We start from the raw sequence: 135,516 nt of genomic DNA, 5'->3' as shown, positions 1-135,516 counted from the left end.
TGGCCGGTGTTTAGCCTAAAGGGAGGCTAAGATGGTGAATAAGTCATTCCTTATTAAATCCTAGGATCAACTCAAAAAGTTTGGCTCTGAGGTTTTCCAGTGGTTATCATTTCTTTCTTTCCCATTAGATTTGAATATGGATACAGTCATCTACATCGTTTTTTAATTAGGCCTAAAAATATATGGGAAATCTCGAGGGAAAAGATTCAAAGGTCTTGAACAGAAGTTGGCCCCACCGAGGAGGCAGGTGACAATTGTTAGCTGTACCGATATCCAGATTCGGTCTGGAGTCCTTTGAACAGCTCTCGCCCTTATTGAACAGTCCTTTTCTGATGTGCTTTAGATGATGTGGCCGACACTATGTCACTTTTAAAATGATTTAATCACAAGTAAATAAGAGAGATGCCCAAAAAAAAAACAAAAAGAAAAATAAACCCTGCATGGGTGTAGGAGTCAGTGACACTCTATAGAGAAAATAATAAGTCAGATTTTTCTAGTCATAGCCTGTCCCTAGTTTTACATTAGGCTTCGTTAGAAACTGAAATTCACTCCCTCAAGCCAAGGTACTTTATAGACTGTGGCGGAAACTTACTAGGTTCTTTTAAGAACAACTGTCCTTTAGTGATGCAGGGTCAGTGCACCTCACAATGAGGAGTAGCTCGACACGAAAGGTCCAACATGTCTCACTTGTAGCCACCTTAAAACACGTCCTCACTTGGATCTGAAGAGCAATTAGGAAAGACACAGCAGGAATGAGGGGGTCTCTGGGAAGATTGTGGTTGGAAGGAGAAGAACAAAAAGAGGTGGCCTTGCCTGATGGTATTGTGATCAGAACCGAAAGGTGAATTTTGTGCTTTGAGAACATGTTTGGTTTTTAATTTGCAGTGCTCAGTGACCCCCAAACCAGGGCCATCTACGATATCTATGGCAAGAGAGGACTGGAAATGGAAGGATGGGAGGTAAGAGAAACTTTGCGCCTGGTGTTTCGGAAACGTCACACAACAGCTACGGAACAACAGCCTCAAATCCCGCAACCTGCAGTGATGCCTTTGAGAGTATTTGAAGACATCAGAGTCCTCTTCTCACCTTTATATTTTGGTTTAAGGAATTGGGTTCAACACTTGGCTTTGCCACTTTGTAACTCTGTGAACTTGGGACAGTCAGTCATCCAACTTGTTCTCCATTTCCTAAAGGTGGATGGACTATACCAGTAATTTGTAACCTGGGGGAGGGAGCAAGCTGGTCAGGGGGTGATGGTAGAGGGTGTCTGCAAGGGTACGGTTCTGTCTACACGAACACTTCCTTCCACCTTCCGTGGTCCTGAGCCCTTCTCTCCACCTGAGGTTACAACTGCATCTAGGAAGTGTGTGTTGGTGTTGTGTTGTACGTATGAACAGAACAGAAGCACAGAAGAGTTGAGAACTACTGGATTAAATTGTCTGTAGTGACCCTTCCAGCTGTAATGGGCTGTACTATTAGAATGTTTGAGTAAAACAAAACAGGTAGCAAGTATCTATGAAATAGGTTACCTGGACAGCCGTACCATGCAAGAGCGATCACTAACGTTCAGAAGGCTCCATTTCTTTCACTCTGCCACTGAGGAGTTTCAGAGCCTTGGGCAAGTCATTTGATTGCTTTTTATGCTTCTGTGTTATTATCTGAAAAATGATGATACGCGAATCAAGTAGAAAAATTAATATAAAAATTAGCTGTAAAACTCTGTATTGCTACAAGAACATATAGGTGTTATTACTTAATTTCATTACAGAAACTTGGTTCTGATGCCCAGAAACTTTTGGTAGGCTGTTAATGTTAGATTAACTATCATCAAGTTACTTTTTCATCTCATGGAAGCTTTGCCTTGAAGTTCTTTTGGTATTTGATCCCGAGCCTGTGTGCCTGCCTCTTCTAATTCTATTATGAAAACCTTCTAAAGGCCTTTGGATGTGAACTAGAAGAGAAGCGAAACGGGGTTCTGTTCCCCTTTCACCACTGCTTAATATTGGTGGCTTATGGGCCATTTTCATCCTGTTGCCATGTTTTGGTTGCCTACACAATGAATTGTAGTTGCTAACGTTTAAAACTTGGGAGGCTTTGCATAAAAATCCAGTCTTTTATCTTCTCTGGAAAAATCAGATCTGGTAGCTCTGTATCTGAATCCCCTCTGAGGTAGCAGTTGTCCGAATCTGAGGAGCCCTTGCCATGTGCACTGGACTGTGCTGTCCAGGGTGCCCCAGTCCCCGCCATGCCCTCCACCCATCTGACGCCCCGCCTGGCTCCCCGTGGGCATTTGGCTCCTGGCCTTTGGCTCAGTGGAAGTGGCCATGCATCATGTCACGTTAGTTCATGGTAGCAAAGTATTGGGTCTAATGGCTTAGGATTTTGTTCATCAAAAAAGGAAAATAGAGGGACTTCCCTGGTGGTCCAGTGGTAAAGAATCCGCCTTCCAATGCAGGGAATGCGGGTTCAGTCCCCGGTCAGGGAACTAGGATCCCACGTGCCTCGGGGCAACTAAGCTCACGCACACGCCACAGCTACGGAGCCCACAAGCCACAACTAGAGAGAAAACCTGCACACACACCACAACTAGAGAGAAGCCCATGCGCCACAGAGAACCCACACCGCAATGAAAGGTCCTGCATGCTGCAACTAAGACCCAACACAGCCCAAAAAAATGAAAAGAAATAAACCTATATTCTTTAAAAAAAAAAAAAAAAGGAAAATAGAATCCTGTTGAATTTACTAAATTTCTCCTCATGCCCCAGGATAAAGGTCTCTTGTGGTTTTTGTTTGTTTGTCTTTCATTTATTTATTTATTGGCTGCGTTGGGTCTTCGTTGCTGCGTACAGGCTTTCTCTAGTTGCGGGGAGCAGGGGCTACTCTTTGTTGCAGTGCGTGGGCTTCTCTTATTGCGGAGCACAGGCTTTAGTAGTTGCAGCTACTAGAGCCTGTGGGCTTCAGTAGTTGCAGCACGTGGGCTCAGTAGTTGTGGCTCACGGGCTTAGTTGTTTATGGAATGTGGGATCTTCCCAGGCCAGGGCTCGAACCTGCGTCCCCTGCATTGGCAGGCGGATTCCTGACCACTGCGCCACCAGGGAGGCCCCCTCCCTTGTGTCCTGAAGCCGAGGGTTGGTTACAGGTTTTCACGGCAGCAGTCAAGGCCTCTCGTCCGCATCCCCTCCTCAGAGTCTAGGTGTCTCGTTCCCGGCAGCATTGTCCCCACTCAGTGGAGCAGTGGGGTAACATCTTCCTGGCAAAATATCGCTTGGTTTCCTATCGCCAAACCAGATTATCTCCCCATTAGAAACAAGGAAAAACCCCACACACTGTCGTGATTATAAAAGTGTGCAGGCCGTCACAGATGGTGACTGGATAAGCTTTTATAGTCATAGTTTTTAGTAGACTAAGGGAGTCAAATTCTCCTCAGGCAGAATTGGCTTTTTTCGCATTGATATTAAGCCTGCACTGATGTTAAAAATGCCTTGAAGGAAAACTACAGGAAGGTACCTCCTCAGATAGTTACTCAGAAGAGATGTGTCGGTGGCTAACGTGTAATAGGAAAACAGCCCGCTGTTCATACCATGAAGAAAAAGTCTCGCTGAACTCGACTGCTTTCTGGAGCTGGTGTCCCCATCCCTTGCTCGAGGAATCCTGCAGCTGGTGGCTTGTTCAATGTGCGGGTTCTCCCGATTCAGCCACAGCCTCCACCCCAGGGAGGAAGCTGTATGCCCTTCATGGCATCGATAGTATTTTTAGATTATTAAACTTTTCCACTTGCTGACCGGTATCCATCTGCCATGTATCTGTTAGTCTAGACACACGAGTAGTCAGGGAGGGATGGAGGACACTGTTAAAGCCCCTGGTGTCTGGGACGCCTTTAATCCAAAGGTGTCGAAGCAGCCACAGACGTGGCCGTCACTCCTAACCCAGCTCTGTCATCATCCCTTTTCTGCTGGTGGAGGCTGAGGGTGAAATGGAGCTTTTATAGGTTGTGTCAAATATTGACCCTGTTTTCAGGCATTAGGTAGGTTTTGGGGCTTTGTCTTTTTCACTCTTTTTTTTTTTTAAACCTTCAAGAGACTTTGTCATTCTCTGGCAGGATTCCAAAGGAATGAGACGCAACCGTTCCCAGCTCGTAACACCAGCCATTCGCGTTCTTTAAGTTGCGGCGTTTGTGTGGATGCCCATGTTGCAAATGAAAGTGGCCTCTTCTTCAGAGTGGCGAAAGTCCAGCTTCAAGCTGTGCATGCTCAGCTGGCCTTGAGTCTGGTAACAGCTGGCAGGTGGAGAGGAGGGCACGTGCAGACATCAGGCTGCATCTAGAGGAGCGGCCCTTGGCCCAGGTCATCCTCGCTTGAGCTCTTGTCTGCAGTCCTTTACGTTTGTCCACATCTCACCTTTCCCACCTCTGTGACATCATTCTTACAGTGTCTAGGAAAGCCAGCCTGCATTAAGAGCTGTAATATGGGCAAGATCATGAAAACAAAGACAGAAGCTCCCACAGGTGGGGGGAGACTAACGAGACGTGTGACCAAATGCAGTCCTGGGTCCTGGATCAGATCCTGGGACGTGACACTGATGTTCGTGAAAGACTCTCGAAGTCCCAGATGGCTGCATTTAGTTAATCGTCGTGTACTAATGTTGGCTTCCTAGATTGACAGATGTTCGTTCCATGGTCATAAGACGTTAGCACTTGTTGGGGGGGGGGGGGGGGCCGGGTGAAGGGTAGACGAGAACTTTCTGTACTATCTTTGTAACTTCTCTAAAGTTCTAAATAATTTTCTAAAGTTATTCCAAAGTGAAAAGTTGACTCACTAGAATCAGAATTTTCAAACCAGATAGCACCTTGTATAGTTTTAACCTGCCTCAGTTATAGGAGGAAACTAAAGCTTAGAGAAGTGACTCACCTGAGGTCTACCGGGAGGTTCAGGTGGTGTCAGAGAGCCTAGGTCTCTTGTCCTCGTCCCACTGTTCCACCTGCTTGTACAGGTCTCTTTACAAAGACCTCACCTGCAGAGTAAGTCATCCTGGCTAGCACAGGATAGACCCATTTGGTAAGTGATCAAGGTGCACAGTACAGGCATATAGATTCACGGGCTGCATATGATACACTCTGTTGACGAAAAACATTGAAAATGTCTCATACTTCCCAACTGTAATACAGTTTCGGAGGCGTATATCTAAGGGCTACCGAAGAGAGGGCAGGTAACCTGCAGCTGGCTTAGCCTTCTTCCATTCTCCACCATGATGCACCCTGTGTAAAGAGGGTATAAATAGTAAAGGCCATCGGGGCCTGTGGAAGCTAGAATGAGATGCCCACCAAGTTCTTCACGCTCCAAAGGGGCCAGCCATTTTGACTTTGCAGTGAGCTCTGATTATATACCAAATGTTTGCAGAACTTCTCTGAAATAGACTAGAAATGGGATGACTTAACACCTTTGGAATATTTGCCTCTTCCCTGTCACAGAGTGTGGCAGAGAGAAAATCATTTGCAAAGCTCAAACAGCTAGAATTCCTGAAAACAAATCTTGTTCTGGTCTGGGACCTGTGGAAGAAGCACCCCATCAGTCCAAGCTGGGGTAACTTTGGGGAAGCAAAAGCACCTTAAACAGATGCACACGGGGACTTCCCTGGTGGTCCAGTGCTTAGGACTCCACGCTTCCACTGCCAGGGGCCCAGGTTCGATCCCTGTAGGGGAACTAAGATCCCTCAAGCTGTGCAGCACAGCCAAAAAGAAAAGATGCACACGGCTCAGTGTTTTTAAGAACCAGCAGAGTAAGCATGTCGCATTCATTAAGTATAACCGAAGATGTTTTTGTGAGGTCAGAAAGCAATCATTGGCGTGCCATTTGGACTTTCAGTTTGTTCTTGGATTGTGTTAACAGTGTTTTTATTTTAAAGCTTCCTTTAAAAGAAACACCTCCCCCTTTTTGGTAATTAACAATTTATATGGGAGAGGAGAAAGTTTTCGTTACTTTTTTTGTGTGTGTACTTGCTGAAAGCAATAGTGAACAAATTTCTCAGTTTTTTGGATAGGCCAGTTCTTTTATTTATTTTTCTGTATTGCTGAATAGTAAAATCAAGCTGCACAAAACCCCATTTATTGTAATATGTGTGTGTGTAGTATACACACACACACGTACATATGCATAGGTTTTTAGGAAGACACATAAAAAATTAGATGTTAGCCTGTGAGGAGGAGTATGGGGGAGTTGTACTTTTTACTTCGTATCTTTGTGTACTATTTTGATTTTTTGCTATAAGTATGCATTTTTCTTGGAATAATTTTTAAAATCTGTGATTTCCAAGATAGCTTTTTCTTGCATCACCTACCTTTGTCGGTGTTCTCTGCGCAGCCTCTCAGGACTGCCCCGTGTTTATCCCACTAATACAGGCTCAGTGCTGTTTGGCTTTTTCCCCCGTCACACATCCAGTGACTTTGGTCATGTCTGTCCTGCTCCCACTCTCTGTTTCTCACAGGTCATAGCATTCGGGGCCCTTGGAAATGATGTTGTGCAGTTTCCACGGGCGTGGTACCCAAGGCCCGCGTGGCCCTTCCCTGCCCATTTGAAATCTCAACGAGACTGTCGTGCTTTCATGGTGAGCTTGGAAAGGCTGAGGTCGGATGCCTTACCTCCTCACAGATCTGACGTCCCTCTGCATCCCCGAGGGCTAGTGTGCTCTGCCGTTTGGTACCTGAGTATTGTTTGTACTTGAGTATAGCTGACATTGTACATTCTGAGGTTCATTTCAGGTTGTAGGAGGAAGAGTCCCCTGATTCTTAAAACACCTAGACCTCATGGCTTAAGGTCCCTTGGTCCAGGAGGCTCAAAGGGCACCTCTGGTGGTGGCCCCGGTACACGAGGGAGAAGTGTCAGTGCTGTTGTGGAGGCCTCGCCTCTGTCTTGACATTTTTCAGCAGTGTTACCTGGGGCTCATTGGGAAATTCAAACCGTGACACTCAAGGTAATGTTTTCTCTGTAGAATTCTTGCAGCCTTGGAGATAAGTTACTAACATGAAGAAAATAACACTTGAGTCTCTGGAGAGCTGAGGGAAAGCACGACCTTGGGACTGAGCGGGTGTGCCAGTGAACTTGGCTTCACCAGGGACCAGGCCATCACATGGGAAGATCCCCACGTCTACCTGGCGGCTCTTGCGGTCCTGGGGGAAGGAACGGCAGGACACGGTGAACGGTGTCGGCTCTTGTGCGCCCTCCTCGCTTTCTAGGTTCTTTGCTGACTTCTCCTTTCGGTTCTGCCCGCAGGTTGTGGAAAGGAGGAGGACCCCGGCCGAGATCAGAGAGGAGTTTGAGCGGCTGCAGAGAGAGAGGGAAGAGCGGCGGCTGCAGCAGCGAACCAACCCCAAGGTGAGCCGGGCCGGTCCTGGAGAGAAGCGCTACAAGGCTCGGAACCAGACAGCAGGTCTGAGATAATTAGTGCAGCTGGCTCTGTATGGTAACAACTTAGAGCATTGTGCCTGTGGCATCTCCGAGTGCGGCATCTGCCTGGAAAGCTATCAGCAGAGCTGCTGGTGACGGCCCGGGGTGAAGACAGAACCAATCCCGTGGTTTTCCCGGAAGCCAGGCGCCTCCCAGGGCAGAAACGCGGCCTGGCTCTCTGAGACCTTTCCCTGTCATCCTGCTGCCCAAGCCCTTGACGTGTGACAGTCAATCAGAGGTCCATGTCAGGAAAGGACAGCCACCTACCCACACCCTGAGGCACAGGATTTCTTGCAGACCAGTTAGGAGACGGGGAGCCAGAGAACACAGAGGGTCGGGGGCGTTTCCAAACTGCATTAAGTGGGGGCCATGCTTTCACATGCACCCCTAGACAACGGCGCCATGACTAGCCGTCACCAGGCTGTTTCTGCAGCACTAAGGTGACCACTTTAACCTTCAGTCAAGTCCCTGATGGAGTTCGAGTCATGGAGCCCAGGGACACACCTGAGTCTGAAAGTTACTTTTCAGTCCTACGTGTGATCTCTTTTTCCTCGGATTTGTTAGGGAGGCAGGTTGTTCTGAGTGCGTGCCGTGGTCCTGTGGCACACAGGATGGCTCGGTGGATTTGAGGCACCTGTCACACTGAATGGCTAATGGAACGTGGCTCATGTTGCTGTTCAATGGTGGTTAATTAGGGGACTCAGCAGCCGGGCCCCATCAGTGTGGCTGGGATAGCCTGGCAGGCAGCCTGAAAATCTTCTAAAGAAGAAGAACAGATGCTAGCTTACAACTAAGACCTCTACAGCATTTAGAGGCCCAGATATTCAGAAGACTCCCATCTCTTTGACGCCTACATTTCAAAGTATCCCCCTTCGGTGGATGACGGCTTCAGTAATGCAGTTAATGCTGGCCAAACTGAGTCGGGGGGTGTGAGATGTTGAGAGGGTTGAAAATCCCCAAGGTGCCCCGAACTGTGCTAACGGGTTCCTTCCTCGGGTGTCCCAGCCAGTGCCCCGGAGGAGGTCTGGGTGAAGGGCAGCGTTAGCAGGTGGAGGTCGGGTCGGAGCCTGGCAGGAGCAGGCTGGTGCTGTGGTGTCTTTGCTTTGCTGGCTGGAGCTCTGGGGGAGAGCCCGTCACAGCAGCCTGAGCTCTGTGTCCCGAGATAAAACTGGCCGTCTGGGTGTGCGCAGCGACTGCTTCTTGGGATTCTATGGAAATGTGTCTCCAGGCCGTGCTTCTGTGGAATGAGGGAGCACAGCTGGGACCATTTCACACAAGCCTGCGAGATATTGTATGATTCCCACCACTTCGCTACTTCCACAAACTGCTGCCAGAGAAATAAGGCCTTTTCTGACCGGAAGTGCTGAGTGATCACCAGATGTCGGCTCTGCGGCATTTTGAGAAGTTTTGAGCTGGATCTTTTATTCCATTTCCGAGTGTTGTGCTTCACAAGATGAGCAGAAAGGTTTAGAATGTTCTCATCATAAGATGAAACGGGTGATCTCTTTTAAAAAGACCGCAGGGAGAAGGACACTTTTGACGACCGTGGGGCTCTGCGCTGGCCTGTCACCCGGGCCCGCACAGGGGGTCGCAGCTCGTAGGGGGCGGCAGACTGGGTAACCTTCGTGGTGCTGCTTTCTGCGGCGTTTCTCCATTTTCACCAGTAAGAGCTCATGGGGTAGGAATTTTGCAGGAGGAGTAGGTACTGAGAACAGACAAAAAGGTCAGGTGGGAAAACCCGTGGGTTGGAAACACTGGCCCTGACCGTGATGCAGGACCCAGAGCGCGCCCTTTGACCTGTGTGTAGTTTTCTCATTTGTAAAATGAGGATACACATCCTAACCACCACGCCAAGTTGCTAAATGACTGAAAAAATATGAAATAGGTGTTAATGTATTAGAGCAAGGCACACCTGCTACGTGAGTGCAGCGTGGTGCGCATCCCAAGGGGAGGTTAAGAACTAAATTCTGCTGCGGCGTCTCTTTCAGCTCCGTGTGGGGAAACCGTGGCTTGGTCGGGTGGCTCGTTGCCCTTGGTGGCTGGGTTAGGGTGGGGTCTGTCAGTTGGGTTCTGGAAATGGCCCTCTGCGGATACCATCCCCCTGCGCCCGTGGCCGAGGCCCAGTGGCGTCAGCGTGGCCAGCCACCTGTGAGTCCAGGCTTGTGTGAAGCACCGTGAACAGCGCTGCGGGGCTGGAAGGAATGAGTGCCGTGTCCATCGCCCGTGTGCGTCCCCTTCCCTCCCAGCCCTCCAGCCAGCGCAACACACGTGAGCACATGGGCTCCACACATGCTGCGGGTAGCACGGGAGAGCCTTGCAGTTGGCGTCCAGAGCTCTGGGTTCGGATTCCATGCTGCCCCCCACCCTAGGTTCTGCGCCCTGGGTCCAGACACTTCTCCAGCCTTAGCTCAGTTTCTCCCTGTGTGAAATGAGAAGTTTGCCATGAGGCCCAGTGCTTGGGGTCAGATCCTCAGACCGCAGAGTCCTTAGCTTAATTGTCTCTGTTTTCTCTCTTTAGGGCCATGTGGGAATAAATTCCTCTGTCTGTATTTCCTTCTGGAAAACACCAAGCTCAGGTTGCTGGGGTCCTAGGGTCCCCGGGGCCTTCCACATGGAGCTGGTGTGGGGGAGGGCATTTATGAGCAGACAGACGATGGGGTTCGTCTGCATCCTTGAAGGCCATGTGTGACTGAAATCTGACTGGACCACCCTGTCCTTCCTCCCTCCGTCTTGAAGATCCCTAAATCCCTTTTTACTTGCATCATCTGTCTCTGTTTCTTGCCTTTTAGAGACTTAAGATCATACGATAGGCCTGTTCTGTGCCATGTTCATGTGTTATTGTCTTTCCTTTCTTTTGTTAAAACCCATAAATCTCTCTCTGTGGATGGCAGCCAGTTTGGGAGTTGAACTTCTCGCTGCCTGCTTGATGAACTTGTACAGACCCCCTAAGAAGCAGGATGTTAAGTCAGAATTGTTCAGGGGGCTTCGTGGTCTGACTCTGAGAGTATCAGCTCCTTTCTTTCAGACCCTGTTACATAAGAGTTTCATGGAGGTGGTTACTGTATTCTCTGGACCATGCAGAGATTGACATAAACTTGCTGGTAAGACCTTCTCTCTGGTTTTAGAAAGCCCATCTTATCAGTGTGGTTCCTGTAATAGCTGAAAAACACAACTCAGCTTTCTCAGGGAAAAAATGTTAATGTATCAAGGAAGACATAACCATAATCCCAAAGTATTTTCATAAAGATGCGTGAGTACGTTACTCAATGATATTTAAAGGATTTTTTTTACAGATTTGTCTTGGTTGCCGTGGCTAACGGTTACAGCCATGGGAATGAGCCCGTGGTCGTGGCTTCAGTCTGTTCTGCGGAGGAGATTCTGATGTCGTAAACCGCATCCACTTGGCTGACAGGGTAATCGTGCAGAAGAGAGGCTGTCTGAACCCATATGCTTGTTGTGCTCAGTGGCAAAAAGGAGCAGTGTACCGCATGCAGAAGCGGGCTGCTGCTGAAATGGAAGAAACTGGGGCGCTGTCGCCTAGGGAGGAGGGTCCAGTCTGGGGAAGTGCTGTGCTGTAAAGTGGATCTTTGGAGAGGAGGAGGGGTGGCCAGTGACATGATGTAGAGAAAGCTATTTAAGTGCGTCGTGGCTGCCAGCATGGTGTCAGAATTAAAGGCTACAGGGGTGGGGTCGCAGGGATTGAATGGTTCTTAGAAGCCCCGGTAAATTTGAGTTTGCTTCTCCATAAGAGTGGAGAATGCGGGTTCCACCTTTGATCTCAGGTAAAATGGTCCTGTGGAGACGGTCTCACAAGAGCCACGCAGGTTCTATAAAATTAGCAGATTTCACATCGCCTCTTACCATAATTACCTTTTTTGGTGGAATTTTCAGTTAGTAAATAGTTACTATCGAGATTGCATTTGACAGAATTTTCTTATGTTATCCTTATGGCCAGATAAAGAAATATAAACACAAAAATAATCAAAATGGAACATTCCTGGCCGAATGGACAGTTGATTCTACTCAAATAGGGTTGAACAGTGCATCGTTTCCAACCTGGGAGAGAGGCTCTAACTTGACATGCTCAGAATTTCCAGAAATAATGTCAGCAAGGATGTGTTTGTCACATTCACAGATGACCCAAGGTGGAAGGACAAAGCCAAGATTCTGAAAGATGCCAGTGATCTAGAACGGAAGGGATAAATGAGCTGGCTGAGAGGAAGCGAGACAGGGAAGTGATGGTCTTTAATTGACTCCCTGGCTTAAGATCAGCAACAAGGAACAGAACCAAGAGCAGGAAGAGGCTTTGAGCCTGGTGTAAGAAACACAGAACAAGGCAGGCTGCCAGGGACTAGCCACACAGTGTGGCAGCGGGCTGGGGTGGGCATATGATGAAGATAAAAATAAGTTTTCTGGAGAAGCTGGAGGGAAGAGGTTCGCAGAGGCTACCTGAGGGAGCCCTGGAGGCACACCGAGGCCAGGATTTAAGATGTCTTTGTTGGTCAGACTTCATAGAAGACAACATGGAAGACCTTCGGTAGCTAAAAGGGAATATGCAACAGTCATAGGTCATCGGTTGCAGGATCATGGCCTCGTGGTGGAAATGATTCACCTTGCCTCTGAGTCAGGCCTCACTCGAGCACTCCAGGAAGTTAAAGATGATGGGTCCCCATTTTGTATTCTTGTTGAACAGTCTAATGTAAAACTTTCCTCTTGCACCGTAATTATGCTTCATGCGTCTATCAAAATACATCGTCACATGCCTCTGGAGGATGCCCTGGTGCTGGTGGCTAAAGAATATAGGAGACTTTTCAATAAACGGGAGCAGCAGGAACACACTGGCATTTCTCGGATGGCTGGAGATCTGGTAGATGACTTCTTGGCCAGGGAGTGCCTTACCAGCTACTCTGTCCCCTCGGGCATTCAGCATCTTCTCTTCCTGTTGAATGAAGGCCAACATTTGTACATGAATGAGCTGGACCTGCTCATCGACTACCTGAGGACCAGGAAAGGACAACTGGAAGGCTTTGAGATGCCAAGTCCTTTGGCCAGTAGTGATCACTCCTCATTCCAAGGCAGGAATAACCCCATCATGGGCAAGCCGCCTCCACTCCTTCCAAGCCCCGGAAAGAGATCCTTCCCAGGTCCTCCTCCCCCGGTTCCTGCCAAGTCCCCTTTGATAGGTGAGAGGCCAGGAGGTCTCCTTCCGCAGCCAGGATTGGTCAACCGCAAAAGTCCGTTTCCCCCTCCCCTGCTGCTGGCAGCCCCCTCCAAGAGGCCTGCTCCTTTAGGATGCCTCCCTCCCAAGCCTGCCAAGCATCCATTACTTGGGAAGAAACCAGACCTTTTAGCACCACCACCAGTTCTTTTGCAGTCGGTGCTGCACAGGCGGACAGTTCAACCTGTGACTTTGCTGAACTAAGGGAAGCTTCTCTGAGCTAGAAGAACAACATAGCTGTACCCAAACAGCAACCTCGCTCACTTCCAAGGACCAAGGCCCCTGATTGGCCTGCAGCACTGATGTCCAGGCAGTGGGTACAGACGTGGCATCCCTTCTGTCCCATACATAGTCCCATTGATGCTTTTTTCCTGTTTGGAACCTTTTTGTGCCAAACTAGATGTTTGTGGATGGTCGTTGTTATAGACGTTGAATCTTGAAATTGTTCAATTATATACATGTTAAAAACCAATGAAAACGTCTAGCTTTCATATACTGGTTGCTCCCTTTAAAAAAAAAAACAAAACTTTTTATTTTGGAATAATTTCAGATTTACAGCAAATTTGCAAAAATAGTACAGAGAGTTCCCTTTATCCATCTTCCCCTTAACATCTCACATAACCATGGCACACTTGCTAGGAAATTAACATTAATAAAGTAATATTAACTACACTACAGACTTTATTCATATTTCGCCAGTTTTTCTACTAATGTATAATTTTTTTGTTTCAGGGACCTGTTCTTGGGCACCTCATTGCATTTAGGCCCCTTTTAATTTTATTATGTTCCAGTTTTTTATTGTGAAATATTTTAATATATAGAAAATTCAAGTGAATAGTATAGTGAACACGCATGTGTTCTGCATCTAGATTCAGTAAGTGTTAACATTCTGCCACTTTTTAACTTATGTGTATGATGTATAAATAAAATTTTTTCTCAACCATGAAAAAAAATAAAGTTTTCTGGGCTGTTCACAGAGCCAGTGTGGGAGCAGAGCTGGGCCAGTAGGTGGTGCTCCGTCTGGGCCTGAGTTCCTTTGGGTCAGGACTGGCTGAGCCTGTGATGGCGTCTCATGGCCTCTGGGAAGGGGCTGGGCCCCACCTCTCCTACTCCAGGCCCAGCCTGTGATGCTGTCATTTGGTTATGTTGGGTCCTCCTGATCAAGGGACATCTAAGGCCGATGGGCACAAGAAGTCTACTAGTTTTTAAATACACATAGAATACCTTTTTGAGATATTTGTAGTTTTTAAGTGACAGGATACTCTAGTTTCAGAGTGTAAAGTGTGGGAGATTTTTTTTTTTTTTCTTTTTCTTTTTCTTTCTTTTTTTTTTTTTTGCTGTGTGTATGTCTAAGTAATATGTGTAAAACAGTTTAGAAAGTCATATAGTTACTAGGCTTATTTCAAAAACAAACAAACAAACAACAAAGAAAACCCAATTGGCCCTCCCCACCCCTCCTTGCAGACACCTGACTCCTGTTCCCCAGAGGCAGCCCCTCCTGTCTCTCTGAGCCCTTTCTTCTGACATTTCCTAGTATATCTTTTTTTTCTTTTTTCTTTTTTTAATTAATTTATTTATTGGCTGTGTTGGGTCTTCATTGCAGTGCACAGGCTTTCTCTAATCGAGACGAGTGGATTCTCTTGGTTGTGGTGCGCGAGCTTCTCAGTGTGGTGGCTTCTTTTGTTGCAGAGCACAGGCTCTAGGTGCATGGGGTTCAATAGTTGCAGTATGTGGGCTCAGTAGTTGTGGCTCATGGGCTTAGTTGCTCTGCAGCATGTGGGATCTTCCCAAACCAGTGATCAAACCCATGTCCCTGCATTAGCAGGCGTATTCTTAACCACTGCACCGCCAGGGACATCCCCCTAGTACTTCTAAGTTGCATATTTACGCTGTTCTCTTTTTTTTTTTTTTTTCTGTTTTAGTAACTATCTGTTGACCTCTTGCCAGAGAAGGATATAGTTCCCCCAGACAACACATTGTTTTCAGTTCACCCATTGTAATTATAATACCCTTTAGGGTTACATGGATATCCCTGTACAGATACTCAGTTGAGCCTGATGGTGGACTACAATTACCTGACCTTTCTTAATACGCTCTTCACTCCTTGATGTTAGTAGTTGTCTCATTTGGTTCCTTTGATTTGATTAGTTTCCTCTCAATCTGTCAGACACCTTGTATCCTGTCACTCTGCTTTTGCTCCTGGTAACACCCCCTGGAGCCCTCCTCCATCTTCCGCCATCCCAGTCCGGTCTAGACTCTGCTTTCTCAGCCTGCTGTCCAGCTGTGAGCTCAGGACCTTCCTCACTAAGTCCTCATCCCACACACTGGCATTGAGTGCCGGCCGAGAGGCACCGTTAGACACTGAGCAGAACAGCCCCTCCCTCTGGAGTTTGAATTCCCTCCAGCCCTTTCCTTGGTTGGCCCCCGCACCTCCTTCTTTTTGGTTTATCTTTGTGGAGGAAACACATTCCCCAGTTGCTCCTTTACACGAGATGCCTAAAAGTTGAATTTCTTTTCCATTTATTTCCATTCAGGTGTATTTTAAAAGAAAAAATAATTGTATATATATAATTGTATGTATGTAATTATATCTATAATTTTTTTCTTTTACTTGTATATGCGTACATACATAGAAAAGATTATGTGTAATATGCAAACTATAACATAGTAGTAAACACCGAGTACCCACTGCCTGACCCCCAGACAAGAACATTGGCCATCACTTGCATTCACTTCCACGTTCCTCTCCTTTTCCATCTTGCTGCCAGAAGGAAACACAATCCAGAAAGGCCCAATATGTGAATAAAAGGAATGTATGAAGAAAGAGAGAGAAAGAGAAGACAAATGTTAAAGAAATGATACAAGAAATTTCCCAGAACTGAAGACTCAACTTTCCAGGTGGAAAGGGTCCACGCCACACCCAGCGCAAGCAAGAAACTCACACAATCGTCCTCTTGCTTTTTAAATTTTGTTACAAATTGGATGTATGCTTAAGCAATATAGTGTTTCATTCTTATTGTTTTTGAGCTTTATAAAAATGGTACCGTGCTGTAGGTATTCTTCTGGGACTTGCCTTCTCCCCACCACTCACACTCTTCCGAAATTCTGTATGTCTCATGACACCGCGGCACCTCCTCTGTCATTGCTGGGTACACAGCTTAGCCATTCTCTGACCGGTGGGTGTTTGGATTGTTTCCAGGTTTTCACTATTATGAACGTCGCTGCTGTGAACATTGCTGTGCATGTTTCCTGTTGCACGTGTGCAAGGCTGTCTCTTGAGTGTGTGTGTGGTTGCACGTATGCACACACACCTCGATATGAAATTGATGGGTCATAATATATGCAAATGTTGCCATGTTATGACTTTGCATAATTCAAAGTCAAGTTTATACTTGATGCTAAGTGCTCTAAAGCATATATCTTTATACTCTGTGATATATGTGTGTGTGTAGATAGATATGCTTGTGAAGTGTATGTATCCTAACTTAACATTTGGTTGTTTCTCTGTTTCATAATAGGTATTGCTAATTTTTGTCTATTTAGACCTAAAAATTGGCAGTTTATATAATTCAACCAACCAATTTGACTGAATATTAAATTCCAGTCTGGAAATCATTTTTCCTCCGGGTCCTCAGAAGACCTTGTTCCGAGGCTTCTAGCTTCCAAGGTTGCTGTTGAGAAGACTGGTTCCAATCCCTGATTCTTGTGTGTGATGCTCTTTTCCCTCTTTGATTACCCTTAGGGTCTTTCTCTCTGGACTTTCATGATGGAGAATCTTGGGGTGACTGTCTCACTGATAGTTATAGCAGACCCTCCCGCCTGGAAAATTGAGTGGTCTTCAGTTCCAGAAAATTTTCTAGTATTTTTCCCCCCTCCTTTTCTCTCTTTTCACATATTCACATATTGGACCCTTTGGACTAGTTATCTCATCTTTTTTTTTTTACCTCTCCATGTTGCATGTTTTTCATTTAGTTCTTTTTTGGAGACTTTTTTTTCCTATTTTATTTTCCAGCCTTTCTATTGGTTTAAAATTTTTCTGTTTTTAATTTCTTAGACTTTCTTCTTCTCAGATTTGTTGTTTTTTTTTTAGTTCATGGAAAAGTAACAGGGCGGAGATTTGGCATCTGTGCTCTAAAGATAGATGCCCCGGGTTCAAATCCTGCCTCTGCCACTTAGCACCCGTGACCTTGAGCGAGAGACTGCACCTCTCTGTTCCCAGTTCTTCATCTGAAATGGAGATAATGGTACCTACTCACTGTTGATAAAAAGATTAAGTGGAAGAGTTCCTGGCACAGAGTAAGCGTTCATACATGTTTTTTATTATTAATGCAATATCTCTTATTTTTCTGAGGATATTACCTACAGATTTCTTGCCATTTTCTTTGGCATTTGTATTCTCTGCTTCTTTCTGGTTCTTTGTGATCTTAACTTGGTTTCAGACTTTCATGTTGGAGCTTTTCCTCAAATGTCTGATAACCCTGGGCTGTTTGCCATGAAGAGTGAGGCGGTGAGGCTGAGTGGACACTGCCCGTGCTTGGCCGGGCTTGTCCTTGATGGGCTTATTAACTCTGGGGTGTTTGGGTGGAACCTCATACGCACACCCACCCACCGCACCGAAGGTTAGTGTCTAAAGGCGTTTTCTTTTAAGAAGAAACCTCCAGTCTCCTGCCTGGCTGCCAGCAGTCTCATAGCTGAGTGGGGTAGGAAGTTGGGGGCGGGACTGTTCAGCGTGTCCTCTCCCCTCACCCTTGTTCTAGTACCTGCCCCATTCCCCTACAACAGTGCCTGGAATGCCTTCATGTGATTTCTCCAAAGAGCAAGCCTCTGTAACTTGGCTCTTTGGGGGAGTGGGCAGGGGTCCACTGTTCCCCGAGTCCTGGGGTACCCGGTCTCTCCAGTTCCTGACCAGCAGATGCTTAGGTTTCAGCTTTCTCTGCAGAATCAGTTACCATCTCTTCATCCTTTTCCAGTTTCTAAAAATCGGTTAACACCTCTTATCCATCACCTTTAGTTATCCTGTTATTTTTGTCTGTGGCTTGGTTGTTCCTTTATTGTTATTTTGGGAGGGAGGAGGATTTCAGGAGGACACTGAGATAAATGTATGTGTTTTTAATCCCATTAGTTTTAACCCATCCAAATTTATTTATTGGAGATAATTGCATTAGAAAAGACTATGTGTTATTTATCCATAATCATTAATGAGATAGAGGAACAAAAACTCTGTCAGCTGCAGCTTCTTTGTTTAAAAAAAACAATCTGGTAGCCAAGGGTTGGGGAAAGGGGGAGGAGGGGTGGGAGGAGGAGGTGGGTGCAGTTATAAAGGGACAGCTGGAGGAATCCCTGTGTGCTGGAAGTGTTCTGGATCTTGACTGTAGTGCTGGATACATGAACCCACATAGGTGATAAAATTGTATAGAATTAAATATACAACCACAAATGAAAAAATAAAAATAAACTGAGGCGCTCTGAATAATGTTGGTGGACTGTATCGATGTGGACTCTCTGAGTTTTGATACTGTAGTTTTGCAAGTTTTACCACTGCAGAAGGCAATACTCGGGGTGTCTTATTTCTTACAACTGCATGTGAATGTACAATGATCCAAATAAAATACTCACTTATTTTTAAAAAAGACTACCAGCTAGTTTATGGTTCCCAAAGCTAGTAAGTTAACTCAGCTACATCACAATATGTTCACCTATTAAAACTTCAGATTCTCAGGCTCTGCCTCAGAGCACATAATAGGAGTCTCTCAGTCTGCTACCAGGGAATCTGTATTTTTACAAGTCCTCACCCCAGGAATTCAAGTGGGGGGCTGAATTTGAGAAGTACTGCAGTAGTCTGCAGAGGAGAGGATAAAAAGGTATCTTTTTTACAGTGTTTTGTTAATGGTTAAAGAAAAAAAGGGTTGACTTATGAGTGGAATATTTGGTAGTCCAGGAAGATGGGTTGTAGTTTACAGGTTGGAATGTATGCTTACAGGTGGGATTTGGCTACGTCCCCTCTGTTTAGCTCCTTAAACCTTTGAATCTTACCAGTTTGTGATTTTCATTGAGCAGCTCCAAACTTGAAAAGCTAAGTCAGTCAGATTCTTTTGACAACCTGTGTTACACTCTTATGACCATGACCTGATTGAAGATAGTGTGAAACTGGGGGGTGTGTTCCCCATGGAGTCTGTTAGCTCAGGTATTGGGGAGGGGGGTGACTGTCCCATGCTATAGGTGGAATCTTCAGCTCCAAAACATTTCGCAAACGTCTCAGCTGAAAATCTGCAGCTGCTGCGTGCCCCACTGACAGTTTTTCAGTAGTATCATCATTGTTCGGAAAGGACTGTACGGAGCTAAACGATATGAAGCTCAAATTTCAGTGTCCACAAATAAAGTTCTATTGGAACACAGCACAGCTTATTCGTTTACAGATTTCCTATGGCTGGTTTGCACTACAGCAGCAGAGTGGAGCAGTTTCCAACAATTTGCCCACAAAGCCTTAAGTACTACCTGACTCTTTACAGAAAAAGTTTGAGTACCTTGCTCTAGAGAAATAAGGTGAAATGTGCTTGTAGCAGGGGAGAAAAAATAAAATGCTTTAAAAGTTTTGTGATTTGCACTTAATAGCAAAGATTACTTAAAAGTATTTTCCTTTGTAAACTTTTTATTTGAAAAATGTGATTTAATAATAAAAGGACATAAATTTGCATATATTGAGTTAGAAGCTGTTGGAAAAAATCTAACCCGTTCATTTATCCAGTGTTAGAGTTTATCTTTTTTCTTTTTCGTGATCCCTTTTGATCCTCTATTAAAATTCAAATCTGACTCTCATTCCTCTCTAAATCATGACTTCTCGTTGTGTGAAAAGCATATTATGTTGAAAGTGAAATGAATTGTAAGGTAGAGAAGTCTGTCTAGTTCTGGTGCTGTGACCAGTCCATTTTCAAAAGGTCGTTTCCTAGAAATGGAAGAAGAGCAGACGCATCCGAACCACTTTCTGAAATAGTGAAAGACGGTCAGTCCCTCTCTGGGGCAGCTCCTCAGGTGTGGCCGGTGCTTGAGCCTTACATTCTCTGGGTCATTGTCGTGCCTGGAGAGAAGGGTCATTTTCCGTAGACTTGAATCAGCACCACATGCTGTCGAGTTGGCAGAAGTCACCGGCTCATTGAAGTTTTCAGCTGTTTTGGCCTTGTTTAAAGAAATAACCAAATAATTGAGAAAGTGATGCCTTGAGCACTATTTTTAACCTTCTAAAGTCTACTCTGCCCTCTGGTGAATCTGTTGCTTGTCAGCATGGAGTTAACACAAATGTTTATCGTTTTAAAAATTTCCTCTGGGAAAGGAAAGAAAACCATATTTAACATTATTCTGAAAGTTTTAGCCAACACAATTAGACAAATATGAAAGAGATGTAAATATTGAAGGGGTTGCCATTATTTGCATATGGTGACTGCCTGTCTTTAAAAAACCAACTGAATGATTGAACCTGGTGTACCCCCCAAAAAAATAAAATAAAATAATAATAAAAAAAATAAAAAAATAAAAAAATAAAAAAAAAAAAAAAAACCAACTGAAAACTGTTGGGGCTCGTGAGTTGAATGAGGTGGCCAGTGACGAAACCCCCATATGTAAGTCGGGCAGTGGCTCCTGACCCCGCTGCCATCGTGAGCCTGCTTCCCTGCTCGGCCCAGCACAGAGCCGGGGGTGCCTGCGGGTCAGACCAGGTGTCTGCTCTGCGCCCTGGTGGCTTACGTCATTCATGGTCAGCCAGCGTCCTTACACTGACCTGTAGGCAGGGCGACTGTGTCACTCATCATCCAAACCAGGACATTTTTGAGAGTGAAAAGGAAAGGGATGTTTAAAAGAAAGTAGCAGAAGCAGAAAAAATCATGATTTTTGGCATACACTTGCATACTTTAATCAGTTCGTATCTCTCTGATAGTTTGTGTCCTGGTTACGTACTGCCACATGACGAACTGCTCTGCTCCAAACCTTCGTGGCTTGTGAGAACAGTTTCGTGTCCTCCGCGCCCCATGGATTGACTGGATTCAGCCGGACGGTTCTCACTTGGGGTCTCGTGCGCTTGCAGTCCCGTGGCAGCTGGGTCGTGTTGGAGATGGCATCTGCACTTGTGTGCCTCTCCTGTGCGCAGCTGCGATGGCCGAGGGTGCCCTGCCGTCTCTCCCATGCAGCCTCTCCCCCAGCTAGCTTGGGCTTCCTCCCAGCCTAGCAGTTGCAGGGCAGCTGGGTTGTTACCTAGTAGCTAGCTTCCCCCAAGGCCTAGACGGAGCTGCAGGGTTCCTGTGACCTAGCCTTGGAGTCTGCACCATCCCATCCAGTGCATCTTCTTGGACAAAAGCAAGTCCTGGGTCAGTGCAAGTCGAGAAGGAGGGGGCTCTGTGCAGAGCTGCAGTCCCAGTAGGTGTGCCTCAGTGGGAGGCCTTCTTGGGTTTCTCTCATCCACGCTATGTCACTGCTGTTTTTCTGAAGAATGTCCTTTCAGTGTCTTTTTTTTTTTCCTTCATAACATTGCCTACCATATTCATACAGGGAACAAATTTGAAATTTTGGCATATCTGATTTTTTTGTCATTGACATATTTCACTTAGCATCTTTTTTTAGCATTTATTATTATTATTATTTAATTTATTTATTGGCTGCGTTGAGTCTTCGTTGCTGCATACAGGCTTTCTTCAGTTGTGCTGAGTGACGGCTACTCTTTGTTGTGGTGTGTCTTCCCAGTGAGGTGGCTTCTCGTTGCGGAGCACGGGCTCTAGGCACACGGGCTTCAGTAGTTGCAGCAGGAAGGCTCAGTAGTTGTGGCACACGGGCTTAGTTGCTCTGTGGCATGTGGGATCTTCCCAGACGAGGGCTCGAACCCATGTCCCCTGCATTGGCAGGCGGATTCTTAACCACTAAGCCACCAGGAAAGTCCCTACTGCAGTATTCTTAATTGAGAAGATACATTCCTAAATTTCTTCATTTCGAAACATATAGATATTTTGGCCCAAGTATTTTCACAGTTATTGTCTTTTTGCCTCCATTCAGAGTATTTTTTTCTTTGACAAATTTTTTTGTATAAATTATTTATGATCTTTTGAATGCTTCATTAAGTTTAGATGCCACAAAAGTGTAGGCAGACCTTTTCAGTTCCATCCAGGAGAGCATATAGTTTTAACTAATTAAAAAGGACAGCTCCAGAGACTTCCCTGCCGGTCCAGTGGTTAACACTCTGAGCTTCCACTGCAGGGGGTACAGGTTTGATCCCTGGTCAGGGAACTAAGATCCCATATGCTGAGTGGCGCGGTGGGGAAAAAGAAAAAGAAAAAAAGTGAAAAATAGCAGTTCCAGGCTTCCTAGGTGGCACAGTGATTAAGGATCCGCCTGCCAATGCAGGGGACACGGGTTCGATCCCTGCTCCAGGAAGATCCCAGATGCCGTGGAGCAGCTAAGCCTGTGCGCCACAACTATTGAGCCTGCACTTTAGAGCCTGTGAGCCACAACTGTTGAGCCCATGTGCTGCAACTACTGAAGCCCACGCACCTAGAGCACGTGCTCCGCAACAAGAGAAGCCACAGCAATGAGGAGCTGGTGCACCACAACGAGGAGTAGCCCCCACTCACCGCAACTAAAGAAAGCCCGTGCACAGCAAAAAAAGACCCAACACGGCCAATAAAATTAATTAATTAATTAATTTAAAAAAATAACAGCTCCATTAGAAGATTCATTAGAAGATCAAAAATTAAGATATTCCAAAATGCCATTATGGAATTTCAAAAATGAAATAAACAGAGCTCTTACTTCATTTGTTCAGTTTTTCCTTCCTCGAGAGATCAATTTCAGAGTATTCATAGTTACACACTTTTCAGTGATTGCAATTTCTTAAATTTTTTGAAAGTTGCAGGATTTATTTTTAAAGGGTTTTAAAAAGGAGCTCTACAAAGACTCACTTTCCTTTCCTAATACACAATTTTTAGCACCCTACCATGCTGCAATTTCTCTCTTCAGAATCAGCTTCACAAAAAATGTTTGTTACTCCGTGAATATACAAAAATATTTGTATGTTTTGACAGCTTTAGCTTTATTTTCCATAGGCAAGATATCACAGCTCGTTTTGACAAAAGTATGCATTGTGTGCACTGTAACTAATTCTAAGATTATTTCCACTCTGTGGATTTCTTGATTTAATTGAAACGCTTTTACTATGAGGTTTCACCAAAATTGGTGTTTGAGTTTCACCACAGAAACAAACCATCTTACATTCATTGTGGAACTTTTTGACTGAGTTTATAGTAACATGTATAATAATGTCAGGTGTTTTACCTTCAATAAATCAAAGTTAAGTGATTTTTCATTAGAAACATCTGGTTTGCACTGATATGAAACTGGCATCTTAGCAGTGTTGAGGTTCTTCCGCTAATACCAGCTTATAAATGGCTATTGCTTTATCTTTCATGTGTTCGTTACGAACTTTAGAATGGAAAAATGAGTGAAATTAACATAGAGGCACTACTGTTTGATCTAAATGAAAAGTCATTTTCACAGCTATCTGTAAATACACCTGCCACTACAGCCTCACTTTTGACCACAGTCTTCATTTTATTTATTTATTTATTTATTTATTTATTTATTTATTTATTTATTTATTTATTTATTTTGGCCGCACCTCACGGCTTGTGGGATCTTAGTTCCCTGACCAGGGCCCTCAGCAGTGAGAGCGCACAGTCCTAACAATTTGACTGCCAGGGAATTCTCATTGACCTTAGTCTTTAAAGAACAACTCACTGTTGAAGAAGATGCTGGTGCTTCTCTAGCAGATCTGAGACTTTCGATTTTCACATGGCTGGAATTAGCACTGGTTGGAATGGTCAGTGTTGACAAACATTTTATACAAGTTACAAATTCATCAACTTTCTGAGAAAATGGAAATTTAGTCCTAATTTTTTTTTCATTGAACATACACTGTGTTTAATCTCATTCCTTCTTGAAGAGTTTATCAAAAAAGAAGGGCTTCCCTGGTGGTGCAGTGGTTAAGAATCCACCTGCCAATGCAGGGGACACAGGTTCGATCCCTGGTCCGGGAAGATCCCACATGCCACGGGGCAGCTAAGCCCGTGAGCCACAACTAATGAGCCAATGTGCTGCAACTACTGAAGGCCACGTGCCTAGAGCCCATGCTCCGCAACAAGAGAAGCCACGGCAATGAAAAGCCCACGCACCACAATGAAGAGTAGCCCCTGCTTGCCACAACTAGAGAAAGCCTGCACGCAATAACCAAGACCCAACACAGCCAAAAAATAAAAATAAATTTATTTTTAAAAAAAGAAAGCATTTCTCCCTCCCCACCTGCAGAAAAAAAAGAAGAAAAAAACTTGCAGATTTATATCAGGAGTTGCCAGATTCGGCACACTGCTTGTTTTTGTGTGACCTGTAAGAATGGTTTTTATATTTTTAAGTGGTCAGGAAAAAATGAGAAGAAGGATACTGTTTTGTTGTTGTTGTTATTATTTGTTTGTTTTGGACGCACCGAGCGGCTTGGGGGATCTTAGTTCCCCGACTAGGGATTGAACCCGGGCCCCCGGCGGTGAAAGCACAGAGTCCTAACCACTGGACCACCAGGGAATTCCCAGAATATTTAGAGAAGTGAAAAGTATCAGAAATTCAGATTTCAGCATCAATAAACAAACAGAGTCAGCCCCGGAGATTTACTGGATAGTCTGACTGCTTTCCTTACAGCAAAGTCGAATTGCAGCAGAGACCGTGTGCCCCACAATGCCTGAGGTGCTTCCTGCGGCCCCTCACACCAGGCGTGCCAGCTCCCGGCTCCCACCATTCAGGAGAGGAGGGAAAACACCAGCAGCAGCGCTGAGACTGCTCTCTGGTACCTTCTCCTGCAGGACTGGCCCACCTGTGTTTCCCACATACACCTGGAGTTGCCCCTGGACATAGCTGGCGGGTGGCTTGACAGCCTGACGCATGTCACAGGCCCAGGCACTGGCACAGAGTGACGGCTGCCACCAGACCCCCTCTGGCTGCTTAGTTTCAGGCAGTTTTTTTTTTGGTTTTTGGTTTTTGGTTTTGTTTTTGCCACAGCACATGGCTTGTGGGATCTTAGTTTCGTGACCAGAGATGGAACCCAGGCCCCTGCAGTGAAAGGCGGAGTCCTAGCCACTGGACCGTCAGGGAGGGCCCGTCAGGCAACTATCGTCGATGAAAATACCGTTGGTGATGATATCACGTTGTTTAAAAATATAAATGGTAATTGCTAAACCAACCAGAACATCGGGGTTAAACTGGTATTGCCCCAGAGGAACCCCACCTGTGACATTCTGCATGCCCAGCCACACCCAGCCCTCCCCAGCCCCTCCTCTGCCCCCTGCCTCCCTCCGCTCCAGCGCAGCGACCTCCGCACGCCTCCACGGGATACTCGCAGGTTCATCCCTTGTTTCCCTCAGATGTCTTCATTCACATGCCCCCTCCTTGGGGAGAAAAACACGTTCTCCCAGGCTACTTTTGGGGTGATAGAAGTGCTCTGTGCCATGATTTTGGAGGTAGTTTCACAAGTGTACACGCCTGTCAAGACTCATTAAATTATATACTTTATGCTATTTAATTTATATTATTATATGTAAATTAAACCTCAATAAAGCTTTTTGAAAACTTAATAAAAATTTGGGGGTGTCATGTTTTTATATGTTGGATGATGGTATCTGCCCATTTGAAAAATCTATGACAGTAAAAGAATATAATAAACATTGATTTTCTGAGCATTTTAACCTGTCAGCAAAGTTTTAGTTTATTATTTCTTGAGGGAATAGGGGTTCTGTTTGTCATTACTTGAATCTCCAATTAATTTTAGGATGTGGATCAGTTTAAGTCTCCTGTTCATAATTTATTTGGTTTTCACTTCTTTGTCTTTAAAGGTATTTGTATGTTTTAAAGAATTTTAAGGCACTTTGGTGACATACGAGTGTTCAGAATTAAATCCGTGTAGCTGGTTTCTAGGTTGTTTTCTGCGTTCATGGAGTACATCTGGAGATCAGCAGTTTAGAGCCATGAAAGAGGTCCGTCTTCTTTTCCTGACTCTTGTCCTTGGTGAGCCATTCGCCTGCGGACACGCCTGGTTTTCTGACTCTAGAAGTTGGAGTGCTCGGTGGACCTTTGGTTTGAACTGTGACATTCGTGCTCCGGGGTCCTATGGAGTCCTGCGCGCCCAGCGAGCCACGCGGCTGCTGAAGGTGGGGTTCTGTCTTCTGCCCCACAGATCCAGGCCTGGTGCTGACTGCTTGTTTTCTGCCACAGGGGACCATCAGCGTTGGCATTGACGCCACCGATCTTTTTGATCGCTATGAGGAGGAGTACGAAGACATGTCCGGAAGTGGCTTTCCGCAGATTGAAATTAACAAGATGCACATATCCCAGTCCATTGAGGTAAAAGCACACGGCACCTCCCCCAGTGCAGGGGGGCTGGCGCGCTTGGGTTAATAAGGTGTTTGTTGTGTAGTGCGCAGCTGGGATAAGAGAATCTGCTCAGGGTTTTCTCATCTTTATTTATGAAGGGACGCAATTAGCCACTTAAAAAAAGAAGAGCTCCAGTCACGACCTTGTTTATACTGCTTTGCCAACATGGTAGCAGCATGAGTGCCACAGGCGCTTAGCTTCCAAGTCTCGGGGCTCTCCAGCAGGAAACGGTCATGGTCCAGGAGAAGTGGGAGCCAAGGATGTGACAGTTTTAGGAGAGAAAGCAGCCCTCCGTGGGAAATTCCAAGAACCAGTCTTAGTTTTAAGGCACACTTTCCTGTTTGCTGAGCCCTGGGGTCACTGAAGTGTCATCCTTCTGCCCGCCATTTGGATGTGGCAGTGTGGGGCCGTTCTGCTGACAGTAACGGTAGGTCTCTGCCCCCTACACTCATTTACTTATTCTCCAGTGCATCAGCCTAGAACGTGAAGTGCTCAGGGAAACTTGCCCCAATCTTGGGGCTTCCAGAGTCAGTGCAGCCATGGGAAGAACTGGGGAGTCCCAGACATCCCCCGTGGGGAGGCACAGGGTGAAGTCATTGTGTAGTCTGATGCCACTGGGACACTGGGACCCAGCATCTAGCCCTGTGTCTCCCCTGGTTTTTTTAAATATTTATTTGGTTGCTCTGGGTCTTAGTTGCAGCACGTAGGCTCCTTAGTTGTGGCATGTGAACTCTTAGTTGCGGCATGCATGTGAGATCTAGTTCCCTGACCAGGGATGGAACCGGGGCCCCCTGCATTGGGAGTGCAGAGTCTTAACCACTGTGCCACCAGGGAAGTCCCTCCCCTGGGTTTTTAAAATTTGCCCATTAAAGCCTTTGCAAAACCTGACCTTGGTGACCACACGTAGTTTGGATGGTAAAGTGAGAGAGAAGTGAGGCAGGTGAGGCAGTTCTGTGTCCCTGCACGCTGGAACTGTGGGCTCACCTGTACTTCTGGCCTTGCACTTAGGGCGTATTCATCAGGCTGCTGTGCCTGGTGCTTCTTATTGCTTTGATTAATTTATTACCAGCAAATATCATTTCCTAGGCGCCTCTGACAGCTTCAGACACAGCCATCCTCTCTGGAAGCCTCTCAACCCAGAACGGAAATGGAGGGGGCTCCATTAACTTCGCGCTCAGACGAGTCACTTCCGCTAAGGGCTGGGGAGAGGTAAGAATGCGGGCGGGCAGGCTCATGTTGTCCACTGCGAAGCCCACCCTCCAGGTGACCGCGGTTGGGCACATCGTGTAACAGGGTGCCAGCTGTCAAACCTGCATGGCTGTCCGCAAGAGAAGACTATGTCTCACACGTGAGGAATCCTCTCAGTCTGCCAGGCAGCTCAGTTAGGATAGAACAACAGGATTTCCCCTGAGATGCTGACTTCCGGAAATCCAGCCCTTAGAAATTCAGCGTCTTTGTTCCCTTAAACAAAACCCTGTAAGCTGTTCCCATCTCCTGCACGATGTGGAAGCCGGGTGCCTCTGTCTCGGTGCTCTGGTCCACTGCTTGGCAGTCATTGAACAGCCAGTTCTGCCGATCAAATTGAGCTACATCAGATTCACATTGAAGAGCTGCCTTGAAAGTCACCCAGACTAGTAATGAGGCAGCCAGAACCGGCTGGACTTCAAGGCTGCGAGTGCAGAACTGCTGGTGGGTTTACTATCAGACCCCTGAGAGCCATAAACAGTCACCTGCGAGACCTGCAGATGGGGAAGCAGAGCAGAGGGAAATGCACCGGAGCCAGCGCTGCAGGGCAGGGCGCCCTGACTGCAGCAGGCGCTGAGCCGATGGGCTGCGCAGGGGAGATGGGGCAGGGCCAGCGCGTTCTCTTTGGAGGGGCCCATGCCTCACTGAAACTGCCCCCTCTGGATCTGCGGGAACCGTCGTCTCAAAGGTTAAGATGAGATATTAAGAATCTTCCCGCCCCTGCTTTTAGAGCCCTGGCACGGGCCGTTGGCTTTGAATTAAGTGAAGAAATTATAACCAGAGGTGCTTACCTGAGACCTGGGTTACAGCTATGAGATAAAACATCATTAATACGTTTTCTTTTTCTTTTTTTTTTTTTGAACAGTTAGAATTTGGAGCTGGGGATCTGCAGGGGCCTTTATTTGGCCTAAAGCTGTTCCGTAATCTCACACCAAGATGGTAAATATAAAGAGAGAAATGCCCTTTGGTGGAGTCTGTGGATTTGGGAGACCAGAACCTATGTGTTCTTTCTGTCAGAATCATGTGGAGTTACCGCGGGCATCCTGCACGGTCACTGCGGGCGGCCCCTGCAGCGCTGGCCTGGAGCCTCGGCAGTGTGCTTGTGGCCGGGCGCGCTGGATTGGGGTGGGGGCGGCTGCTGCCCTGCCTGGTCACCGTGGGCGGGGAGACCCGTGATGCGCTGGAGGGAAAGCGCCTTCACAGGGACGTGGGTCAGGGTCCAAGATATTTATGGATTTGTGGGTCGTTTCTTTGTCGCAGAGAGTGCGCTTTAGGTTTGGAAAGGAGCTTTATTAAGCAGGGAGGCAGCCTGATTATCAGGTAGATTTGTGTTATGCCAGAGCTTTAAACCCCACCACCTCTGTTCTCCTTCGTCTTTGCTTTGGTAGTGATGTCACACCACTAGGATTGTCCCTTCTAGAACAGAGGTGTCTTTATTCCCCATGGGGGGGGTACCTGTGTGAGCTCAGATAAAAGAATTGGGTGGAAGGTAAAAACCTCTTTCCTCTGGGGGATGAAATACAGCTGAAGGAGTCCTGGAACGGAGCACATGTTTGAAAAGAAAGGTGTTTCACCTCCAGTTGGATGTGCGTCTGCATCCCTGGGGGTTCTGCAGGGCAAGACCAGGCCCTGCCCTCAGTCCGCTGGTAAAGGCAAGTGTGCGGGGAAGTGTCGTGAGAGAAAGAGGGTGTGGCTTCTTGAAAGGTGGTGACAAAGCGGAGGCTGAGAGCACGGGGTAGACTAGACACCCCGACGCAGGGTCACCCACGTGCTGGTTAGAGCACAGCTTCTCAGGCCTCTGCTCTAGAACTCGGACCCAGCAGGTCTGGGACGGGGACAAGGATTTAGACTTTTAACCAGCACGTCAGGTGGGCAGTACATACAAATCAGCATTGTCCTAACCTTGTCTGCTTAGGGTTGTCACCCCCGATGCTGCTAAAAGCACAGGTTCCTGCCCCGCCTCCAGGTCCTCTGAGGGGGGCCTGGAATCTCTAGTTTTATCAGGCACCCCAGGTCATTCTGAAGATGAGATACGTTTAGGAGACACTCATTGAGGAGAATCTGTGGGCCGTTTTGTTCTGGTTGAGCTTCAAAGTGTCTGTTGAGTGGTCACCTGGGTCTCAGTGTGGCTGGTCATCAGCTTTTGCAGGTCTGGAAATTGAATTTAATCATGGTACCTGGTTTATCAGACTTGAGAATGCAGGTTTATAAAAAGACTCCCAGCTTACTAACGTATGTGTCTGCTCTTCAGGGTGCCTTAGTCACAGGGTCAGGTTACTTGCAAGTCCAGACTGGTGATCAGAAGGTCAGTTGGTGGGTGTGGGACAAGTCCTGAGGAAGGCAGGCAGCCGGTGGGAAGTTCTCGGTCTCCCGGGGCAGTGCCTGCCTTGCTGCTCTGTCCCAAGTCTGTCTGTCTCTCTAGGACACGCTCCATAAAAACACGAAATCATGTTGCTTCGATTGAACAGAGATCTCATTCTTTATTTTTGATTCTTTAAAATGTCACTGTGTAACATCTCAGGGTTGACATTTCTCTCTCCTCTCAGTGCTTGCCCCCCTCTGAATGACCCCAGTGGGCTAGAGCGGAAGAAAGTGGCTGCTGTCGGTGTGGCTGGCATGTCCGATAAATGGGGGCAGGTTGGGTGGGGGCCCTGTGGAGAGCCGGGAGTTCATTCCTCATTCGTCTGGTCTTGGGAAGAGGTTTGTGAGCACAGGAGTAAATGTCATCAGAGTTACCACATGTATTTTAGGGGCACAGCGAGGTCTCCAGCGCTTAGGAAGGAGAGAGAGAAACTAAACAGGCATCTAGAGACTGACGGCTGTTCACTGGAGCAGCCTGAGTGAAGTGCTGTGAATTCCTTTGTTGTTGAAATGAAGTACCCCTTTTTAACCAGAAGATGGGGCTGACTCCCTTGGAAACAAACTTCACAGGCCTTTCAGGGGGCTGGTTTACTAGCTTTTTAAGTAGCTTTCAGTCAGTGCTTTGCAGCCGTGGGTACACATCAGGATGGAATGGCATCTTTGAAAACTAAACTGATGCCTGTGCCCCACCCAAGAAGCCTGACTTCTATGGTCTGGGGTGGGCCCTGGGTAGGGGGTTCTCCACCAGGCTGCACGTGAGCATCACCTGGCCAGCTTGTCCCACACCAGGTCTATAAATCAGCACCCCTGGGGGCAGGCGGGAGTCAACCATCCGTGTTTTCAGATTTGCCATGTGCAGCCAGGCTTGAGAACTTCCGTGGGTGGTTCTGACTTGCAGCAGGATTGGCTCTGCTGGTTTAGCAGCACAGACAGGAGCTGCCTCGGGCATTAACACGTCCCTGGATCGTGGAGAGGGGCCTGATCTCCTGCTTTTCTTGCGGGGCGCAGGCAGGGAGCCGTGGGAGTGATGGCAAGCAGGGTGTGGGCTGGCGGGGAGGGTGGGGCCGAGCACACCTGCCGGCCCACTGTCCTCAGGACCCTTTCTCTCTGTGTGTCCCCCAGCTTTGTGACGACAAACTGTGCTCTGCAGTTTTCGTCCCGTGGCATCCGTCCAGGCCTCACCACCGTCCTGGCCCGGAACCTGGACAAGAACACGGTGGGCTACCTGCAGTGGCGCTGGGGTATCCAGTCCGCCATGAACACCAGCATCGTCCGGGACACCAAGACCAGCCACTTCACTGTGGCCCTGCAGGTTTGGACGGCTCCAGGGGGGCCTCCGCCAGCCCCTCCGTGGGTCCCTGACCGCCCCTCCACCACCACCACCCCCAAATCCGGCACCTGCGGGGTCCAGGGGTAGGTCCTGTGCACCCACACCCAGTGTTCTCAGGCTCCCAGGGGAGCTGTGTTCCCGCTACCCTAAAGCAGAGGCCTTTTCCACACTTCTGGTGGGAGGAGCCCACAGAATCCAGGTGGGAGAGCCCCGGTCGGTAAGTGACCCCAAAGCAGAGCCATGTGCTCGGGTGCCACGGTGGCCTAGCAGGGGTACAGGGAGCCAGCGGCCGCGTGCCCCCGTTAGAACGCAGGCTGTGTGTGCATGGGTTTCATTTTCATGGGAAGTCTCCCAGTTTTTAAATATTGACCACTGGCAGATTTTCACACTTTGTGAGACAGGGCGACCTGCTCACCTCCACCCACCTGCCTTCGTTCCTCCCTCTGTGCCTCCCCAGCTTGGAATCCCTCACTCCTTCGCTCTGATCAGCTATCAGCACAAGTTCCAGGATGACGATCAGACTCGGGTGAAAGGATCCCTTAAGTAAGTCCGGGCCTGGCTGCCGCGGGAGCGCGCCGGGTCCGGGTGGGGGTTTCTGGCGGTGGCGCCAGTTGCAGTCAGGCACCTGCGATTCCGTCCTTGAGGAGCGAGGGTGTCATCGTGAAGGTTCTCTCTGTGGGTGGGGGGAGGACAAGAGCCCTGGGCGACAGTGGCCTGTGGTGACCGGGCACGTCGGGGGACGGGGGCCCTTGCGCGCTCACTGGTCCGCTCCCTGCAGGGCAGGCTTTTTCGGGACGGTGGTGGAGTACGGAGCGGAGAGGAAGATCTCCAGGCACAGCGTCCTAGGCGCGGCTGTCAGCGTGGGCGTCCCCCAGGGCGTTTCTCTCAAAGTCAAGTACGTTGAATTGAAATCTTTCCAGCACCTTGCACCTCACCCGGGCTGCACCTGCGTTAGGGAAGAAAGAGACTGTGTCTGTGATTCTGTTCTTAGAGGCGCGCGTCTCTCTGGGGTGTGTCGTATGTGGAGGAGTCCAGAAGCCCGGCGTCCAGCCAGTGAGGGCTGAGTCTGCCCAGAGGACACCCCCGCGCCCCGGCCCGCCTTCCGCCCTGCCTCTCTCGCTGCGGCCGGCCCGCCCACCGCCACAGCTGGCCCGCTCCCCCGCCCGGCTCGCCGTGTGCGCATCCCGCGTGGGCATCGGCGTGGCAGCATGGGGTTCTCTCCAGGGCATCCTTCCGCCTGCACCCACACCCTTCCCCCCCGCCGTCTGGCTGAGTGGCTTCTGGTTTCACGTGACTGGCTGGTGGCCTCTAAATGGAGACCCCACCATCGGGCCCTTGTCTGCCTAAACTCACCCTGGGCTGTCTGATTCGGCCTCCTGGCTGCAGTAGCGGCGGGCTCCGGGTCCTCACAGTTCTAGCTCCTGTTTGGCCCTCCCCGAGACCTCCAGCCGGTAGATCCCGCGACCTTTCCCAAATCTCTCCTCGGACACCTCGCAGCATCTCTATGTCACACCTCCCCTCCCGGTCCCCGCCCACAGTCACACATGCCCTTCCACGCCTGCCCCGTCTGGAGTCTCCCATCTGAGTGCTGAGTGCTCTGTCCTTCCATTGGTTCTGCCCCAGACCCTGGAGCTCTCCTCCATCACCCTTTCCCCGTGCACCCAACTGACTGTCTCAGAATCCTCTCGGCGTCCTCTGAAAGCACATCCTCAATCTGACCGTTTCTCATAACCTCTCAGCTGCCGTTCCACGTCTGAATTACTAGTGTCCTCCTGACTGATCTCCTTCACCCTTGAGAGGCTGCTCTCCACACAGACAGCCTTTTAAAACGTAAGCCAGTGCACGTCAGCCTTCTGCTTAAATCCCTCAGCAACCCCTCAACTCAGGGCAAAAGCCAGTCACGACCCTCCCTGATCCGGCCCCGCTGTCCTCTCTGCCCTCTGCTCACCCCCTCCAGCCACACTGGCTGCTCCAGGACGCAGCGCGTCCATTTCTGCTCCTGGGCGCAGCATCTGCTGTTCCTCAGCCCCCGGGAACCACACAGCTGGTCCCTTCAGCTCCCTCCTGTCTCTGCGCACATGTCACCTCCTGACCCTAGAAAAACCAGACAGTCCAACTTCCCCTTCCTGCTGTTCATTGTCTCCACGGCAGCCATCTCCATCTGACAGCCACCCATCCTCCGGTGCCCCACATCAGAAGTGCTTTAACTTAGTCCGTTTCCTTATTCTCTGTGCTCCTGCCACCTAGAACACAGCCTGGCACTAAAGGGGGACTCGGAGAGCGAGAGGAGCTGAGGCCGGAGCAGGTTACCACGCCAGAGCTGGCGTCAGGCACCTCTGCTCTCAGAGGAGATGTGAGGACTCCCAAGATTTAATAAAGGGCCCGGGCAGCTGTCGGAGTCCCTGCATTCCCATCCCTTCTCCTCCCCAACCCCCCACGTTGGGACCACTGATGAGGCACAGTTCTCCGTGACTCTGTTTCTGGTTTTAACACTTCTCCACTGCGGATGTGACATGACATGATGTGAATTGAATTCTCCTCCCAAGGATGTAACCCTGCCTCTTTGAAAAGAAACATTTTCACTTCAGCCAAGTCTCCTGTTATCAACAGGCTGAGTTGTCCAAGTTGTATTGGTAAATAAACCAAAGTTTTGCTGGAAGGCACCTCAATTCAGAAATAGCACGTGATCTTACTTTGCTAACTTTTATGTTCTTTTTATTTGATGAATCACCATAATTTCTGAGCGTTCAACCAACCCTATGTTCCTGAGGAAACATCCACGGGATCATGACATATAAGGCTTTTCATATATTGCTTGATTTGAGTTGCTGGTGTCTTACTAAGAATTTCTGAGTCTGTATCTTTAAGGGACGGTGGTCATCACTTTCTCTTTATTATATACGCGTCAGGTTTTGGACTGCGTTGGCAGCCTGATGAAATGAGTTAGGAATTGCTCCTTCCTCTGGTTTCGAAAGAATTTGTGTAGGGAGGTTATTTTTCCTCTGTATTTCATAGAATTTAGCAGTGAAATCAACTGAGCCTGAATTTTCTTTGTAGGAACATTTTTGATAATTCAATTTGTTTTATAAAGATAGGGCTTTTCCCATTTTCTGTTTCATCCCTTTTTTCCCTCCCTTCCAGGTTTATTGATAGGTAATTGACAAACAGCACTGTGTTCGTGTAAGGTGCACAGCGCAAGGGTGTGACTTACGTACATCATGGTGTGATTATCACAGTACATTTAGTGAACTTCCACCATCTCATATAGATGCAAAATTAAAGAAATAGAAAAAAAAATTTTTTTTCCTTCTGATGAGAACTCTTGGAATTTACTCTCTGTTTCATCTTCTTTCAGCTTTGTTCCTTTTTCAATTTGTCCATTTCATCTGTGTCAAATTTGTTAACATAAAGTTGCTCTTAATATCCCCTTGTCTTTTTCATATCAGTAGTTATTTATAGGTGATCTCTTCATTCACAGTGTTGCTAATTTGTGTTCTTTCTACCTTTTTCTTAATCAGTCTGGCTAAGGCACTCCACTAGTCAAAGAACCAGCTTCTGGTTTTCTTCATTTTCTTTATTATTTATCTGTTTTCTATCTCATTGATTTATGAGCTTTATAAAGAAAGTACCAAGCTGTTTTCCAAAGTAGCGGCTTCGCCTTACCTTGCCACCAGCAGCTGTGAGAGTTCCAGTTGCTCCACATCCTCCCCGTCCCTTGGTAGGGTCATTGTTTTTGTTTGTTTGTTTTGTTTTTTGAATGTGGACTGTTTTAGCAGGTGTATAGGTGTATCCTGTTGCATTCTTGATTTGCATTTCCCTCATGTCTAAGATACTGAGCATCTTTTCATGTGCTTATTTGACATCCATATCTTTTTTTTTAGTGATGTCGTTGTTCAGATCCGTTGTCTGTTTTATTATTGGGTTGTTTGAGTTCTCGTTTTAATCTTGGGTGTTACTCACCAGTTCTGGAGTTGCTTTCATTACTGAAGGGTCTCATCACTGGGTGTAGAATTCAGGGTTGACAGAGTTCTTAGCGCGCTCAAGGTGTTGTGCTGTCTTCTGGCTCCCTTTGTTTCTGACAGGTCATTGGTCATTTGAATCATGTACTGTGTGTGGGGTTTGGGGGTTTTTTGTTTCTTTGTCTCCTGGCTGCTCGGCTTTTTTGCTTCTGTTTCGCAGTGCAGGTGAGAGCAGTGTGGCTACATGTGGTGTTGCTGTATTTATGCTGCTTGTGGTCTGCTGAATTTCTTGCGTCTGTAAATTTATGTATGTATTTATGTAAAGTTATCAAGTTTGCAACTTTTAGGCTATTAATTCTTTAAATATTTACCCCTGCCCCATTCTCTCCTCTCTGAGGCCCTAATTTACTCATGTGCCAAACCTCTGGATGTCGCCTCACATATTTCTGTGGCTCTGCCCGTTTGTTTTCAATCCTTCTTCTCTTTGTGCTTCATATTGGATCATTTCTGTTAATCTGTAAATTCACTGACTCTGCTCTCATCTTCAATCTGCTGTTAAACCATCAGGGAATATCTTATGTCTTGAAGCAGAGCTAAAATAGTTGCTTTAAAATCCTTATCTGGGGACTTCCTTGGTGGCACAGTGGTTAAGAATCCGCCTGCCAATGCAGGGGACACGGGTTCAATCCCTGGTCCGGGAAGATCCCACATGCCTCGGAGCAATTAAGCCTGTGCGCCACAACTACTGAGCCTGTGCTCTAGAGCCCGAGAGCCACAACTGCTGAAGCTTGTGCTCCCTAGAGCCTGTGCTCCTCAACAAGAGAAGTCACTGTAATGAGAAGCCCGCACACCACAACGAAGAGTAGCCCCCACTCATCACAGCTAGAGAAAGCCCACGCACAGCAACAAAGACCCAACACAGCCAATAAATTAAAAAAAAAACTAAAAGAAGAAAAAAAATTTTTTTTAAACCCTTATCTGCTGGTTCCAACATCTGGGTCACCTGCGATCGGTGTCTGCGCGTTATGTCTTTCTCTCTCTGTGTCTGGATGTGTAGAGTAGTTGGTGTTATATTCTGGGTGTTGCAAACAACATTGTAGAAATTCTGTTTTCTGTTATGTTTTCCCAAGTGTTAATTTTTGTTTCCTTTTAGAAGGTTGTTAACTTGGCTGAGGTCAAGCTGCAAACTCGGACTCACCTGTGTGGCAGCGGCCAAAACACAGCACATTTATTTTACCTTCAGCCAGGCCACTGATAGACCAGGGGCCAGCTGAAGAGCTGTGCACGTGTATACATACAGCCTGGGACTCCCCACTTGGGGCTTTCCTTGTGGGGGACCCCTCCTTCCCAACTGCAGTGGTTGCCCCAAACTCTGAGCTCTGATTCTTCAAGCCAATAGGACTGCAGATTTCTTTCCAGTTTTAATCATCCATATGGTACAGACTGAGAACTGCCCTCAGGCCAGAAGCTGTTTTTAAAACAAAAGTCAGGAAACCCACCAGTGCCATCCGTTTTTCTGCCTTCAGTTGCTTTGTAGTCCGTGCAAGTGTTTGTTACGTGTGATCCAGGGTTTATGGCTGATGTCTATGGGGTGACTGCTCAGCCATCACTGAAGGCTGGAAGGACCCCTGGAGGAGCGGCCACACCTGTCCCCTCGGGCCGCGGTTACTCTGGTGGTGGGGGGGGGGGGGGGGTTAGTCTGTTGCTTGCGGTCAGCAGGTAGTGAGACCTTTCTTCCGTCATTTACATCAGATCCAGCGGCTGAACCGTGGGATGGGGAAGCGCTAAGGGGACTGGGCTGTGAAGCGAGCAGACTCTGTTCCTCCTCACCGGAGCCCCATGGAGCGAGAGGTTCTCTTCCTGGGGCTGAGACCCCATCCCTTCCCTGGGAACCTGACTCGTGTGGGCTTTGTTCTGTTTTCAGGTTGAACAGGGCCAGTCAGACCTACTTCTTCCCCATTCACCTGACGGACCAGCTGCTCCCCAGCGCAGTGTTCTACGCCACCGTGGGGCCCCTCGTGCTCTACTTCGCTCTGCATCGCCTGGTCATCAAACCCTACCTCAGGGCTCAGAAGGAGAAGTGAGTTCCCAGCAGGTCGTGCGGGCACGGCTGAACCACTCTGCTAAGCTTCCTCGTCTGTAACATGGGGATGATAGAGCCTCCCCCACCGGGCTGTTAGGGAAATGACATAAATTCACGCATGTGAAGTGCTTCCCGTGGTGTGTGGTCCTCAGTAACCGTTAGCTAGGGCTTAGCCTCGGTGCACAGTAGTGCTACTGTTGACCCACATTTCCTACTTTCAGAAAGAATTCGCGTTTACAAAACTGTTGGGACTATAAACCATGGCCATAGAAATGAAAAGCTTTCCTTTTTCTCATTCTAACCATTCCTTTTCCTGGCACTGAATTCGAGAAGATTGGGTTCTGAGTTCTTACATATCAATATAAGGCATGTGATAACTGTAGTCTTAAAAGTCATCGAGATATCATTTATTTTGCAGTTTCTTACAGATAACCCATTAGCATAACATTAAATCTGAGAGGTGGTTTAGATTCGTTACTTTATAATGATCTAACCTAATAAATCATTGAGCTTCGAGAGTCTGGGAGAAAGGCAGGAGTCTCCTCTTGGGGCCTCTTTAGCCTTTGACTCAGAGCTCAGGGTCCTGATTCCCCAGGAGGCTGAAGGCTTGGAGCAGAGAGTGGATTGCTGGGGCACATCTGACAGGACTGGCGTGTGCTCCCCGGGAAAGTACATGCGTGTATCTAGGGTAGTTTGCAGTGTCCCTGCCAGAAGGGTCATGGTGGCATCTCCTGTGATTCTCACCTTCTCCCCGAGCCCCTCTCCAGAGATTCTTGCCACGCGGAGCCCTGCTCCCACAGTGGTTGGTTTCCTGTGCGCTCTGCCAAGGAGGTCAGGGGGAGCTGTCTGGGGACAACAGGAAAGCCGCACGGGCCTGAGACGAACAGATTTGCTTGAGCTTGTGTTGGAAATATTGTTTAAAGTTCTAGAACTAGGAGCACAGTAAGATCACAGACTGTTTGCCGGGCACAGTTCCAACCAGGGGCTCGGTTGCCTCCCTGCCGGAAACACCGCACTGCTCACATGTGGCTTCTGTTTTCCTTGCATTAGGGAACTGGAGAAGCAAAGGGAAAGCACGGCCACCGACATCCTACAGAAGAAACAAGAGGCAGAATCCGCTGTAAGTGCTGCATCACCGCCACCCTGTGGGTCCTCTGCTCTGGGGGCATCTGTGACTGTTCCTGCCCGTCGTGCGGAGCACACGCAAGCTCTCCTCTTTTCAAGTCCATGTTTGTCAATCCAGGACTGTGGGGGAAATGCTTCATACCCTGTATACTGGTCTCAGGGGCCTCAGGTCTCAGGCTTTTCTTCCCCAGCAACTTCCTTGGTCATTTGGTCTTTATGTTGCCTGTGGGATGCAGCGCTGGGAGCATCAGTCCCTGTCCTAAAGAGTCAATTCAGTCACCCTCCAAAGACATAACAGGGTTTTTTTTAGAGTGGTGGGTATTGTCCTCTTTCTTCCCTGTGAGTGGATTGTTTTTCCGTGACCTGCGATGGCAGTGATGTCCAGGAGAAGTGGACGGGGCAGGGCTACCAGGCGCCAGGCACACAGCCGCGGAGCCCAGGGAGGGCCTGACAGCAACCTTTGTCCTTTGCAGGTCCGGCTGATGCAGGAATCTGTCCGAAGAATAATCGAGGCCGAAGAGTCCAGAATGGGTGAGAAGGCCTGGCCTCTCTGGGGACAGGGTGGGCGCTGGGGTCTCACAGGAGCGCGTGGCTGGGGGGTGGGGGCGCCCACCGAGGCCACGCCGCCCTGACCAAGCCCGTCCTCAGGGCTCATCATTGTCAATGCCTGGTACGGGAAGTTCGTGAACGACAAGAGCAAGAAGAGCGAGAAGGTGAAGGTGATCGACGTGACGGTGCCCCTGCAGTGCCTGGTGAAGGACTCCAAGCTCATCCTCACCGAGGCCTCCAAGGTGGGCACTTGGGGGCCCCAGGGTTCAGAAAGGAGGGGCGTCTGGGGAGGAGGGACGGGTGGCACCCCTCAAAGTGGCCATTTTGCTGCAGCGGACCCTTGCATGCTGCCCAGTGCCCAAGTTACAGCCACACTGGAGCTGTCTCCTTCATCCACTCATTGCCAGGCATTAATTGAGCACCTAGTATGTGCCAGGTACACCAGCAAACAAAGCATAGGTCCTGCTCCCGGAGCTCACATGCTGCTTGTTCCTTGCCTGGTTGCAGAGGAGTGGGAGGTCGCCTGTGGCACGTTTGAGGCTCACAGTGGGGTGCAGGCTATGGGTGATGGAGGCGAGTCAAAGCACAGAGGAGCTCAGGCCGGGAGCCCTCGTCCCTGAGCAGGCTGCTGGTCGCCTCCTCGGCGGGGCTTCTGTGCAGACAGAGGTGCTTTTAGTGAGGTGGAAGAGGCCTGTATTGAGCGGGGAGTCTAGGGCTAAATAGGCAGCTTTCTGAAATTCTCATTTCTTTTCTCTGTATTCTTCTCTGGGCAGCTCCCGAGGGAAAGTCCAGGCCCTTCCACGCTGCTCCTCCAGGCGGCGGCAGTACCCCTGGGCTCTAAACCACAGTCTCAAGTGAGAATCTGTGTCTGTTACAGGCTGGGCTGCCCGGGTTCTATGACCCGTGTGTGGGTGAAGAGAAGAACCTGAAAGTGCTTTACCAGTTCCGAGGCGTCCTGCACCAGGTGATGGCGCTCGACAGCGAGGCGCTCCGGATACCAAAGCAGTGTGAGTAGCTGCTGGCCCGGCTGTCACCCACCCTGTGCCTGGACCGCGGAAGCCCTCGGGGAGCTCAGAGTGGGGGGCGACAGCCGCCCTCCTCTGTCCTCTGCCGGGGAGCAGCAGGCTTGGGCGCCGCGACCTGCCCGGAGCTGGGAAGTGACACCCTGAGGGAGGGGTCAGCCCCTTCCCAGGTGGAATCGGAGTGAGCTCTGCCTGGAAATGCAGCTCCGGTGGCTGCATGTGGAGCAGACCCAGCTGCTCATTTGTGTTCCTGAACCAGGTGATTCTCGGAAGTGCGTGCTCTGCTCAGCTGCAAGCCAGGCAGCCTCTGGTCTGGCGATGGCCGAACCCCCTGAGTGGAAAGAGGGCGTGGAAACAGTTGCCTTTAGATGCACTGAGCTGGTCTTTTCTTTTACAGCTCACAGAATTGATACCGATGGATAAACTGCTTGAGAAACCAGATTTAAAAGAGGCTGCAAACAAATATTTCCCCGGGAGTCTACAAATTAGGAAGCAGGAAAAAAATCCAGACATCAGATGTGTTTATTTTGTATTTCCATGAGAGGTGGTACCGTATCGATTATGTGAAGGGACACACAGGCACCCCGCTTGCCCGTGGGCTGTAGGGAGGACTAAGGCAGCCGCACCTGGACCGGAACCACCGCACGGCCCGTGTCTGTTCCCAAGGGTCATGTCCCCGCAGGGAAGGGCCCGGGGCCCCCGACGCCTCTGGGCCCCTCCCCGGGTTCCTCAGCACTGTGCGGGCTGCAGCCGCCCAGGAGCGCTCGGTCGGCCGTGGGGTGTTTATGAACACCTTGCCCTCACGCACACGGCTGTGGACGACTGTCCCTAAAACCCGCACTGAACACGGAAGACGGAATGGAAGGAAGGAAGGCGTTCCCACGAGCAGAGCCTCCGGGTCAAGTGAGCATCTGTTCCGCCCGCGTCCTTGAAAGCCAGCTCCTCCTGCTGAAACATCGCTGCGCGAACCTGGAGAGGAGTCTGGGGCTTGATAAATCTGCTTTTTATCTGAGAACGAATGCTCCTGGAAATGGGTCTCCTTTCCCCCTCCCAGAATGGGTCGAGTCATTATTCCACTGGCACCTGGCTTTGGACGGGGTGGAGCTCCGGGTCCCAGGCGCCGCCCACGCCCTCCGGGGAAAGGCGGGGCGTCTGGCACCGCCCCCTCGGCACCGCCCCCGGGGCGCTGGGGCGGAGCCGGAGCGAGGTCGGCGCCTCCCGCCGGCCGCCCAAAGGCGGCGCTGCTGCCCGCGCGGTGCCCGCCCCGCCCCCTCCGCTCGCGCGCCGGCGGGGGCGGGGCGTCTGCGGGCCTGGGCGGCCTCCGCGAGGGGCGCCCTCGGCGCGGAGCCGAGGCCCGCCGCCGCCCCGCCCCCGCCGTGGGATCAGGCTGCCCTGCTGACGCGGGTGCCCGGGGAATCGTTCGTCACCCCCCTCCTCAGCCTTTCCGAGCAGTTCGGGTGGCCCAGCCCTGTAACACGCATCTCCACGGGAAGGAAGGCGCCCGCGGAGTGCGGGCCGGCCGGCCTGTGTCCCTGCCCGGCGGCCGGGGCTCCGCTGTGTTGGTCGCGGGCGGTGCGGCGGCCGCGTTCCCCAATAAACCTTCCCAGAGAGCCGGGGCGAAGGCGCTGCGTGCGTGCGTCTGTGTGTGGGTGCTGGCGAGCGGGCCGAGGGGCGCGCCGCACCCCCACCCCCCTTTACTCAAGGTTCGGGCCACGAGGCTTCGCTGGAAGCTGCACATCAGTTTTCTCTGTCAGACATTTGCCTGAGAAATAGAGCCCCGAGTTAGGAAATCACGTAGGCTAGGATTCCTGGTTTTGTGTTTTTTATAAATTAGCTATTTATTGGCTGCGTTGGGTCTTCGTGGCTGTGCGGGGGCTTTCTCCAGTTGTGAAGACCAGGGGCTACTCTTCTTTGCAGTGCACGGGCTTCTTACTGCACTGGCTTCTCTTTCTGCAGAGCACGGCCTCTAGGCAGGAGGGCTTCAGTAGTTGTGGCACATGGGCTCAGTAGTTGTGGCCCACAGGATCTAGAGCACAGGCTCAGTAGTCGGGGCGCAGCGGCTTAGTTGCTCCTCGGCATGTGGGATCTTCCTGGACCAGGGCTGGAACCCGTCCCCCGCATTGGCGGGCGGATTCTTAACCATTGTACCACCAGGGAAGCCTTTTCCTTTTTAACTAAGGCACCTTTTGGCGGGAGTCCAGGTTGGTCATGCCCTACTGGCCCTTCAACTGGAAACAGTCTGCTCAGCAGCAGCCACCCAGCCAAGCACAGAAGGAGCGAGAACCTCAAACTAGTGCTCACTTGTTCTTAAACAAAGGAGCAACACGCAGTGTAGGAAGACACTTTATTACGCTGCTCACTCACACCCAGCCGGGCAGGGCGGTGCTCCCAGGACAGAAGCCGGCTGTCCAGGTGACGGAGGGGTCAGCCAGCACCCCACGGCCTCCCGGGCCCAGCTGCCCCTCAAGGAAACACACTGCCTCCCCATTGGGGAGGGCCTGCCACACTGGCCCAGGACGGTTCCTCAGGCTGTGGTCCCAAAGATGCTTGCCCAGCTTGTGCCGGAGGGACAGCTGGGGCTGTCACCTCCGGGAGGGAGAACCCTTCCCAGCCAGAGGCCGCTACACCTCACACGAGGTGGCGCTGGGCTCTGAGCATCAGGGCAGGACTGAAAGGTCCGTGGCCAGTGCCCCGAGACCACTGCCCCTCCTCCCAGAGGCTCAGAGGAGAAGGCCCAGCTGGCGGGCTCAGCTCTGCAGCTCCGGCCGCGGCCCCGCCTGGAGTCCTGGCTGCCGCACGCTGCGGGCACGGAAGCGACTAGACATCCTCCGCATCACCAGCCTCTGGGCCTTCAGGCGCCTGCGGAGCTTTTCGTTTTCCTTCAGTGTCAGGAAGAGTTTTTTTTTTAGGGCATCTAAGTCCAAAAGAGCGTAGCTGTGATCGGATGGCTGTGTGGGGAGGGGCCTCCTCAGGCCTGTGGTGGGGCTGGCTGGCTGACCGGGGACCCCGGTGGCTTCTGGTCTGTGTGGTGGGACCTGAGGACAGAGGTCAGTGAGAGGCACACAGCGGCCAGGGACCTGGGGCCAAGGGAGGCAGGCGGCTGGACGCTTTTCCCCAAGCTCTCCCAAAGCCCAAAGCTGCCCATTTGCAGCTGTTAAGTTCATGGCTAACGTCTGAACCCAGGCTGCACGTCATGGTGCTCTCATTCAGGCACCAGTTTTCTTCCATTTGAAGCAAATCCCCTCCGGCTGAGACCAGCCACACACGGCCTTCACACCTGGTCGGGCCTCACCTGTGCTCCTGGGCCTCCAGCGTCTGGGGGCAGCTGCAGCGCTTCAAGCATTGTACCCGCCTTCCTCCCCGGGCCACACTCCTTGGCCCCGGTCTCAGGGAGGACCTGGGAACAACAAGGCAGATCAGGCGGCTGAGCGGCACAGAAACGGATCCTCCCCACCTGTTACTTGTTTGTCCCGCCAGTGGTCCCCTCACACCACCCAGGGCGGCTGGGGCACCTGCAGAACAGCCAGCCTCCTCCACAGCCTGGGGCCGGACCCTTAGAAACAGGGCTGGAGCCAGACTTGTGACCAGCTGCCACTGCTTGCTACTGAACAGGAAGAAGGCACAGGAGGCTTTGGCTTTCCCTTTGCTAGGAAAATGGAGAATCCAAAACCCCAACTTGTGAGCAAAGGACGACAAACCCCGGCGGGCCAACCTGGCGGGCAGGTGCACCGGCTCAGTCCAAACGCGCGGTGACCAGGGCAGACTCACCTTTCCCTTCTCAGAGGTGGCATCTCCACTCTGGTCAGCAGGGTCTCTGTTCTCCCTCACCAGCTGCAAAAGACACGGAGCTGCTGCAGATAGGCCCCAGGGCAGGGGCTGAAGATCCACGTCCCAAGAGCCCACACCAGGCCTCGGGCCTCTTTGTCCCCATACTCAGCCTCGTGATGTTCAATTAAACTGTGCTCTGAACCCAGCCCAGCTCTCCTATTACCACCCACTGGTACCCTTCCTCCTCCAAAGATGTCCCCAATCCTCGGGTCAGAGGCCCAGGGAAGCAGGGACCCGATTTGTACGTGCTGCCCCAGGCCTAGCACTCATCAAGGCACATAGGTGGCTCAGAGTGGCAGCCGCGAAGTGGAAAACATCCAGCTCAGAGCCCCGCCCCCAGGCAGGATCACAGATGTCCCCCCAGTTGCTAACCCATCATGTGTGAAAATAATCACACTGAATGGGGTGGGTGGAGTAAGTTTCAGGTCAGCAGAATGAGTAAGTTCTAGAGCCCTGAGGTAGGACATCTGTGCCTACAAGTCCGCAATACTGTGTGCACTTAAAAGTGTTAAGAGGGTAGATCTCACGTTAAGTTTTCTTACCAGAATAAAATATATATATAAGAGACCGTCGATGTTTAAAAGAAAAAAACCAAAAACTCCTGTGTTAATTAAGCACCTACTTTGTGCAGGCAACGTTCTAGGCGCTGGGAATAACAGCAGTGGAGTGAAGCCCGGCCCGCACGGAGCCTCCATGGGGGCAGGTGCTTGCAGGTGTCGGAGAGACCAGGAGCAGGACAGGAAGGACAGCAGCGGGGGCTCCTATGGGCCCCGGGGGCCTGGTCGTTGGGAGGGCGAGGCCACAAGACCAGGCAAAGGGAAGCTCAAGGGCAGAGGCCCTGACGCAGGGTGCTCTGGCCACCCATCCCTCCCTGCACCCTGGAACTCAGGGTTCCCATCAGCTCCCTCCCTGTTCCCAATAAAATCAGACCAGCACAGGAACCTGCTGCCTTGTATGTGTTATACTGCTACTCTGCCCCCAGGCTCCGGTGGGTGCCCGGCTCAGGCCCTCCCGCTGGGACTCGTGCATGGAAAGGATTTACTATGATTCACTATGATCCCCCCACAGCTTCAAGCTTCAACTGTTGTGCCGTGAGCCCTCCTGAGCCAAACCCACACATCCTGCCCCACCAGATACGTCCACCTAAGTGTTCCATCGGGAAGCCACACTCAACATGCATGGGGCTGTCTCCTCAGGGAATCAGGGACCCCCAGTCCCCAGGGGCCAAGAGCCCTGCTCTCCCAGACCACCTCCCTCTCAGCCCACCGGGTCTGCAAGGCCAGCCCGCTCCATCTCCCTCTCATCACGGTGCCCACCTTTGGCTCAGGCCACCATGACTGCCCCCACCTGCAACGCGGCAGTGGCTTCCGAACCAGCTTCCAGCCAGAGGAAACTTCCAAAGCCACACCCCTCCCCACCGGCCTCCCCCCCCAAACCCACCACCTGTCCAAGCCTGTCACCAACTGGCCCCTGCGCCCTCCAACCGCCTGAGCTGCTGCTGCTCCTGCGAGCGCCCACACCCCCACCACCGCCAAGCCCTGCCCCGCCGTCCCCCTCCCCCTCCCGCGCTCCGCCCGCACCCTCCTCCCGTGACCGTGACCTCGACCCAGCTCTGAGCCGGCGCGGGGCAGCCACAGAGGGGCCTCCACGGGAAGTGCTGGGCGGCGGCCCCGCCTCCGCCCCCGGGCCACGCGCCCCCGAGCCCGGGCTGGCGAAGAGCAAGAGGAGGGCGCCGCCCGGGAGCGCGCGGGAGGCCCCCAGAGTGAAACGCAGGGGGGCCCGAGCTCCCGCCCGTCAGCCGCTTCCATGGCATCTGTCGTGCCGCGCGACTCGTTCTGAAAGCAGCTTTAAACTGCGGATTTCCCTAAGGCGCCGGGCCCGCCGGGCTCCGGACCCCGAGGCCGACAGCGCCGCCCTGCCTGCAGCCCTCGGCCTCCGCTGTCCCCGCAGCCGGCCCCCGCGCCCGCCCCTCGCCGCGCACCTGCGGGGGGCCCTGGAAGGCGAACACGGTGGGCACCGCGTTGTGCTTCAGGTTCTTGCGGTTCCCGAAGGCGCTGAAGCACTCGGGCCGGAAGTGCTCGGAGCAGATGACCGTGTGCTGCTTGGGCTCGAAGTCGCCGCGGCCGATGTTGAGCACCCATTCCTTCAGCAGCTCCGGGCGGCTGAACGGGAACCTGGGGGCACAGCAAGGAGGCGCCGCGCAGTCGAGGGGCTGAACGCTGCGCTTCAGGGTCCCGGGACGCTTCACATCCCCACACGGCATTGTACTGGACAGCTTGGAAAATTCGGCAGCCTCCTTCTGTTAAACCACACCCACTTCAGGAAGCTTCCGTCGCGGCTGTTGATGGCATCCGTAGTAGGAAACCTGAGAGCAGGTTTCCTGAACGTGGCCAGAGAACCCGAGCGAGCTGCTCCCGGAGCCACAACTGCCACCAGGCCTCCATTCCTGCTCCCGCGCTGGGGAAGCAGCAGTGGCCGAGACAGCCCGCCCTCGTGGAGCCTGCATCCTAGAGCAGGGAGACGGCCGGTACTCCAGACACGGACTGTGCAGGAATAAAGAGCAGGAAGTGGTCGGGGAAGGCCATCTGAGAGGTGACACTGGAGCAGAGGCTGCAGGAAGCGGGACAGAGAGCCGTGCGGTATCAGAAGGAAGAGCCGGCGGGTGTGAGGAGCACCGGGGGCAGGTTTGGCTGAGACAGAGCAAGAGCAGGCCTTGGGCAGAAGGGCCGCTGGTGGCTGGGATCAGGGCGGCAGCAGGAGGGGGAATGGGAGGGCAGATCTGGGATGTGTTGTGAAAGCCACGCAGTAAGGACTGCCTGTGGGCCGTGAAGCAGAGGAGGGAGTTTCCCCGGATTGACACGGGGTGGGCGCAGGTTTGGGGGTCAGAAGTTTCGTTTTATATGGCAGATGTTAAATCTGAGGTGCCTTTTACATGTCCAAGTGCTGAAGTTGAGTGGCAGGTGGCCAAACACGTCTGGAGATGTACTGTGGGGCTGTCCCCACGTAAAGCGGTGGCAGAGCCATATGCCTGGGTGAGATGGGTGCCTGGGGAGCGAGTGTGGACAGGACAAGACAGGGGCATGGCTCTCACCCTGAAATGCTCCAAGGCCTGTCCAGTGGTGGAAATGAGCAGGACCCAGCCAAGGGGCCTGAGAAAGGACACTGTGACAAAGAGCGAGCCAAGAGGTGTCCTAGAAGACAGGTGGGAGAGGGTCTCAAGGGGTCAGCGCTCAGTTGCGTCCTAGGCTACAGAGAGGTCGATTCAGAGGAGGGACCACCGCGCGTGGGGACTTGGCGGAGCTCACTTGTGGGAGTGGTGGGGCGAGAGCCTGACTGGAATGGGAGGGAGAGCACCCAAGGCAACGCCGTCCCCAGGCACACGCCCGACCGACCCCTCTGCATACAGGTGCTGGAAGACCAGACCCAGCGACAACGCCCAGAGCTGTGTGCCTGTAATGGCCAGAGAAGAGAGGCACCCAAATGCCCTTCAACTGCAAAACAAGTCAATTCCGGTAAATACACTCCAAGAACACCGCGCAGCAACCAGCAGGATGAGCTGCTCCTGCCGCCGGCAACACGAAGGGCTCACGGGCACGCCGGCGAGCAAAGCACAGGAAAGAGGACAGCTCGTGCTTCCACTCAGTGAGGTTCCAACAGGCCACGGCATCGGCTCTGACAAGCGCAGGCAGGCCTAACCCCTGGGGACTGCGAGGATGCGGGGCTGGAACGGGGTGCGGCCGGGGGGCTCCTGGGGGCTGTGATGTGTGTCTACATTCAGGGCGGTCACCCGCGGTGTCCACTTTGTTAAACTGGCTGGCCGTGTGCTTATGACTCGTGCACGTCTCCATCTGTGTGTTACATCTCAACTGACACATTCACTTTGAAAAAGAAAAACCCTAATAGGAGGAGAGGAAGTGGAGACGAGGGGAGCGGCAGCGCTCTGCACAGGGCAGAGGAAGGGGCCACGGCCGGAACCTGGAAGAAAGCGTGAGACCCCCGACCGGCCGGCCGGCCGGCCACCCGGGGGGCGCCGGGCGCGCGGGCACGGACCCCAGAAGCGCGCGCCCCCGCCCCGCGCGCCGGAACGTGCTGGCTCGTGCACGCGCCCCCCTTCCCGGCCTGAGGCCCGGGGCGCTGAGCGGGGCGCGCGGCGCGCCGCACACCTGAGAGCCGTCAGTGCGGCTCACCAGGCAGCAACCACCAGACACCTGCGTCGTGCCGGGCAGCATCCGCGAGGGAGACGCGGCCTCGGGACCGCGGGGGGACGCTCCCCAAGGCTCCGCGGGGGCGCCCCAGGCCCGCCTCGGCCTCCCCCGCACGCGGCTCCCCCGAGGGCGGGGTGGCTCAGCCCCTCCGACCGTCCCCCCGCGCGCGCCCATGCGGCCGGAGCGGCGCCGGGCGTCCCGGGCTGGGACCTCGCCGGCCCCCGGGCCGCCGCCCCTCCGCGAAGGGCTCGGCAGCACGCCCTCGGTTCTCCCGGCGGCTGGGCAGCGGCCCCCGCGCCCCCCGGAGCCCCCGGCCCTCACCGGTGGAACGTGAGCTGCTTCCTGCGATTGCTGTAGCGGTTGCAGCACTGCCGGGCCGCGCACGACTTCGGCATCTCCGGACGCCAGGCCCGGCTGCCCCTAACAAAGATGGCGGCGGCGGGGCCTGCGGGGCGCGGCGGGGACGCGGAGGGCGGGGCCACGGGACGGGGTGGGGCCGGTCGGCGGGGGCGGAGCGAGCGGCGGGGCGGGGTCTGCGGGCAGGCTGGTGGGGGAAGGTGGGCCTGGCCGTGCTCCGGGGCTCGCGTCTCAGGCAGCGCCCTGACTCAGGACCGGCATCCCCAGCTGGGCTGGCCGGTGCAGGCTTCACCCCAGTTCGCTGAACCCCGGCACCCTCACCTCCTTGCTTTGGAGCCTCCAGAATTCACACCCACCCAGCCTTGGACAACCGGAAACCAGAGAAAGCCTCGCCGTCCACCTAGGCCAGTATCTTCAGGATCTTAAGAGGTGTTGATTTCTTAGGTTTTGGCTGCTCCAACGTCACAGGAAGTACTAGTTGACCACTAGCTGGTCCCAGGTTAGTTAGGCAGACACAGCGGATGGACAGAACAGGCTCAGCCACTTGGGACCCTCAAGTGTCAAAAGGCAGAAGGAGCACGGAGCGGATGTGCCAGTCCCCTTGCAGAAGATAAGGAGACCGCAGCTTTTACCATGCAGGTTAACCCCTCACTGGGATTTAAGCTGATGCACAATTTGAAGAAATTGTGAAAGCTATTCATGTCTATTCATACTGCTGTTTGTTTCTGGAGAATTTCCTGGAAAAGTATATTAAGGGCTGTGAGCATTTTCCATCCTGCTCAACCAAACTCAGACTCTTAACTTCCCAAATCTTCATGTAATCATGGTTTGGGGGAGGTGATGAGTGGTCCTTCAACACTGAACACAAACACCTGAAGCTAGACAGGAACCTCAAAGTAGCAATATATTTATTTACAAAATATACAGTTTCACAGAAACAGCTTCGCTTTATACACATAAACTTTATAATTACACAGAACCATGTAAACGATGTTAAGTGTCTGGCCTGGCCAAAGCCAATGGGAGGGGCCTACTCCTGTGATGACAACTTTCCCGCCCTTACTCCATTAGCCATCAACCAGGGACCCCAAGATGGGCCATACCAAATTTGCATAAAGCTGATTGCAGCTGCCCAGCTCAGTCTAAAAGAAAAACCAAGGTGTCTCGACTTGTTAGACACCACCCACAGGGATAAATCTGTTAAAAGAACAAAAAGGAAATGAAGGAAACAGAAATCGAGATGAACATCAAATGCCTTCCAGAGGCGTCACCAGGAATTGAATCTTTTAAGAGCAATATGGCAATTGCCAGGGTTGGCAGGTTCACTCTAAAAATCACACCTATTCTTAAACACACTTATAAAACTTTGCAGTTTTGTTTTTTTTTGAAAGAGAGGAACACTTTGAAACGTTGGCTACTCTCACGGTGAAGACACGGGACAGGCAATGTCATGGGGCAGATCTCTGGCAAATTCCTCTCCAACTTTTCCTGGACGTTTGCCCTAGTCAGAGCCAGACAGTTGTCTGGGGAGAAGGTTGTTTCTAAGCCAGCTTCTTACTATTTTTCTCTACAGCAGAACTTCTCCCTTGGGGATCTTCACAATAAAATGGGTTTCAGAAACTATTCCTCTCTATTTTTGTGTTAATAGAAGCAACAGAATTAAAAATAAAAAAGGCAGTAGGCTGGTCAAGCATGAAAAATACTAGGACAAAACATAGGCTCTGATTAGCCAGTAACAGTTCAACACCCCCGGTGCTTCAGTGAGAGAATGTGGACCAAGTCCACCTGGTGGCCCTGCACAAGGGAACCACGTGGAGAAGCCCCCAGCAGGGAGGCTGAGGGTCCAGCTTGATGTAAATAATATGACTGACTTGGGCATCCCTTCCCTTTTCACACTTTGTAAGAAATAATATTGATGAAAACATACCCACAGATTCACAAAAAAACATTTTTGAGAATGAGTATTTGAACGGCTAAAGAACAATGTCAATTTTGGAGAAAGCTGAAGCCCTCCCACTCCCTCAAGCCCCAGAGCCACCATTGTCCCAGGCCACACTGCCCTCGAGCAGAGGCCTACAGGGGCTCCAAACTCCCACGCTTCTGCAGAGCTGGCCTGCACATGGGTCCCCCGGGTCCAGGGTCCTAGGTTAGATCTCAGGAACTCTGCACAGTTCAATTCCCCAAGGCCAATGTTACCATACCACTCACTCACCAACTCAAACCAAAAAAAAAAAGCTTCCAAAGTCCTAACCCTGCCCCATGGAACCAGCAGGCCAGCCTGTATGAGGGGCAAACTAAGAATAACCCACCGGAGAGGCCTTCCTCCCGATTCCCCAACTCCCACCCACTACGTAGAGGAACGCCGTGCACCAGTGACTGCCTAACCTTTAATGTTGCTACTAGAATAAAATGAGGGGGAGAGACAAGGAGAGAATCCAGGTGCCCCCTTGCTTGAAAACAGGTCCCTGGGCACCCCCAGGCTCTCAGAAGCCGACTGGAGAGAAAGGGAACCCAGGCAGGAGTCTGCCAATACTTTTGGCTATTTCGTGCAAAATGACAGGTTTTTTTTTTTACATCGTGCAAAACAGGAAACTGAGTTATGAACACGGGCCACCTTGACCCCCCTCCCCCCGAACCGACCCCCTTTCCACAGAGAAGCGGCCACATACTGTCCCTTTTAACGAACGGAAGGAAACCTGGGGGTCACTAGCTAGCCCACCACCCCCAGGCTCCTCTCTAGGTAAGAACAGAGGAGGCCAGAGGGCAGCCCCCAGGGCAGGGGAGAGGGCGGACCACTAAGGTAGGGGCAGCTTTGATGGTTGCTGTACAGACACTTACGGTAAAAGACTTAGACTCAGAAAAAGCTTACATGTATGGCTGTTCATAAACAGGCCGGGGAAACTGAACATCTCCTCCCGCCAACAGAGTGGAGGCAGGAGTGAGAGCTAGCACGTGTGCCGGTCGGCAGGAGTTTGCTAACAACGAGAGCCAGGATTCACAACCACCACGTACCCTCATCTTCAGCTGGACCAAACCCACTGCGCTTGCGTGTGCAGTCCACCTCCGCTGCAGAGAACACAGCTCTCGCAGCAGCTTTGGCCAACGAGGACTTTATTCAGTCACTGGCTATGTACAGTTTACACCTTGGACAGCTGGTCCTTTCGCTTAGGCACCTGAATGGCAGGGGTCTGCCCGCACCAGAGCTGAGAGTTCTGTGCTCAACGAAGAGCGGGGCCAGCAGGCCCATCGTCCCTTCCGACTCCTCGCCCACAGTCTCCTCGCTCTCCAGCAGTCAGTCCAGAAACAGCTTCCGGGAGCCCATTCGGGACCGGTTGGAACGGCGGATGTCGAACTTGGAGTCCCGGCACTTTTGGCAGACGAACACTTCCGGAACGTTGGACTTCCGGATTTTCGCACAGGACAGGTGAATCCAAGTGTGGCACTCGTTACACTCGATCATGGGGCGGCCGGCAAATGGCTTCATGCAGAAACAGGTGACAAGATCCCAGGAGTCGTCGTCTGAAAGGAGAGAACCACGTAAGAGGAGGAAGAAAGCTTCTCACGATCCCCCTCCGTCAGGAAAGCCGCTCTCCAGTGGGACAGAGCAGCTGAGCTGATTTCACGTTTCACTTAAGGGTGGTACTTCCCTCTCTGAAAATGCAGCAAATGCACCAAAAGGGCCCTGAAGCATGTGGAACCAGGAATTACCTGAGAGGTATTTACGAGCTGCATTATCCTTACGCTAGGAGGTCTGTCCTGGAATCTCAGCTGTCCTCAGCGGGGATCACCCCTATCTAAACATCCCTGCACTCACCTTCTCGCACCTTTTCCCCTGGAGGTGGTGGAGCATGCGCCACTGTCACACTCCAAGAAGGGACCGTGCTGAGGCTCCTCTTGCCATCCCCTCATCTGACCGCCCACCCGTGGCATGCTGTCCTTCGGGACACTCACCTGAATCCACCATGATGTCCTCATCGTTGCCGGTGCTATCCTCGTCCCGGAACACCACCTGCTTGCCCTGCCGGACGATAGTCCGTTTGCCTTCAGTTTTTATTTCTTTGACCTGATCCGGTGACACGGTGGCACAAGATCCACTGGAAGGAGTGTCGGAGTCCCAGCCCGAGCAGGGGTCCCCGGAGGCTTGGGGGATGCCCTGCAGGGTGGGGCTGCTGGGGGTCTCTACATATGGGCCGGCGGCTTCCAGCGGCAACAAGCCCCCCACGTATCCCTCCTTCCCGGGCACATCACTGTCCCTTCGCTTCCTCTTCTTCTTCTTCTTCAGCTTATCGGTCTTCTTTCTGTCCAGCAGGAAGTTACTAGGCTTGGCTCGCTGCAGAAGGCTGGGCTGCAGGTGGCCAAAGCAGCGGTCAGAGACTGGCAAGGGCACCGTGGACGAGATGTCGGTGAAGCCAGCATCCCAGCCGTCGCTGTCAATGGTACCAGCAGTGCTGTTGGCAGGGCTGGGGCTGCTCCTCAAAGGGAGTTCCTGAAAGGACAGAGACCAAGGTGGTGGGTTCCAATTATTTCAACCAGTCCCCAGCACCAAGAGCGGGCCCAGAGCAGAGCTTCCCCAGGGCTGCCCGGCCAGGTCACATCTGCAGACGTGGGAAACGCACAACCTGGAGCTTCCCAGCTCTCACCAGCATTACTCTTTAGGAACAATGTCATTAGGACTTTAGTGTGACCCTCCAGCTACGACATGAACCCACACAGGGAACTCTCCAGCCCTCGCTGCACCCTCACCCCTGCCTGAGTCAAGAACTTTGCTGATACTCAATACATATTTGTGAAAGGAGTGCTGAAGACTCCCTCAAACTCTTATCTTCCCTGATTGTACAATCTCCCCTCCTTTTGTCCTCCCAAAGGACGTACTTTTTTAACTAAGTGAATGTAAATTAATTGTGAGGGTTTCCTGACAGTGTTCCTAAAACCTGGAGACATCTCAAAATATTGCAAAATCAAGGTAGATCATTATTGCCCCAAAGCAGTGAGTTCAACTCTATGGTTCCTTCAGACCAGTCAAGCACCTTATTTGCAAATAGTGACAACATTCTGCAGGCCTTGATGCAAGCATCATGCACCTGGCTGGTGGTGGAAATAAGAAGCCAGTGCTTGGATTTGGCCTCCTAGAAACACTGGATTCCTTTCTCTGTAACCTCGCACAATACAAACGAGGCCCCTGAAGTGTGAGCACCATGGCAGCACCGGTCCACAGTTCTGCCCATTTCTCAGCAAGAAAAAAATGCCTTAATTTACATGCGATTTTGGCCATGAGTCCCTGAAGCTTCTGTAATGTGGTGTGCACAGCAACCAGGAGGCCACCCACCAGGCAGGGCAGGGTGGAATGGGCCTGACCATCTGATCTGCTTGAACCCGAGGCTCCACCACCAATTAGCCTGTGACCCAGGGTAAGCAGTTCCTTCTCTGTGCCCCAGTGTCCTCATCTTTAAAATGGAAATAAATAGGGAATCCCCTGGCGGTCCAGTGGTTAGGACTCAGCACTTTCACTGCCAGGTCCCAGGTTCCATCCCCGGTCAGCGAACTAAGATCCCATAAGCCGCACAGCACAGCCAAGATAAACAAGTAATAAATAAAATGCAGACCAATAATAGCTCCTACCCCCTATCATTATAATGACCAAGAACAGTGCCTGGCCACAGTGAGCCCTCAATAAGTACTGGCCACTAAGAGCAAGCAGATGTCAAACACATTATTTGTAAGCAAACTTCACAAGTTTATCAGACCATTTCTAGACAAGCCTGAATTTCCTCATAGTTTTAGGAACCACTTCCCAGGCTGGTCTAAGTTTGTAGAAAGATTTCTGCCCAACTACTGGCTCAAGTCCTCCCAGGTAACCACCTCCAGACCCACCACCTTGTCAAAAACTCTGGTTTTGCTGCCAGCAAGGTCCCAAGTGCTGAAAATTACCTCCTTCGGATAAGGGATGTAGCCTGCGTAGGCCAAGACAAAGGTGCAGAACTTGTTGAAATCCTCCACGGTCCTGCGCCTCTTGTAACTGGGGGAGTACTCCTGTTAACAGGCGAGACAAGGGAGCGTGTTTGAAAGTAGACACTTAAAGGTGGAACTGCAGAAACAAAACTAAGCAAGCTGGAGCTTTCATTGTGTGCCACTCAAAAACATACTGCTAGATTTACAAACACTCTAGAAACAAGATAAGGTAAGTTTGGGTCAAGAAATAACACTGTTTTCAGAAAGTTGAAGGAGGGAGTATTATGATGTTATGCCAAGAATACTGGGAAACTGATTAGGAGATAAAAGCTTGTACAAAAGTCTATTTCTCAGCGCTCATGTGGCTCTTTTTGACATTATCTACTAGTTTCTACAGACCTATCATAGAGCCCTAATGACTACTTTTTTGCCGCAAATATTCCACTTTGAAAATAAGCTCCTGCTGCAGCTGTAACTAAAGGATTTTAAGTGACTTCAAAAGCCAACCACTTCTTAACCTTCAGAGCTCACACCCGGGACCCTGGATCTGAATCTCGCCTGACCCCGCCCCGGCCAGGGCTGCATGAGGACCCCTCCTCCTGCCCGGCTCTCTCCTCCAGAGGAGACACCTCCCGCTGGTCCCTCCACTGCTCCAACATCCGGGGGCAAGGCACCCAAATACTCCCCAACCCAGAGAAGGAGCCAGAAGCAACCCTGCTGCTGTCGCCTGCACGCTGAAGGCGAAACATTAGAAGTTTTGGCTTGTGTGTCCCAACCCCATTCAATCAAGAAACGCCCTCGACGAGGACAGATTTTCTCCTGAGGAAGAGAAGAGCTCGGGCAGAAAAAACTCTTATTTGCTCCACCTCGGTTCGTTCGACTAGCATGTTTACTCAGGTTTTCCTTAAGCATTTTATCACCCACCCCAACCCCATCCTTCGGAGTTCAGCTAACATTTCCAGAGCCTCGAGGCCCACCCCCGGCTCGCGTGAAAGCGGGGGAGGCATGGAGGGGGTGGGCTCCCGGGCCCGCCCCAGCCCAGCCCAGCCCAGCCCAGCCCAACCCAGGCCCGCCCCACCCCCAGCCCAGCGCGCCCAGCACACAGCGCAGCGCGGCCCGGCCTGCGGCCCGCGGGTCTCCCCCCCGAGGGCTGCGCGTCTCTCCGTTTTCCCAGCTCGGTGCCAGCGAACCACCTCCGCCCCCACCCTCGGCCGCCCGGGCCCCGAGGGGCGCGCAGGGCCGCGCGGCGCCCGAGTCCGCGCGGTGCCCGGCGCTTCCTGCGCCGGGAGGTCCTGCCCCCACCCCCGGGAAGCAATGACCGCCCTCCCTCCGGCCGGGTGGGAGGGCCGCGGCCCCAAACTCTCCGGGAGAACTTTTATTTCGGCGGGGAACGGGCACGAGTGGGTCGGCCGCCGGGCCGCAGACTGGAAGGCGGCGGCGCCCTCGGACCCGGGGCGGGGGCCCCGCGCCGCCCCCACCGCGCCCGCCGCCCGCAGAGAAAGCAGATGGCGGTGCGGCCCCCTCCCCGCCCTCCCGCGGAAGCCGCCCGCCGCCGACACTCGCCCCGGAAGGTGCGGGGCCCGTCCCGCGGGGGAGGGGGCCGACGAGCCGGGCAGGATTCGGGGTCCGGCACCCGCAGGCCCCGCGAGCCCCCGAGGCGGCAGCGCGGCGGAGGCCGCCCGGCGCCGCCCCCCCTTCCCTCCCCCACCCGCCCGCGGTCGGACCCGCACCCCGGAGTCGGCGGCCTCGGGAGGGGGAGGGGGAGGGGACGGCGGCGGGGGTGCCGGGGGCGGGGGGCGGCGGGGAGAACCGAGGGCCGATCCCCGGAAGCAGGGGGAGCTGGGGCGGGGCGAGTCGAGCTCGGGGGAGGGGGCCCCGGAGGGGGAGCCGGGCTCGGGCCCCCGCAGGGGTGGGGACCCCGAAGGACGAGCCTCCCCCACCCCAGCCGGAGGGGGCGGGGGCCGAGCGGGAGTCGGGGGGCGGGGCGCGGGCCACCGGGCCCGAGGGATTAGGGGAGGAGGCGGGGGTCCGCGGAGCGGAGTCCCCGTCCGAGGGGGGCCTCCGGGAGGGGGTGGGGGATTCCTCCGAGAAGCGGGAGCGCGGGGCGGAGGGGGGGAAGGGGTGAGCCAGGCCGGCGGGGAGGGGCCGGGGGCGCAGAGAGCTCCCGGGGCTACCCGAGGCCGGGGTGGGTGGGTGCGGCGACCCGGGGGCAGGGGCGCCGGGCGGACGCGGACACTCGCGGAAGGGACGCCGAGGGGTCGGCGGGCGGGGAGCCCCGGGCGCGGGCCCGTGTGGGGGGCGCGGTTGGGCGCCTGGGGGGCGACGAGGGACAGCTGGGGGAGGGGAGGGCGGCGCTCGGCCGGCGGGGCTCCGGCTCCGGGAGCGCAGGATCGCCGTGGGGGTGGTCGGGGGCCCCCGGGGCGCAGCTCTCACTCACCTCCGGGTGGAAAGCGGCGGCGCAGGAGTCGGAGTCCATGTTCAGGGTGGGGGGCGACGACCGCGAGAGTGCGGGCGCCGGGCCGCGGGGCCGCTTGGGGGCCGGGGGCTCCGGCGGCCGCGCAGGGCGAGGGCTGACCCCGGAGGCGTCGCCCCGACTGGGGATGATGGGGGGCTCGGTGTGTCGGCCCGGGGCACTGTACTCTCCGGCCGGCGACTCCACAGCCGGGCAGAGTTGTCGATGCAGCTCCCGCGACCAGCGCGACTGGAGAGGCGGGAGAGTCGCTGCGGGGGGGCGGCGGCGGCGGCGAGCGGGAACCCGACCGGCTCCCCGACCTGACGCCCAGTTCGGCTCGTGTCTCCGGAGGGAGGGCGGGAGAGCCGCGAGGTCTGTCGGGAAATGTAGTCTGGGGGGCGACGGGAAGCTGACGGCGAGGGGGCGTGGCGCGGGGGGCGGGCCGGGGGCATTATGGGAGTCGTAGTCCCTGGCTCCGGGGCTGAGGCACACAAAGGCCCCCCTCAAGGACTCCAACCCCCAGAGAGCTCCGCGGCGGCTGCCCGGTCTACGGAGGCGGTGGCTCCGGGACCTGAGACCGCCGGAGCGGGGGAGGTGCGGGGGCTCGCGGCGGCTCGGCGATGGGGGAGGGGCGGCGCGAGCGGTAGCGCCTGGGTCTCCGCGGGGGCGGGGGAGGTCAGGGGTCGCCCCGGCGGGTGGGGGCGGGGCTGACGGCCTCGGTCGCGGTGGGCGGCGGCAGCCGGCGCCTCCTCAGCTGCCTTTGGGACGTGGGGGTCTGTGCCCCTTTGTGGGGCTGGGGTCCTCGCGGCCCGGCGAGGGCAGTGGGCGCTGATGGCGCAGCCGCCCCACGGCGGACGCCCCGCTGCCGGGGCCGGGCGGAGCGAACTTGTTTTCGCGGCTGTGGCTCTTCTGGCGGGCTCCTCCTCGCCCCGGAGGTCTGGGACAGCCGAGCGAGGCCGAGCGGGGTGGGACCGCCCGAGCCCCCCCGCCCCTCCCCCGCAGCGAAGCACTTCAAGGGGTCCCGTTACCACCGCATTTTTAAAAACATCAGTGTTGCCGGTGTGTTAGATGTTTGCTTTTAATTCGCTTTTTTCCCCTGTTCGCCTAACCTTGAGACCACTCCTGTTTTCTCACTGTGCGTTGAATTATTTCCTGAATGTATTCATCGCAGGATTACAACAGTGGGTGAGGCGAAAACCTGATAGAGATATTCGGTATTGACATTGACTTTGTTTACTGATATTTAATTGAGGAGTTGGCAGTGTTTACATGCTGGACCGCAGAGTATTTTACAACTTTGTATGTGAAGGTTGATTGACTCTGAACACTTATTTGAAAATTAACTGCTCTGATAAACTCACCATGAAGAGCCCTCACGTACTTTAATATTTTTAATAATGATTTGAAAGAAAAACATCTATATACGAAATGCAAATGATTCAGTAACTTATTTTGGTAGCTTCGAAGTGTTAAAGAAGAGTGGCATAAAATTTTAAATTCAAGTCAAAACTGGTTATCTACATACTAAATCAAAACAATGATCAGAAGAACCGCTAAAAGATGAGATTATTTCTGAGGCAGTGGATGCTACATAGGTTGGCTATTGCTGTTTGGGTGGTTAAGATAATTACGATGGAAACACTTAGTGGTTAAGAGACTGATTTTTCTTAGAAATACTTCTCTGAGCCTCAGTTACCTTAGCTATAAAATGTTTAGTTTGCCTCAATAAATAGTAGTATACTTTTATTATTGTTCCACCTTTTAAGATATTATTTCAGCAAGATCTTCAAAGATCGAAGATGGGAGGGCTTCCCAGAGGTGATAGCAAATTGAGGTGCTTTACAAAGTTAGTAAGATAAAAATAGATGTTGGATCTAGCCTGTGGAAACAGCATTAACATCTTCTCACAGACTTGTCACATTTAGATGATTTAGCCAGATTTGGAATGTTATCTGATGAGTGTGGCCAGAGCAAATGTCCTGAGGTTAGCCAGTGCTGCCCAGGGTCGGATTCACCAAGAGCAACTTGTTTTGCCTAAATATGAAAGGGCCTAGAAGGACATTATCCTATTGGTAACTTAAAGGTGTAAATACCAAAAAAAAAGAATATTAGAGGCAAAGTCCAAATGAATAATGAGGAAAAAATTTTTTTAAAACTGATTATTCCCTATAGTATAATTTTTCACATAATACACATTAAATTCCACCCCACCCCCCCCAATTAAGAAACTGAAATAAAGAACCTGTTCATAGGGACCTCCCTGGTGGTTTAGTGGCTAAGGCTCCACGCTCCCAAAGCAGGGGGCCTGGGTTCAATCCCCGGTCAGGGAACTAGATCCTGCATGCCACAACTAAGACCTGGTGTAGCTAAATAAGTAAATAAATATATTTTAAAAGAAAGGAAAAAAGAAACCCTTAAAAAAGTAAAAAATTGTTCATAGTAATAATGGACTTGACGACAAAAGAGCCTAGAACTCAGGAACCTATATTAGACCACTCAGTCACACTAAGAAAATTCCAAACTTGCCAAATTTGGATTGTGTCATGTGACAGTGATAACTCTTGCTCGGAATAGGTATCCAATAGTTATTTCCTCTAATACGTTCTTAGTACACAGAGGTGACCAGTACACCTGGTGTGCTCTGCTTGTCTCCCTGCCTGCCACTCCAGTGAAATAGAAGACTTCATGGAGGGACTTCCCTGGTGGCGTAGTGCTCGTAGTGCTTAAGAATCCGCCTGCCAGGGGCAGGGGACATGGGTTCGAGCCCTGGTCCAGAGAGATCCCACATGACTCAGAGCAACTAAGCCCATGTGCCACAACTACTGAAGCCCATGCACCTAGAGCCCATGCTCTGCAACAAGAGAAGCCACCACCGCACTGAGAAGCCTGTGCACCACAACAAAGAGTAGCCCCAGCTCGCTGCAACTAGAGAAAGCCCGCGTGCAGCAACGAAGACCCAGCACAGCCAATAAATAAAGAGAACACTTCACGGAGAAAAACCTTCTTTGTCTCTGCTTCCTTGATTTCCCTTAGAAATTTAGCCCTTTGGAGAAGATTAGGTGTTAATATCTGCCATCCCTTCCCTAGCCTCAGAGAGGACTATAACAGCAATAATGGACCCAAATTCACTAGCATACTATGTAGCTGTGGGGATAATAAAGCTGCATGACAGGCTTAGGTTTCTTCAACATGTTCAGTTTATTTCTCAGTTATACTGGACTACTCCTGGGTTCCAGGGGGCAAAGCTAGAATTCCATGATTAACGCAGGAGCATCAGCCCCAGGCGCCAGATCCTTGTTTTCTGCTTCAAAACAAAACAAAACCAAACGAAACCTGCTGCTGAATGCTAATTCAGTAACTATGATTATAGTTACTCAGGAAAGAGGAAGAAAAAAGCCAACATTAGCACAGGTTGTGACAAGCTTTAAAATACTAAGAATACCATGGTTTCCCAGTAAGTAACTTGAGAATGTAGTTATTTTAATTGGGTTACCAAATATAGCTTCACCTTCCTAAATCTCACTCCCTACACTACAGTCACTGGGGGAAAATTCAGGAATGCTTTCTGCCTCCGTTTTAACTCTATGCTTGAGTGTGGTTATAAACATAACCAAAGGTTTATTTTTCTTGGAATTATTTTTTGTGGTGTTTCAGCTTTTTGTTCAGCTTAATAGGATATTCTTATGGATTTTCCGATCTTCAGTTTTCTGCCTTTCTCACTTCCATTTCCAGGAGAGAAAAACAAGTGAAAATTCCTCAAAACTGTATTGTTTTCAACTTTTAGTACCTTGACTGCTGTATGAATGTGTGTGAATAATTTTAAATCATTAATAAGTAATTTCAAAACTAGGTATTGTCAACTTTTCATATGGTGAGGAAAATTACCTATGCAGATAAGAATCAAATGAATTTCTCGCGCTATAGTTTCTACAGGTAAAATATAAAGATTAATAGCTAACACTATGTGCCAAACTATTTAGATGGTGTTACTCGCAGTATGTCACTTACATATAATAATGCACTTAATAGAGAATACTGTAACATTCCTTAATGGAAAAAGTTTATATGTAATAAGGGCATTACAAACCACACCTTAGGCAGCCCAGAATCAGAAAAAAATCAGGGTGTGATAGGAAAAAGATGCAATCTCTTTTTGACTCTATAAATGCTCTAGTATGTGATCCTATATGCCCTCAAAGAAAGGAAAAAGGATGTAGCAGCTTTTAAAATTTTCTGTTACCTCTTATCCTGTCTGCCTAAAATCAGAATTGGAATATCAAAATTAAGTAGTTTTCTTTTTTTGAATGAAATAGTATCATTATTTGTTAAATCACATTAAGTTGCATTATCACGAAGTTACTTAGACAAAGACCATTTTCATGATTTTAAACTTCATGGCTGATGTTTAGCCTTTAAATATATTTTCCCACAAACTATTGCTTGTTGACTAGAGTTAACACCTTCCTCACCAAACGATGGTGTTTCCAGCATGCCAGGGTGCTGGGGGATATTTGAGAAGTCTAAATCCCCTGAGTTAACATAGTGTGCTGACTGTATCCATCACATTGTCATACTGCAGGGAATGAATTTCTCACATTCCCATTCTGAACTCATGAGATTAATGAGCAAAAAAAAAAAAAAAGGAACTAAATAGCATGCTTGGGTTAGCAGGTTATTCAAAATTCCAAACAGCTGATGTCTAAATCTGTTCCTTTCTTTTCTGACCACATTCCTTCATTGACTTACATATATACACATGCCTTCAAATGCTCTCCTGTTAGGTCTGGGATATTAATAATATACTTTTTTTCCTCAAGAACTGAACTTTTATTTTGAACTGCTAATATTTCTTTAATACACAGGTAATATATGTTTAATACAAAAAGTAAATGCAAGCAAGCAAAAACAACAAAACAAACCTAGCCACCTAGAGAAAACGTTCCCTTCACAGTTTTTGGTAGGCGTTAGGAACACATGTAACAAATGGGGTCGCATATGGGTAATCAGATTGTATGCTTGACATTATAATACGAACATCCTTCCATTTCAATAAGTATCCGCATTATTCTTCAGGGTAAGGCTGAAACATGAGTTAAATAACCCCCTGTTGTTAGGAATATACAAAGCTGGACTTGGTTCTTAACTACAGAAACATTATTGATTTAAAGATTTGATTTCTAGGTGGATGAGTTCTGACCCAGAGAGACTATAGTACTTTTCCCGACAAACATCCCACTTCCTGGCTACTCAGACTTTCTTGTCACAAAGCCTGAGCAAGTAAGCTTATTGGCTGGGCTCCTGGGCCCAGGAATGCTACTGCTGCCGTTAATAGCAGTGTGAACAGTCCATCTATGGGCAACAGGCAGCCCGCCTGGGTACCTGAATGTTTTCTGACTTAGGGCTGTGCTTCCCATGCTGACATTTAGACCAGATACCTTCTCCCAGCAAGATGATGAGAGAGTCATGAGTAGAAGAGAAGGGCTATAGTTCCTGTCTCAGGGAATGAATAACACCAAGATGTCTTCTCTAAAGGCTGTAGGGACTGAGCTGGAACCAAGAAATGACAGCAACTCCTGGTGTGCCTGGCCTGCGCAGGAGTACATGTGGGCGCGATGAGGCTTCCATCAGGAATGTCTTTGCCAAGCCCACGGGGCATGGGTGGGGGCTATCCAATAACAGAAACTCAGGTTTCATCTGCAACACAAGAAACAGAATGAGGGTCTTGTCTTTCCTTTTCTTTCTAAGAGTCAAATATAACTTTATTTTTATCATTACAAACAATACATTTAAGGGTCTTTTCTAAAACTGAGCACACATTAAAGAAAAAAATGGCTTCCAAGTGAGGGAACTTTTTCATATGGTTTCACTGAAAGCGCAGTCCTGGTATTGCATCTATTGGGAGCAAAGTAAGGAAGATTTCTTTCTTCGTGGTCACCCCACACCTGATTGTGACACATCCCAACAGCCGCATCCCCTGGTTTTTAAGGCAGGCCCCTGTCTGACCTTGAGCTGAGGGCCCTGTCCCCTGGGGTACCTGGTGCCCGTCTTATGGAAAAGGAAACACTATTTTTCCCCTCGAATTATTTTCTGGTGCTTCAGCTTTTTGTTCAGCTTAACAGTTTATTCTTACGAATCCTCATGGCTTTTTCCAACCCTGATTTCTGCGTCTCCCGCTTCCATTTCCAGGAGAGGAGGGGCAAGGAGGCCAGGGTGACCAAAGGCAGCCAGAGCAGGCCTGACCCCTTCGGAGGACAGCTCAGGAGCCTGAAAGAGTCTCTGTGACTCGGAAACTAAAACCGCGCCTTCTGTGCTGACGGAAGTTGATGAAGTTAATGACCGAGTTGGTCAAGTCTGAAACTCCTGCAGGAACACAGTGGAGCAGATTCCTGGCGTCTGGCCCCGTGTCCCTTACGGATGTGCCAAGATAAAAACGTCACCTAAAGACCTTATACTTGTTCCTGCTTTGTTCCTGAGCTGTGAAAAAATAACATAAAATCTGTCCCGAATTCAAAATTGTTTGGAATCTGTCCCGACACAGGGTTCACTAGCAACCCTCGGAACTGGTGGAATTCCAAAACAAACAAACAAGAAAGCCATTGTGCCGCGTCGCCCGGGAGCAGCTGGGAAGTCTGGCGCGAAAGGGGTGGCTTCGCCCGCCACCGCCGGGTTTTGTTCAGCAGGCGGGCCCGAGTGGGTGGTGGGCAGGCCCTGGAAGCCCCCCGATCCCAGCGCACGGCAGGGCCGCCCCTCGGAGAGGACACTTGTCACCCGGTGTCCCCGGCTCGGGCGTCGGCGGGGGCCGCAGGAAGCCCGGGAAGGGCGGAAAGGGAGAGCGGGCGCGGACGGCGGTGACTCAGCCGGGCGCGCGGGGGCGGGAGCGCGAGGGCCGGCGAGTCAGCGCCCCGGGGCGGGCGGCGGCGGCGCCGGGCCCGGAGGGGTTAAGTGGGCGGTGCCGGCGACGCCACGCCCCGGCCCGGCCCGGCCCCCCGGAGGCCCCGGCGCCCGGCCGTATTTATAGCGGCGGCGCCCGGCGCGCCGCGTCTCCCCAGCTGGCCCGGGCCGCGGCTTTCCCGAGCGGCGCGCGCAGCGGCCCCCGCGCCCCCAGCCCCGGCGCCATGGAGCGGCCGGCGCCCCTGGCCGTGCTGCCCTTCTCGGACCCCGCGCACGCGCTGAGCCTGCTGCGCGGCCTGAGCCAGCTCCGCGCCGAGCGCAAGTTCCTGGACGTGACCCTGGAGGCGGCGGGCGGCCGCGACTTCCCGGCGCACCGCGCCGTGCTGGCGGCCGCCAGCCCCTACTTCCGCGCCATGTTCGCCGGGCAGCTGCGCGAGAGCCGCGCCGAGCGGGTGCGCCTGCACGGCGTGCCGCCCGACATGCTGCAGCTGCTGCTCGACTTCAGCTACACGGGCCGCGTGGCGGTGAGCGGCGACAACGCCGAGCCGCTGCTGCGCGCCGCCGACCTGCTGCAGTTCCCGGCCGTGAAGGAGGCGTGCGGCGCCTTCCTGCAGCAGCAGCTCGACCTCACCAACTGCCTGGACATGCAGGACTTCGCCGAGGCCTTCAGCTGCGCGGGGCTGGCGAGCGCGGCGCAGCGCTTCATCCTGCGCCACGTGGGCGAGCTGGGCGCCGAGCAGCTGGAGCGGCTGCCCCTGGCGCGGCTGCTGCGCTACCTGCGCGACGACGGGCTGTGCGTGCCCAAGGAGGAGGCCGCCTACCAGCTGGCGCTGCGCTGGGTGCGCGCCGACCCGCCGCGCCGCGCCGCGCACTGGCCGCAGCTGCTCGAGGCCGTGCGCCTGCCCTTCGTGCGCCGCTTCTACCTGCTGGCGCACGTCGAGGCCGAGCCGCTGGTGGCCCGCTGCCCGCCCTGCCTGCGCCTGCTGCGCGAGGCGCGCGACTTCCAGGCGGCGCGCTACGACCGCCACGACCGCGGGCCTTGCCCGCGGATGCGCCCGCGCCCCTCCACCGGCCTCGCCGAGATCCTGGTGCTCGTGGGCGGCTGCGACCAGGACTGCGACGAGCTGGTCACCGTCGACTGCTACAACCCGCAGACGGGCCAGTGGCGCTACCTGGCCGAGTTCCCCGACCACCTGGGCGGGGGCTACAGCATCGTGGCGCTGGGCAACGACATCTACGTGACGGGTGAGTGGGCTGGGATTGGTCAGGACGACCCTTGGGCCGCTCGGACTCCCCGCTCCCCTCCGCCCCCGGGGGAGCACATCCACCTGCAGGAGAACGCACAGTACCTGGAATCCCAGGACCGCACCTGGGTGCAAGTGGCCACTTCCTTTCCCCCTCCTTCTCCCCTTTGCTGGCACGCACCTACCTTTCTCGGGTTGGTGCTTAAGATCTAGAAGAAGAACCCTTGTGTAAGTGGGACGAGTAGCTGTTTGTGGGTCTCTTCTCCAGATGCAGAACCTGTCTGGGCAGCCCCCTCCTTGCCTGGGAGGTGCCCCCATTTGGTTGCAAGATACTGGGGCAGTCACCCTGCACAATGAGTGCTTTCTTTTTCTACCTAAGGAATCTGGGCACAGGCCACGGACTGACGCCCTGTGACACATCCAGTGATACATCCATCCCCCCCCCACCTCTGGGGGGGGGTTTCTCCCTCACAGCTGAGCAGCACACTTGGTCACCAGTGACAGGGTTCCCTTGGGCTTGCACCTAGCCACTGCCGGTCACGTGGTGTTTAGGCTGCTCCCTGCCCAGCCACTGTAAACAGAGTCACATGCTGAGAGGTTTTCTTCCAGTTACTTGGCCCAAACCCCAAAACACTGCCGAGTCATGCTGGGCGGGTCCCAGCCGGCCCCGGGTCCTGGGCATCTCCCACATTTTTTATTAAAGATAAATCCCGGTTCAAACATGAGGCTACCTCCTCGCGAGGGGTGAGGAGGGGCGGTCTGTGTGACGGCTATATAAGGAAAGAACCGACCAAGCGTGCACTCAGGGCCGGCAGAGGGCTGGACAGGACAGGGAGGCCCCGGCTGGGCCATCACAGCGCTGCGTCCAGGCTGGCACATTCAGGGGAAAGCCGGCTCTGAGCGGACAAGTGGGGCGCATCCCGGCCTAAGGACAGGCGCGGCTCTGTGGCCACAGCCTCCTTGGCCTGCAGCTCCGGGTCCGGCCTCTGTGGGAGTCTGCCAGCATCAGCCCCTTTCCAATTTGAGGTTGGCCCTGTGTTGTTTGGGAACCGCCCCCCCCCCCCCCCCATCACAGAAGTCTGGCCAGTGAACTCCCAGAACTGGTCAGACTCGCCCCAACTTTGCACACCCTTCCGTTAATGTCTCAGCTGAGCAGCTAATCCTCTGGGTTTAGACAGGTGGCTGAGTTGGTCCCTACAGCTGCCTCTAGGGAATTTCATGGGGGTGAGAAAGCAGCTTCAGCTGCCTTTGACACAGTTCTCCTTTAGAAGCAAGAAGGCAGGCAGACAGGACTTTACAAGGACTCTGTCTTCTCCCTCTAAAAGCTCAGTGCTATGAGCCGGATAGAATGGCAGGCCGGCTGTGCTCTGCCCTGTGGCCCCAGCCTTGGGGCAATAGGGAATGCAACCCCCAGCGTTCTTGGGATCCTGTGGGTTGCATTCACACTGTGGGAATTCTAATGTCCCAGGTGAATCTGGTTTAATTTGTAGCTACAGCCAGTACCACTGGGCTTTGGTTGGTTTTAAACTCTTTTTTTAGAATATAGACGGAAGAGTATACATCATACTTGTAAAGCTTGATGAGTTTTTCCAAACAAAACATGTCAGTAACTTGCATACAAGTCAGGAAATATGACCCCGGACTTCCTAGGTGGTGCAGTGGTTGAGAATCCACCTGCCAATGCAGGGGACACGGGCTCAATCCCTGCTCCAGGAAGATCCCACATGCCACGGAGCAACTAAGCCCGTGCGCCACAACTGTTGAGCCTGAGCTTTAGAGCCCGTGAGCCACAACTATTGAGCCCATGTGCTGCAACTACTGAAGCCCACACGCCTCCAGCCTGAGCCCCGTAACAAGAGAAGCCATGGCAATGAGGAGCCCGCACACCACAACGAAGAGTAGCCCCCATTCACCACAACTAAAGAAAGCCCGCGCACAGCAAAAAAGACCCAACACAGCCAATAAAATAAATTAATTAATTAATTTAAAAGAAAAGAAAAAAAGAAATACAACCCCAAAAGGTCGTAGTGTGAAGCTTGTGGGATCTTAGTTCCTCAACCAGGGATTGAACCCACGCCCCCATCAGTGGAAGTACAGAGTCTTAACCACTGTGCCACCAGGGAAGCCCCAGCATCACTTTCTGTGTTAGGTTTCTTGCTTGCAGGGTGCTGTAGATTTCCTCCCAACTGGTCCTGGCACAGCCTCGGTTAGGGGATGCCCAGGAAGCCTAGAATTTCGTGAACAAGTGCCTGGGCACCCGCCCACATGCTTTGTGGCTCCCCTGGAGAATGGACTCTGAGACCTGATGCCCTGGTCTGGTTGAGGTGTTTGCCACATGTGCAGGGGTCCAGACTGAGATCACTGTTTACTTAGAATTGCAGCCCCTGGACCTTGGCATGGCCCAGCCCGCAGCGATTTGGTGGTGTTTTTATGGCATGAAGCTCGGCCATCCTCCTGGGCATTGCCTGAGCCCCTGGCCTGGGCCTTGGTGAGAGAGGATGTGTATTTCCGTGGGGCCAGGTGAGGGTCATCCCTCCCCCACGACAGAAGGGTCATCCTTCCCCTGCTCGGAGGTTCAGGGAGTCACGGGTGGGTGACTCACCCCAAGTCAGCTCGGGCCAACCTGTTGTGCACCCTGGCAGGCGGGTCGGATGGCTCCCGGCTCTACGACTGCGTGTGGAGGTACAACTCAAGTGTGAATGAGTGGACGGAGGTGGCACCCATGCTGAAGGCCCGGGAGTACCACAGCTCCTCCGTGCTGGACGGGCTGCTGTACGTGGTGGCTGCGGACAGCACGGAACGCTACGACCACACCACCGACTCCTGGGAGGCCCTGCAGCCTATGACCTACCCCATGGACAACTGTTCCACCACGGCCTGCCGTGGCCGGCTCTACGCCATCGGCTCTCTGGCCGGCAAGGAGACCATGGTGATGCAGTGCTATGACCCGGATGTGGACCTGTGGTCGCTGGTGGACTGCGGCCAGCTCCCACCCTGGTCCTTTGCCCCCAAGACAGTGACTCTGAATGGACTCATGTACTTCATCAGGTGAGTCCCCAGGGCAAAGGCCACTGCGTGATCTTTTTTACCAGCGAAGCTCATCTTCACTGTTCTCCCCATTTCACAGATGAGAAAACTGAGGCCATGCTGGGCTCTAAGGCTGGGTCTTTCTGACCTGGAGCCTTTGTCCCGCCCCCATTCCTTAGAATGGTTTCTGTGGCCTCTAGGGGTCCCACGTGTGAGCTAGGTCCTTGCAGAGAACTTTTTGAGGTTCATAAACGCTAAATCAGTTGTGTCTCTTTGGCTGGACTTTGCCTGGGGGTCCCACTAAAAGCCCTTGTTGGTCTCACATGGTCTTCATTAAAAGGAAACACCTGTCCTACCTGAGAGGGACTTTGAATCTTAAAAAGACCAGAGGAGAGCCTTCTGGACACTTGAGTCTTGGGAGGGTGGGGTGGCCTTGACGGAGGGACCCTGTGCTCACCATCTGGCCGCTGCCGGGTGTGAGGGGGCGGGTGGAGGGATCAGCCCTGCCCCCGCTTGCATGTTCCATGCGTTTCTGCAGGTTCTGTCTCTTTCTCTTCCCGCCTGGCCTGGCACAGGGTGGGCACGTGAGTCTTGCTGAAAGAATGCTGCTCTCCAGGGATCCCGCAGCCACCCTGGACCAGAGAGGGGCCTGGTACTGAGCAGGCCCGGCACTGCCTGTGGGAACAATGACGGTAGTTAGCCTGTGGCGTCCCCGATGGACAGAGCTCTGGGTGGCCTGTTTCGTGGGCGTTGTCACGGCTGATCCCTGTGACTGTCTGCTGAGATGGGCACCACAGTCATCCCCATTTCACAGGTGGCAAAGTAGAGACTTAGAGGGGTAAGGGACTTCCTCACAACCACAGGCTTTAAGTGGTGGCACAGGGTTAGAACCGAGGACATCCAGTCCAGGTCCCGTGTGCTGTCACCACATCACCGCCTCCCTGGGCCAAGCCGTGGCCTCAGCAGCCGACGGGTCCCCGTGCAGCCATGGGTCTCAACGACTTGTCACAGCCCAGTGCCCCCTCCTTGTGGCCCAGGGGGCATCCAAGGAACTAGGGGCTCCCAGCCGCCGGGCACAGCTTCTGCATGTGGGTGCACGTGTGCACATACATACGTGCTTGTAGGTGTTCGGACCTGCCGCTCCCCTCCCTGGCCTAGAGCCTGCCTGAGCTACGGGACCAGGAGGGAAGGGTAAGGTGTGAATGGCTGTCCCCCTGTCCCCCTTCCCTCTGCGACTTTAAATTGGGAGCCTCCGAGGGCGGGAACACTGAGCTTCTCCCCGCCCCTCGCCATCTGAGCTGCCCCTCCCCAGACTCAAGGCTCCTTCCAGGCTTTCTGGGAGAACACCTGAATTTGGAACCGAGGTGTTGTTGCTTGTCACTGAAGTGGCCAAGCGGCCAGGCCTCCCCGCTTCCCAGGCAGTGGAGATGTGCTCTGAGAAAGCCCCAGAATCCCAGCCAGCTCCCAGTCCTGTTATAAAACATCATCTGACCCTTCACCCGGCTCTCCCTCCCCCAAGTCATGGTAACGTCTTCAAAGATGGGGGTGGAGACGGCTATAAATACAACTCGTGTGGGTGCCAGAACTGTGGCCTCAGCCCCTCGCGGCAGTTCCAGGCTGAGCGCTTTTGAGAACATCCTCCCCTCAGCCACCTCCCCCGCCTCCGCCCTCCATGGTCCTAGAACAAGACGTGCCCAGGGGCTGGTCTGTGGAGGGAAGGCCCCCCCTCCCCGTGCCTCCCTCCTCCCGGCGGGGATCACTAAACCGCCCCACGTGCAAGCACTAGGGCGCGCCCCAGGCCCCCTGGTAGCCTTCGTCCAGGGTCACCTGGGCCACGGGGGTGGGCTCAGCTCTACTCACTGTACCCCCCTCCCCCCTCCCCCACCACCCCTGGCTGAGAGCACATGGTCTAGAGAGGCAGCGTGCTGGTCCTCCAGGGGAGGGCGGGGGCCTGGCCTCACCTGGGCGTGTGGGCTGGGCGGGGGCCTGGGTCTCGTGCACGTGAGCGCTCATGCACCCTGTCCACGCGCAGGCGTCCCACGACGGTGGGGACTCAGCCCGCCGTCTGCTGCTGCCCTGGGCTGTGAGCCGTGACCGTGACCAGCAACCTCCCGGGCCCCTCCCCGCCTCCCCGGGCAGTCCTCCGCCTCGGGCCCCGTTGAGCCTGGCTCCTGGGTGGGGGAGGCCCGGCCTCCGCAGAGACAGGGGCTGAGAGCCTGGTCCAGCCCGGCCCCTTCCGCTGTAGCTTCTGTGTCACGGCAGGGGGCGGGGGCCAGCCCAGCAGGTCCCCGTGTTAATTATCATATCATGGGCCATGAGCTAAGAATGGCTTTTACATTTGGAAGTGGTTGGAGGAAAAACATCAGAGCGAGAGTAGTATCTCGTGACGTGTGAAGTCATGTGAAATTCAAATGAGCCTCCGTGAATGGGGTTCTGTATAGGTTTGCACCCGCGTGCGGCCGGCCCCTTTGTTTCTGCCGTGGCTGCGTCTGTTCTCAGCGCTGGGGACCTGCTGCAGAGGCCTCTGCCTGGCGAGGCCCGAAACACTTACCCCCTGACCGTTCTGCTGCCGCCTGACCTGTGGCCGGCGTTACTGTCGGTACTGCTGTTTGGGGGGCAGTGACTTTGTGTTTCAAGGCTGTGCCTTTGCTCCTCCTCTTGCAGAGGTCAGACGCCAGTCAGACAGGATCGAAGGAGGCTGAGCCCAAAGGGGAGGGCCGTGCTGGTGTCCTCATTCCTGGGACTCCGGTCATTCTGCTGGGCATTTAGGATGTAGCCGCGAACGGGGAGGGATGGGGGGGGTGTGGGGGGGGGGCTGACAGCGGTGGGAGGGCAGTGGCCGAGGAGCGGTCGGGGGTGGGGGGGTGCAGCGGGGCAGGAGGCCTGGCTCAGACTGGTCAGCCATGGAAGGCTGTCCTGAGCGGTGGCACAAGTCCAAATCGGAAGGAGGAGTCAAGACTGGTGGGGAGGGCCGTGGTCAGTTCAAGATCGGAGGCTAGTCGACGTGACCGTGGGGGCGGGGGGGGAGGCGTGGTGCTGGGCTGCAGGGAAGGGTGTAGGCACGGGAGGGCGTGATCTTTGGGTTTGCGGAACAAGGCTGGGTTCTGGCCTCGGAGCCCAGGCCAGATAGGTGTGGGGGCCTGACATCAGCCCCTGCGAACCAGGGATGGGGTCCTGCTGGCCGGTGGGCTACCCGGTAGCATCACAGAGGTCCCCAAAGGAGATGGGCCTGAAGGACCCTTCTTTCCAGCCCTTCACACCCAGGGGCTTCCTACACACTCTGACCTGCTCTTTCTCCTCCTCCCCCCTCCACTTCCCAGGGACGACTCTGCCGAGGTGGACGTGTATAACCCCACCAAGAACGAGTGGGATAAGATCCCGTCGATGAATCAGGTACGTGCGCAGACACGCCAGCACGAGGAGCGCGGGCTGGTCCTGGTTTCCAACCACAGTGTCAGCGTAAGTGTTTGGGAGGCAGTCCTGGTGGGCAGGGCCCTGTGTTGAGCCCTTTCCCGGCGTTATTGCACGGAAGAGAGGGCTGCTGTTGTCCTCAGCTTGTGCTCAAGGGTCACCGAAACAGAGACCGTAAATAAGATGCCAGGGTACACAGCTTAGTGAGTTCATCCATTCAGACCAGTGCTCGTTGAGTGCGTGCCATGAGCCAGACAGCATGCTGGGGGAGAGTATTCCACGGAGGGTCAGCAAGTGCAAAGGCCCTGGGGCAGGGCGTGCCTGGTGTGGCTCGAGCAGAGTGTACGGGGGACAACAGAGGGGATGAGGTCAGATGAGGAGGTCTTTGAGGATTGACCTTGGGAATACATTTACTGAGCACCTGCTGTGTACCCACACTGCTGCTGCCTAATGGGCCTCACCCCTCTTTGCTTATTGAGAAGAGGGTGCTGAGTTTGACGGTGTGATAGAGCCAGGAAGGCTGGGTGGAATTTGGCCACACGGGCAGTTTCCTTAGTCCCAGTTACACATCTACACCCACCTATATCTTAGCTGTCTTCCTTAAAATTTCTAAACCTGGGAATTCTCTGGCGGTCCAGTGGTTAGGACTCTGAGCTTCCACTGCAGGGGGCGTGGGTTCCATCCCTGGTCAGGGCACTGAGATCTGGCAAGCAAGCCGTGCAGTGCAGCCAAATAGAAAAAAAATGTCTGAACTCGCCTTTGTGCTGTCTCTGCACGGCAAATGTGATAATTTACAATATCACAGCTTATTTAAGGTCTTTAGGGGAATTCCCTGGCGGTCCAGTGGTTAAGACTCTGCACTTTCACTGCCAAGGGCCCAGGTTCCATTCCTGGTCGGGGGACAAAGATCCCACAAGCCATACAGCACAGCCAAAAAGTATTTTTTTTTAATGAATAAATAACATCTTTGCAGTTAGTAAATATAACTTTGGTTTCCCCATAATGAGCTACACATACTCATAGCAATCTTGAGAAAGATGGGATAGTCCAGCCTCGTTGTTCAGAGCCCAGACTGTTTTATTTGTTTGTTTGTTTATGGCTGCATTGGGTCTTCGTTGCGGCGCACGGGCTTTCTCTGGTTGTGGCAAGCGGGGGCTACTCTTTGTTGAGGTGCGCAGGCTTCTCATTGCAGTGGCTTCTGTTGTTGTGGAGCACGGGCTCTAGGTGCACGGGCTTCAGTAGTTACAGCACGTGGGCTCGGTAGTTGTGGCTCGCAGACTCTAGAGCGCAAGCTCAGTAATTGTGGTACGCAGGCTTAGTTGCTCCGCGGCATGTGGGATCTTCCCGGCCCAGGGATTGAACCCGCATCCCCTGCATTGGCAGGCAGATTCTTAGCCACTGCACCACCAAGGAAGTCCCAGAGCTCAGACTTTGGATCAAGTCCCAGCTCTGCTACTGTCGGCCATGTGAGGCTCAGTTTTCCCATCTGTGAGATGGGGAGAACAGTCCTGCCTGCCTTACAGGGCTGATGCTGCTCACGGAGAGACGTGCACCCATGGCCCCTTGACTGTAGGGACCAGCGTGCCATGTGAGCCCTGGGCATGGAGCCCGTTTCCTAGCTGGGGTGTAGGAAGCACCAAGGCCGCCCCTCCCGAGGGCCCCAGGCACCTTCCCCGTGCAGGGGGGCTGTGGGGGCTCTCCCCAGCCCTGGCTGCCAGCCTCCACTCACCACGCCCCTTGGCCCACAGGTGCATGTAGGGGGCAGCCTGGCCGTCCTTGGAGGGAAGCTCTACGTCTCCGGGGGCTATGATAACACCTTTGAACTCTCGGACGTGGTGGAGGCCTACGACCCAGAGACTCGGGCATGGAGTGTGGTGGGGCGGCTCCCGGAGCCCACCTTCTGGCACGGCAGCGTCAGCATCTTCCGCCAGTTCATGCCCCAGACGCCCCTGGGTGGGCGCGGCTTTGAGCTGGACAGCGGCAGCGGTGACGTGGGTGTGGGCTGGCCCCAGCCGCCGCGGAACCCCGCCGAGCTGCACTAGCCCCAGCCCCGCCCGGGGAGGGCCTCAGTGCGGGTAACCCGGCACCTTAGGGGGCAGCACCCCCATCCTTCGTGCACCAGGACAGGTTGGGCTCACCAGCTGGAGCGTGGGCTCGGGGGCTGCCGAGCGAGCCTGGGGATCTGACACCTGGAGCGTCTCTGTGCTATTTAGAGCCTGGGTCGCAGCTGCTGGGGTGAAGGCCGGCTGAGAATGCCCCTCCCTCAGTCCAGGAAGAGCTGCCTCCCCACCACCATGTCTCTGGCTCCGGCAAGTCACCCCCCCCCCCCCCGCAGGCCCCCAGCTCACCACTCCAGGGACACGCCCCTCTTGTAGCTGCCACTGTGCCTCCCTGCTCTCCCCTCGGAGAGGAGGGCCACATCTGGGTATGAGCGGAGGGGGCGGGGTCCTTCCAAGAGAGTCTGAGGATGGCCTCGCTGCAGGCCCTGCTGTCCTAGAGCATCGATGATCAGGCAGACGATGGCTGCAGTGGGGTCCCACTCCACTGCCAGGGCCAGACACCCGGCGGGCCAGCGCCCCAGGTGGAAGGGCTCTGCCTGCCCCGCTCCTTGCCCTGCTGGGGTCTCGCACCAAAACACACCTCATGGGTGGGCCTCCCAGAGGTGAGCTCAGACCTGGGGGCACAGGGCAGTGGGACTGGACAGGAGTGTGGCCTTGAAGGGGGCCCAGAGGGACCTGCTGAGTGTTTGCTGTCTCCAGTGGGCCTGGGCCCACGCAGGTGCTGGGGGTCCCTGTCCACACACCCACCCGCGGGTGTGGCCCCACCTGGCATGGGGGCCTCCGGGACCTTCATCCCAGACCAGTGCGGAAGAGGACAGAAGCCTGCAAGTGCAAGGTCGTAGCTCCTCCCTGGGAGGCCTTGGGACTTTGTCGCTGAAGCCTAGCCAGGCAAACAGCTGCAGACACCCTCGCACAGCGGTCTGTGAGCGGAGGATCCCGTTGCTTCTCAAGCAGGCCCGGGGCGGGGCAGACTCAGTGCTCGGTCACAAGGTTTCAAACACAGTTGGCCTTTGCCTAAAAGAAGGGGAGGCAGCTAGAAACAGGGTCTGTTCTGTTGGATTTATAACCTCTCCCGGTGCCCTTGCTGAGGCTTTCTGCAGGGTGGGGGGATGCCGCAAGCTCCTCCGAAGGCTGGGCTTCTCCAGGAAGGTGGCAGGAGGAGCTCCCGGGACCCCCTAGCTGGTGTCCCTGGTTTTCTCTGAGGCGTGTGAGCATTTCGGTAGATTGGCGGTCTTGGCCCCTCAAGGTTCCCAAAGTAGCCTTTGCTTGAATCTGCTCTTCCCTTCCAGAGGGGAGGACGTTTACATTTTCCTCGTTAGATGAATGTCCATCAGTGTGTTCTCACCAAGGAAAAAAGCTTTCTTCACAAGTGGCACTTAAAACCCTTTCGTTGGCCGGACGCCTTGGGGTGCTTGTTGGGTGGGGCCCTGCCTTCCCTCCTGCATCCTTTGAGGAGCCCTGGCGGGGGGCCGTCGCTGTCAGGTCAGCCGTCTTGCTCTGGAACCCCCTCTGGGGTGGCCACCGCTCACAGCCAGCCCTTCCGGTCCCCTCGCGTCGCGGCTCGTCAGCTGGCCGCTCCCAGCCCCCCATGTGGCAGGCACGGTGGGAAGGCGGCGGGAGGGGGTGGGTGCCTCCTGCCACAGGCCTTGGCCAGGGTGGGTGCTCGGCCCTCTGTTCCCTCGGGGACCCTCCCCCGGGTCCCCCTCCTGGTCTGTGCGTCCTCCCCCCAGGGTGGCCGAAGCCCCAGGGGCTCCCCCTCCACAGCCCGCACCTCACTTCCCAGGGGTTACTGAGACCGTTCTTCCAGCCCAGGTGCCTGCCTGGCGGGCTGAGCCCACGCAGAGGCGGTCCGGCTCCCGGGGGTGGCTCCAGTTCCCCTGCAGGCAGAGGCTGCCAGGCCTGATCGCCTGTCTCCTGTCGGGGGCAGGGGGGCGGCAAGGCAGGGCTGCAGGGGAATGATGAAGCCCTGATTATATGCCAGTCACCAAGCTCGGTGCAAGACCGTGCCCTGCCCAGTGGGTGTGACAAGCCACACAGAGATGTGGTGATGACTTCTGTGACGGGTCATGGGCGGGCAAGGCCTGATCTCATGGGAGACTCCTGGTGCCTCTCGGGGGCTGTCTCCGTAAAGGGCCCTGACAGCCCCAGAAGGCAGGGCAGGGAGTGGGGGGCAGACAAGTGCCATGGTCACTGGAACTCCCCCCGCCTCCCTCCAGGCAGGTGTGGCTGTGCCTCTGTGTCAAAGGCAGGGATTTTCTATAGGCAGTGACGCACAGGGAGAGCTTTTTTGCTGCGACAGGGGACTGCAAACACGTCTTTCTCATATAAACCAGCCTTTATTGCCTGCTGCGGTGGTTCTGGTCAGCGCTGAGGGCCGGAGCCCGGGCCCAGGTCTTTGTCTGGTCGTCCCTGTTTTTGGTCCTTCACCGTGGGACCGAGCATCCCACTCTCTGGTGGCGGTGCATCGTGGGGGCTGGGGCGGTGCAGTGATGTTCACTCTAGAACCACGCAGGTCCCTGTCCCTCAGATCCCGTCTTTGGTTTAAAAGACCGAAGATGGGAAGAGGACACAGCAGCCCTGGCAACAGCAGGCTCCAGCTGGGGGTCCGGGATCAGGGACGACCCCTGAGAAGCATCTCCTCCCTCCCCTGCCCCCCCCCGCTCCTCGCGGGCTCGGGTTCCCATCACTCACACGTGTCTGTGTACTGACGGGCCGGGCCCGCCGGGGAGGGCCTGTCTCTACCCATGGATGGACGCAGCTTTCTCAGTCAGTGAGACGAGGTATAAGATTCAGTGACTAGTGTGTAACGCTGACCTACTGCTGTAGAGTGTTCTGTATTTATATGCCTTCAGAGACTCTTCTGGATGCGGACCCCTCCCTCCAGCGTCCGACATCCAGTGCCCGCTCCAGAGCGTGGGGCAGATTTGTGTATTTATTTGTCTGTTGGGTAGGCTGATGTGTCCAGCATCCTGTTTAAGGTTTTAGGATACCTTCAATACATAACGTTTTGGAATAAAAACATTTCCTATACATTTGGTGTCATTGCCTCTGTCCTGCTGCTGCTGGATCTTGGAACCTTTGCGCTGAGACCAAGTGCGTGGGGCAAAGGGAGCGAAGTAGTATTGAGGCACATACTTAATGCTCCTTAATGAAGGGGGCAGGGTTTGGAGCCCCCAGGGCTCGTGCTAATGGTTTTGGGGTCAAAGCCTTTCGGGCCCTTTCTTATCTCCATCATTACAAGGCGTGAGTTAGTGGAAAGAGGAGGCCGAGCCCTGGAGCTGGGAGGAACGCAGGTTGAGGCTATGGCTTGCCTACCTGAAAGCTGCTTCCACCTCCTGACCTCTCCTCTGGGCGTGCTACCTTGCTCCCTGCTCCTCCTCAAAGTGTGGTCCTGAAAGGTGATGAGATCCCTGTTTCTTGGATCTGGCAGGAGGAGCTGAACGCTTAAAATAGAGGGTCCCTCCTGGAAGAGGCCGTGAAGTTCAGCACGTTCATCACGTCTGCGGAGCCCGTTGAACCTGAGGAAGCCGCCAGTGCCAGGCCAGGAAGGGGGCATCGCAAGGCCATGGTTTGCCTCGATCCCCTTGCCAGAGCTGACGTAGCTCGTGCCTTGGCTGGCAGTTACCGCATTTCAACACTTACTGTCTTTACGTCTGAGCTCCCAAGTGGGCAAGGAGTAAAAGGGTCTAAAGTGGAGTTTTCCTCCTCAAACCCTAGAACGTATTTAGCGTAGCATGGGGCTGGTGCCTCGGGAGTCCTCCAGTGACGAGGTGTAAGTGGCGGCTGACTCGAGCTGTTGGGGTCACGACGGTCGCTACCCGACGCCGTGCTCACCCGGTGCCAAGCATGGAGCAGAAGCACTTACTCTCTGTGGGGCAGCTGTAAGTGGTACAGGTTCTTTGGCACTCCCCGCCTTGAATCCAAGGAACTGATGTTTTGGTGACTGCCTGGACCATATAACGTGGCAGGGGCGACGCTGTGGACGTCCAGGGCCACGTCACCAAAAGGCCTTGCAGCTCTGGCCTGTTGGGCCGTCTGCTCTCGGCACCCAGCCACTGTGAGGGAGCCCAGGCAGCCCACGGCGGCAGCTGGCCCACAGCCAGTGCTGACTTGCCAGGCACACAAGTGAGCTGTCTTGCGAGCAGACCCGCCCCAGCCCCGAGGCAGTGCTGGGGTGGTGTGTTCCCAGCAGCGGGACGGGGACAGCAGGCTTCCTCACTTCATCCTCACCTGTGAAGCGTGTACTCTTACCAGTTCCATTAAATACGAGGAAATGAAGCAGTCGTCACGTGCTCTGGGTCACAGCCATGAAAGAGGAGCGGGGAAGCAATCTGGATGCAGGCAACTGGCCTCCTGAGCCCATACGCCCTTCCTCCCGGGGCTGCAGGACCTGGGTACTACCAGAGCCTCCTGCTGTTCTAGGCCTGGCCTCGCCTGCGCCCCAACCCAGCCCCAAGCCTGTCCTCCCGGACAAGCAAAGCAAGCTTCTCCCCAGGGAAAGGTCCTGTCCGTGGTCATGCCACCAGGCAGGGTCCAGAGCACGCTCAGCCACAAGCCGGACTGTCCTCAGGCCCAAGGTCCATTCGGCTGCACGCTAACCGGGCCCTGTCGTGGGCCAGCCACCATCCTCAGGGTCCTGGCCACCCTGTTTTGACTCCAGAGGGTGGCAGCACCGCAGCTGCGCTAGAGGGAGGGATGCGACTGCCACACCTGGCCACTGGTCCTGGTTCTAAAACCCAGATGGGAGAAAGATGAGAGCATCCGGGTCAGAGGCTTAGCCCCCAAAGCTACGCGCCCAAGTTTCACTCGGCTGGGGTCTCCCGACAACATGGGGATGCTGCTGGCCAAGCTCTGGGGTGCCCAGAGGATCAGGCAGGACCATCTCTTCTAGAGGACACGGTGGGAAAACAGCACCTCCCTGGAGCCCAGGTCACCAGGGAACAGACAGCTGGGTGGGCCGGAACAATCGAGTCCAAAGCCGTGTGGTTTATTGGGGGCTGGGGCCGGGTGGGGGGTGGGGGGCCCGTGACTACGTGTCGCAGTCCTCGGGGATGGCGGCCGTGATGATGAGCGAGGGCTCCATGACACCCGGGCCTGCAAAGCCCTCCTCCGCACACAGTCTCTGACTGGGGAGTTGGGAGGCCAGGCCGCCCTGGGCCAGCGACTCCACGATGACCTCGGCCGACCCCACCTCCAGCTCGGCGGGTGGCTGGAGCGCCACCACCACCATCTTCTCATCCTCGATGACCAGGTTCCGGAGCTTGCGCTGCCGGGGATTGTAGTTCTCCACCCGGTCGTGGATCTCCATGTGCCTCCGCAGGTGGGCCTAGCAGGGAGAGGGGCTCAGGCCGGGTGCGGAGGCGCCTGGGGGAGAGGGGCTCAGGGGGCCCGAGGGGGCAGGAGAGGCGAGCCTGGTCCCGGGCCTACCTGCCGGGTGAACTTGTAGCCACATTCGGTACACTCGAACTTCCTGACCCCCTTATGCCTCCTGACGTGCACACGCAGCTGCTCCACGGCTGCAGGCGGGAGGGGAGGGCCACCCGAGTCAGGGGAGGCAGGGAGCGGGGGGGGGGGGGGCTTGCCCCGAGAGAGGAGACACAGCCTCCGGGCTGCAACCGGGACCTGGCCCTGCCAGGCTCTCCAGGGCCACCCTGAGGGCACGACTGCCGGGGCAGCCTCCGCCCCCTCCCTGCTGGCCAGGAGGTTCCACTGCCAAGGAGCACGTGACGGCCACGGCTGCACCCCAACCTCTCCCGGGGGAGCCCCTCCAAGTCTGATCAGCATCAGCAGGACACAGCCCGGCCCTCTCTCCCCACACCCAGGTTCACCGGGGAAGGCTGAGGGCAGCGGCCTCCCGCAGGCCCAGGCACCTTTGAAGGTCTTCCCACAGATCTGGCAGAAGTGGGGCCGGCCCTCCTGGTGGCGGCTGGCCACGTGCCTCAGCAGGGGCCCCTTCTCCGTGAAGCGCTGCTCACAGAACTCGCAGCTGAAGGGCCTCTCGCCGGTGTGGGTGCGGTTGTGCTTGTCCAGGCTGGCTGTGGGCACGAGGGAGGGCTCAGCCGCGCGCCGCCGCCCCGGGGCGGGGAGGGGACGGCCTGCCTCACCTTGGGTGCGGAAGGTCTTGCCGCACAGGTGGCACTGGAAGGGCCTCTCGCCCGTGTGCGTGCGCAGGTGCATGTTGAGGTTGGCCTTCTGTGTGAAGGCGTGGCTGCAGACCTCGCAGACGTGCGGCCTCTCGTTCCTGGCCGGGTGGGGGACAGGCAGGGGCGTCACCGAGGGACGTGGCCCCCTTCGCGCCCCTGCAGCTGGGACCACGCCAGCCCCAGAGCCAAGGGAACACGCAGGGCTGCAGCCAGCCCGCCTGAGCCGTGGGAACGGGCCCAGGCTGCCGCGCGCTGCCTGGTGGAGAGAGGGCTTGGGCAGCGCTGGGAGACGGGCCCAAGCTCCACCCCGGGAGCCACAGGAAACTGAGACTCGGCCCAGGGAGGGATGGAGCCTTGCCCTGCCTTAAATCCCCCCCGTCCCGCCCCGCCGCCAGCCTCCCAGCCTGGCCAACCTGCCCGTCCCTCGGGCGCTCCCACCCGGGGGGCTGCAGGAACCAGACACGGAGTGGGGGGCAGGCGGCCCGTGTGTGCAGCAGCAAACTCTGCCCTCCCAGCTGACCGCCGGCCTGGAGGCGGCAGCAGGGCCAGGCCCTGGGGGAGGACGGGCCTCCCCACCTGTGCTTGGCCTTGATGTGCATCTGCAGGCCATTCCGGCTCGAGGCCCGGTGCCCGCACTCCTCGCACACGAACAGCTTCTCTCCACGGTGCTTGAAAGCCTCGTGCAGCTGCAGTTCCGTTCGAGACAAGAAGCACTTGGCACACGTGGGACACTGAGGGACAGAGGGGGCGGGGCCAGCGTAAGAAGGGAGGGCTGCCCCCGGACCCCGCGCAGCCCGCCCGCTGCGGATGCAGCCACGGCGGCCTCACTGTGCTCGTTCCCGGCACCGGAGCGTCCGGCCTGGTCCTCAGGGTCCTCAGCACAGCCGGGCACTTACCGCGTGGGGCTTGGGGGCTCCGTGCAGCTTGATCATGTGGCTCTGCAGGTCCTTCTTCTGCATGAACTGCTGGGAGCAGGAGGAGCACTGGAAGACAGGCCACGGCCACCCTGAGACCACCGCCACCAAGGGCACCCTGGTCCCCCTCGGGCTGTCGGGGCAGGAACCCGAAGGCAGGGCCCAGCCTGAGATGCAGGAGGCTCCTTGACCTGCTGTGAGGCCAGTAGGGAGGGCTGGGCTCCTCGACGGCTGGTGAGGGGGCGGCCCTGACACCATCCCATGTAAAGGGCCAGGCGGGAGGGGCGGCCCTGGGCCCCGGGGACAGGCCGAGCCTGACCTTGTAGGGCATCTCCCCCGTGTGGGACACCATGTGCAGCCGCAGCTCCATCCTCCGGCGGAACGTCTCCTGGCACACGGAGCACGTGAAGACCTGGCAGTGTGAGGGGCAAGCGGGGCCGGCGTCAGCGGGGGCCTCTGCCTGCGATGGCAGCCTCTGCCCGAGGCGGGGGCTAGGGTGGGAGAGGGCAACACGTAACCTGCTCGCCCTGACCCTGACCATCGCTGAACACTGCAAGCCCACCACGCCAGGCTGGGGGCCAGGCTGGAGACGGGGGCCGGGCAGCCTCACCGCAGCCCTCACCCGGCCAGCAGCAGGCCTCTAGGAAGAGAAGCAGGGGTTTAGCCAGCCGAGTCACGTGGGCCAACCAGGGGGGTGGCGGGAGGTGGCCAGGTGGCCTTTCTCACCAAAGTACCCCTTCTCCAAAGCCCAGGGGCCCAGGCAGGCAAACCCAGAATGCCTCCTACAGAGTCCCGCCCTCCTGCGCTGGTGCCCCCCGCCCCCGGGACCTGTGTGGGCCCCGCAGCTCTGCTGACTGTCCCATCCAGGCCAGTCCCGAGGGCCCCCCCTGGTGGCAGAGGGACAGAGGCCGGGGCCGGCCCGCACGCACCTGCTCCGAGCGGCTCATGCAGTTCCGGGCTTCGTGCTCCAGCAGGTTCTCCTTCCGGAAGTAACACTTCCCGCATTTGGGACACTCAAAGGGCTTCTCCCCAGTGTGCTTCCTGCTGGGAGAAGCCACGGGGGTGTGGGGGCTGAGCCAACGTGCCACCCTCCCTCACCCAGGGACCCTCCCTGTGCTCCGCGGCAGGGGAAGACGGCCACCTCAGGCTCTCCATGTGGCTCTGCCAGACCCAGCTGGGGCAGCTGCAGGGGTGAGCCCAGAGACCCTCCTCCCTCCCGGAGACTCTGCAAGGGTGAGCGAGGCACAGCTCCACGCGTGAGGGGCCACCCCGAGCCACAGGCCAAAGGGGAGGCCCAGCTGCCAGCAGCTCTCTGAAGGCAGAAATAATCCCTGGGTCCCAAATCCCTGGAGAAACCCCTTCGTCTACCTGGAACTTCCATAGGCTCAGGCTTCAACATCACGGCCAGAATCTGACCACCTCTCCTGGCCTCCTGCCCGCGCGGCCGCCTGGGCCTCCTACCCAGCTCCGTGCTCTATGCGTGCCTGCCAACGCTTTTCACTTCAGGAGCCTGGCGGGCCGTAAGTGTGACAAGACCTCATCGCCTCTCTCCTTACAACCCTCTAATGCTTGGCATCTCACCCTGAGAAAGGCCTGGGGGCCTGCGGGGACACTGCTGCCGGCCCTGACCTCGCAGGCCCCCCCCATCCAGCGCCTCTGCTCTGGCTCCTCTCGGGCCCAGAGCACTCTCCCCAGCCGTCTGCTTGGCGAACTTCCTCACTTCCTTTGAACCTGCCGGACTGTCTCCTTTTTCACAAAGGCAACCTGACCCCACCCTGAACTCCCCAGCCTCCGGCACTGCTGTCCTTTTTTTTCCGCAGCACTTCCAGCCCTTCATCACACTGCAGCGTCTCTTATCTGGTGCTTCAGGGTCCCATCGCCCTGCTGGGAGGCGAGCTCCACAGGCCTCTTTGTTCTGTTCACTAAGGTACCCCGAGTACCCAGCCACCTGGCAGACAGCTCAGTGAAGGAACGAAATGAACCCTGACCTCAGAGCCCGGAAGAGGCGCAGGGAGAGCTCTGACAACCTGCCAGAGGCCACACACTTTTCTCATCCTCTGCTGCCCTACTGACCGTCCTCGTCCCCTGCCCCACAGATCTCAGGAGGCCGTCAACCTCCCCACCCCCCACCCCCCAGTTCTCAGGGTCAGTCGAGCAGCCCGCAGCCCAAGATAGGGATGGGGACGGTGCCTGCACCCAAGTCTTACACTAGGGGAGCGTCCAGGCAGACATGGATCACCCCAGGGTGACTTGCCCAAAGGCTCCACTGGCAGCAGCTGCCCCGAAGCAGGGAGAGCAAACGGGCTTCACCCCCAGTTCCGACTCCCTGCGGTCACTAGTGGCTTCCCCGAGCGTCCTACTGAGAAAACGTGTACGGCCCAACCTGGCTTGGCAAGAAATCGCTCTCAGTGATGTCCCGGGCTGAGGCGGGGCAGGACGGGACGGTGCATCAGCAGGTTACCGTCCCTGCAGGCCGGGCAGAGAGCAAGGCTCCTGGAGCAGGGTCTTCCTAGAAGACGTCCTGGGACGATGGAAATGCATTCGGCAGCCGGGGCCACACGGGGCCACTGAGCCCTTGAAATGCGGCTAGCGTGACGGAAGCACTGAACTTATTTCATTTCAATTTGATTTTAAGTTAAGATAGCTTCACGTGGCCTCTGATTACATTACGGGTCTCTAAATGCTCTGCTGACACCTCAGAGCTAACCTGTCCCCAGAAATGCAGGCCCCAACCCTAAAGATAGGCATCTTGGCCCAAAGCCCACACTGCCAGGCTTTAGAAATATACAGGCTTCTCTCACTGCCTTGGGAGAAGCCAGCTGGAGGTCAAGGTCCACAGGGGGTGGAACCTGTTGCTAAGGTGTCCACAAACCCACTCCAAGCAGAGGGCCCACAGGAGGGAGAGGAAGAAGGAAGCCAACCAAGGTCAGGTTCTCACTCCCTGAAGGTCAGAGGATGCCAACGCCAGGCACTATGCAGGTCTGAGACGGAGCCCCAGCCCCTACGTGGCCCAGAGGTGGGGAGCGCAGGCCCCCTCCCCCAACACAGGAACAGCAGACAAGAAAAGAAAATAGAAAAACAGAACGTTTACCTGTTGTGAACTTTTAGATAATATTTGCTGAGGAACTTTTTATGACATGTGGGGCATTCGACCGGCACCGCTGTACCTTTTCTGCTCTCAGCAGGCTCGGCTGCCAGGGCACCTGCGCTCAGGGCTGGCGCGGCAGCACAGGGCTTTCTGATTACGTGTGACTTCCTCCTGGTTGGCACAGTCTCAGTCTCAGAAATGTAATCACCATCCCCGTCGTCCTCAACTTGAACCACCACTTCCCACTAGAGCAGAAGAGGCAGCAGGAGGGTGCGAGGTCACCAAACGAAATCAGTGGGGGTGCTGGGGACAGATCTACGGGGCAGCCAGCTCCATCCAGTTCCATCCCAAGTCCCAACCCAAGCACATCCCCAAACATGTCCCTTCATCAGTGACGGTTCCCTTCAAGGGGCCACAGCAGGCAGCATGCGAATCTCAGGTTTGGAGGGCAGTAGCTCTATTTATGGATAACCGGAAGTTTGCCTGGATTTCACTGGGAAACACCTGATGCTGCCCACTTGACCCCAAGAAGCTGGCAACCACAGACACAACTTGCAGAAAAGTCAGCCTGAGGATGCAGGGTGGAGCTGGCTTCCTATATTTGGAGAAAACTTGTCCTAAACCCACAAAACAGATTCTACATTAGGGTCCAGGTTATCCCAGAAAAGTGTCAGTCTCTCCTCCCCACTCCTGCCTCCCCCTTTCCAGCACCCTGGGCACAGTACCTCATTAGTCCCGCCCTGCAGCTGGACACCTTCAGCCTCGAAAGGCCTTGGGGGCACTTTGCAATCCTCAGGCTCCTGGTCCTCAGGGGGACAAAGCTTCAGGGCCTGCTTGAGTTTCCCACGGAGGAAGGAAGGGCTCTCGCCCTGAGCAGGGAGACCAAGCTGGGGCCTCTGGGGGCTGGGACTACCACTGAGCTCCTGATCCCTGGGGATCTGACCCAGAGTCCTGGACACTTCCTCTTCCTCCAGACCTGCGGAGTCCTTGAGGTGGCTGTTCACATCCCGAAGGGCAGGTTTCCCCAGCCCGCTCTGGCCACTTGGTGCCTGTCCCACCGAGGCATTGGGCTTGAAGCTCTGGCACAGCTCTACAGCCTCTGGCACTCGCAGCTCCCTGGCTGCCAGGAGCACCTGATCCCGGTTCCCCGAGGTGAGGGCGAGGTGGCCGGTGTAGAAAAAGTCCAGCAGGAGGCCAAAGATCTCAGCGAAGCCGGCAGGGAGGACGATACTGCCCCCTGAGCCATCCCCGTAGAGACTCTGGAAGAAGTGGCTGCAGCAGGCGAGAACGCTCCAGTGGGCCTTGAACACCAGGCCCCCCACGTCCAGGGTGGCGTCGCAGTACTGGCCCCTCTCCCGCTGCTTGTTGAGCTCCTGCAGAACCTTCACACTGTGCTGGACGAAGGAGCCGTCCATGGTCCGTCTGAAGGGGAGAAAGACAGCAGTGACACCCTGAGCAGTCCAACCAAGGGATAGCAAGAGCCCCCGGATCTGAGAGGAAGGAAAGGGGAGGCAGCCTCTTCAGTCACATTTATTACAACCAGGGCTTAGATCAAGGTTGGGAGGTGCAGGCTGAGACAGGAACGGACTGAAAGCCTCCCTGGGGGCGGGGGCCGAGGAAGCAGCCCACATCGGGGGTGCCGGCGGACGAGGGTGGCACAGAGTCGGGAAGGGGGTGCTGGCGGGAGGAAATTAAGTGTGGGGAAAGGGGCGGGGGCCCCGCGCGAACTCCTCAGCCTGGCACTGCGAGAAGACCCGAGGCGGGAGAGCGCGGCGGCCGCGGACAGGGGGACGGAGCCCACGCCGCGCCCACGCGTCCCGAGCGGCCGGGCGGAAGGCGGCCGCGGCCCCCTCCGCCAGCAGCCGCCGCGGCCCGCAGCGCGCCCGCCCCCGCCCCCGCCCTGCGCCCCCCGCCCCCTGCCCCCTGCCGTCCTCGCCCAGGCCGGTCCTCCCTACGCCAGGCCCTCCTGCCCCGAGCCAGGCCGCCCGCACAGCCCCACTGACCAACTACCCCAGCCGTACGTGCCCCGCCGCCCGTGCGGAGACGCCGCCGCCACCGCCGCCGCCGCCGCCGGACGTGACGTCAGGGCGCGCCGGCCGGGGCGGGCCCCCTCGGAGGCGCAGGCCTCTACCTCCGGCCCCTGGAGGCGGGACCACGTAGATAACGGCCAATGGAATGCGGGGAGAGGCGGGGCCAGCCCTGTGCTCCCGGCGCTGGGCCCGCCTCCCTGGGTTGCCTAGCAACGCCAAGCCGGAAGTTGGGGTTCTCCGCCGCTCCGAGTCCCGAGGTTCCGGCTGCGATTAGACCCGCGGCGCAGCGCCCTCAGGCTTGAAGAGGCAGCGCCCCACCTTCGCCCGAGAGAGGAAGCGCAGCCGAGACGCACATTTCACCGCTTTATTGGCAGCCGGCGCAGCCCGGACTGCGCTCTCCCGAGCCAAGGCTGAGGAGCCCAGAGGCCTCCCGGACACCCTAGGTCCTGGGCGCCCCGTTCCGCCCCCGACCCTCGGAGCAGTGGAGACGTCCAGTCCAGCCCGCCCCGGCGGTCAGCTGGAGCCCCAGCGCCTGGTGTACTCCTGGATGGAGGCCTGGAAGTGCTCGGCGCTGTTGAGATCCGGGCGGCACAGGATCACGTAGCACTTGGGGAGGAAATAGCCGCTGAAGCCGCCGCTGAGGCTGCTCAGCATGGCCAGCACTTTGACCGCGGGCAGATACTTGCCCTGGTAGACGCTGGCCATGGTGAAGAAGATGATCCAGGACACGAAGCTGAGGAGCAGGCTGAAGGTGACACATTTGGTCTCGTTGTAGTTCTCCGGCAGGTCCTTGCCCAGGTAGCTGCAGGCGAAGGTGCTGACAGCGAGGAGCCCGTTGTAGGAGAAGGCCAGCACGAAGCCCAGCGAGCTAGCCCCTGTGCATTCCAGCAGCACCAGCTGAGGTAAGTGCCGGTACTCCCTGGTGGGCAGGGGGGTCCACACTGCGAGCCACAGCAGACAGAGCAGCAGCTGGGTTGTGGAGCTGACCGCCACAAACAGGCCGGCGCCCTGGTTGTGCACCCACGCACGGAAGAAGGTGGGTCCCTTGGCAGAGAACTTGAAGATGAAGACAAGTTGGAAGGAGCGGATCGTCAGGCAGGACAGGAAGACGGCAAAACCGAGGACAAAGAGGCCTTGGCGCAGCAAGCACGTGGGCAGTGTGGGCTCCCCAAAGAAGCCGTAGAGGCCACAGCTGCCCCCGGCCAGGGAGCCCAGCATGAGGAAGCAGAGTCGGCCCCCAGCCGACCTCACCACGGGGGTGTCGAGGTGCCGGACAAACAGGCCAGCAGTGCCAGCCAGCAGCAGCAGCAGTAGCGTGTTCGCCGCCAGCAGCACCCTGGAGACGGGCTCGTGCCAAGTCAGAAACACCACAGTGCGTGGGAAGCAGGTCTGGCTCCCCTCAGGTGCCCACTCTTCTTTCCTACAAGGCCGGCAGCTGTAGGGGTCTGGAAGGGAAGGCGGAGAGGGTTCCTGAGAGCCAGGTGAGCACAGCAGGAATGGGGAAGGGAGGCCTGCAAGCCCGCAAGGTGCTGGGAGGGCTGTCGCACAGGAGCGGGGCTCTGCCAGGCGCAGCAGGATGGGGGCAGCCCTGAGTGAGGGCCCCCAGGCAAGTGTCTGCTCAACATGCCTGTGTTAACTACAGATTACGGAGGCACTTGGGTCGCTTCTGTATGGCTCGTGATCCCAGAAGGGGCTTGCAAACCCAGAGGCCCTAGAGAGGGCCTTGCCCTGTAGCTCTGCCCACATAGCAGTGTGGCTGTGATCCAATGGCAATAGCCAGCCCCAAAGGAAGGGTCTTTTCATCTCTCTCCAGCACTGCCACTAGCCAAATACACCTTCCTGAGCTGCCGCTCTGTGGGTTCTCTGAGTTGACTCTCTCAGGATAGAAGAGACGCATTGCCACACCCGCAGAGACAGTAAACGGAAGGCACATGGCCCCTGGAGTCCAGCTCTGGGCTGAGCCCTTAGCTACCTCCGTTTGCTCTCTGACCTTGACCTTGCATCACTGGGTTGAGTATGCTTTTTGTCCTGCTGCAGACATGCTAGTATCTGCACCCAGGCCAAGCTCTTCAAGGTGTCAGCTGTCATTGGCGTGGACATTAGAAGGGACTTCACACAGATAACATGGGAGGGCACAAAGGGAACGATAGCCACGTCTGTTTGGATAAAGAGGTGGAGTTTAGGGGGACTTCCCTGGTGGTCCAGTGGTTAAAACTCTGAGCTCCCAATGCAGGGGGCCCAGGGTTCCATCCCAGGTTGGGGAACTAGATCCTGCATGCGTCCGCAACTACTGATCCTGCATGCCACAATGAAAAGATCCCGCATGCTGCAACTAGAGATCCTGTACCCAGCAACGAAGATCCTTTGTGCCGCAATTAAGACCTGGCACAGCCAAATAAATAAATAAATAATTTTTTTAAAAAATGTTGAATTTAGGATGAAATTGCCTCTGCAGGCGTTGGGTTGGGAGCTCTCTAATAAAGAACTCAGGTAGGGACTTACCTGGTCGTCCAGTTGTTCAGAATCTGCCTTCCAATGCAGGGGACGCAGGTTCAATCCCTGGTCAGGGAACTAAGATCCCACATGCTGTGGGGCAACTAAGCCCTCGCACCACGACTCCTGAGCCCTTGTGCTGCAACTGCGGAGCCCACATGCTCTGGAGGCTGTGCGCCACAACTAGAGAGAAGCCTGCGCGCCGCAACTAAGACGCAGTGCAGCCAAATAAATAATAAATACCCAACACAGCCAAAAATAAAATTAATGAATGAATTAATTAAATACATAAATGAAAAATAAAGAACTCAGCTAGATGTAAGGCCTTCAACTGCTTGTTTCTTTCTGCTTGAACAGAATTCAGTCTGGTGGAAGGTGTCCCCCAACCTGTCCCTAACTGGCAACAGTGACCAGGGCCCTGGTTCTGCACAGGCATGGCCGGAGGGAGGTCCTTTCATCTGCTCTACAGATCCACTCTTCACTGGGTAACTCACCGCTCTTGTTGAGGAAGGTCCCAGCTTCACAGGGCACACACTCGAAGCAGCAGTGGTGGAAACCTACAATCACTCTCTGGTGCCCTTCAGGGCAGTCGCTGGAACACACAGACCGAGGCACCTGCAGGAAGCCACGTGCAGGGGCCCAGGTCAAGGGACACTCACACATGGGATGGAAAACTGGATCTCTGGGCGTCTGCCCTCACGGCTCACTCCCAGGGCAGAGCCCCTGGTTGTGTGAACCAGCAGTGACGGGACGTCTGTCTGTGAGCCCGTGGAGCTTCCCTGGCAGGGCTGGGGAGAGTCACAGCGCCCTGGTACCTGGGATGCCCCTCCTGCCGTGTCAGCATTGTCCCCAGGCTCCAGGTTGCCTGTCAGGCAGTCCTCTGGCGCGTGACCCTGTCCCCGTTACCTGATTGTCCTTTCCGTGCCACGGGATTTGGGTCGTATTTATGTCTAGCCAAACTGGAGACGACGAGGAGGAGCCAATGACCCTGAAGGTCCAGTTGGGGCCACTCCAGTCCCAGGCAATTATGTTGTAGCTGCTGAAGGGGTCGCCATTGTCATTAAACATCACATTGTCCTCATGCAAAAGGAAATTCACCTTGTGGACCTGCTCCAGAAGCTGAAACGAACACGGATAACGGAGCTGCCGTCGCTGACACAGGCTGCTCCTCCTGGACCCACCCGGACCCAGACGGCCCAGGAAGCAACTGCATGGGGCCTTGCTGAGCTTCTATCAGGGTGGTTTCAGCTCCTCTGGAAGTTCTGGTCCCTTCCTCAGGCGCCCTCCCCTCCTATGACACCCCTTGACCCTCCCAACCAGCGTCCTGAGTGAGAGGAAGCCTGTAATGAAGGAGCCCCTCTGCAGAGGTTTCAAGCCCTGGACCTGAGGCATGGTGGGCGGGAGAGGCCGCAGTTCAGAGAAGAGAGGACCAAGAGGAGACCACTCTGCTTGCCTCAGGAAAGCATCCTTACCTGCCAGGGGTAGACCCGGCCCCCAGAACAGACTCCAGAGGCACAGCCCAGGAGCTGGTGGAGGCCGTGGGCCAAGGCGTAGACAGCCTGGTACACGTTGTAGGCGGAGCTCACAGAGAAGGATCCGAGCCTGGGCATGTCCTGGGCCGTGAAAGCCCAGCAGTCGCTGCAGAGCTGGTTGCCGCTGCACCAGGAGCTCTGGGGGCAAGGCCTAAGGGCTCCTTTGTCTGCCCGGACATAGGCCTCTTCAAACTCCTTCAGGCCAGGGACCTCCCTCTGCCGGATGGCCACTCCCAGCACTGTGCCCACGCCACAGATCCCAGGCACGCTGCTGATGTGTGTGGAGGTGGCCCAGGCTTCCGAAGCGATCCATACCTTGGCAGTCAGCCTGGCCAGCACCACAGACTCAAAGAACACCCTGGCCAGCGGCCTGCTGGAGAAGAGGACCACGACCGTGGTGCCTGCGTGGGCCAGGCCACGCATCACGCTCTGCATCCTCTCGTCGCCCGGCCGGGCAGAGAAGGGCATGATGTCCTTGAAGGCAACACAGATGCCCTGCCGGGTGGCCTGCTCCTCCAGCGCCTGCGCCCCCAGCTGCCCGTAGTCACCTTCGCTGCCCACCACAGAGATCCAGGCCCACCCGAACCTCCGCAGCAGCAGCACCAAGACCTCCACCTGGTACTCGTCACTGGGGATGGTGCGCAGAAACGAAGGGTAGAGCCGCTTCACGCTGAGCGCCATGCTGCTGGCGGCATAGCTGACCTGCGGGGTGCCGTTCAGCAAGTGGAGTGGCATCAGCCTCGACTGAGGGCCCCCCCGGGCCAGCCCTGTGCTGGTCGCGGGGACACGGGGAGGATGCAGACAAGGTCCCGGCCCGGGGTCTCAAGCGCAGCCCTACTCGACACACGAGGCTAGGGGACAGGTCCCCAGGGGAAGGGGACAGGTCCCCAGGGAGGTGGGGAAGGGGACAGGTCCCCAGGGAGACGTCTGGGAGAGGAACGAGAACCTGTCCCGTGGACAAAAGGACCACAACCCGCGTGCAGCGAGTGAAATGGTACTTGTGTGCGGCCCTTCGGGGACTTCCACTCGGCTGGAGCTCAGATCCAGGAAGAAGGAGAGCCTGAGCAGGTGTGTCTGGCAGGGCGGGGAGGCTTAGCCCCCACGCTGTGGGGCTGGGGCCTCATCGCAAGGCCACAGGCAGCAGAGTGACCTTAGACTTGTGTTTTAGGGGTGTATCTCTGATCCGTGAGGAACGCGTTTTAAAAGGCTCAAGGCCAGAATCAGGGAGAATTCCTAGGAGCTGATGGAATCACCAGCATGAGAGGGGACGTTGGTCCGTTAAAGCTGCGGCAGTGGCCATATAGAAGGGACGGACCAGGCAGTGGTGGGGGGGCTCTGGGCAGAGGCCATGGTGATGGCTCAACGTGGGGGCAGGGAAGAGAGTGCAGGTAGGACGGTGGGGTTTCTGACTTCCTTAGAGACGGTCACGCTGCCAGATGGGCTGGGGAGAGGGTGCAGGAAGACAAGAGACTTTTGTTATGGGGGGAGGTGAGTTCATCTAGGGGCCTGCTGGGTCCGTGAAGTGGAAATGAGGAAATGGGGCTGGTGCTCAAGAGTCAGAAGGAAGGTGGAGGCAGGAAGGTCAGCCAGGCCTTGGCCTGCGGGGGAAGGGGAGCGGTCTGCCCTACAGAGTCACTGCCTTCTCAGAGGAGATGGGGGGGGGGCGCTGGGGGGGTGTTGTGTGTGCAGAATTCTCTAAAGGAGACCAAGAAAGAAGTGCCACAGGTGAAGGGCGGGGGGTCATACATGCTGAGGAAAAAGTGTCAAAATGGTCAAACGGAGGGACTTCCTTGACAGTCCCGGGGTTAAGACTCTGTGCTCAATGCAGGGGGCCCAGGTTCCATCCCTAGTTGGGGAACGAAGATCCTGCATGGCGCACAGTGCAGGCCACCAAGAAAAAGGTCAGATGGATTAAAGACCTAGGGGGCCCTCCACCTCCAGGGTGGCCACTTGAACCACCTCCAGTCCCTACCCAACCTGCAGTCGCCACCTTCCAGCACTGGCTAGGATGGCAGAGTCCAGGGCCCTGGAGGGAGGAGTAAGTGCAAAGGTAGAGAAGCAAACAGGAATAGAGAACTCTGCGGAGGAGTCTCCACGGAAGCAGGCAGAGTCGGCCAGGTCTGAGACAGGTGCCTGGAGGATGGAGGGGAACGGGGCAAGCGTGGAGGCCAAGGCGGAGGCCCAGGGAGAGGTCCGTCAGCAGAGGAGGAGAGGGACAGAACACCCCTGAGCCTGAGCCTGGAGGGAGGGAAGGGAGGAGGAGGGGATGTGAAGTTCGTGGCGTGGGAAATGAAGGGCGTACAGTTCTGCACAAAGGTGATGGGACAGCGGGAGGAGAGAGAAGGGCAGAAGTTTCCAAGGAGAATGGATTTTCCAGCGAGCACTGAAGCAGGGAGACCTGGAAGTGGCGCTTGGAGAGGAAGGAACGCCAGGCAGGTGACTAACGAGCAGTGACTGCCCAGAAGGTGCAGGAATCCAGGCTGGCCTTGGGCACGGCAGCCCCTGCCCACCCACCCCAGCCCACACTGGACTTGCTGGGAGGGGAGATGAGTGGGCTGCCGGGGCGCCAGCTTACCAGGGGCATCAGGAAGGGGCTCAGCAGGGCTGCAGTAGTGGCGGCGTGGTTGGTGGTGTCGGGCCCGATCACTGCCAGGATCTCGGAGGAGTGGTGGGCAGGGTCTCCTTGGATCTCCGCGTAACGTGTCCCCGGCGTGCTCAGTACACTCAGCGTGGCATACATGTTGGCTGATTCTGAGCACACATCGAACAGCTTGTACCCCAGGGTGACATTGGGCAGCAGGGTGGTGGAGTTGTTTATCTCCTCGATGCCGAACCGCATGGCCTGGAAGAGGTGGTAGCCGTGGCCGTTGAAGGTGTTGGGCCTGTAGGGAAAGCCAGGCTGGGAGCTAAGAAGGGTAAGGCCCTGCTGAGACCCTTTGGTCTCCTGGAACCCCAGGCTTGGGGGTAGAAAGCAACCTCAGAGGTCATCTGTCCAGCCCCCTATAACCATGACCTTAACGTGAGCCATGTAGCACACACACAGTTCTGTTGACAGGCTTTTGGAGAGGTGGGGGACAAATTGGAGAAATACACATGCCATGCCCACCTCCCTGCGGTAAGCATAGTAGCATTGAAAGGCTCCCAAGTCCTGTAGGAGAGAAACCTGCTACATTAGTCAGGGTTCTCCAGAGAAGCAGAACCGAGATACATATATATGTACACATACAGAGAGACAGAGAGAGAGAGCAAACGAAGGAGAGGTTTATTTTAAGGAATTAGTTCATGTGATTGTGGGAGCTGGCTAGTCTGTGATTTGCAGGGCAGGCTAGAAATTCCCACGAGACTTTCTTTTGCAGTTAAGGCTGAAGGTGGAGTTCCTTCCTTTTCCCAGGACCTCCATCTTTTCTCTTAAGGTCTTCAACTGATTGGATGAGGCCCACCTACATTAAGAACGGCAATCTGCTTTACTCAGGCTACTGATTTAAATGTGAAGTCTAAAAATACCTTCACAGCAACATCTAGTCTAGTGTTTAACCAAACAACTGGGCACACAACTGGGCACCAGGCCCTCGCCAAGTTGACACGTGCAATTAAGCACGTGCTTAAACTTTTTTTTTAAGATGTCCATTATTTTCTTTAATATTTATTTGGTTGTGCCAGGTCTTAGTTGTGGCAGGTGGGCTCCCTAGTTGCAGCTCACGGGCTCCTTAGTTGTGGCATGCAAACTCTTAGTCGCAGCATGCATGTGGGATCTAGTTCCCCAACCAAGGATGGAACCCCGGCCCCCTGCATTGGGAGCGCGGAGTCTTATCCATTGCGCCACCTGGGAAGTCCCTGTGCTTAAGCTTGTTTACCTAGTACTTTTCACTGGGACACTCGTGCCTGTGGTGAGAGCCTGTGTTCCTCACGGCCCCCCTGGGAAACACCAGCAGGGGCCCACCAGGGCCGTGATTCAGCCCCGCTTGGAGTGTGTGCCAGCCTGTTCCCTTTCCCAGCCTCTCTGCTTGTTGCTAGGCTCTCCCATCGTTCCTATCACTTCTGTCCTTGAGTCACTGGAAGGAAGGAAGTGCAGTACCTCCTGCCCCATGACATCCCTTCAGTTATCGGAAGCCGGTTTTCACGGGTCTTCTCCTCCCTCAAGTCTTCTCTTCCCAGGCTCCCACTTGTAGCTCTTTGGGCCATTTCGCCTGCACCAGGCTTTCCAGAACCTTCCTTCTGGACTGGCTGTCAGGTGTGCTTCTCGTTTCAAGCAGCCTGCTGTTGAGCTGTGATATATCCTCGAGCTGCCCAAATCTGATACTTGTACAGATGGCAGGCAACTATCTTCTTTATAAGAAAAACAGCTTTCTCTACATAGACTGTTGACTTTTTGAAGGCACTGACCTAATTTATCTTTGCTAAGCTCCTGAAGCACCTACTACTATGTGTCCCCTGGAGAAGTATACTTGCCATCAGGGAGACTAAGGAGCGTGAACTTGGGGAGGAATGGGGTGGGGGAGGAGACGGAAGAAGGGAGAGGCCAGGCTTGCTTAATCCTCGCTGTCTAGTTCCATCACAAAGCCAGGAAACACTAGCCTGGAATTATAAGACAAAGGACTCTCACAGCCTGGACAAAAGAATGTATTATGAAGTGGAAACTGTTACAAGGTGCCAGGGAAGGGCTAGCCAGTGCTTGAAGGTGGCAGCTGCAGGTTGGGTAGGGACTGAAGGCAGCTCCGCCTGTCACCCCAGTGGCAGAACTGGCAAGGTCTTGCTGAGGAGGGCTCGCGGAGGGCCCCGCAGACACAGGACTGCCCCCCCCGCCCCCGTGACAGTCCTGCTGACCCCTCACTCACCTGTCACAGAAGGTCACTGTGGGTCTGTGTCTCTCCCCTAGGGGGTCCCTGTGGAGAGGAAACAAGCCTGCAAGCAGGTAATCCCCAGGGAGGCTGAAGTCGGGGGAGGATGTGGTGTTGTGGCAGCTGAAAGCCCAGCAGCAGGAGAGGGAAAGCTGCAGGCCCACCAGGCACGCCCCCCAGAGTAACATGCTGGCCAGACTGCCCTGCGCCTGGCATGGCCACGCTGCGCCCTGGGACCAGGCCGGGCCGTTTAAATAGAAAGATCGGCAGCTGGCCAGATGCCTCCCAGTTTCATGCCTTTTTGAAAGGGGTGGAACTGGAACCCAGTTGTAGGACCTGGGCTGTTTGCCTCCGCCTTCCGGGCCTGCGGTCCTGCTCAGGAACTGGGCAGGGTAAAGGTGCAGGTGCAAACCAGGTGGCACCCACTGACCCTTCCCCTGGACGGTTGTGGGTTCTGTCCTTGCTCTGCTGTCTGTGGCTTCACCTGGCTCAGGGAGGGAGCCCTGGTTTTGGGGGGGGGAGTGGGCAGAGGAAGGCTGGAACACAGCTTCTCTGGGGGCCTTGAGGAACAGGGTGTGGAAGGTTGCTCTCAGGGAGCTGCAGGTTTTGGAATCTTTCACCTGGGTCTCAGTTTACCAAATGAGACAAGGCTTTGAGTTAAACTTGCAAACCCCCCCGTCCCCCCCCCCCCCCAACATCCAGCTCAGTCCTCAGTATCCTGAAATTGAAATTCTGAGTAAATCAACCCGATTTAACCTTGTTATAAACAGGGTTGCTCCTTTCAGCTCAAAGACAAATGCATGCAAACAGAGGGTATGCAAATAGACCGGTTTTGTTTAAAACGTCAGTCCCGGAGCTTTTTGTGCAGGAAAAAAAAAAATCCTAGGTGGATTTCCGGAGAAGTGTCCCTGGACTCGGGGTCTTTGACCTTCTCTCTCCAGGCGGCCCGGGGTGGGGCTTTTGCATAATGTAAATGGGGCGCTCTGGACACACCCGGCCGGCCGGAGAGTCTCCCAGGAGGCCCCCAGAGGCCCCCGCCGGCCGCGGGCCAGAGCCTCCGGCGAGCCGGGTGCACTGCCGAGGCCGCCGGCAGAGGGCGCCTGCGGGCCCCGCAAGGCCGCTTGAAGGGCCCCGGGGCGGGGCGACAGGACCTCGCGAGACGGGCAACAGGACCTCGCGAGACGGGCGAGCGGCCGGCATGGCGGACGCCCTGGTGCTGCCGGAGCCGGGCCCTCCCCGCGCCACGTGGCTGCGGGCCCGCAAGGCCCGGCCCCCGCTGCTCCTCAGCCGCCGGCCCCGCCGCCGGCTCGGGAGGCTGCGCTGGCGCGGGCGGAGGCGGCTGCGGCGGCGACTGCCGCAGGCCCGGGCGGCCGGCGCGGCCTGGCGGGAGGCCGGCTGCCCGGCGGCGCCCCGGAAGTCCGAGGCCGCCAGCGCCGACCCGGCCGGGGACCCGGCGCCGAGTTGTCCGGCGGTGCTCCCCATCCCGCCGGTGCGGGCGGCCGGCTCGGGCCGCGCCGTGCTGCTGCTGCCGCTCGGGCAGGTGGGCCGCGCCCGGGGAGCCAGGAGGGGCGGGCGGGGCGGGTCCTCCGGCCGCCGTCGGGCCGGGCAGAGGGCAGCCGGGACCCTCCTGAGGGCGCGCCGGGCCTTCGGGGCTGGAGGGGCTTCGATGGCACTAACAGCCGCAGGCTGCGTTTACCGAGGCTCGGAAACGCCAGCTCTGCGTGTTCTAAGCCTGTGGGGCGAGTGAACCCGTTGATTACGTGCGGGAGTCAGGACCGCCAGGAGCGCTTGCAGAAAAGAAGGATGTAGCTTAGGTGACTCGCCGGAAAGGTGTACAGCAGAGGCAGCGTCGGCGGTCAGACCCTGGCAGCCTGATGGCAGGGCCTCTGCTCTTCGCCTGGACGTTGGCCAGGGAGGTCCCGCAAGATACGGGGGAGGGGAGTGAAAACCCAGGAGCGGGAGGGACTCGGCAGGCACTGGACCTTTGTCAGAGGTGAGTGCAGGGGGCCTTCTTGGGTCAGTGTTCAGCAGACTCTCTGTCCCAGTAGCTGCCACAGGATATGATCTTAGGTTAAAAATATTAATATTTTAAGCTATTAGTTTAAAATACTAGATAGTCACCTTCAGGGGGTTCTGTTACTTAGAAATCAGCCTCCTTTTGATGTCTGAACAGCCAGTTAAGATCTTCGAAGTTTTCCGTCATCACTAACAGAGGCTGTAACCTCATTTCTTCCTTTCTTTTTTCTTTCCCTCTAGGGCTTTACTTTTAGCGGAATGTGTCGTGTGACCTGCCTCTACGGCCAGGTGCAGGTGTTTGGTTTTACCATCAGCCAGGGCCAACCTGCCCAAAATGTCTTCTCTACCTATACCCACTGTCGCCTGACTATCAATGCAGTTCATTACTCAGTGCATGAGAAAAGCAAGAAGGAGATGAAAAGGGAAGCCCGAACTTTGCTCAGATCTCACCTAAACCAAGGTAATGAAAAGAACTGGGTGATTAATGAGGATGTATCATAGTAAGGCGAATAGTTTTGTGTTTTGTTTTGTTTTTTTCTTGGCCTCACTGCCTGGCATGCTGGAATGCGGGATCTTAGTTCCCCCACCAGGGATCAAACTCATGCCCCCTGCAGTGAAAGCACAGAGTCTTAACCACTGGACTGCCAGGAAAGTCCCCAGGCGAATCATTTTTAGATGTTTACTCCGGCCTAGAATGTGCACTCTTTGCTGTATCTATTTAAACCCTCAGCAGGGTCTTGAGAGTAAAGCTATTGTTTTCAACATTTTGCAGATGAGAAAGGTTGCCCAAGGCCACACAGCGTTTAGGCAGCAAACCTGGATTGACTGCTGCATCCAGCTGTGTTCCTGTCATGCAATACGGCCTCCTGAGAAAGGCTCTCAAACATAAATCTTACTCTCAAAAAGTGGGATTTAGCAGAGGAGAGAGAAGTCCTAAAGGGCATAGCCTTTACTGGAGTGCTCTTCCTAAGGCAGTTCGTGTCTCTCTTTACAGATGACAGATACTGTTTGATGCAGAGTTTTTCTCCTCTGTGTTCCATTGTGTTGCTGGAACGTCTGAAAACCTCCACCGTGAACTTCATAATCAGCCATCCAGGTTTATCTTACGTTTTCGTACAAGAGGTAGAACCAGCTTTCATTCAGAGTTTTGCTAATAACTTTCACCAAAACAGTCAGATGACTGTGTAGGGTGCCCCCTTGGAAGACCAGTCTGTCTGTCACATTGTGCTGTAAGTCTTACAGAATGTAACACGTGCGTACAGTAAAAGGAGTCAGTGTAGAAGGATATATCGTGAAAATTGTCTTCTACCCCTGCCTTAGCTTCATTTCCCAGAGGAAGTCATTGTTTTCTACTATAGTTGGTTAAATGTTTTTTGATATTTATTTATTTTTAAATATTTATTTACTTATTTGGCTGTGCTGGGTCTTAGTGCCTGCATGTGGGATCTTAGTTGCAGCATGCATGCGGGATCTAGTTTCCCTACCAGGGATCGAACCTGGGCCCCCTGCATTGGGAGCGGAAGTCCCTGCTATTTTTTTAAACGGTTATCTTTATATTTTGATTTACTAACTTGAGACAGTATGAGTTTTCTCTAAACTCTGAATAATTTCAATGTACTTACACTTTCTCCCATCTCTCTCTTCATCTCCAAATTTTTGTTGACCTTATTAATTTCCTGAAGTCAGGTCTGTCACTGTAATTGTCTCTCATGAGCCAGTAAATTGAGTCAAATCTATAGGGACATCATACAGACTGGATGTGAGGTGTGAGAAAGAATGAAGGAGCAGCACCAGGCTTTTTGGCCTGGCCGCCTAGGTGCACGGAGACGGGGCGCTGCAGGAGGACACTTAGACCTGTAGCTTAAAGATGCCTCTTAGACATTCAGTTGGAGACGTCAAGTGGGCGGTTGAATGTGTGAGTTGAGTTCAGAGGAGAGGTTGGGAATGTAAATTTTGGAGCTTTCAGCAGAAGAGGGTTGCAGAGCCCATGAGGCGGGATATTAATATCAAGGAGTTGATACAGATGGAAATGAAGAGGCTCAGGGTCTGAGCTGGAGGAGCAACCAAGAGATGGAGGAATGGTCGTGCTGGCGTTAGAGGAGAGCAGGCGGGGGTGAGCGGGGAGCCTCTGCAGGACGTGGAGACCCTGATGCTGCTCACCGCCGGCTAGAGGCGGCCTGAGCCGGGAACTTGGGTGCAGAACCACCATCTGGACAAGAGTGGCCTCATGGCATTGCCGAGGGGTCAAGAGCTGAGGAGGAGAGGAGCTCAGGGGTTTAGTAGTAAGGGATTTTGCTTTTGGAGGGTTTAGCTATAAAGGGAAGAAAGAAATGAAACAGTGGTGGGAGGAGTAAATGTGATCTAGAGAGTTTTGGTTTTTGTTCAGATGGTTGGAAACAACGCACAATTGAACACAGCAGGTAGGAGAGATCCAGAGGAGAGAGGGCACTGGTGATGCAGTGGAGGGGGGATAGCTGGAACAAAGTCGAGGATTGGAGCTCGGGGGAGGGGTTCTGGTGTCCTAGGAGCCAAGGCAGTTCCTTCAGAGTAGCCGGAGGAGATGCCCGGGACAGGGCCAGGGCCAAGGGGCAGGCCTCTTCTGATGGTTTCCTGTTACTCTGTGAAATGGATCAAGGTTATCACCTAGGTAGTAGGTGGGGCTTGGAGGTTTGTTATAAAAGGAGAAGATTTGAGGTGAAGGCGGGACGATGAATGTGCTCTTGTGGTCACGTGAATTCAGTCTAGTGCAGAACCCAGCGGCTTGGCCAGGGCCATCAAGAAGGAAGTGGGAATCCCGTGTCACCCAGTGAATGTTCTGGATGCCATCATCGAGCTCATTCTGTTTTCATTTGTTTTCAGCCTTTTTTTTCCCCCTGCATCTTACCCACCACGGTTTATGTTCCTGATGCTCTTCCTTGGATAGCTTCCGTCTCCACACTTAGGTGTTGTTACAGTCTAGAATTATATTTTCATATAAGGCAGATAGTAACCTTTAGATTATCTCAGTTTATAAGATGTTCTTGTTTCGCTCTCAGTGATTGAGAGTTGAGCAGAGTGTAGAATTATAGGTTCAAAAGAAGTTTTCCTCAAAACCTTGAAGGACTTGCCCCGTTGTTTTCTGGAATCCGCAGTTGTTGCTAGGAATCCTCGCACCAGGCTGACCCTTGCTCCTTTTATGATGCCTTTCTCCTCAGGATTGATGAACCCTGTGATGTGATTGTGGTGGGAGGTCTCTTCCTGGATCCGCCCTGACTCCATCTGGGCCCCGCTTGCTTCTGCCAGGGCCCTGCCCTCGTTCCTTGGCTGGCTTTCCTGTGTTTCCTGCTGCTTCTGATAGAATGCCATCAGACTTCCACGTCTCCACCTTCCACATCCTTTCAACTCTTTGTCTTTGTGCTTAATGTTTTTGGAGATTGTCTTGACTTTATTCCAGATCACCAACCTGGATTGGGATTGCCATATATACATTACTAATAAGAAAAAAAAATCAAATTGTACACTTTAAATATATGCAGTTTATGGTATGTCAATTATATCTCAATAAACGTTCTTAAAAAGAAAAAAGCAAAAAAACAAATCACCAACCTGTTCTGCAACGGGGGTCTTTGCTTGAGTTTTTCTGGTGGCAATCACTTATACATTTCCATACATTTTCTCTTTCTCTGGAGTCTCCCACAGAGGTGATGGCAGCTTGGAAGTAAGCGTCAGCTATGAAAATAGAGACGTGGACGGCTTCGGGAAGAGAGTTGACAAGACTTACGGAAGGGTTGGATTTGGGGGGGTGAGAGAAAGGGAGGGATCAGATTTATCTTTTGTAGCTCACAGCTGTCTGAGGCTTATTAATTTAGAACTGAAGAAAAAGACGTGCATTTTTTTTCACCTTTTCTTAAAGTTTACCTTGTTACTTTCAGATTCCAACTTTCCAGATTAACTCTGAGTATTTCGCCTTGAGATCTGTCGGCATTAGAAGAGAGAAAAAAAAAAACGGCCTTCGTTTAACCGAGAGTGCCTTTTCAGTCATGGAAGAGTTGGTCAGCGTTTCTTGTGGTGAGTAAGGCGTAGCGATGCAGCCTCGCGTCTGCCCACCAAAGCCTCAGAGGGTTACTGCTGGTGACTAGCGTCCCAAAGAAGGTGGCTAATGTAGGGGTCCATGTTTGTTTCACCTCCAGAAGAAGCAGACGGCTGCCCTGTCATTCTGGTTTGTGGCTCTCAGGACATTGGAAAGTCAACATTTAATAGGTACCTGATTAACCAGTTGTTAAATAGGTAAGTGTTTTTAATCCTGTTTTGACATACTGCTAGATTTTTGGCAGGAAGTAGGATTTTCTTTTTAATTTAATTTATTTATTTATTGGCTGCTTTGGGTCTTCGTTGCAGTGCGTGGGCTTCTCATTGCGGTGGCTCCTCTTGTTGCAGAGCACGGACTCTAGGCAACTAAGCACAACTCTAGTTGTGGCACATGGGCTCAGTAGTTGTACCTCGTGGGCTCTAGAGCCCAGGCTCAGTTGCTGTGGTGCACCAGCTTAGTTGCTCCGAGGCATGTGGGATCTTCCCAGACCAGGGCTCAAACCTGTGTACCCTGCACTGGCGGGCAGATTCTTAACCACTGGGCCACCAGGGAAGTCCAGGAAGTAGGATTTTTGATTTGAGAAACTAGATGGGAATGACTCCTAAGTAGAGGTCATACACAGCTCCGTACAAAGCTCCTCAGCCTTGGGAGATTGCGGTTGACGTATATACGCTAATACGTATAGAATACGTAATTAATAAGAAAAAACTTATTTTCAAAAATAAAAAATAAATTTTTTTAAAGCAGCTCAGCCAAGTGAGGCAGTGTGGTTGTACTGTTTTGGGGTGAAGTGATGGCTCTCAGGTGTGCCCCCTTGCCTGTTGGTGAGCTCTTGAGAGTTTTCGCTTGGTCTCTGAGTCTGTGTTTGTCCAAATCCAGAGAGTCAGAGGAGGAATAGGTTCTGTCGTATTTTAAAAACAAAATTTTAGGAGAGCCAAAGTTGTATCCATGTAATGAGTGGACGCTGTGGACACGCCTGCGTCCCGTCTTCTCTTTACTTTTCTTTCTCCTGTGATGTCATCTTCAGAGCATTCTGCCTGCGAGTACCTAAGGCGGATTCTTCCTGTGTATCACATAGAATCTTTGCAGTCGGATTTACTCTTCGGACAGTGTAAAACTAGTTAAGGTTTTCTGTTTTTCTTCTAAATTTTCAGTGTATCCTGCGTTGACTATCTGGAATGTGATCTGGGACAGACAGAATTTACTCCTCCAGGCTGCATTTCTTTACTTAATATCACAGAACCAGTTCTGGGTATGTATCATGTATTTCTTAAATGTCTCGGTTTTTATACAGTGCGGAAGTAGTGATACAGAAAATTCAAAGAATGCGGAAGTATAAGATATGAGAAAAGAACATTCTTCCCCCATCCCAAACTCATGGTCTTCCCATAACTACTTCTCTAGCCTCAAAAAAACAAAAACCCAATAATACCTTTCTAGGGTTCCATTTTAGGAAATGGAACTACCATCCATTTTCTTTTCATGTTTCAGAATCCATATCAGAGTCCCGCACTGCCTTGTTTTGGGTGGGGGAAGGAGCTTTGCAAGATCTCAGTTCCCCAGCCAGGGGTTGAACCCAGGCCTGGAATCCTAACCACTAGGCCACCAGGGAACTCCCACACTGCTTTTTTTTTTTTAACTTTTTATTTGTTTATTTTTTACAATAAACTGCATATGTTTAGAGTGTACAATTTGGTATCCCAGTCTCCCAATTCTTTCCCCCCCAACCCTCCCCGCTTTCCCCTTTGGTGTCCATATGTTTGTTCTCTACATCGGTGTCTCTATTTCTGCCTTGCAAACTGGTTGATTTGTACCATTTTTCTATAGTCCACATATATGTGTTAATATACAATATTTGTTTTTCTCTTTCTGACTCCACTCTGTATGACAGCCTCTAGGTCCATCCATGTCTCTAAAAATGTCCCAGTTTCATTGCTTTTTACAGCTGAATAATATTCCATTGTATGTATGTACCACATCTTCTTTATCCATTCATCTGTTGATGGACATTTAGGTTGCTTCCATGTCCTGGCTCTGGTAAATAGTGCTGCATTGAACGTTGGAGTGCATGTGTCTTTTTGAATGATGGTATTCTCTGAGTATATGCCCAGGAGTGGGATTGCTGGGTCATATGGTAGTTCTATTTTTAGTTTTGCCAGGAACCTCCATACTGTTCTCCGTAGTGGCTGTATCAATTTACATTCCCACCAGCAGTGCAAGAGAGTTCCTTTTTCTTCACACCTTCTCCAGCATTTACTGTCTGTAGATTTTCTAATGATGCCCATTCTCACTGGTGTGAGGTGATACCTCATTGTCGTTTTGATTTGCATTTCTCTAATAATTAGTGATGTTGAGCAGCTTTTCATGTGCTTTTTGGCCATTCGTATGTCTTCTCTGGAGAAATGCCTATTTAGGTCTTCTGCCCATTTTTGGATTGGGTTGTTTATTTTTTTGATATTGAGCTGGATGAACTGTTTATATATTTTGGAGATTAATCCTTTGTCTGTTGATTCATTTGCAAATATTTTCTCCCATTCTGAGGGTTGTCTTTTCTTCTTGCTTATAGTTTCCTTTGCTGTGCAGAAGCTTTGAAGTTTCATTAGGTCCCACTTATTTATTTTTGTTTTTATTTCCATTATTCTAGGGGGTGGATTAAAAAAGATCTTGTTGTTATTTACGTCGAAGAGTGTTCTTCCTGTGTTTTCCTCCAGGAGTTTTATAGTGTCTGGCTTTATATTTAGGTCTTTTATCCATTTTGAGTTTATTTTTGTGTATGGTGTTAGGAAGTGTTCTAATTTCATTCTTTTACATGTAGCTGAACAGTTTTCCCAGCACCACTTATTGAAGAGGCTGCCTTTTCTCCATTGTATATCCATGCCTCCTTTATCATAGATTAGTTAACCATAGTTTATCTCTGGGCTTTCTGTCCTGTTCCATTGATCTATATTTCTGTTTTTGTGCCAGTACCATACTGTCTTGATCACTGTAGCCTTATAGTATAGCCTGAAGTCAGGAAGCCTGATTCCACCAACTCCGTCTTTCCTTCTCAAGATTGCTTTGGCTATTTGGGGTCTTTTGCGTTTCCTTACAAATCATAAAATTTCTTCATCTAGTTCTGTGAAAAATGCCATTGATAATTTGATGGGGATTGCATTGAATCTGTAAATTGCTTTTGGTAGTATAGTCATGTTCACAATGTTGATTCTTCCAACCCAAGAACATGGTATGTCCCTCCATCTGTTTGTATCATCTTTGATTTCTTTCATTAGTGTCTTATAGTTTTCTGAGTACAGGTCTTTTACCTCCTTGGTTAGGTTTATTCCTAGGTATTTTATTCTTTTTGTTGCAATGGTGAATGGGATTGTTTCCTTAGTTTCTCTTTCTGATCTTTCATTGTTGGTGTATAGAAATGCAAGAGATTTCTGTGTGTTAATTTTGTATCCTGCAACTTTACCAAATTCATTGATTAGCTCGAGTAGTTTTCTGGTGGCATCTTTAGGATTTTCTATGTATAGTATCATGTCATCTGCAAAGAGTGACAGTTTTACTTCTTTTCCAATTTGAATTCTTTTTATTTCTTTTTCTTCTCTGATTGCTGTGGCAAGGACTTCCAAATTAATTAATTTATTTTTGTATTTATTGGCTGTGTTGGGTCTTCGTTGCTGCACACGGACTTTCTCAAGTTGCGGCGAGCAGGAGCTACTTCTCATTGTGGTGTGCGGGCTCTTCATTGTAGTGGCTTCTCTTATTGCGGAGCACAGACTCTAGGCGCTTGGGCTTCATTAGTTGCGGCACATGGGCTCAATAGTTGTGGCTCACGGGCTCTAGAGCACAGGCTCAATAGTTGTGGTGCACAGGCTTAGTTGCTCCGTGGCATGTGGAATCTTCCCAGAGCAGAGCTTGAACCCGTGTCCCCTGCCTTGGCAGGCAGATTCTTAACACTGCGCCACCTAGGAAGTCCTGCTTTTTTTTAATACAAAAGTATACATAACATCATATATATCATTTAATTCTTCATAGTGATGTATAACCACCACCACTGTCTACCTCCAAAACTTTTTCATTGTCCTAAACTGAAATGCTATACCTGGTAAATGGTCATCCACCAACGCTCCCCCCAACCCCCCGGCTTCTAGGGACTGCTAGTCTACTTTCTGTCCCTATGAATCTGCCTATTCTAGGTGCCTCATGTAAGTGAAATCGTGTGCAATATTTGTCCTTCTGTGTCAGGCTTTTTTCACTAAGCATAAAGGCTTTAAGGTCTGTTCATGTTGTAGCCTCTATCAAAATTAATTCCTTCTTATCGCTGAAGATGACTCCATTGTATGTATGTCACGTTTTCTTTATCCTTTTGGCTGTTGATGGACACTTGGATTGTTTTCATTCTCTGCCTGTCGTGAATAATGCTGCCACGAGTATCGGGGTGCAGATATCTATTCAGGTCCCCACTTTCAGTTCTTTTGGATATATACCTAGAAGTGGCATTGCTAGGTCATGCCAGACTTTTTTACAGCAGCCACGCCATTTTACATTCCTATCAACAGTGTACAAGGGTTCTGCTTTCTCTACTCTAACAGTTTTTGTTATTTTGATTATGGCCTTTCTTGTGGTTGTGAAGTGATACCTCCTTTTGGTCTTGATTTGCATTTCCCTGATGACTAATGTGCTGAGCATCTTTTCATGTGATTGTTGGCTGTTTGTATGTCTGCTTTGCAGAAGCAGCTGTTTTAGCCCTTTGCCCATTTTTGAATTGGGTTCTTTGTTTTTGTCGAGTTTTAGGAGTTCTTTATGTATTCTGGATGTTAGTTCCTTGCTTCTAGGAATTTTCTCAGTTTTAGGTCTGACACTTAGGTCTTTGATCCATTTTGAGTTAATTTTTGTGTGAGATACAAGGGAAGGGTCCAACTCCGTTCACACGTGGATGTCCAGTTTTCCCGTATCCGTTTGTTGTCCTTTCCCCACTGAGTGGTCATGGCACCCATGTTGAAAATCATTCTGGGCTCTTTATTCTACTCCTTTAGTTTACATTCTGCCCTTAGGCCAGCACCACGCTTTTAATTACTGTACCTTTGTAGTAAGTTCAAAGCTGGGAAATGTGAGTCCTCCAACTTTATTCTTTTTCAAGATTGTGTGACCTTTCAGGGCCCTTTGCAATTGCACATGAATCTGAGAACAGGCCCTTCCGTTTCTGGGGAGGCTGTTAGAGTCCTGGTAGGGATTGTACTCAGTGTGTAGCTTGGATAGAATTGATATCGTCCTGTCTGTGAACGCAGGATATCTTTCTAATTTTTTAGGTCTTCTTTCATTTTTTTTTTCCTTCTTTTTAATATTTGTTTATTTATTTTGGCTGCACTGGGTCTTAGGTCTCAGTTGCGGCACATGGGATCTTCCTTGTGGCATTCGCGATCTTTAGTTACGGCATGCATGTGGGATTTAGTTCCTTGACCAGGGAATGAACCTGGGCCCTGTGCATTGGCAGCACAGCATCTTATCCAATGGACTACAAGGGAACTCTCTTTAATTTCTTTAAGAATATTTTACCTCCTTGGTTAGGTCTATTCCTACGGATTTAATTCTTTTAGTTACTATAAATGGAATTGCTATTCTTTTTTTTTTTAATTTTTTAAAATAGCAACTTTATTGAGAGAAAATTCACATATCATAACATTTATCCCTTTAAAATATATAACTCAGTGGTTTTCAGTATATGCACAAAGTTGTGTAACCAACACATGAATATTTTCATCAACCCAAACAGAAACCCCATTATCCATTCTTCCCCTCCCCTGGCAACTAATCTACTTTCTGTCTCTATGGATCTATTCTATCTACCTGTCCTATTCTGGACATTTGATATAAAGGGAAGCATATTTTATGTGGTCTTTTGTGTCTGACTTCCTTTACCGAGCGTGATGTTTTCAAGGTTCATCTATGTTGCAGCAAGTTACATAGATGAACTTGCTTTGTTTTTGTTTGTTTGTTTTTAATTAATTAATTTTATTGGCTGTGTTGGTTCTTTTTTGCTGTGCACGGGCTTTCTTTTAGTTGTGGTGAGTGGGGGCTACTCTTCATTGTGGTGTGCGGGCTCCTCGTTGCCGTGGCTTCTCTTGTTGCAGAGCACGGGCTCTAGGCGCGTGGGCTTCAGTAGTTGCAGCACATGGGCTCAGCAGTTGTGGTGCACGGGCTTAGTTTCTCCGCAGCATGTGGGATCTTCCTAGAGCAGGGATCAAACCCCTGTACCCTGCATTGGCAGGCAGATTCTTAACCACTGTGCCACCTAGGAAGCCTGCTTCGTTAGTTTTTAGGACTGAAAAATATTCCATTGTACAGATACACCACATTTGGTTCATCCATTCATGAAACAACGGACATTTGGATTTTCTCCACCTTTTAGCTATTAAGAATAATGCTGCCGTGAACAATCATGTACAAGTTCTTGTGCTGACATATGTTTTCATTTCTCTTGATATATACTTAGGAGTGGAATTGCTGGATCATATGGTAATTCTGTGTTTAACTTTTTGAGGAACTGTGAAAACTGTTTTCCAAAGCAGCCATACTAGCTTACATTCCCACAAGCAGAGTATGACGGTTCCAGTTTCTCCACATCTTCACCAACAGTTGTTATTGTCTGTCTTTTTGATTATGACCATCCTAGTGGATATGAAATGGTATTTCATTGCAATGACAGTGTTTTCCAGTTGACATTTTTATTTTCCATTTTCTTTAATTTCTTCCAGCAATGTTGTATAGCTTTCAGTGTTGAGATCTTTTACATCTTTTATAAAGTTCTTTTCTAAGGTTTTTAGGCTTCTTGGTGTTCTTATAAAAGAAATTTTCAAAAATTTAATTTTTCAGTTACTGCTCATAGCATAGAAATGCACTTCATTTTTGTATATTGAGCTTGTATTTTGTGATGCCACTATTTCTTTGACACAGTAGCTTTCTTGTAGATACTTTAGGGTTTTCTAAATAAATAATCATGTCATTTGCAAAGGACTTTTAGTTTGCAATCTTTATGCTTTCTATTTTTTTCTTGACTTATTATTATCCTGGTTAGAAAATCTATTACTTAAGTGAATAAAAGTAGTAAAAGCGAATACCCTTGCTTGGGTCCCAGTCTCACGGGGCTGACTTTCAGTGTTTGACTAAGGGTGGTGGTAGCTCCAGCTTTTTGTGGACGTTCTTCATCAGAGTGAGGACGTTTCCTTCTATTCCGAATTTGCTAATTAAAAAAAAAAAGAGGACTTCCTAGGTGGCGCAGTGGTAAAGAATCTGCCTGCCAATGCAGGGGACACGAGTTCGAGCCCTACCCTGGGAAGATTCCACATGCCACGGAGCAACTAAGCCTGTGCGCCTAAAAAAGAAACAAACAAAAAAAAAAAGATTCGATGTTTGTATATATTGTAAAATACCACCAGTCTAGTTAACATCCATCACCGTACATAGTTACAGAATTTTTTTTCTTGTGATGTGAACTTTTAAGATCTATTAATCTTAGCAATTTTCAAATATGCAGGATAGTGTTATTAACTGTAGTCACCATGCTGTAGGTTACATCTTCGTGACTTATTTATTGTATAACTGGAAGCTTGTATCTTTTGACTCCCTTTACCCATTTTGCCCACCGCCCACCCCTGAACCACCAATCTGTGTTCTGTACCTATGAGCTTGATTTTATTTTAGTTTTTAAGGATTCCACATGAGTGAGATTATACAGTATTTGTCTTTCTCTGTCTGATTTATTTCACTTAGCATAATGCCCTCAAGGTTCATTCATGTTGATACAAATGGCAAGATTTCATTTTTTTTTTCGTGCTTAGTCATCTCTCAGATTGCTTCAACACAGTAAGAGCATGCCCATCGCTGGAAACAGAACAACCAGTAGGACTGTGATAGTAAGGAAAGCCTTGTTCCAGAAAGTCACGATTTTACCCCAGATGCTAAAGGAAGAAATCTGCCATCTCTGAGGAGGAGTAAGAGGCAGACAGAAGATTAAAGCCAGTCCCATTTCAGCATAAAGAAAAGTTGCACCTGCTACCCATTGGAGTGTCGTTTGTTTCCTCCACCCCGCCCTGCAGCCAGCTGGCTCCCCACGCTGCTCTGCGCCCGCCCTGGAATTGCTCTCCCAATTCTTCTCATTTCCTTTTTTTTTTAATGCGTTTAAAATTTTATTTTTTATTTTTGGCTGCATTGGGTCTTCGTTGCTGTGTGCAGGCTTTCTCTAGTCATGGTGGGCGGGGCTGCTCCTCGTTGCGGTGCACGGGCTCCGAAGTATGGTGGCTTCTCGTGTCACACAGTACAGGCTTCAGTAGTTGTAGCGTGCGGGCTCAGTAGTTGTGGCACATGGGCTGTAGGGTGCATGGGCTTCAGTAGTTGCGGTGTGTGGGCTCAGTAGTTGTAGCTTGTGGGCTCTAGAGCACAGGCTCGTAGTTGTGGCTCACGGGCTTAGTTGTTCCACGGCATGTGGGATCGCCCCAGCCCAGGGATTGAACCCATGTCCCCTGCATTCGCAGGTGGATTCTTAACCACTGCACCACCAGGGAAGTCCCATGACTGCTGTTATTAATCGTCCTTTCATTAGTGTGTAGACAGCCTCCATAGGGATGTTTGTTCTGTTCACAGATATGTCCTAAGTATCTAGAAGGATGCCTAATGTGCAGTAGGTGTTCAGTAAATGTTTGTTGCATGAGTGGCCATATTAGGGAATTGTTGGGGTTAACTGTGTATGTAAACATGAGCGTGTCTTTGTAAGACGTTGAGAGGTTAGACTCTCAACTAAAGGGAGAGCACAGCTATTCGTAGTGGTAGGACAGGCTCAGGTTTCCTGAGGAGCTTTGTCAGTGATCATGGCTGGACCAAAACCCTTGCCACCTCTTAGGTTCTTGTGGACCAGTGATTCTCATCTTTATCTTCTTAGGACCACCTTTCACCCACCAGAGGACACCCCAGAAAATGGTCTATTATGGGAAGCCTTCTTGTAAAAACAACTTTGAAAATTATATTGAGATAATAAAGTATGTGTTCAGTTCCTACAAGAGAGAGTCCCCTCTTATCGTCAACACGATGGGCTGGGTGGCAGGTAAGCCCGCAGAGGTGCGTCTGCAGTGGGATCGGGCGGTGGGAATAGTGCATAGCTTTCAGACATCAGTGCCGAAGCCCGGTTTTTAGGCGGTTCCTTGTCTCAGAAGCGATCCAGCTTCCAGCAGGAACGTGTTGCCGCCCTCACTGCTCCTGTGGTCTCCCTCCTTGCAGACCAGGGTCTCCTGCTCCTCATCGACCTGATCCGGCTGCTGTCGCCCAGCCACGTTGTTCAGTTCAACTCTGACCGGGGCATATACATGCCAGACCTCACCCCCGACTACGTGGACGACATGGACGGCTTGTACACAAAGAGCAAGTCCAAAGTCAGAAACAGAGGTTTCCACCTGACAGAATTTGCAGAGAGTTTGGAATTTGCTGACGAAGAAAAGGAGAGTCCAGTTCTGTTTACTGGTTACAAACTGATGTCTGTTAAGTCAGAGTTTGTGTCTGGAAAAACTCCAAGAAATAGGTAAGCAAACCGTCATAGCGGGGAATTTAGTTTTCTTCAGTCTAACAAGGCCTTCTGTCCTCAATTCCTTCAAAGGAATAAGTCCTCTAAATTTTTTCAGATCTCTGTCACAGCTGTCTATTTACGAAGGAGAGTCAGTTATTTTCTGAATGGTTACTTTCCCAGTGGAAATACCCAGACTTGGCCTCCAGGTCTGCTTGCGAGGAACTTTGACTTGAAGGATTTCCAGAGGGTTTATGGAAACGCAGGGTCTGCAGATGCTAAGTTCAGAACGCGGGCTGTGTACACAGAATCTGTGTGATGACAGATGGACTCTGTCTCTGGTGGGAGGTGGGCCTGTAAGGTTAAATCTCCGCTTACCTCGCTGTGATTTACTTCGCAGAGAATCACATAACAAAGTTCTTCGCGAGTTGGCAGTGCTGGGTTACCTTGGCCAGCTGCAGCCCCCAGTGCCAAAGCCACTGTGTCCCTTACATGGTCTGACACCCTATCAGGTAACCTGAATGCTTGGGAGGAATTGTCTCTATTTTGTTTACTTCACAAACACGTCTGTGGCTTCCTGTGTGCCAAGTGCACTTCTGATCACTTTAAGACTCTTCACACGTTTAGCCCTGTGGTGTAGATTTGGTGACTGTCCCCGTTTTCATTTTTGTGAGTGTTGCAGCATGAGGGCAGAGCTGCCCTCGGACCCAGGCAGCCCAGCTCCAGAGCCGAGCTCTTCCCTGCTGCACTGGGCCTGACTCTGGTCCATCCTGGCTGAGAATGTTCTACCCAACAGCAGAGGTGGCGCAGGGATTCACCCCGCAGCCCCACTCCACCTGTGCTGGCTGGCTGTTCCTGTCTGTGAACACGGCGCCAGACCTTACAGAACGCCTGTGCAGATTCCACAAGTGCTCACCGTGGGGCCTGGCACCCCGAGAGCACGCTTAAAGCGTTTCAGATGACGTCACAAGGAGATTCTAGCGCTAGAGTACTTATTTGCATCTTGGATTCCAACCTCCGAAGAATTATTTTGGGAAGAAACCACCATAATAGGGTTCCAGATGAAAGAATAAAATAGAAACAGGCAGCATTTCCAGGTGCTTACCCTGTGCAGTGCTCTCTTCGAAGCCTGCGTTAACTCCTTTGTGCACCGTGCGCTGCTATTATCCCCACTGTACAGATGACGGAATTGAGGGCAGGGCACTGGGCTTGCCCAAAGGGCCATAGTAAAAGTTTGGGCTGGGACCAGTGCCCAGGTGGCCTTGCTCCAGAGCCCAGAGTACTCAGCGCTGCTCTGTGGCCTATGCAGTGCTGAGCACTCGCTCTGTGCCAGCAGCTCTGCTGAGGGCGTTACCTGGGGTGGCAGCCTGCGGAGGTGGGGCTGTGACAGACCTCGCTTTCAGCTTAGAAAACCGGCCACAGCCAGGTGGGGACACTGGCCTGAGGTCACATGGGCAGGGGCCATGACCGGGTGGCAAGGACGCGTTTCCCAAGCCTGATGGAGAGATTGGCTCCAGGCTTCCAAGTCATCTGCACTGAAGAACCTAAGGCAGTTGGTTTAGTGGAATTTTGGGTGGTTTACTCCAGTTTACTCACTTGAAGATGCTCTGTAACTGAACATGAAACTTGCCTGCTAGCAATTTTAACTGCCTTTTCTTACAAATTCACTTTTTTTTTCTTCTTTTTTTCACACTTGTTTTTGAAGCCTAAGTAATATGTATAACAAAATGCTTTTCTACTTTACAAGTTTGGAATTTCCCAGAAAGTTGCACATTAAAGGTAGATATTGCCTTGTGCTCCAGGAACGCAGTCGTTTTTCTTAGTGCAGTCGTTAAGTTAGGGAGTGAATGGGGGCTTTTTCTCACTGCATGGATTTTTACTTTCTTCCATCAGGAGATCTCTCAGTGACAGGTTTTCAGTCTCCCTTCCTCAACTCCAACTCTTGTAAGATGTCTCCATACCTGCATCTCGTGTCTGTAGAGAGTTCCAAGCGTTCGGTTTAGATTTCTGGCGGGTGCTGCTGGTACACAGGAGCTTTGTGTAAGCATCCTGGGTTCTCTGTGTTAAAGCAGCAAGGCGCTAAACAAGTGTGGCGAGTGTCTCCATCCTGTGTAGGTAGTTCTTGATAGGCGGTTTGGCAGGTACGACTTCAGGTAGCTGGCAAGTTAGCTTGCCAAAATTAAAAGTCGTCTTTCAGGTGGAGTTAAGGGAGGGCTGTGCGTTTGTCCCCAGGTCCCTTTCAATGCCGTCGCGCTGCGGATCACCCACGCCGACGTCGCTCCTACCCACATACTGTACGCCGTGAACGCCAGCTGGGTTGGGCTTTGCAAGATCCTGGATGACGTCAGAGGATACTCACATGGGCCCATCCTCCTCGCCCAGACTCCTATCTGCGATTGTTTGGGGTTTGGTGAGTCTGGGAGGGACGCCTGTCTGTAAACCTCCTGAAACAGACCCACCTGCTGAACTGTAGGTGGCTGGGCTTGACCTTGTCGCTCTCACTTGGCTGGAGTGGTCAGAGAGCCTCTCTGTCTTCTGTGTAGTGGGCCTTGGGGCAGGAGGGCCGGAAGGAAGCGGTTCTCTCTCCGCTTCCCCTGCCAGCTCCTCTAGACACAGGATTCCTAAGGGCCTGGTCACGGCCTCCTCCTCTGACGTGTTTTCTGGGGGCCGTCTCACCCACTGCTGGGGCTCTGAGTCCGTCCGAGGCTGGCCTCCGTGGGGCCCCTGCAGCACAGTGGTGTATCAGAGCTCCAAGCCCACGTGACCACTGCACTTCTCCGCTTGGATGTCTCACTGGCATTTAAGACTTTGGTCCCAAACCGACGCCCTGATGGATCCATCTACCTCCTCCCCGATATTCTCCCCAAATCTCCTCCTCCTACCCTGCACCATCCCCAGTGCCCAGGCCACGAATCGTCCTTTGACGATTTACTCTGGTAATTGGGTCAGACCCCTGGGTCCTCCACGTCCAACCCACTTGCAGGCCTGGTGGCTTCTGTTTTCAGAATGTCAGACTTCTCCGTCCCATCTCTTCTCACCAGCCCGTCTCATTTCTGCGCTGGACTGGTGGAAAAGCCTCGTAATAGTCAGGGGTGACCCGAGCACACACGTGATCACGTCCCATCCTGGTGCCTCTGTCACACAGCTCCAGCATCCAGACCCGGCCTTGCAGCACCCGGCAGACTTGGGTCCCTGCCTTCTTGGGTCCCAAGCCCACCTCATGTGGTCGTCCCCCGGCTCACTTAGATCAGTAACTGTCAGTGTATACTTCTGGGAGGGGGCGGGGCCTATACACCCCAAGATTAGCAAAACCCTTAAATAGTTAATACGTTTCTGATTTGTACAACACTGAACTCAAAAGCATTTCCGCAGAACTTGTACACTTTAGTACAGACTGTAAAGAAGGGGGTGGTGTTGGGAGTGGCTGAGTCATCGTCCCATTCCCCGCTGGTGGGTTTCTCCCCGGCCTGTGCGCACCTCCGTTGAGATAGTAGAACTTTGGCTTCTCACGACTGAACAAGGAGTAGGGTACCAGGAGTCTTCAGATATGCAGATACGCAGATATGCCATTTCATATTTCCAAAGCAAGACACAGTTGAAATTGAGACTCTTATTTTAAAAGCCATTCTACAATTCTGAGTGGTAGGGAGGTTTGACGTCCTCCAGAAAGGATGAGTTTTGTGTGTTTTGTGTCCTCTGAGGAATTTGTAGAGGCATCGACATGGAGAAGAGGCTTTACCACATCCTCACTCCTGTGCCCCCGGAGGAGCTGAGGAATGTGAACTGTCTGCTGGTCGGAGCCATTTCCATCCCACAGTGTGTTCTCAAGACCCAGGTGAGGACAGCCCCCGGGGGCAGCCGTGTCCACAGTGGAGGGGGGCCTGAAGGCAGGGCGAGGGTCACGGGAGCAGGGTGTTGTGCGGGAAGCTTACACTCCATGTAGAGATGGACAAGGTGGCCTGTCAGTGGAGCCTGAAGGGCCAGGGCCAGGAGCCCTGCGGTGGAGCCATCATCGCAGACGTGGGTGTGGGAGAAAAGAGCAGAGCTGGCGTCCCCGGGATGACCCCTTCCTGCAGACAGTCTTCAGGGGCACCCATGGGAAGGTCACGGAGGGTCACGTTGGCCAAGGGCATCCGTGTGGCCCCAAACCGAACAGCAGGACCTGCAGGTGGCTCAGGAGGCGCCCATGTCCCCCTCCCCACCTTCTGGTTCTACTGGTTTGAGAGAGAAGGGCCCCCCCCATGCTGTTTGATGTGTTTGTAGGGTTGAACTGTAACCGGGCCCTTCCAGGGGAGGGGAGCCAAGTGTCTCAGGAGCGAGAGGACCGTCCTCAGACACTCACTTTTAACATGGCCTTCCATCTTGGCTGGATCTGAAGTGTTTCCACGTATTTTCTCTGTGTTTCCATTTCAGCGTGGGCTCGAAGGGACGATACCTTATGTCACAACAGATTATAATTTTAAACTTCCTGGGGCATCAGAGAAAATTGGAGCAAGAGAAATTGAGGAAACGCATAAAGAGAAAATACATCCCAAACCTAGGTTCCATCGGAAAACAAGCTGAGACTGACGTTGTTAATAAGGGAAGAACCTTTTCTATCAGAAAGCTTGACTCTCTCTCCAGCCTGGCGTCAGTGGACGGATGGGCTTCTGTGACCAGGAGCGGAACGGTGCGCTTACGTAGCAAACAGTGCCGTGTTTCCTTCGTAGCTCGTGGATATGTTTAGAGTGCGTTTAAGTCTCTTAAATCGACATGACCTAGAGCTTTGCCCTAGTCTTCTGTTTTATTTTTAAAGGAATAAAGCAGCAGGGAAATGTTTATGCACCATTGAAACAGAAAGAACATGGTAGATTCCTCATAAAGTTTTTCAAGGGCCTGGTTATTGACATCTGAATAAAAATAGAGAAACTGAGGCCACAGAAATATCCCAAAGAGGAAGGCAGGCTTGCCAGCAGGATGGGGAGTGTAACGGGAGACGGAGGTGCCCTGTGGTCTTTGCCCCGGAGGGGGTGGTCCCATCCCTGCTCGTTGGGTGCTCTCCAACCTCTTCCACGCATGTGGGCGGAGGGTTAAGCTTCTTTTTGATCTGTTAAAGTTAATCAAGGTTTCATAGATAAAAGTTTGATTCAAGAGCCCTTGTTCTTGTTTTTTAAAATCTGATACTGAAAAATTTTACGCTGAAAAAATGCTCTCAAATCCAGGAATCCTATCCTGGGGCCTCTTTAAAACCAGATTTGTCCGAATTGACTTCTCATCTGAGATTGAAGACACACAGTGAGCAGAGCCGGAGACTAGGCTGTTGGAAGAAGGACCGGCGGAGCGGCTCATGCCATTGAGCTTGGCGGTTGGACCTGACCTCCATGCTGGCGATGGTGCTGTTCTCCAGGGGGCTTTGGGGAAAACAATGACACTCCCTTCTTCGTCTTCTCCCTGGTGGCCAGGATTCTTTAACCTCCAAGCTTGGAAGTGGTTTTGGTACACAATCAGGACGACCAGGTCAGGTCACATTGTTTCTGCGCTTAGGATGCTGAGATACTTACTGAGACAGCATCTCATACTGGTGGTGTGAATTCCAGCGTCCTGGCAGACCGAGTTGAAGGACCACTATTAGGATGTGTGGGTTTTAACATTTACATTCATCTAAACTGTTGACTGTCATTGTCTTAAATACTCTGGTGGCCCCTTGTCACCCTCCAGGATCAGGTTCGATATCCTAGAGACCATTTAAGATCTAGCTGCGTAGTTACCTCTTATTTATATCTAAACGTGACTTGTACATGTTTTTCTTTCTTGGCCTTGGGAAGAATATTAACTGGCAGTCCATCAGCTTTTTGCCTGCTTCCCAAGTTCCTGTATCTTTACAACAGTACTGTAGCTCTTTAGCTGCAGGTCTTGGGAAGAAGGAAACTGGTGGCCTGTCATTTGCATTTTCATTAAATCCAGACTGGCCTTTAGCCGACTTCCTACTGGCCTTTAAGGCTGCCGGCTTCAGTCCCCACTGGTACAGAAAACAAACGTTGCCGCTAGAGGGAGTTGTCAGCCATTGGTCAGCTGGCCATAGGGGGCTGGAGTTGGCCGGGGAGCCCACATAGCCCTTTCCCAGCATCCAGAGACGCTGGAGACGGCACTGAGGTCAGCACCAAGTGTGCTGGTGGCTACAGCGCGTCCACCTGAGGTGTCTGCCTGTTTGGTTGTCAGTGTCGATGGTTTGGGCTTTCTGTCATTTCCAGTCTGTGATGGGTCAGGATGGGTGGTGAGAGTTCTGCATTGGAGATACTATTAGAAACTCAGTCATTTCTGTGTGTGATTTTCAAAGCAGTACCTGCTTAATTTAAGAAAATTAAAGGAAAAAAATAAAATTAAAACTCTCAAAAAAAAAGAAAGGGATATTTAACTTAGAACAAGAACCCTTAGTCACTGATTTTGTGGTTCTTGAAAATCAGTTCTTTTGATTTGTTTCCAGGACAGGTAGGCATGACGATGAAAAAATTCTCCAATTCTAGGGTTGATTTTATTTTGTAAAGAAAGGTGGTTCTGTTGTTCCTGTGTGTCCCCCAGTAGGCCTTGGGGCCAGGAGCCAGTGTACCCTCTGAGACCCCAACGTAGAACTGAGGATGGAGCCGGGTCAGTTGAACTGGCCCTTCCGGTGCCTTGGAGTGTGACTTTTGAGAAATCATCTCTGGAAGTGGCTGGCCGGAGAGCATGTGGGGGTGGTGAGGCCCCGGCTGAGCCCAGGGTGCCCGCTGCCGCTACAGGATCCCTGTGACGGACGGGTCCTCACCCTGCCAGACACTCCGGTTTCTGCCCGACAGACGGCTGGGGATGCAGTGACGTGGAACAGTGATTTTTAAATCATCTGGTAGTTGTTTCCCTTAGGTTTGGTTGAGGCTTTGTATTGGTTAGGGCCGCAGCAGACTTCCATATTAGAGCTCCGAGTTCACATCCTGGCTGGGCCACTGGCTAGCAGTGTACCATTGAGGGCATATTTAGCCTTAGCCTGTGTCCTCCAAGATGGGTGGGTAGCGCTTCCCTCAGGGTCCCTGCAAGAGGCATGTCTACAGCAGGCGTAGCAGTAACTTAGCGTACGACCTGTCTCTGGTTGGTTGTAAATCCAGAAGGCAGGACCAGGATTGCATTCCTCACAGCACAGCAGAAACTAAATATTTGCCTCTGAAACCATCTTACCTGGCAGCCTCTGGGGCAGGTTTACCTTAGCCCCGTTCTTCCTGCTGCAGGTCCTGCTCAGGGCTCTGGAGAGGTAAGTGCACTGATCACCCACTCCTGGGAGGTTTCCATAGACCCCACCTGCTGCTTTTAAAATTTTGTGGCCAGCTTACCCACGTAGCAAACAGTCCTGAAGTCTACCACTGCGAACTCACCGTTGTTACTGTGATGCTCTCTCGTCCAGTGTTTTCCTCAGATGCATGTATGTGTTTGTATGTGTTTTACAGAACTGATGTCCAGCTGTATGTATGGTTTCTATGCAACTCAATTTTAACACATGAACTTCTGTATCATTAAATATTTTTGAGAGTTGTGAATTTGTGTAATTTTGTTACATATATAGATAGATCATTTTATTACAGGAAATTATTTAAATGTTTAAGAGAAACATTGAAAGGGGATAGTGGAATCTGGGTGTCATAGCGGGGAGGATGGGAAACCCCAGCAAATTTCCGCACCTTTTTCTTGTTTCATTATTGAGTGAGATCAACTCCAATGGGAGTTTATCTTCATTTTTCTTTTTGGGCCCATGTATGTAAGTTAAATCATTTCTGGGCTATCTTTGAGAGTGTATTAGCAGGAAAAAGAATTTTGCTTCCAGAAGAGTTCAAATAGAAAGCCAGCCAGCAGGCCGGGGGTCTGTGCCTGTCACTGTCTCTCCGCGAACAAGCGAGAGCTCGGCCCCTCGGCCCTCGCTCCCAGGGTGGGGCCTGGCGGAGGCAATGAGACGTGGCTGACAGGCCAAGCCTGAACAGTGGCTAAAATAAATATGGGGGCCATCTGTGCAGTAGGGGGAAGAGCCACGTGATGCAGGGCCTCCAGAAAGGCTTGGCTGAGTTAAAGATTTCCAAGGCTTTGCCAGGAAAAGAATGGGGCAGAGGGTGGGCGGCGGGGTGAGGGAGCAGTCTGAAAAGAGCCGCACTTGGAGTTGAGGGGCAGCAGGTCCAGTCTGGAGATCCCAGGAGCTGAGTAAGCAGTCTCGGAAGTCGGCAAACAGAGCCGAGCCCGGCAGACAATGTGTTGAGCTGGGAACCCAAGGGTTGCCATGGCGACTGGCCCCAATGCTGCTGTGCGCTAAGTGGACTGTGGCGTGGGTTTTTCTAATGCTCTGGACCTGGGCTGGTCACCAGACTGTGCATGTCGGCCAGGCAGGGAGAAGCCACCAAACTTCAGGCCTTCCTCCTCACCGAGGAGTCCAGCTGGGAGTTGCTGCTGGCTGTTGGCGTCGCAGAGATGCGGGTCTTCGTGGCGCTGCTTTCTGGGAAAGGAGGGAAGGCACCCACCAAGCCAGCCAGTGCTATGAGAAGTGCGTTCCAGGGAGCATATGGGCACTTGGGGATGGAAAATCCAAGGGGAGAAAACCACCAGCAAGGAAACATGGTGCAAACCACGGCCACGGAGTCCATACGTTAAAATATACAGCGCCCAGGGGACCTGTTTCGGAGGAGCAGCGAATTGGCAGGGCTGCGAGCTCGGTGGTTTTCTGTGCAGACGATTCAGCTGGAGAAATTAAGGTTGGGGCTGAGTCTGGGAGAAGCCCTCCAGTGCTGGGGCTGCAGCTGGGGAGAGAGGGACTGAGACTGTGGGTCTAGCACGTGGCTCGAGGGCCAGGCGAGGTGCCCCCCTCCCAGAGGGCAGCCATGAATTCAGTCCTGACAAAATACGGGTCTCCCCCTCGCAGTCGGCTCAGCCTTCGTCCAGAAACCGGTGAGTATGTTTTCTTTCTCTTTGGTCCAGGAAGAAGGGTGGACGACAGAGCGAGAAGAGATTTTGTGGGTCTTGGAGGGGCCACTTGTTGAATTCGCCTGGGCCCTTTAAGAACCCCTCCTGCGGGCTGGGCACATTTTCTCAACGGTGATTTAATGAGTTGAGAGCATGGGAGGCAGGGGTCGCCCAGCCAGTGTTAGCCAGCAGCTCTGACCTCGGTGCAGACAGCGTCCTGTCTTCCCAGAAGGCAGAGGAAGGAGGCTTTCAGTTTCAGCCATCCAAGCCCTGGAAGAAGAAAGAACAAGGTCCCACGTGAAGAGCAGCTCCACTGGAAGCTGCTGTGGAGGGGTCGGGAGGGGTGCGGGCTGCGGTGGGGGGAGGCTCCCCAGCTTCCTCTCCCGGGAGGTGGAAGGTGGGGTGGGAAGGGGGCCCCCAGACCTTCAAACCTTCAGTTTTGTGTTGTGCATTAAAGTTGTGTCCTCATTGCTGGGACGGTCAGGGACAGGTTCTCAACCGTGCCTTTGTACCTCTCTCAAGAAGGGCCGTGCCGTTCCTCCTACACCATCAATATTTGCAAGTTGATGTGTGATACGCATCTTGGCAGAGGGAGGTCAGGAATGGCGTGCATGGAATCGGCCTTCCAGCGCCCCAGAATCAGAGCCCTGGCCTGGGAAACACCCTACTCCTGGCCAAAGAGGAATGGCCTGAGGGTGTGTTAGCCACTGACCACTCAGTGCTCACAGAAGAGCCCTCATTCCGACCTTTATCTCTTGACCCTCCCCCCAACCCCGTGGCTGGCCCAAGACAGATTTAGGAAGCAGACAGTGAGTCACACAGAACTAGCGCCCACCCAGGCCTCGCTGCAGGCCGTCCCTTCCCCAGGAAGGGCCTGTGCTGCTGACGTAGTCCCTGTCTGGCCCACACCCCCAAGTGAAACTTAACTACCACGCTGGGGTCTTCACCTCAAGAGGCCAGAGAGGAAAACGAGCGTGTGGCACTCGCCTTAGCGGGCCTGTCACACCAGTACACGAACCTCCAGTGACCGCTGTCCAGTTGACTCAAGGTCCATCACTGCTCACTCATCCCTGGGGAGATCATTTCCAGGCTTGGGTGAAATGTGGGCTACAGACCTTTTGTGGGGGGGTCCCCCAAATCATGGCTGCCACACAGACAGCAGACAGTGGCCACCTGTGCTGCTGCAGCCTGCTTCTGTCTTTTCTTTTTCTGGCCACGCTGCGTGGCTTGTGGAATCTCAGTTTCCGGACCAGGGATGGAACCCGGGCCCCCTGCAGTGGAAGCGCAGAGTCCTAACCACTGGACCTCCAGGAAATCCCTGATTGTGTCTTTAAGCCCTTTCTTTTCTCTTCTTTTCTTTTCTTTTTTTCCTTTTGACATTGAAAGGACAGCTAGTGGGAATTCCCTGGCAGTCCAGTGGCTAAGACTGAGCTTTCACTGCTGAGGACACAGGTTCCATTCCTGGTTGCGGAACTAAGATCCTGCAAGCTGCACCATGTGTCCAAAAAAGAAAAAAAAAAAAAAAAGAAAGAAAGACAGCTAGTTATGCTTTTGCTGTATTTCCAAGTTTTCGAGTTTAATAAGCTTCAATGTGACATAGTTCCTCATGTAATCACTTGCCAAATATTTATTGAACACATATTAATTGTCGGGCATTGTGCTAGGGGCTAGGGAGATGATGGTGCCCGTCCTTCTAGAATATTACTAAGTGACACAGACAGGCAAACAGGACACTGGAAAGTAGCCTGATGGGTGTTACCTAGAGCGATTGTGGGTTTGTGGGTTCACACATAAGAGAGATTCCTCTTATAAGAGCAATCTTAGGGATTTTTTTTTTTTTAATTTATTTATTTTTGGCTTCACTGAGTCTTCGTTGCTGCACGCGGGCTTTCTCTAGTTGCAGCAAACGGGGGCTACTCTTCGTTGCGGTGAGCAGCCTTCTCAGTGCAGTGGCTTCTCTTGTTGTGGAGCATGGGCTCTAGGCACACGGGCTTCAGTAGTTGTGGCGCATGGACTCAGTAGTTGTGGCTCACAGGCTCGAGAGCACAGGTTCAATGGTCGTGTTGCACGGGCTTAGCTGCTCTGCGGCATGTGGGGTCTCCCTGGACCAAGGCTCGAACCCGTGTCCCCTGCATTGGCAGATGGATTCTTAACCACTGCGCCACCAGGCAAGTCCAATCTTGGGGATTTTCTGAAGAAGTGACATCACCTAAAGGATAAACTGGAGTCACCTGGGTAAAGAGTAGGGGTAGAAAGGTCATTTCAGGAAGACAGAAAAACAGGTCTTTATTTATTTATTTTTTTGGCACACGGGCTTAGTTGCATCCGCGGCATGTGGGATCTTCCTGGAGCTGGGATCGAACCTGTGACCTCTGCATTGGCAGGCGGATTCTTAACCACTGTGCCACCTAGGAAGCCAAAACAGGGGTTTAGAAACGGCATTTTGTGCAGCGTGATTGGGACATATGGTGGAATGACTGAGGGGTGGGCGGCGCTGTGAGTGCTGTGGGAAGGGGGAGCTGCAAAGAGATGTGTCAACCCGTAGAGAGGATGGTTGAGCTTTTACAGAATGCAGATCTCATCCTTGGGACAATGAGCATGTAAGCATTTTTAGCAAGGTAGGTAGTATTTTCTGACTTGCATTTTAGGAAAATCCTTTTTTTTTAATAGTTACTTTATTTTTTATTAATTAATTAACATTTATTTTTGGCTGCATTGGATTTTTGTTGCTGCACATGGGCTTTTCTAGTTGTGGTGAGCGGGGGCTACACTTTGCTGTGGCGCACGGGCTTCTCAGTGTGGTGGCTTCTCTTATTGCGGAGCATGGGGGAAATCCTTCTTGATAGCAGTTTGGAGAGTGGGTTTGGGGGAGTTTGAGAAGGAGAGCATGGCAAGTAAAGAGCCGAAGAATCAGGAGGCTTTCACAATAATGCTGATGAAAGAGGATCATTTAAGCCCTTTAAATTAGCATATAAATTTAAAATATATATATATACACATATGCATACACATGTTATTTCCAGTTGTATTTCAGACTTTTTTCCTATGAATATATACACAGTGTGCATACCTAAATATGTGTGTATATGTAAAAATATTGAAATGAAATTGAAAATATGCATTTCAATTGCTTTTTCTAATTAATACTATATTTTGGACATTAAAAAATGCCAATACATGAAAATCTACCTCATTCTTTTTTTTAATAAATTTATTTATTTTATTTGTTTATTGGCTGCATTGGGTCTTCGTTGCTGCACAGGGGCTTTCTCTAGTTGTGAGTGGGAGCTACTCTTCATTGTGGTGAGTGGCCTCCTCACTGCGGTGGCTTCTCTTGTTGCAAAGCATGGACTCTAGGCACATGGGCTTCATTAGTTGCAGCACACAGGCTCAATAGTTGTGGCTCATGGGCTTAGTTACTCCACAGCATGTTAGATCTTCCCTCCTGCGGTGGCAGGAGGATTCCCAACCACTGCACCACCTAGGAAGTCCCTACCTCATTCTTTTTAATGGCTTCCTGTTACATATGGAAATACCTTAATTTTTAAACCAGCCTTTGAGTTCCCCGTTGGCCTAGTGGTTAGGATTCTGGGCTTTCACTGCCATGGCCCAGGTTCAATCCCTGGTTGGGGATCTATCCCACAAACCACGTGGTACGGCCAAAAGAAAAAAAAAAAAACTATCTCTTTAGGGGATTCCCTGGTGGTCCAGTAGTTAGGACTTGGTGATTTCACTGCTGAGGGCACAGGTTCAATCCCTGGTCGGAGAACTAAGATCCCACAAGCCACACGGCAAAAATAAATAAAATAAAATAAAATGTGCACTTGATCCAAAAAAAACTTTTTAATAAAAAATAAGTAAATAAACCAGCCCTCTATGAGTAGATGTTTGGGGTTGTTTCCAGTTTTTCACTTCTATAAATGATGTTGTAGTTAGCATCCTTTTTTTTTTTAATTAATTTATTTTTTTTGGCTGCATCGGGTCTTCGTTGCTGTGTACAGGCTTTCTCTAGTTGTGGCAAGCGAGGGCTACTCTTCGTTGCAGTGCGAGGGCTTCTTATTGCGGTGGCTTCTCTTGTTGCGGAGCATGGGTTCTAGGTGTGTGGGCTTCAGTAGTCGCAGCACACGGGCTCAGTAGTTTCGGCACACGGGCTTAGTTGCTCTATGGTATGTGGGATCTTCCCGGACCAGGGATAGAAACTGTGTCCCCTGCATTGGCAGGCAGATTCTTAACCACTGTGCCACCAGGGAAGTCCCTGTAGTGAGCATCCTTATACCTGTATCTCTGTGGACTTGTGAAAGAGTATCTATAGAATAAATTTCTGGAAGTGGAATTGCGGGGTGGACGGGGCCGAGCATTTTGCATTTTAATGGCCATTTCCAAGTTGTCATCCAGAAAGCCACTTATTCCCCCATCAGGAGAGTATTTCGGTCCTTCGTGTTCTTTCTATGTTTGGTAATCATTTTCCACGAGCCTGTCCCTGACACTGGCTGGGCAGGTGTCCCCTTGCACGGTCTCAGGCACTTCTCGTCTTTGTCCACTCCCATTACTGAAATGCTGTGGCTCTTGGCCAAGGTGCAAGGGCAGCTGCGGGCTCTGACATCACGCCTCTAGAACTTCCATGGGTGGGGGGCACCAAGGGTACTCCACGGTCCTCTTAAGGACCCTCTCACGTAGTAAGTTTTTTTTTTTTATTTTTTTTGGATTCTTGGTAGCATCTTTTTTTTTTTTTTTTTTTTTTTTTGGGGGGGTACACCAGGTTCAATCATCTGTTTCCATACGTAGTAAGTTTTTAACAGCACAGATTACAGAAGCGACTGACCTGTACTGAATCACAGCTCTCCTACTTACCAGCTGGGTGATCGTAGGCAAGTCACTAACCTTCTGAGCTTTAATTTCATTATAGTTAAAGTGGAGACAACAGCCATATCCACCACCCAGGGTTTTGTGGAGCCCAGAGGAGGTAGTGTCTGCGTTTGCGTCTGGTAATTCCAGTACCTCAGGTTTTTTTGTGTGGGTCTGTTTCCATTGGTTTTCAGACATGGGGTCTTAGTTACTTGGGTGCCTAGTTATCTTTGTGTGTTGGACACTGTATTTTTTTAAAATTAATTAATTAATTAATTTATTTATTTATTTTATTGGCTGTGTTGGGTCTTTTTTGCTGTGCACAGGCTTTCTTTTTTTTTTTTTAGTTGCAGTGAGTGGGGGCTACTCTTCGTTGTGGTGCGCGGGCTCCTCATTGCTGTGGCTTCTCTTGTTGCAGAGCACGGACTCTAGGCGCATGGGCTTCAGTAGTTGCAGCACATGGGCTCAATCGTTGTGGCTCACGGGCTCTAAAGTGCAGGCTCAATAGTTGTGGCACACGGGCTTAGTTGCTCTGCGGCACGTGGGATCTCCCTGGAGCAGGGCTCGAACCCGTGTCCCCTGCATTGGCAGGCAGATTCTTAACCACTGCGCCACGTAGGAAGCCCTGGACACTGTATTTTGAAACTTATTTGCAAGAAAAATTTGCAGCCTCGGATGGCACCAGATGTTCACGTGCTTCTGCCACACGCTTGGAGACACCACCCGTCTGGTGTGACCTTGATCCAAACTCAGGTCTGAGGTTCCCTGGACTTTGATCTTTTCCCCTAGCTCCATAAAGCTGTTCCCGCCTCTTTCTTCAGAATGCGTAAATACCGTGCGGCAAAAACCATCTGTTTGTCTGCCTAGAGCCTCCTCTTTTGTGTGTTGTGTGGTTTGATGTTTTTAAGGTTAAAAAAATCTTTTTTCATCCCGATTTTTTGGCTATCCCAAGTGGGAAGTTTGGTCTGATTTGCCTAATCCACCATTCTAGGAAGCAGAGTCCCCACTGAAGAATCTATATGTTCAAAGCATTTAGCATATTGTCTCTTTATACCTGTTGTTTCCAAGACCATACTGTGTTTTTATGTTTTTAACAATTTATTTGTATGAAATATATATATATACACACACACACATATATATATATATATATATTTTTTTTTTTTTGGCCACGCAGCAGGGCACACAGGATCTTATTTCCCCAACCAGGGATCGAACCTGTGCCCCCTGCCGTGGAAGCTCGGAGTCCTAACCACTGGACCCCATGGTGTGTTTTTAAAGCACATGAAACTAAAGTTTGTTAGACTCACAATGAGGTAGGGCAGAGGCTTTCTGTGGCCAACTCAGAGCCACAACAGGGCCAGGAAGGCCCTTGTACTCTCGTAGAATCACCTCACGTTCATAAGCTCCTTGCACGTCACCCATAATTACTTTGTTCATAATAGCCTCTTTTTTAAAAATGTCTATTATTATTATTGTTTTTTGGCTGTGTCGCATCTTAGCTGCGGCACACGGGCTCTTTGTCACAAACGTGCGGGGTTCTCTCTAGTTGTGGCATGTGGGCTTTGTTGCCCAGGGATCGAACCCGTGTCTGCTGCATCGGAAGTCGGAAGTCCCTGTAAGAGCCTCCTAAAATCTACGTCAGATAATGTTCCTCCTCCCTCAGAATGAAAGGCAAAGTCCTCACAGGTCCGTACAGGACCTGACGCCCTGTCACCGCTCTGACTTTGTCTCCTCCCCTTCCTTACCCTGCTCCTTGAAGTCCCTTCTCTAGAGTCACCAGCTTATTCTGGTTTTAAAACTAAAAGTCCTGTGTCCCAGAAATCCTCTTAGTCTGGGTGAGGCAAACTGGACCGATTTGTCACCTTAGCGCCAACAAAATATACATCCCTACCCCAGGGCCTTAGCACTTGCTATTTTCTCAGACACCTGCATGGCTAGCTCCCTCCCATCATTCCAGTCTCTGCTCAGAGTCACCTTCTTCAGAGTATGTAAAATAATGTACACACGTGTGCACACACGCACACACATGCATCGTCACTCTCTGTCCATTACCTGCTTTATTTTTCTTGAGATACAAATGGACAGGACCCAGGCAGCACCCCTCCGGGCGCGTTGGGAGGTTCTTGAGCACCAGCATCCACTGTGAAGCCATGCCAGGCTAAGACCCAGCAGCTGCCCTGCCCAGATACCACCTCTGTAGGCTGGGCCTGCATCCTGGGCTTGGGGGAAGGAGGGGTCTCTGGCCTCTGTGGGCCAACAGGGAGACAAAGCCTGTCCCAGGCAACCTGAGTCTCTGCTGGGGATGTCCAAGGGGACAGCAACGATAGTTTCCAATCTTTGGGATCAGTGTTCCGACAATGGGTTAGATGTTTTGAAATCCCAGCTGTCCTGGAAGTCTGGCCAGTCCTTTCTGTGGTTGGGAGCCCGGCTCAAAAGCCTTTGTTCCTTGGACAGACTTGGCCCTCAAGAGGGCCCAGCCTCTCAGACTGTCTGGCCAGGTTTAAAAGTCTGCAGTGGCCAGCAGCTGGCAGCGAGACTGGAATGTGGCCATCCTGCCACAGCCACAGACAACCCTGGGGATACAGGCAAGCCTCCACTTCCTCCTCTCCCCGTCGCCACCCCAGGCTGGGAAAACCCTGGCGCACCAGCTGACAGAGTGCCGGGGTCTAGCCGGGGTCTCCGCTCCGCCCATGGGGTTACCAGATCTGACCCCAGGCCGGGTGCCCAGGCCCGTGGGCTGCCCTCTGAGCTGGGATCCTCCTTGGATCCACCTTTATTGGACTGAGTTTTGAGGTATTCGGTAGTCGACCCTGTGAGAGATGGTTGGTTATGAACTGATCCAAGCTCAAGTCAGTGAGCATTCCCCTGGCACCTACCCCGGGTGAGGCTGGCCTGGGCCCTGTGTTTAGGGGAGAATTAAGCCAGTAGCTGCTTCAAGGGGCTCCCAGTCCAGATGGGTCCAGGCTGCACCCTTCAGTGTGGTCACCTGCAGCAGAGGCAGGACCAAAGGGCGGCCTGGCTCCGTGGCTGGGGGTTGGCGCCATCCGTCCGTCAGGGAGCAGTGGGTGGGGGCAGGTCTGGGAAGGTCTGAGCGGCCATGCCAGGGATGGTGGCCTTGCCCCACAGGTGGTGGGCAGCAGATTTTTTTTATACATCTTTATTGGCATATAATTGCTTTACAATGTTGTGTTAGTGTCTGCTGTACACCAAAGTGAATCAGCTGTATTTATACATGCATCCCCATGTCCCCTCCCTCCTGAGCCTCCCTCCCACCCTCCCCATCCCACCCCTCTAGGTCGTCACAAAGCACTGAGCTGACCACCCTGTGCTCTGCAGCAGAGGGAGAAATTTTTAATCAAAGCGGGGAGATTTTCAGACTTGCTTTGTTCTCTTTGGTTTTGTTTCTGTTTTGTTTTTTTGGCCACATGGCTTGTGAGATCCTAGTTCCCCAACCAAGGATTGAACCCGGGGGCCCTCAGCAGTGAAAGTGCAGAGCCCTGACCGCTGGACCACCAGGGGAGTCCCCCGCTCTGTATTCTTGCTGTGATTGGCGGTCACTGTCCCTGGAGCCCCCCCCAGCAGCAGAGCCTGAGTGCGGAGGCCGCTCTTCTGGATTAACTCATTTAATCCCCACAGCAACTCTGGGAGGTGGTACTGTGAGCACCTTCACTGGATAGATGAGGGAGCTGAGGCTCCAGAGAGGCTAAGCAACTTGCCCAAGGCCACACAGCCAGCAGGAGCTGGGATCTGGACCCAGGTGCCAGGCTGCACTCCAGAGGCAAACTTGGACGCGCACGAGAGAGGCAGGAGCCCAGACCCGGTGGTGGTGGCCCGAGCGGGGGCCAGGCCTTTCTAGAGGCAGAGCTGAGAGTGGCATGGGCGGCTGGTCCATAGCCAGCCTGCCCCCGTGTGAGCTTGTCCCCGGGCTGTGTGGGTAGCTGGGTGGCTGAGGACGGTCAGGCCAAATGCTGGACACTGACTAGACCTCGCACTCCTTTGCCTCTGGGAGTTGCCTGGATCTGGGGGGGCTTGTTGTCTGGCTGCCCACCCCCCAACCTTGCGCACATACACAGGGAGCCCAGGAAGGGGCCTATTTTCTTTGAGGCCCGTGATCGATGGGCTCAAAGGTCAGGGAGGCTTGTCCAAGCCTTTAGGGCACCCAGAATCCCGAAGCAGGGGTGCATCTGGGGAAGGGAGGGTCCCTGAAATGGGCCCCCTGAGCCCCTGTGGCTCAGCTCGGGGTGCTGGCAGTGACAGGCGGGGAGGCCTATTTATTGACTGGACGCTGATGGCAAGTGAAACTTGAATATCTCGGGCCACGGAGGGAACGGGGGTGGCATCGGGTGGGGCTGGTGGAAAGGAGGTTCCGGCAGCAGCCCCGCCCACCCCCCGGCTGACCAGGGCATGTGTCTCGGCCCCTCTGAGCCTCCACTTCCCGCTCGGGACGATGTGGGGACAGGAACACAATGACAACATCCTTAGGCGGCTTAAAGGAGCTCGGCCCCAAAGGCCCTGGGTCCAGGCCTGGCACACAGGGGGACTTGGCTAATGCCAGCAGCTGGAGAACAAGGACTGAGACGGGGCCCTGGCTGAGCGGGAGCCTCTGCTACTGGGGGTTCGTGTCGGAGCGCCAGGGTGACAGCAGCACAGGCTCCCGGCTGGGGCCACAGGGGCGCAGTCTCTTCTGTGCCTGGCACGGGCTCCCTGCTGGCAGAACTCTCTCCCTGGGCGCTGGTGACGGATCACATGCCCACACCCTGAGTGCTGGGACATCCCAGCTGTGGGGGTCACTGCAGAGTCGCTGCCCACGGTGCCCATTCTGGGATGGGGAGGAAGCCCGCCACAGGGTTCTGCCCGCCTTGGTTCCGGGCTCTGCAAACCCCGTCCTGGGTCCTGGGCGCTGTTGTGCCCGGACATCTCACAAGTCTCAGTCCCAGCCCCTGGGGCCCCCGAGGGTTTCAGAAAGGGCCATGCCCGCTCTGCAGGAGTGTGGGGAGCCCCACGCTGTGCCAGGCCCCGCCCGGCATGGTGTGTGCAGCCTGCCCTGGTGGGTGGTGGGCCGCAGTAGCCGAGGGTTGTGAGGAGGTGGCAGAGGAGAGGACCTGGGGCAGGGGCCTGGTGGAGGTTTAAGGGCCAGGCTGGCTCTCAGCCAGGTGGCCTCAGCCCTGTCTTCACCAGCACCTTCCAAACTGATGGACGTGCAGGTGGCTGAGGCTTCAGGCCTGTGCATCCAGCCTTCAGAATGGTTTACTCTGTGGGGGGGGGGGGTGGGGGGGGAGGGTCTGTGCCCGCCATGCCAGGCCCTGCTGTTCACCCCTCCTGCAGATGCCAGCCCCAGGTGCAGGGCTGCTGCCTGGGGGGTGGCCTGCACCCCATCCCGGTCCCCACCGGGGGCCCCTACCAGGCTGTGGCCCGGGAGGGTCCTTGGCGAGTGCCCCTGGCAGGTGGGAGCAGGTTCTTCTCTGCACCTGGAGCAGGAGGTCTGGCGTGTTAGGTGCGTGGGGCGGAGGTGGGAGCGGTCAGTGGGGCACATCTCCTCTCGGGCTTGGCCAATGGGCCGGGGGCTGGGGAGCTGGGGAGCGGGGGCTGGGGTGGCTGGTGCCTGCCCCAGGCCGTGTTATATAACGGGCCTTTGGCTGGCCGGCCAGATATAATTCCTAACAGGCCCTGCCGTCCGGCCTGGGAGCACTTAAGCACAGCACAGCCCGTGAGGCTGCTTCTCACGCAAGCTGCACAGCTGGCACTGGGCACGGCGTGGCAGTGTCAGCTCTGTTACTGGCCACCCTACCCCCACCCCCACAGTTGGTACTCCCAGGCTGCCCTGGGGGTCCAGACAGGCCTCCCCAAACACCAGAAGGTGGGGGAAAGATGTGGTCACTTGCTCCTGCGGGGCTCAGGGGACCACAGAGGGTCATGGAGGACCTTGCCTGGTGAGGAAGAGGGGCAGGGCCACTTAGCAGAATGCAAGGTCCCCCCCCCCCACCCAGGTCTTCATTCCTGTGGGGCAAGCACTTGCTCTCTGCTTAGCCCCGTGTAAGCAGGATCTTTTGGAGGCAATACAGTGCAGGGGGGAGGGTTCTCTCCTTACCCCATTTCACAGATGTGGAAACTGAGGCTTCAGGAAGTGTCATGCTGGGGCTACCCAGCTAGTGAGGCAGAGGCAGGACCCTGGACCAGTCTACTCCTCAGGGAGCTGCCCTCAGCCATCCTGGTGGGAGAGGGGTCAGCCAGGGCTGAACAGGGAAGGGGCATCGAGGGGACCCTGGGACCCCTGGTCTGTGAACTCAGGAAGGGAAGGTGCCCCCCAGGGCCAAGGTCTCTGTTGGACGTGACTGGCTGGGAGGTGGCTGGCGTATGGGTTGATGGCCAGCTTGGGCCACCTGCTCCTGTTCCTCTTTCAGCCCCTTACTCAGCGGGCCTCTCGGGCCTCCTGCTCCTGCCCTCATGTGGCACTTCCGCTCTCAAGGAAACAGCTGCAACTTGCAGAGGCCTCGATGCCCTCCCCATGCCCAAAGCCATCACCAGGAAGTGGATGAAGCAGCCTTGAATCTTGGCTCCCCATCCCTCGGCCAGTCCCAGCCCTGGTCCCTCACCAGTGGGAGCTCATGGCAGTGGGGACAAACCTTTGGGGTCTCCTTGCCTGGGGCCAAGGCTCCCCGCCCCGAGGGGTATGCCAAAAAGAGGGCGTGAACCATTGACCTCCTGGCCGCCCTGGGAGCGTCCTGTCCAGAGGTCACGAGCTTCCAGGGGGAGCCAGGCAGGAAAGATGGGCCTGGGACTGCAGGAGGATGGGCTTCCAGCCCTGGGTCGCCCTGCCTCCCTCTGGGCCCCGGGCTCCCCTCTGTACCCCGTGACTGTGTCACTGAGGGCCAGGCAGCGCGGCCTAGCGGCGAGAGCACAGCTCTGGAGTTCACCCCGGTTTGCCCCCTGCCAGCTCTGGGTGGCCCTGGGCACATAAGTGGCCCCTGGTCTCAGCTTCTCCATCTCTAACATGGGCTAATAGTCTCGGCCTCACGGGGCCGACGTGAGGCTTAAAGGAGATAACGTGTGAAGGGTGCTCAGAGTGGCATCTGGTCCACGGTAACTGTCACCGCTCTGCCTTCCTGGGGCTGGGAACACAGCGGCACACACGACAGACACGCCACACCCCGGCTCTCTCAGAGGCGGGGAAGGGCCCTCTCCCCACGTTTGTGAGTCGCACCACTAGTTGTCTAGCTTCCTGGTTTTCCCCAGACCCAGTAAAAGGCTCAGGTGTGTCCACCTGCCTTTGACACCTGCCGCATGGTGGGGGGTGCTGGTGGGCCACCCTGGGACACTGTGGGGCCCTTTCACCAGCCCGGGTGTGCCTGCACAGGGAGAATGGAGGCAAGGCTGGGGGTGGGGGCCTCTAGCCTGGACAGGAGGAGTGTGGGAGACTCTCCGTGGGAGCTGGAGGAGGACCCCAGGCAGAAGGCACATTTGGGGACAGAGAGACGCTCTGGGAGGAGGCTACATGTGCCCCAGAGACAGGGGAGGGCGGGGTACAGCCAGGCCTCGTCTCTGCAGCCTCCGGGGCCTGAGTACAGGCAGCCCCCAGGTGGGGCCCCTGCAGGTGGGTGTGTGGGGTGGGGCCGCCCCTGTGTTCACCCCAGAGCTGAGGACAGGGAGGATGTCTACCGCCCCCCAGCCCCCGGGCGGGGTGGCTTTGGGACGTGCTGTTTTGAAACCACAGCCAAGTGTAGCCTCTCCAGGCCTAGATGCAGAGGGGGTCTGAACTGGGTAAATGCTCAGGGAGCACTCCCCGCTCTGCAGCCCTGGCCCCTCCCGGTGGGCGCTGAGACTAGCCGTGGCTGCCAGGGACGAATCATCGCACTCCCCTGAGCTCGGTCTGGCACCCCCACACTGGCCACGTGCCTGTAAACACGAGCCAGGGTGCCCCCCACCTCGTGTGGGCCCAGGCTATGTGGGTGCCCGTGATTAAGGACCACAGGGCCCAGCTGCGTTTGTCTGGCCCTGGCCCTGGGCCGGAGGAGGAGGAGGGTGGGTGGGCATATGGTTTGAATTACTTGAGCTGCCTCTTGGCACCTTCGCACTCAGCGGGGGGTACGCAGGCTGCCTGAACCACTGCCCCTCCCACCCTCCCACCCGCCACAGCCCTGGGGTGCCCCCCGCCCCGAAAGGAGAGCCTTCTGCTGCCGGCTCCCCCGCCTGGGCCTGGTGCCTCCCTGTTGCCAGGCATCTGGTCGGGCGGGGGCGGGGGGCGGCCAGCTCCCTCAGGACCCTGGAAGGTTGGGGGGTCCACAGCAGAGCCACACACGGCAACGTGGCCGCCGGGGGGCCGAGCACGCTGCCCTTCCCCCCTCCAGTCTGGATTCCCACGGGGCCACCCTTTGCCCTCCGACCACCGGGCCTTCTCCCCCAGGTGGCTGTCTGGGCCCCCAGGTTGGCTTTGAAGTCAGAGAGTCCTGGGTTCAAATTCAGTTTTCCTCCTTATTAGCTGAGCTCCAGGTTCCTCATCTGGCACCACCCCGCTCCTCCACCCCAGCCCTTCCGACCTCCCTGTCCCCACCCCACCCTCATGCCCACTCAGCAGGGGGCTGTGAAGCTCTCGGTAATGGTGCCCGAGGCCCTTTGCACCGGTTCGGGGCCCAGGGCTCCACGCGTGGTGCTGCCATTGGTGTAGGTGACACAGTCTGAGGAGGGAGGCAGCCTGGTGAAGCTGGGCCAGCCCAGCGAGGGAGGGGTCCTTGGCGAGAGCCCAGAGGGCAGATTCTGGGCCTCACTGGCAGCCTGAGGCTAAGGCCTGGCCCAGAGCGCCTGCCCTCTGACCTGTGGCGGCCTCCCCGGGGCCTCTGCTCAGGGGCGCTGGGAACCACGCCTTGTGCTTCCTGGGGAGGGGGCCCAGCCAGGCAGCTGAAGACTGCTCTGGGGTCATTCATAGCACCCGTGGGTGCTTCCACTCCTCACCGAGAAATCCTGCAGGCCCAGCTGGGGCGGGGGGCTGGGGTCAGAGGTCAGGGGTGGGGGGGCTGGAATTGCTCCTGGAGCAGCACATTTTTCTCCTCTGAAAACTTATCTTAGCACAGAGATCACGGAACAATCGGACTCTTTTCCGGGCCTCTGCTGTCCCCAGACGGCCAGCCCATCCCCTTGGTGGGGGCTCCGAGGGTGCCGGGAAGTTGAAATTTGTAAAATGTCTGTAGGAGGGGAAGAAAGGCGCTTTGTGTGGGGCCGGGGCCCCGGCCATTGGTCAGCTCTGAGGCCCCCGGCCGCTCCCAGCAGGCGCCCCTCCCCAGGGAGGGCCGCGCTCCCGGCCCCGAGGCTGGCCCCAAGGTCTCTGCCGCCCCTCTGCAGCCCCTGCACCCACTGTGTCCGGGCCTCGGGGACTGGGTCCCCGGGGCTGCCCAGCCTCTGAGGGCACGGGCCCGGCGGGGAGGGCTCCCCAGGCCTCAGCATGTTTCTCTACTGGAAGAAACGGGGGGCCTACGAGCTGGAGGCCCTGCCTGGCGCCCTGGCTGAGCTGGAGCTGGGGGCTGTGGAGCGCTTCTCCTGGAGCTCCACCCTGGACATCATCGAGGACCTTGGGGGTAGGTGCCAGCCCACTCTCCCAGGAGGGCGCGCAGGAGGCCCGGACACCTGGTCTACTGCGCCGCCTCCCTCTGACCACAGCCTGTGGCCTGTGCACTGTGCTTCTGCCTGTCACTTCCTCGGCAGCGGGATGGGGACCCGGCCCCTCTTGAGAGCCGCTGCTGGCGGGGGCGGGGGCCTGAGCACGAGGGCCCTGGGGGCGTCGGGGCCAGAGAGGGCAGGCCAGGCCAGGCATCGGGGGCCCCGCAGCAAGGCTGGGAGCAGGGCAGCTGGGGCTGGGGAAGCAGTGGCCAGTGCTGGGCTTTGGGCCGGGCTCCGCCTCTGTCCTCTGCCTCCAAGGTCAGGGCCAGGTGGTGGGATGCGTCTTTCTGGAACGTTCGTGTTCGAGGCCCCAGGAGGTGCATTTCTCGTATTATCCCCACTGCAGGTGAGGAAACAGAAGCACAGAGAGGTTAAGCCCCTCGAGAGGTGGCACAGGTGGTGGGGACGCTGAGCCTCACGGCCGGTGTTCGGATTCCCGCCTGGCCGTGTCGGTAGGGATAAAGATACAGGTGGCATCGTGGGGCGGCCGAGAGGACTGCCTGGGGTGACACATGGAGCCCTTCAAACCCCGCTCGCCGCAGAGTGCGGGCACGGTCAGTGCGGACTGCTGTGCGCGCTGTTTTATCACCGCTCAGCTGATGAGCTGCCCGGGCTCGGGCTGGTGATTCCACTTCTGTCAGGACACTTCCGTGTCAGTGACGGAAGCCCAGGTCTGACCCGCACAAGCCCACAGGGCACGGCGTCTCAGGCCTCGGTTCTCCCCTCTGTTGGCCTCATCTCAGGCCCCAGGCTCTGCCCACCCCCACTCCTGCACCCCCACCCCCCATCCCCCCACCTCCCGAGGCCACAGGCCTGGAGAAGCAGAAGCCTCTCCCGGGCACAACTTCCCAGCCTGGCGTGGTCCTTCCCTGACCCACCCCTGCGGCCAGAGGGCACGGAAAGTGATGGGGAGGCCCGGGATCCACCACAGAAAGAGACCACCTGGGGCACAGGTTCCACAAAGCACGGCAGCCAGTGCTGCTCCCGGGAGGGAGAATGGATGCCTGGCGGGCGTAAGTGACAGGTGTCCTGCACGTGAGGAGCCCCCTCTGGGCTGCTACCCCTTCGGCCAAAGCGGACAGGGCAATGCGGCTGCTTGGAGGGGCGGGGTGGGCACAGTGCCCACCTGGGCCCCAGCAACACCGGCACCTGTGCAGGAGGCTGGGAGGGAGGAGCCTGTGATGAAGGAGGAGCTGAAAGCTCCCCCTCTCTTTCCGCCAGGCACCATTCTGGAACCAGAGGGTGGGTTGGGGGAGTGGTCCCTGGGGGCAGGCCAAGTCCTGTCCACTTCGCCTGGCAGGTTCCTGTCCACTGAGGCAGGGAAGGTGGCTGACGTCTGGCCTGAGATCATCCAGCCAGTCCCAGACACCAGCCGGGGAGGCCCAGCAGGGGCCGTGTCTCCTCTTCCTATTTGTCCTCTGCATCTCAGTCGCTGTGAGGCGCCAGCCTTTCCTGCCGCTGGGCCCTCATGCCTCCCAGGGGCTTTGGAGCAACTTCTGCGAAGCCCGCTCCCCACCCCCCCAACCCCAGACAGGGCGATCTCTGCCACCTCCAGGGCCCCACAGCTAACATTTAGAGGGGACTTGCCCCATGCCAGGGCTTCCCTTGGCTCCTGGCATCTTCACGCCCACCCTTTGAGACGGGGACGATTCTTGGTGTCTGCTTTGCCCTGGAAGAGAAGGCAAGGCTCAGTGGGGTCGTGAGTGGTGGTACCCAGATCCACAACTCCCGCCCTCAGCTCCGGAGCCACAGGACCTTCTCACCATCATGACCCTGTGCCTCTCGGCGCCAGCTGGGAAAGAGGCCCCGGCACACAGTGGGTGGGTCATGGCGCGTGAGCTAAGGCAGGCGAGTGGGAGAGCCAGGCACACAGCTGTCTGTGTGGGCTCTGTCCTCTGCACCCTGCCAGCCCCTGGCCTGGGCCCATCAGGGGTGGGTGGTGGGCCCTGGCACCAGCCCAGCCCTGTGACGGGGTGGGGCTCGCACCCGGCGTGTGACTGTCCTGAACTGGAATCTCACTCCCGTTTGCAGTCCTGCTCCTCTTCCTCCCTCGGCCATTCTCGGTTCCTCCAAGGAGCCTTGGGAGGAAGCCTGTGATGGTGGGCAAATGCGCAGGTGCCCACAGCAGCCTCAGCCAGAGGAAGCGGCTGGCCGGCTCCGGGCCTGTGTGCAGGAACTGTGTGGACAGTTTCTCTGGCCCCAGAAAAGAATTCTG

The 135,516-nt window shown here is 53.6% G+C and overlaps 8 protein-coding genes across 21 annotated transcripts in view; 4 read left to right on the top strand and 4 right to left on the bottom strand.

Annotated features, from left to right (window-relative positions):
- The window catches only part of DNAJC11 (DnaJ heat shock protein family (Hsp40) member C11), a 67,678-nt gene extending 26,788 nt beyond the window's left edge, over positions 1–40,890 (top strand). The window contains exons 3-16 of one of the 2 annotated variants that reach the window (XM_057695024.1): positions 886–959; positions 7,266–7,367; positions 25,945–26,073; positions 27,190–27,312; positions 28,214–28,287; positions 30,832–31,021; positions 31,497–31,582; positions 31,818–31,934; positions 36,923–37,078; positions 38,132–38,201; positions 38,680–38,737; positions 38,855–38,997; positions 39,633–39,762; positions 40,175–40,890. In XM_057695024.1, coding sequence (XP_057551007.1) covers positions 886–959; positions 7,266–7,367; positions 25,945–26,073; positions 27,190–27,312; positions 28,214–28,287; positions 30,832–31,021; positions 31,497–31,582; positions 31,818–31,934; positions 36,923–37,078; positions 38,132–38,201; positions 38,680–38,737; positions 38,855–38,997; positions 39,633–39,762; positions 40,175–40,200 — 1,478 coding nt within the window. In that variant the 3' untranslated portion in view covers positions 40,201–40,890. The remainder of the gene's footprint in view (positions 1–885; positions 960–7,265; positions 7,368–25,944; positions 26,074–27,189; positions 27,313–28,213; positions 28,288–30,831; positions 31,022–31,496; positions 31,583–31,817; positions 31,935–36,922; positions 37,079–38,131; positions 38,202–38,679; positions 38,738–38,854; positions 38,998–39,632; positions 39,763–40,174) is intronic. The other variant, XM_057695018.1, reaches the window with a different exon arrangement.
- LOC130828974 (nuclear receptor coactivator 5-like) lies at positions 10,750–13,648 on the top strand. Of its 2 annotated transcripts, none has more exons than XM_057695045.1 (2): positions 10,750–10,852; positions 11,575–13,648. In XM_057695045.1, the coding sequence occupies exon 2, from the start codon at positions 11,929–11,931 to the stop codon at positions 12,859–12,861; it is 933 nt and encodes a 310-aa protein (XP_057551028.1). In that variant the 5' UTR covers positions 10,750–10,852; positions 11,575–11,928; the 3' UTR covers positions 12,862–13,648. The 2 variants fall into 2 exon arrangements, with proteins under 2 accessions (XP_057551028.1, XP_057551020.1); XM_057695037.1 differs by having other exon boundaries at positions 10,757–10,852; positions 11,395–13,648.
- A 650-nt stretch (positions 40,891–41,540) lies between the features above and the next one.
- THAP3 (THAP domain containing 3) lies at positions 41,541–48,259 on the bottom strand. 2 transcript variants are annotated; one of them, XM_057712673.1, is made up of 5 exons: positions 48,132–48,216; positions 45,587–46,148; positions 43,546–43,608; positions 43,070–43,174; positions 41,541–42,812 (listed from the first exon to the last, which is right to left on the bottom strand). In XM_057712673.1, exons 2-5 carry the CDS (start codon positions 45,866–45,868, stop codon positions 42,525–42,527), a joined length of 738 nt encoding a protein of 245 aa, XP_057568656.1. In that variant the 5' UTR covers positions 45,869–46,148; positions 48,132–48,216; the 3' UTR covers positions 41,541–42,524. The 2 variants fall into 2 exon arrangements, with proteins under 2 accessions (XP_057568656.1, XP_057568665.1); XM_057712682.1 differs by having other exon boundaries at positions 41,543–42,812; positions 45,587–45,779; positions 48,132–48,259.
- Positions 48,260–49,033: 774 nt separating this feature from the next.
- PHF13 (PHD finger protein 13) lies at positions 49,034–56,904 on the bottom strand. Its single transcript, XM_057750967.1, has 4 exons — positions 56,554–56,904; positions 54,096–54,197; positions 52,119–52,653; positions 49,034–51,686 (listed from the first exon to the last, which is right to left on the bottom strand). Exons 1-4 carry the CDS (start codon positions 56,590–56,592, stop codon positions 51,460–51,462), a joined length of 903 nt encoding a protein of 300 aa, XP_057606950.1. The 5' UTR covers positions 56,593–56,904; the 3' UTR covers positions 49,034–51,459.
- A 6,605-nt stretch (positions 56,905–63,509) lies between these two features.
- KLHL21 (kelch like family member 21) lies at positions 63,510–76,316 on the top strand. Of its 2 annotated transcripts, none has more exons than XM_057750956.1 (4): positions 63,510–64,704; positions 67,346–67,751; positions 71,051–71,189; positions 72,890–76,316. In XM_057750956.1, exons 1-4 carry the CDS (start codon positions 63,684–63,686, stop codon positions 73,181–73,183), a joined length of 1,860 nt encoding a protein of 619 aa, XP_057606939.1. In that variant the 5' UTR covers positions 63,510–63,683; the 3' UTR covers positions 73,184–76,316. The 2 variants fall into 2 exon arrangements, with proteins under 2 accessions (XP_057606939.1, XP_057606930.1); XM_057750947.1 differs by having other exon boundaries at positions 63,578–64,704; positions 71,051–71,123; positions 72,890–76,314.
- Positions 76,317–78,172: 1,856 nt separating this feature from the next.
- On the bottom strand, positions 78,173–85,415 carry ZBTB48 (zinc finger and BTB domain containing 48). 7 transcript variants are annotated; one of them, XM_057706627.1, is made up of 10 exons: positions 85,350–85,415; positions 84,072–84,768; positions 83,350–83,591; positions 81,188–81,302; positions 80,578–80,898; positions 80,241–80,327; positions 79,921–80,075; positions 79,072–79,442; positions 78,629–78,717; positions 78,173–78,527 (listed from the first exon to the last, which is right to left on the bottom strand). In XM_057706627.1, exons 2-10 carry the CDS (start codon positions 84,759–84,761, stop codon positions 78,231–78,233), a joined length of 2,367 nt encoding a protein of 788 aa, XP_057562610.1. In that variant the 5' UTR covers positions 84,762–84,768; positions 85,350–85,415; the 3' UTR covers positions 78,173–78,230. The 7 variants fall into 7 exon arrangements, with proteins under 7 accessions (XP_057562610.1, XP_057562626.1, XP_057562654.1 ...); XM_057706643.1 differs by lacking the exon at positions 85,350–85,415 and having other exon boundaries at positions 79,072–79,236; positions 79,306–79,442; positions 84,072–85,231; XM_057706671.1 differs by lacking the exon at positions 85,350–85,415 and having other exon boundaries at positions 79,072–79,236; positions 79,306–79,442; positions 80,578–80,670; positions 84,072–85,229.
- A 205-nt stretch (positions 85,416–85,620) lies between these two features.
- On the bottom strand, positions 85,621–94,427 carry TAS1R1 (taste 1 receptor member 1). 2 transcript variants are annotated; one of them, XM_057750906.1, is made up of 6 exons: positions 94,237–94,427; positions 91,977–92,283; positions 89,342–90,103; positions 88,776–88,988; positions 88,364–88,484; positions 85,621–86,821 (listed from the first exon to the last, which is right to left on the bottom strand). In XM_057750906.1, exons 1-6 carry the CDS (start codon positions 94,425–94,427, stop codon positions 85,890–85,892), a joined length of 2,526 nt encoding a protein of 841 aa, XP_057606889.1. In that variant the 3' UTR covers positions 85,621–85,889. The 2 variants fall into 2 exon arrangements, with proteins under 2 accessions (XP_057606889.1, XP_057606899.1); XM_057750916.1 differs by lacking the exon at positions 89,342–90,103.
- NOL9 (nucleolar protein 9) lies at positions 90,235–116,224 on the top strand. 3 transcript variants are annotated; one of them, XR_009055611.1, is made up of 13 exons: positions 95,438–95,779; positions 96,496–96,715; positions 97,250–97,377; positions 100,167–100,302; positions 100,425–100,521; positions 101,479–101,576; positions 109,245–109,406; positions 109,580–109,877; positions 110,260–110,371; positions 112,092–112,269; positions 113,561–113,694; positions 114,273–114,528; positions 115,061–116,224. XR_009055611.1 is itself a non-coding variant. In XM_057750935.1 (12 exons), the coding sequence occupies exons 2-12, from the start codon at positions 96,514–96,516 to the stop codon at positions 114,420–114,422; spliced, it is 1,695 nt and encodes a 564-aa protein (XP_057606918.1). In that variant the 5' UTR covers positions 90,235–90,469; positions 96,496–96,513; the 3' UTR covers positions 114,423–116,224. The 3 variants fall into 3 exon arrangements, 2 of the variants coding, with proteins under 2 accessions (XP_057606918.1, XP_057606910.1); XM_057750935.1 differs by lacking the exon at positions 95,438–95,779 and adding an exon at positions 90,235–90,469 and having other exon boundaries at positions 114,273–116,224; XM_057750927.1 differs by having other exon boundaries at positions 114,273–116,224.
- Positions 116,225–135,516: the final 19,292 nt, after the last annotated feature.

The sequence above is a fragment of the Hippopotamus amphibius genome, chromosome 1 (assembly GCF_030028045.1).
Source record: "Hippopotamus amphibius kiboko isolate mHipAmp2 chromosome 1, mHipAmp2.hap2, whole genome shotgun sequence".
Classification (NCBI taxonomy): Eukaryota; Metazoa; Chordata; class Mammalia; order Artiodactyla; family Hippopotamidae; genus Hippopotamus; species Hippopotamus amphibius.
Note: the sequence above shows the minus strand (reverse complement) of the source record. Positions and strands in the feature narration are given on the sequence as shown.

Coding starts and splice junctions, on each gene's coding strand:
- LOC130828974 (XM_057695045.1), top strand. CDS start 11,929: ATGTCTTTGTTGGTCAGACTTCATAGAAGACAACATGGAAGACCTTCG.
- THAP3 (XM_057712673.1), bottom strand. CDS start 45,868: ATGCCGTGTGGGGATGTGAAGCGTCCCGGGACCCTGAAGCGCAGCGTT. Junction 43,609..45,586: donor CCTTCCAGGGCCCCCCGCAG/GTGCGCGGCGAG, acceptor TGTCTTTTGCAG/CTGGTGAGGGAGAACAGAGA. Junction 42,813..43,069: donor CTGGAGGCCCAGGAGCACAG/GTGAGGCCCGAC, acceptor CTCTGTCCTCAG/GTCCCACCACACAGACCAGA.
- PHF13 (XM_057750967.1), bottom strand. CDS start 56,592: ATGGACTCCGACTCCTGCGCCGCCGCTTTCCACCCGGAG. Junction 54,198..56,553: donor CCGCCGCTTTCCACCCGGAG/GTGAGTGAGAGC, acceptor GCCTGTTAACAG/GAGTACTCCCCCAGTTACAA. Junction 52,654..54,095: donor ACATCCCTTATCCGAAGGAG/GTAATTTTCAGC, acceptor CTGTCCTTTCAG/GAACTCCCTTTGAGGAGCAG.
- KLHL21 (XM_057750956.1), top strand. CDS start 63,684: ATGGAGCGGCCGGCGCCCCTGGCCGTGCTGCCCTTCTCGGACCCCGCG. Junction 67,752..71,050: donor GGACTCATGTACTTCATCAG/GTGAGTCCCCAG, acceptor TCCACTTCCCAG/GGACGACTCTGCCGAGGTGG. Junction 71,190..72,889: donor TTTCCAACCACAGTGTCAGC/GTAAGTGTTTGG, acceptor CTTGGCCCACAG/GTGCATGTAGGGGGCAGCCT.
- ZBTB48 (XM_057706627.1), bottom strand. CDS start 84,761: ATGGACGGCTCCTTCGTCCAGCACAGTGTGAAGGTTCTGCAGGAGCTC. Junction 80,899..81,187: donor GCATGAGCCGCTCGGAGCAG/GTGCGTGCGGGC, acceptor TTCTCTTCCTAG/AGGCCTGCTGCTGGCCGGGT. Junction 79,443..79,920: donor CACATCAAGGCCAAGCACAG/GTGGGGAGGCCC, acceptor CCACCCGGCCAG/GAACGAGAGGCCGCACGTCT.
- TAS1R1 (XM_057750906.1), bottom strand. CDS start 94,427: ATGTTACTCTGGGGGGCGTGCCTGGTGGGCCTGCAGCTTTCCCTCTCC. Junction 90,104..91,976: donor GCCCCTTCCTGATGCCCCTG/GTAAGCTGGCGC, acceptor GGCACCCCGCAG/GTCAGCTATGCCGCCAGCAG. Junction 88,485..88,775: donor GGCACGGAAAGGACAATCAG/GTAACGGGGACA, acceptor GGCTTCCTGCAG/GTGCCTCGGTCTGTGTGTTC.
- NOL9 (XM_057750927.1), top strand. CDS start 95,438: ATGGCGGACGCCCTGGTGCTGCCGGAGCCGGGCCCTCCCCGCGCCACG. Junction 97,378..100,166: donor CTTACGTTTTCGTACAAGAG/GTAGAACCAGCT, acceptor TGTTACTTTCAG/ATTCCAACTTTCCAGATTAA. Junction 113,695..114,272: donor AGTGTGTTCTCAAGACCCAG/GTGAGGACAGCC, acceptor TTTCCATTTCAG/CGTGGGCTCGAAGGGACGAT.